Here is a 144,179-nt window from a genome sequence, read left to right as displayed (position 1 = left end):
TGAAGAATGTTCCATGAGTACTTGAGAAAAATGCATATTCTGTTATTTTTGGATGGAATGTCCTATAATTATCAATTAAGTCCATCTTGTTTAATGTATCATTTAAAGCTTGTGTTTCCTTATTTATTTTCATTTTGGATGATCTGTCCATTGGTGAGAGTGGGGTGTTAAAGTCCCCTACTATGAATGTGTTACTGTCGATTTCCCCTTTTATGGCTGTTAGTATTTGCCTTATGTATTGATGTGCTCCTATATTGGGTGAATAAATATTTACAATTGTTATATCTTCTTCTTGGATCGATCCCTTGATCATTATGTAGTGTCCTTCTTTGTCTCTTGTAATAATCTTTATTTTAGAGTCTATTTTGTCTGATATGAGAATTGCTACTCCAGCTTTCTTTTGGTTTCCATTTGCATGGAATATCTTTTTCCATCCCCTCACTTTCATTCTGTACATCTCCCTAGGTCTGAAGTGGGTCTCTTGTAGAGAGCATATATATGGGTGTTGTTTTTATATCCATTCAGCCAGTCTGTGTCTTTTGGTGGGAGCATTTAATCCATTTACATTTAAGGTAATTATCAATATGTATGTTCCTATTCCCATTTTCTTAATTGTTTTGGGTTTGTTATTGTAGGTCTTTTCCTTCTCTTGTATTTCTTGCCTAGAGAAGTTCCTTTAGCATTTGTTGTAAAGCTGGTTTGGTGGTGCTGAACCTTCTCAGCTTTTGCTTGTCTGTAAGGGTTTTAATTTCTCCATCAAATCTGAATGAGATCCTTGCTGGGTAGAGTATTCTTGGTTGTAGGTTTTTCTCCTTCATCACTTTAAATATGTCCTGCCACTCCCTTCTGGCTTGCAGAGTTTCTGCTGAAAGATCAGCTGTTAACCTTATGGGGATTCCCTTGTGTGTTATTTGTTGTTTTTCCCTTGCTGCTTTTAATATGTTTTCTTTGTATTTAATTTTGGACAGTTTGATTAATATTTGTCTTTGTGTTTTTCCCCTTGGATTTATCCTGTATGGGACTCTCTGTGCTTCCTGGACTTGACTGACTATTTCCTTTCCCATATTAAGGAACTTTTCGACTATAATCTCTTCAAATATTTTCTCAGTCCCTTTCTTTTTCTCTTCTTATTCTGGGACCCCTATAATTCGAATGTTGGTGCATTTAACGTCGTCCCAGAGGTCTCTGAGACTGTCCTCAGTTGTTTTCATTCTTTTTTCTTTATTCTGCTCTGCAGTAGTTATTTCCACTATTTTATCTTCCAGGTCACTTGTCCGTTCTTCCGCCTCAGTTATTCTGCTATTGATCCCTTCTAGAGTATTTTTAATTTCATTTATTGTGTTGTTCATCATTGCTTGTTTCCTCTTTAATTCTTCTAGGTCCATGTTAAATGTTTCTTGCATTTTCTCTATTCTATTTCCAAGATTTTGGATCATCTTTACTATCATTATTCTGCACTATTTTTCAGGTAGACTGCCTATTTCCTCTTCATTTGTTAGGTCTGGTGGGTTTTTATCTTGCTCCTTCATCTGCTGTGTGTTTTTCTCTTCTCATTGCTTATCTTACTGTGTTTGGGGTCTCCTTTTTGCAGGCTGCAGGTTCGTAGTTCCCGTTGTTTTTGGTGTCTTCCCCCAGTGGCTACGGTTGGTTCAGTGGGTTGTGTAGGCTTCCTGGTGGAGGGGACTAGTGCCTGTGTTCTGGTGGATGAGCCTGGATCTTGTCTTTTTGGTGGGCAGGTCCACATCTGGTGGTGTGTTTTGGGGTGTCTGTGGCCTTATTATGATTTTAGGCAGCCTCTCTGCTAATGGGTGGGGTTGTGTTCCTGTATTGCTACTTGTTTGGCATAGGATGTCCAGCACTGTAGCTTGCTGGTCGTTGAGTGAAGCTGGGTGCTGGTGTTGAGATGGAGATCTCTGGGAGATTTTTGCCGTTTGATATTACGTGGAGCTGGGAGGTCTCTTGTGAACCGGTGTCCTGAAGTTGGCTCTCCCACCTCAGAGGCAGAGCACTGACTCCTGGTTGCAGCACCAAGAGCCTTTCAACCACACGGCTCAGAATAAAAGGGAGAAAAAGTAGAAAGAAAGAAAGAGGATAAAATAAAATAAAGTTATTAAAATAAAAAATAATTATTAGGAAAAAAAACTTTTTAAGTAAAAAAACAAACAAACAAACAAAAAAGGGATGGACAGAACCCTAGGACAAATGGTGAAAGCAAAGCTATACAGACAAAATCTCACACAGAAGCATACACATACACACTCACAAAAAGAGGAAAAGGGGAAAAAATAATATATCTTGCTCTCAAAGTCCACCTCCGCAATTTGGGATGATTCGTTGTCTATTCAGGTATTCCACAGTTGCAGGGTATATCAAGTTGATTGTGGAGATTTAATCCGCTGCTCCTGAGTCTGCTGGGAGAAATTTCCCTTTCTCTTCTTTGTTCGCACAGCTCCCGGGGTTCAGCTTTGGATTTGGCCCCACCTCTGCATGTACGTCGCCGGAGGGCGTCTGTTCTTTGCTCAGACAGGACGGGGTTAAAGGAGCAGCTTATTCGGGGGCTGTGGCTCACTCAGGCCGGGGGGTGGGGTGGGGAGGGAGGGGCCATTATTTTTATTATTGTAGCAGATATTTAATAAATGCTAATTTCCCTTCTGCCTTTTCTTTCAGAAAAAGAGGAACCAGTACAAATGAAGGTCCATTTTTAACCCCCGTAGAAGAATCAAGCAGAGCTATTAGTGTTTATAGTTTGCTGCATTACTACTGTATTTCTTCACTTCTAATATTCACATTTTATGGAGTTTTAATGTTTCTAAAATTGGGATTGCATGATTTAATCAGTGTGTGCTTTAATACATGTTCTTCCTCCTAGAAACCTCTTATTAAAATGAAGATGTGTCTTACAATTGATTGTGTCTCAGAATCGAGGAAATAAAGTAATTATGCTGTTGCCATAGCACGCATGACAGATTTAAGACAAGAATAGCTAAGTAACTACAGAGTAGAGTCCAAGCCGTAGGTTTTATGTGTTACAACAAATTCACCACAATGGTCACAATCTTTAAAAGATTGTGAGTTTTCTATTAGCAGCTTGATTGCCCTCAGGTCTCTGCAGCCACCAGCTACAAGTGAGTCAAACTGCTTTGGCCCCCACATTTTGCTAGTTCTAAACCCTCAGAGCCAAGCTTCAGGGCTTAAGCACACCACCACCCCAAGCCACCAAGTCTCCCCAGTCACTTCTTGGAGTCCTCTATGCTCAGGACCAGCCCTTAAATGTGCTTCTAATCTGTTCTCTCTGTCGATGTCCAGTGTGTGCCCAGTCCCTTGAGGGAAAGTGTATCTCCTAGTACTCAAAATCTGAACATCCTCCAGATAAATTTTCCTGCTTAATTAAGGGTCAAGTAATCTGGGTCCCTTACAGACATTTTAAGAGCAGTCTACGCCTTTGTTGAAACTGCATGTAATTCAGGAAGTGTGTTGGCTGGGGAGGAGGGTGATAGTGAGAGGCAAGTGTCAAAATGTCTTTTTACAACCCCCTGTTCCCTTTTAAGGAATCCTCCTAATTTCTAGATCCTGACTAGAGAAACACACCGAACCCTGAGTTCCTTAGCAGAGCACAGACAACCTACTTCTACCAGCCCATAACTGACCCAGTCTTTACTGACTCATGTGCCAGGTTCACCTACATTCTTCTCTTATATGACTCCCTACTGTTGTCCCCAGGACTTACCATCCAACCTGCTATCCTCCAACACGTAAGGAGAAAAAACAAAATCAAAACTTCTGGGAAGGGATAATCTGTTTCCCCCACTTTCCTCAGCCAAATGAGAAAAGGGAACGAGAACACCTTCTGTTGTGAAATTCCCCCTAAAGTCTCCTCAAACTGCCCTTTATTTAGTTTTGTTCTTGGGCTTCTTTGCCATTCATCTTCAGCATTATGAGGGCAGTTTCTGGTTCAGAGTCTGAGAAAATTCTTGGAACCACTAGTGTTTCTGCAAGCATCAAAAGAAAAGTCCATTCTCTGGAACAAAGTAGTGTTTAAAGAGCCCTTACTACCCTTTGTAGGTCTTTATATATACAGCCTTCATGTTTCCAACAGGAAGAATCTTCATTTTTTTTTTTTTTTTTTTTGTGGTACGCGGGCCTCTCACTGCTGTGGCCTCTCCCGTTGCAGAGCACAGGCTCCGGACGCGCAGGCTCAGCGGCCATGGCTCACGGGCACAGCCGCTCCGCGGCACGTGGGATCTTCCCAGACCGGGGCACGAACCCATGTCCCCTGCATCGGCAGGCGGACGCTCAACCACTGCGCCACCAGGGAAGCCCTTCATTTTTAATCTAGGGAAGTTCCTATATCTTTTGATCATTTTCTTTTCCCTTCTCTTCGCCCCTCCACTCCCCTGTCATTCCTCTTCTTCTACCTCTGAGGATCCATACGTAAAACTCCTCCTAACAAGCCCCTTCATCCCATACATATCATCTCATGCAAATGCGGAGAGGAGAACATTAGTTCTTCAGATTCAACCAGATTTTGAATTTTAATTTGATTGCCCCAAGGATTCCCGCTACAATTAAATACACCACCAAAGAGAGTGAATAACTCTCCAACTTAAAATAAGCTCCAATTTAATATCCTGATAGTATGTTTGGGCTTCATAGAAGAAAATCCTACACTATAATATACCTCACTATTTTTTTAAGTTAATTAGTTAATGTAGAAGGGCTGCTAAAAGGAAATGTCACCCTGGTTCTAAATGAAGACCAACTCAACTACTGAAATGTGAGGACTGTTACCCATAACCTGTGCATCTGTAAACCGCAGCAAATATTCCAGTTCATGCTGCAGAATATCTATGGGGAAGGTGACTCACTGCATATATTACAGATGGAGCTGGGCTATGATGTGAGACAGTTATGAAAATAACTTGCAAACTGAAATCAAATATAATATTATGGCTTTCCACAAGAAAAGCCTAACTACCAATTTTCTCCTCCTACTCTTGAAACATTCTTACTGGATTAGGTTTTCAACTATATGCCTTATTTTCAGGCCCAATTAAACATTTAAACATTTTTCCTGTTTTTCAGCTAAAATGAACAAAATGTTCATGGTAGTAGGTCTGTCATCATAGAAATAAAGTCCTACAGATCTCACTATGGTTAAATCTAGCAGTGCAAATGACCGGACTACAGGGTGAGTTGTCAGTTCTTTAGAAGCAATCTGAACCACGAATGTGGATTATTTTACAAGAGCTGATGTAATCAGGAAGCTCTGCATTGACGTTCCATAACAAAAGAAGTCAAGTGGTTAAAACTGCTGACACTGGTACAAGTCCCTAATCATTTCTAGACTCAAGTATCAATTACTACAATCTCGCTCCTTCCATCCCCAAACAACCCAGACCTGGTGAGTGGTATGACTTTGCTTTTACATTCAAGTTTCAATAATTTATTTCTAAAACATAACATACAGGCTTCTAAACATTAAGAGAAAAAAACCATTTTGTTGTATCATTTACCTTTACATTTACAAAGGATTGGTATAAATCCATCATCCTTACTAGAAAAATAATTCAAAGTTTATTCTTTGCTAAAAACGGGTCAATATGGGAATAAAGACACAGACCTACTAAAGAATGGACTTGAGGATATGGGGAGGGGGAAGGGTAAGCTGTGACAAAGCGAGAGAGTGGCATGGACATATATATACTACCAAACGTAAAATAGATAGCTAGTGGGAAGCAGCCGCATAACACAGGGAGATCAGCTCAGTGGTTTGTGATCACCTAGAGGGGTAGGATAGGGAGGGTGGGAGGGAGGGAGACGCAAGAGGGAAGAGATATGGGAACATATGTATATGTATAACTGATTCACTTTGTTATAAAGCAGAAACTAACACACCATTGTGGAGCAATTATACTCCAATAAAGATGTTAAAAAAAATGGGACAATAACGTCTTCCTTGGGAAAAAAATATAGCAATCCATTGTGGGATTAAAAATAATTTTCAATCTCTTTCTTCAGAGGTTACTGAATCAAATATTTTGGCTGTTTTTAGTACACAAATAGCATCAAAAAGCTTTCAGTTTCAGATGAACAGGTTTGTGAGCCTTTCTGTGGAATACTGATTATTTCATTGTCTAATCTAGAGAGCTGAGGTTCTAAAATCATGGGGCAATAGTTTGGTATTTTACATCTTAAAAAGATAGTTTATTCAAACAGTTGATTAGATTCACTATAAATTAAGTAAAATTTCATTTGATAGATCTACGTTTTCAAAACCTATGTGTTGTTTTGTATGTGGTTATGCATAAGCCTAATAAAATGGACTGTTCCACTGTGTAACTTATTTTTCCAGGCCTACTCAGGAGGTCAGAATATTACTAGCTAGGAGGTCCCTTTCCAGAGGCTATGTTTTTCTTTGTTTGTTTTGTTTTTTGGGTTTTTTAAAACATCTTTATTGGAGTACAATTGCTTTACAATGGTGTGTTAGTTTCTGCTTTATAACAAAGTGAATCAACTATACATATACATATATCCCCATATCTCCTCCCTCTTGCATCTCCCTCCCATCCTTCCTATCCCACCCCTCTAGATGGTCACAAAGCACCGAGCTGATCTCCCTATGCTATGCAGCTGCTTCCCACTAGCTAGTTATTTTACATTTGGTAGTGTATATATGTCCATGCCACACTCTCACTTCATCTCAGCTTACCCTTCCCCCTCCCCATGTCCTCAAGTCCATTCTCTATATCTGCGTCTTTATTCCTGTCCTGACCCTAGGTTCTTCAGAACCATTTTTTTTTTTAATCCCATATATACGTGTTAGCATATGGTATTTGTTTTTCTCTTTCTGACTTACTTTACTCTGTATGACAGACTCTAGGTCCATCCACCTCACTACAAATAACTCAATTTCATTTCTTTTTATGGACAATATTCAGAGGCCATGTTTTGATTTGGGATATGGAAACGAAGTTGCTCAGATAGGTCAGGTAAATTTTGCTATGAGGGAAATCATTACCCTACCAAAAAGAACCACAGCTTAACAAAAGATTTCATACTTTGAACTGAAGGGTGAGGAAACATAGAAATAAGAAAATAGGTAGTGAGGTTGGTGGCTGAAACAATTCAGAGAAGGAAAATCAAGTGCAAGCTCAAATCTGGTTATCTGGAATCTCAACTTGGAATAGACAAATGTATGCTCCGTGTAATTCAGGAGTTTCTTTACCCTTCATCCTCAGTTTTAAAAGAAGAGCACTGGTTCAGGGTCAGAACATTCCTGAAACCACTAGCGATTCTGCAGGCGACTGAGGAAGAGTTCAGCCTCTGGAACAAAACAGTTTCTAGGCAGTCCTTACTGCCCTTTTCAGGCCTTTATACACACAGCCAAATCCCTCATTAGCCTTCATGTTTCCAACAAGGACAATCCTCATTTTTTAATCCAAGGAGGCACATACTTCAAAGTAAGACAATAATAAACACTACTGAGCTATGTGAAAGGATTATTAAGTATAAATCCAAAGGTTTGAAGTTGGTTTGGATGCCCAGCTAGATGTTTCATTATAGCTACATAGACATGAGTATGGCAAACAGCTGAAATTTGCTGAGGATCATATCAGGTTCCACAAGATCATGCTTGCAAGAACTACCAGAATATCCAACAAAACCACTAGAAACTAAGACTTGCTCAAGGCCATTCCCTGGTAACGGGCAGCCAGGCAATGAGCTAAATGATACCTGACCACCTGCCGTTACTAGGTTGAAGTCCTGATTTTTCCACTGTATAAATTACCAGCTCTGAATAGAAGTAGGGGACATGGTACGTCGGCATCCTGACAGAGCCTGTTCAACTACTACTACTTTTCTGTGCAGACCACCTCCCACAACTGATAACCATGTATATGGACACACATGCCTTCAGAAATGTAAGGGGATGCTTGGAAAAGAAAGAAAATGCAACTGCAACATTGAAAACCCATGCACTGTCTATTTGCATATATCTTATTTCTTCTCTCTTAAATTCTCATAGTACAGTAGCGTTTGCTTTTCTTAAGCTTAAACTTGACACAACTATTATAGATTTACTCATTCTCCCTCCCTTTCCCTCCCCAAAATAACAGACAATTGTGACTGGTCAAACTCACTTTCTAAGTTCCACTATCCCAAGCCTTTGGCACTGTTGATACTTCATGCCATGGGAGCACTGTTGGACTTAAGAGTTTCGAGGGGCCTTCATATACACCTTATGAGTGGTGCCAGGAGTTTCTCAGGCCCCTTTGGGAACCTGGGAAGGGAAAATTGGGAGGGTACAAGACCAGGAGTCCTAGACTCCCTTCCCCACTTTGAGGCAGCTTTTATTTATTGTATGTATGAGGCTTTGTCATAAATTTCTATTAGCACAAAAAGTTCAACTGATTTTCAAGGTTTTAAAAATGGCTGCTGTGGTGGAAAGAGGTCCGTAAGGGGAGTCAGACTTGGTTTGAAGGGCAGGACCAGTCACCTCTGAGGCAGGAGGGAAAATATTTCTCCTCCCTGACAACTGTGGAAGCACCTACCTCACAGGGACGTTGTGATTTCTAAACCACTATGAGCATTGGACGTACACAGACTGAGTCCAAGTTCTGTCCTCCGAGCCCTTCGGGCCAGAAGTCCCACCTCCGCCTCCACGACCCCAACCCAACCTACCCTAACCCCCAGCCACACCCCCAACCCCACCCGGAAGTGGACCTGGTAAACCAAGGCATCTATTCCGCAGCCAGGACACTGACCCACTGGCCACAGCGTCCATTCCACTGGCCAAGTTATGGATCCGTCCCACCCCACCCTACAGTCTGACCCCGAAGGCCTAGACTTCGACTCTGCTGGCCAAGACTACCTTTCCTCTGGCCATAAGTTCGACTATCTCTACCAAGAATTGGACCTGGACTCCCTTCATGAAGAACTTCTTTCTCAGTCTATGCCAGACGCCATGATAGAGACCTCTGCGGCCACGTATGAATCCCACCAGACTGCCAAACCAGAGGATCTCACAGAGGCAGAGAAAAAGGGGCTCAAATCTGAGCTTGGTAAATTGGAGGCAGAAATCGTAACCCTACGCTGTGCGCTGGCAGCCAAAGAGAGACGCTGCATGGAGCTCAAGAGGAAGTTGTACCTGACGGCCTTGGTGGGGCTGAGGCAGAATCTGTCCAAGAGCTGGCACGATGCTCAGGTCTCCAAAGCCTACATGAAACAAAAGACGTCAGCTGCCCTGTCCACCATGGGCTCTGCCATCTGCAGGAAGCTTGGAGACATGAAGAAATCGGCCACATTCAGATCCTTTGAAGGTCTTAAGGGAACAATCAAGTCCAGAGTCGCAGGTGGCAGAGAGCTAGGCAGTGACTGCCTTCCTTCTTCAGCGGGGAGTGGGGATGATCTGCTCCCAGTTTCAGGGAGTGGGAGTGATCCAGTTCCGGGAAGTAGGGATGACCTACTCCCCTTTCTGGAGCCAGAGTGAGCTCCTTGGTAAATTTGCCTGGCCACTTGACCAGTGCAAGAACTCCCTTCCCTCATCCCAATTGCACCTCTGCCCATCAAAAACAACAACTAAACAACAATGGTAAAGTTAATTCAGGAAATGGACAGAGTCTGGTTTTGAGAAAAGTAGCTCCCATTTGTACATACATATTTGCTGCTGTTGAGATAAAGAATCCAACGTTTTGTACACTAAGTTATTTTACACTAAAGTTTATATGTGAAATGTATCACTATACTAGCCTTCCTGGGGTTGCATTTAAATAGACAGGACAATGGTTCCAGAGGGATTTTAGGCCAAAGCCAAAACTCCTTTTTTGGAAAAACCAGTGCATCAAAAGGTCAAAGTAAGTTTCTATTTAGAACTGGTAAAAGGTATGAAATAATCTGCAATTTTATCCTCTCCCCATTTCCTTCCTTTCTTTCCTAAATCCTAGAAAGAAGCTTGAAAGCTCTACCTGGCCTACGATTTTTATCTTAAAAAGATGATCAAGAAAAATGTTGTTTTTCTCTGAGACCCTCAGAAAGAGGGAAAAATATTAATAGACTAACTGGTACATAATACTATGACTTTTATGAAATGATTTTTTTGACTCCTAATTAAGCAAAATAACTTTAGCTTCAATTTAGGAGATTGTCAACTACTTTGGACTCAAGCTGTAATTGCAACTTTATTTTGCCCTGTGCTTTGTTTGTAATCTTTTTATACATCAAAATGAGAGTTTTATAATTGAATCCTTGGGGCCATGTGTCTCTGCCACAGCAGCATGCTACCTAAAAGAAAGAAAATTGCTTCTCCGTTCTGCGGCAATTCCTAGTTAGTTATCACCTTCAGCTGGGGGACTGAAGGGAAAATAGGATAGCCAAATTCAAGAAAGATAAACCCCTGTCTTAAGTGACATTTAAAACAGAATGTCTATCCCCTGCAATTCTGGCCAGTATGCCTTTGAACGGACCTAACTGACTGTACATCACTGGTCACCTTGACTCCAAGTTTATCCTTGTTTATAGCTAACCCCAACGGAGAAGGAAACAGAACCCAACCCTCAGGGGATATCAAGATAGTAGGAGCCTGTAGGAACAGTAACCTGGTTTGGGTTTGTTTGAACTTTCTCATATCTGATTTTCACAGGAGCTATGTTTTGGATTTTTTGGGTTTTTGTTTTTTTCTATTTTCAACATGCCAGGACCTGGCAGCTTCTTTCGTTCCTCCAGTAACATGCAGGTTAAAAGTTTGTGTCTTATATTGGCTTTTAGCAGGGGGACTAGAATCTTTATTTTCTTGAGTATATATATTGATAATGTCTCACTGTCTAAAGATAGTCCCTACAGCCTAATAAAGTGATCCTGTTTTGTTGATTTTTGAACGCTCCCCCTATATTCCTTTGGTTTTCCTACAAGCAAAACCAAATACCACTATAAATGCAAAAGCACTTGGTAAACTATAAAGTCATTGATGTAAAGTCCACATATTTCTGAGGACAACGTTTTGCTTGGATTAAAATAAGATGTTCAACTATTTTACATGTTGTGTTTTAATTTGTTGTAGTTTTATGTGCTGAAGAACTAGAGAGAAACTTGCATCATTCATGAAGCCAAAGTAGCCCAACAGGCAAAGGCTTTGACTCCATATTGCAGAAAGCCTTGTGTTAGAGAAAATCTCCAGCTGATATGATGAGACAAACCCAGAATATGTTCTATTTTATGTAGTAATTCAAACAAATGCTGTAACAGTTTCCCCCAATAAATCCTCAACCCCCTGAGAGCAGTGAAGAACACAACTATTTTTGTTTATCATTGTATTCCCATGCCTGGCTTACAGTAGATGTTCAATAAACACTTGTTGAATTAATGAAGGAATCAATATCACATACTTCAGACATCAAACCTTGAATCCAAGAGATTATCAACAACATGAACTTGTTGACAAGTTTCTCCTGCTTTTAAAGCATTTCACTTCCCCATTCAGAGATAATTTGAGATCCTACTATGTGTCAGGCACTGTGCCAGGCTCTGAAACCACAGAAATCAATTAGACATGGCCCATGCTCTCTAGAAACAGATTTTCAATCATTACAACTCATTGCAGTAGGTGCTAAAATAGAAGACATCTGTAAAGAATGGGTGTTCAACTATGCCTTGGTAGTCAGAAAAGAATTCAGAGAGGCATAAAGTCTTAGAGGACTAGTAGGAATTTGCCAGACATACAAGAGTAGAACATTCCAGACAATATACAGAGGAACTAAGTCATGAAGGAATGTAATAGAATGGCATGTTCCAGGAAATATCAATAAGTCATTGTGGCTAGAGAGAGAGGGGAAGTGGTGAGAGACGAGGATGGAGAAATAAGCAGGGGCAAGATCATAGTCTTCTTTATATGCTATCTGACATTAGTATTTAATCCTGTAGGAAATGAGGAGGCTTTGAAGGTACTTAAATCAAATTCATGTTTTAGATGTATCATTCTAGTCACCATAGATGTAGATTGAGAAGTATTGAAGAGATAGAATCTCCAAAACTTAGAAAGCAACTGCACAGGAGAGAGGGAAGGACAGATTTGCAAGTAGATAAAGATGTAAAATTGAAAAGACTTGATACTGACAATGCTGGAGCTGCACATTCATTTTGCTTTGGCTCTTCTATTGGATTCCAGCATACCTGCATCAACAGCCATGGATACCAAATAAAATGCCTTCATGAGCATGTGGACTTTGGGTCAAAGGTTTCCTCCAGATTTTCTTTCTTCCACTTGCTTCTACCCTTCGCATGCATTGCTGACCCTCATTCCCTAGCCTGTTCACCTTTATAATTTGATCACTTCTGCTCATCTAGCCCTATTTGGATTTTGTAGCCTAGCCTCAGTCTATTTTATTTTAACTAGGCCACTTCAGGATGCAATTTCCAATAGTTCTCAGAATATGTGAACCCTCAAAAATGCCCCATCTGGCTCAACCCCTGAGAACCACTGGTTGGGAGTAATGTTGGAACAAAATTCCCTGAGGCTCTCAGTTTTCTTGGTCTTCCATTGCTCATATGAGTGAAGGGGCTGGAGTGGAAGGTAGAGACAAGGTTGAAAGTTCCAACTCCCACAGATGACACTCTCCACGCAGCTGGCAAGAATGCGAGTAGAGTACCAAGCCCTTGTTCGTTAGCATCATACATACCCCAGCATACTGCAAGCATCACTCCCAGAGAAATTCACCTGCACTTCTGGAAACTACTTTATTCTAACCTTCAGATTTGAGAGAAAATATATCACATACCTACTCTCATGAATTGCATGGACTGCAGAGAGCTGAGCAGTGATCCAGAACTGTGTAGGTCTTCTGATAGTGCTAGGCAATGTGCTTGATGGCCTTACCCATCAAGGGCACAATGATGCCATTTGTTGCTTCTGCTAAGGAATGAGGTCAGTCGCACCTGGGCCATGGAATTTCAGTTCTTGTCCATGAATTCCAATGTAAGAAAATTGATGAGTGCCCCTCTATCAAAATTACTGGGGCCGCAGTTACCATCTGAGACCATGTCCCACTCCTTCTGACCAGATCTATTGATAGGAGGCTTGATGATGCCACGACTTCCAGTGCCTAGAGCCTCATTCACATAAGGCAAGTGAAAAGTGGAAGAATGCCTTCAAAATGATGCACCTTGGCCAGCTACTATGAGACACTACCATGGCACTTGGTCATCTCTCAGAAATTACTAAGCAAGTCCCTAAAACAGTCAGAAATGTCTGACAAATTCCTGAGAGTTCACCAGGTAATTTAAAAGTTCCTTCCCTGTTTATCTATACTATCACCCAAATAAATGACCACCTGGAAGCTGAAGGTTTGGGTCACCTCTACCCCAATCCTGGCTACCTTGCCTCAGACCCATGGCATTAAAACTTGCAGTTAATTGGAGAAAAAAATGTTACCTAAGTTAGAGGAATAATTCATAGACTTGGCTAAGCCAAACTTTCTTTCTAGAACATTATAACTAAGAGATTAAAAGTCTCAGTTGGGTTGAAACTGGTCTCTACAGTCATATAGATATAGATTTTTCATGTTTTAACTTCATGGTATGGCTTCAAATATCCTAATATTGACTTAGAAACTTGTATTGTAACTGAGGCCACCCACACTTCCAACCAACTAGCTACAAACCTTCAGGGTTCTTACTACTCCTTCAGACACCATAATTCACTGGAATGACTCACAGAACTCAGGAAAGCCCTGTACTTATGATTACAGTTTTATTATAAAGGATACAAATCAAGATTGACCAAATGAAGAAGCACAAAGAATGAGATCTCAGAGGAAACCTGAAACTTCCATGTCCTCAGGATGCATCATCCTGCCAGCACATCAATGTATGATTACCAAACTAGCAAGCTCAGGTGTCCAGATTCAGGTGTCCAGAGTTTTTATTGGGGTTTCATTACATAGGTATGATTGATTGAATTATTGGCCAAATGATTGAACTCAGTCTCCAGCTGCCTTCTCCAGAGGTTGGGAGGTCAGGTTAATATAAAGTGACTCAAATCCCCAAACCTTAATCACATGGTTGGGTCTTTCCAGCACTGCCAGCCCCCATCCTGAAACTATCCAGGGACCTACCATGAATAACAAAGACACTCTTATCACTCAGGGAATTCCAAGGATTTAGAGTCTCCTTACAAGGAATCAGGGACAAAGACCACCCAACTTTTTTATTATACAGAAAAGCAAGCAACAGGAAGCTGCCCTACAAAATGGTCCCTCGATCTCCACAAACACAAGCAAAAGGCACTATGCCTCCATGCCAGCCTGTAAACACTTCTTACAGACAATTTGGCTGGTCAATGTTCCTTATCACCACAAAAATCTCATATAATAATTCACAGCATTGCTTCATTACCCAACATATACCATTCCATAACTCTTATAGCTTCCAGACTGTTATTTACCCCAAAATTCCTGATTATTAGTAACACCCTAGTGGTTGGTACCTAGAAAAGCCAGAGACTACCAATGGAGGTATATAAAATACCTTCAAAGGCACCAATGACTATTGGATTGAGGCTGTACTGGAGATGAAACATCTGCTCCAAGACAGATGAAACATATGTCTTCCTTAGCATATTCAAAATCTTTATCCACCCTATGGAAGCTGATATCTAATTATTCCCATCTCTGCATATTCATCCTGCCTTCCCTTGGTCCTTGCTGAGCCTAGTCCATCTAGACCTTTACCCACTTTTACATATTATCTCCCAGTCCCCAAAACAGAAATATTAGACACCTGCTGGTTGGCACCTTGGCTCCCTCTCCCATGGTACTTAATACCATGGAGATTTTATGGAGCTAGAAAAATGGTAGTGGGAATCAGCCTCCCACTGCAAAATTATCCTAGACCCTGGTCAGGGCCTTTCATGAAGCTTTCCTGAGTGGGTTGGGTGGGGAGTTTAGGGGAGTGGGGTGAGGCGTTGCAGCAGCCATACTGAACACCATCTCATTTCTTTCTGGCCTGCTGTCACACTGAACTCTCCTTCTTCCTCTGTACTCTGCCCTGCCTCTGTCTGACTCCAAACCTTTGGTTCTCTACACCCCAAACTTTGAACCTACCTCGGGCCCTGTGAATTTTTTATTCAAATCAAGTGTTCCCATCAAATGGCTCTTATCTTTTCCTAATGGACTTAGTTTGCCCTTTGATTTGTGACTCTACGCTGCTGTCTGTGAAAGCCTGATAAGCCCATCTGAAGCTTACAGGAGAGGAGACAAGCAACCCACACATTTGGAGTTACCACAGATTGGCTAGTTGGTAATGTATATAATTTCCAGGAAGGCAAACATTTATAATAATAAGAGCTAACATTTATCTGCTACTTACTATGGACCAGAAACTATTCTAACACATTTCAGGCTTTAATTCATTTAATCCTTACTATAGCTCTTTGAGGTAGATTCTTTATTATTCCAGTTTTACAGATTAGGAAACCAAGACTCAAAGAAGTAAAGTAACTTTCCAAAAAACACACAGCTAGTAAGTGCAGAGCCACATGCAAACTAGGAAGAGAAGTCTCACCAGAAATCAACCCTACCAGCACCTTGCTGTTGGACTTCCAGCCTCCAGAACTATGAGAAAACAAATGTCTGCTATTAAAGCCCCCCAGTCTGTAGTATTTTTTTTATGACAGCCCTACCAGACTAATATAATCTCCTTCAAATTTTTACTCAAAAGTCACCCCTTTTGGCCACCCTATGTACACTTTTAACCACCATCTCCTCATTTCTGGGTTTAGAACCATATATCACAGATTACATTTTTGCAATTTGTTTACTGTCTGCCTCTTCAACTAGAATGTAAATTCTATAAGTGCAGAGATTTTTGTCAGTTTTGTTCACTAGTATATCCCCAGCATCTAATGCAGTGTCTGACACATAGTAAGTGTTCAATAGATAAATGAAAGGAGGGAAGAAAGTCCAGGAGCTGACTGGCTTGGTCCTCCTCATATCCCACCAAACTCTATAGGACAGAATGGAGTCAGGGTTGGGACAATAAGTGAAACCTGGTCTGTATGTAGAATTGGGTCAGCATGATTGGCAAATATCAACTTCAACAAACAATCAGAGTAACCAGAGTCAGAAAATCAAACTAGGTCCAAACCAAGGAGATGTCTGAAGTCATTAAAAACTTAAGGGTATCTAGGCAGCCAGTGACTAACTCTGCCCTATACCTGGTTGTTAAGGCTTGTGGCTTTTACTTCTGATTATTTCACCTGTTCAGATACCTGCATTCAAAGGCTTCTCACTCTTATTTTACCACTCTTGTCCTTAGCTCAGGCAGAATTGGTGGTGATCTGAGGAATGATATGCAAGTTTACTCAGTGCCTTCAAAAGTTTCCTTCCCTGGGCTTCCCTGGTGGCGCAGTGGTTGAGAGTCCATCTGCCGATGCAGGGGACGCAGGTTCGTGCTCCGGTCCAGGAAGATCCCACATGCCGCAGAGTGGCTGGGCCCGTGAGCCATGGCCGCTGAGCCTGCGCGTCAGGAGCCTGTGCTCCACAACGGGAGAGGCCACAGCAGTGAGAGGCCCGCGTACCACAAAAAAAAAAAAAAAGTTCCCTTCCCTTATAAAGCTTGAGAGTCCTAGAAAAGGAAATGCTTATAGTGTTCCCCCAGGTAGCAGCTAGGAGTCTCTCCAGGGCCCACCAGGGGTCCCTTGCTTCATCCTAGCTTCCTCCACTGTCTATCTTTCATTGCTGGCCACTTGGATTTCACCTCTCTCCTCGGTCTTTTTTGATGGCATCTTAGTTTTGTTTTCATCCCTGGATGCTGCCTCTTGAATTAATTTAAGCACTTTATTCAGAAGTCTCTTAACAGTTGAACCCAGGATCTCGGGATCCTACTCCTGCATGAGTGGATTGAGAGCAAAGCAATAAAGACAAACTCTGCGACACTCCCCTTCTCCCAGCCACCTCCCCTCTACTTACAGCTTCTTCTCAACACTAGGGGGTGCTACTCACACTGTCATTTTACCCTATTTTGTGCTACACAAACCCCACAGTCATGCTCTTCATCCCTAAACTTCCATCAGTCACATCTAGTGATGAAACATTTATCATTAAAGCCTAAATCTATGACTCCCACTGAAATATGGATAAACCTTGCACCAGTTCCTTATGTAGAAAAAGACTTACCATTAACTAGGGTTTTGACCTTAACCTATAGAACCTACTTGCAACACTGAGAAGAAGGTCGGGGGAAAATTTTTTTGTTAATGTCATAGAATATCTGACTCCATGTATTCTGTGTATTCACTTCAGGACCAGGCAAGTACAGGGGACTCCTTGTTCTGATCCAAAATGAGAAGAGAGATATCCTTCTCTGAAGGAAGAGGTTGTTTGTGGCAGTAGAGGGAGAAGGAAGAGGATCAATAATTGGGATCAGTGGATGAAAAGAAAGAAAAAAAGGAAGGTCACACATGCCGAGGACTGAGGGGGTGGAGGGAGTGCAGGCATGGTGGGATTTGAGGGCCACCTGCACCTAGGAGCCTTGGGTAGGTATCGCTGGTCAGCTGGGGTGCTGTGGGCTGGGAGTGTGGCACGTTGTTCCGAGGTGGTGGTGGTTGTGGGAACAGAGGAGGAGCAAGCGCCTTGCTGAGTTCTTTGGGCCAAGCGGCTGTGGTGGTTGTTGCCATGGAGACATCGAGCGGTCAGAACAAGTCTGTTTTGGTTTGTATTGTAAATACCTGGGGGCGGAGACAAGATGGTGGAATAGAAGGATGTGACCTCACCGCCTCTTAAGAAAACACCAAAATCACAACTAACTGCTGATCAACCATTGACAAAAAAACGCTGGAACCTACCAAAAAAGGTATCCTACAACCAAAGACAAAGAAGAAGCCAAAATGAGACAGGGGCAAACAGCAGAAGCAAGAACTACAACCCTGCAACCCATGGAATGGAAACTGCAATCACAGAAAGCTAGACAAAACAAGATGGCAGAGGAATATGTCCCAGATTAAGGAACAAGATAAAAGCCCAGAAAAACAACTAAGTGAAGTGGAGATAGGCAATCTACCTGAAAAAGAATTCAGAGTAATGATAGTAAAGATGTTCCAAGATCTCAGAAAAAGAATGGAGGCACAAATTAAGAAGTTACAAGAAATGTTTAACAAAGACCTAGAAGAACTAAAGAACAAACAGAGATGAACAGTACAATAACTGAAATGAAAAATTCGCTAAAAGTAATCAATAGCAGAATTAGTGAGGCAGAAGAACAGACAAGTGAGCCAGAAGACAGAATGGTGGAAATGACTGCCATGGAACAGAACAAAGAAAATGAATGAAAATAAATAGGGACTTCCCTGGGTGGTGCAATGGTTAAGAATATGCCTGCCAATGCAGGGGATACAGGTTCGAGCCCTGGTCCAGGAAGATCCCACACGCTGTGGAGCAACTAAGCCCGTGCACCACAACTACTGAGCCTGCAATCTAGAGCCCACAAGCCAAATTACTGAGCTCAAGTGCCACAACTACTGAAGCCCATGCACCTAGAGCACATGCTCCAGAGCAAGAGAAGCCACCGCAATGAGAAGCCTGCACACTGCAACAAAGAGTAGCCCCCACTCACCGCAACTAGAGAAAGCCCGCACACAACAACAAAGACCAAACACAGCCAAAAATAAGATATAAATTAATTAATTAATTTTTAAAAAAGAGATTCAAATTTTTTAAAAAAGAGAAGAAAGACAGTCTGAGTGACCTCTAGGACAACACTAAACACACCAACGTTCGCATTATAGAGGTCCCAGAAGGAGAATATATAGAAAGAAAGGACCTGAGAAAATATTTGAAGAGATAATAGCTGAAAACTTCCCTAACATGAGAAAGGAAATAGTCACTCAAATCCAGGAGGCACAGAGTCCCAGGCAGGATACACCTAAGGAGGAACACACTGAGACACACAGTAATCAAACTGACAAAAATTAAAGACAAAGAAAAAATAAAAAGCAACAAGAGAAAGGCAACAAATAATGTACAAGGGAACTCCCATAAGATTATCAGCTGATTTCTCAACAAAAACTCTGCAGGCCAGAAGCGAGTGGCACAATATATTTAAAATGGTGAAAGGGAAGAACCTACAACAAAGAATACTCTACCCAGCAAGGCTCTCATTCAGATTTGACAGAGAAATCAAAAGCATTACAGACAAGCAAAAGCTAGGTGAATTCAGCACCACAAGACCAGCTTTGTGACAAATACTAAAGGAACTTCTCTAGGCTGAAAAGAAAAGGCCACAACTAGCAACAAGAAGATGACAAATGGAAAGCTCACTGGTAAAGGCAAACATACAGTAGAGGTAGGAAATCATCCACACACAAATATGATATCAAAACCAGCAATCATAGCTGTATTTACAATAGCCAGGACATGGAAGAAACCTAAGTGTCCATCGACAGATGAATGGATAAAGAAGATGTGGTACATGCATACAATGGAATATTACTCAGCCATTAAAAGAAATTAAATTGAGTTATTTGTAATGAGGTGCATGGACCTAGAGTCTGTCATACAGAGTGAAGTAAGTCAGAAAGAGAAAAACAAATACCACATGCTAACACATATATATGGATACTAAAAAAAAAAAAAAAAAAGGGTTCTTCAGAACCTAGGGGCAGGACAGGAATAAAGACACAGACATAGAGAATGGACTTGAGGATACGGGTAGGGGGAAGGGTAAGCTGGGACGAAGTGAGAGAGTGGCATGGACATATATACACTACAAACTGTAAAATACAAAGCTAGTGGGAAGCAGCTGCATAGCACAGGGAGATCAGCTCAGTGCTTTGTGACCACCTAGAGGGGTGGGATGGGGAGGGTGGGAGGGAGACCCAAGAGGAAGGAGATATGGGGATGTGTGTATATGTATAGCTGATTCACTTTGTTATAAAGCAGAAGCTAACACACCATTGTGGAGCAATTATACTCCAATAAAGATGTTTAAAAAAGAAAAAAGAAAACAGCAATCATGAGGAGAGTACAAATGCAAGATATTGGAAATGCATTTGAAATTAAAAGACTAACAACTTAAAACAATCTTATCTATATATAGACTGCTATATCAAAACCTCATGGTAACCACAAATCAAAAATCTATAATATATATACACACAAAATAGAAAAAGGAATCTGAACATAACACTAAATATGGTCACCAAACCACAAGAGAAGAGAACAAAAGAGGAAGGGAAGAAATAACACCTACAAAAACAAATCCAAAACAGTTAACAAAGTGGCAATAAGAATATACATATCAATAATTACCTTAAATGTAAATGGATTAAATGCTCCAACCAAAAGATATAGACTGGCTGAATGGATACAAAAACAAGACCTGTTTATATGCCGCCTACAAGAGCGCCATTTCAGATCTAGAGATACTTACAGACTGAAAGTGAGGGGATGGAAAAAGTTATTCCATGCAAATAGAAATCAAAAGAAAGCTGGAGTAGTAATACTCATATGAGACAAAATAGATTTTAAACTAAAGATTGTTACAAGAGACAAGAAAGGACACTACCTAATGATGAAGTGATCAACCCAAGAAGAAGGTACAACAGTTGTAAATATATATGGACCTAACATAGGAGCAACTCAATATATAAGGCAAATACTAACAGCCATAAAAGGAGAAATTAACAGTAACACAGTAATAGTGGGGGACTTTAACACCCCACTTTCATCAATGAACAGATCATCCAGACAGAAAATCAATAAGGAAACACAGGCCTTAAATGACACATTAGATCAGATGTACTTAATTGATATTTATAGAGCATTCCATCCAAAAGGAGCAGAATATACATTCTTCTCAGTGCACATAGAACATTTTCCAGGATTGATCTGGGCCACAAAATGAGGCTCAGAATATTTAAGAAAACTGAAATCATATCAAGCATCTTTTCTGACTACAACATTATGAGATTAGAAATCAACTACAAGAAAAAAAACTAAAAAACACAAACATGTGGAGGCTAAACAATATGCTACTAAAAAACCAATGGATCACTGAAGTAATCAAAGAGAAAATCAAAAAATACCTAGAGACAAATGAAAATGAAAGCATGATGATCCAAAACCTATGGAATGCAGCAAATGCAGTTCTAAGAGGGAAGTAGCAGTATAGCAATACAATCTGACCTCAGGAAACAAGAAAAATTCTCATATAAAGAACCTAACCTTACACCTAAAGCAACTAGAGAAAGAAGAACAAAGAAAACCCAAAGTTAGTAGAAGGAAAGAAATCATAAGGATCAGAGCAGAAATAAATAAAATAGAGATGAAGAAAACAATAGAAAAGATCAATGAAACTAAAATCTGGTTCTTTGAAAAGATAAACAAAATTGATAAACCTTTAGCCATACTCATCAAGAAAAAAATGGAGAGGACTCAAATCAATAAAATTAGAAATAAAAAAGGAGAAGTTACAACGGACACTATAGAAATATTTATAAAGGATCATAAGAGACTACTACAAGTAACTATATGCCAATAAAAGGGACAACCTGAAGAAATGGACAAATTCTTAGAAAGGTACATTCTCCCAAGACTGAACCAGGAAGAAATAGAAATTATGAACAGACCATTCACAAGTACTGAAATTGAAACTGTGATTTTAAAACTCCCAACAAACAAAAGTTCAGGACCAGGGAATTCCCTGGTGGCACAGTGGTTGAGAGTCCACCTGCCAATGCAGAGGACACAGGTTCAATCCCTGGTCCGGCAGGATCCCATATGCCGTGGAGCAGCCAGGCCCGTGCATCACAACTACCGAGCCTGTGCTCTAGAGCCTGCAAGCCACAACTACTGAGCCCACGCACCACAACTACTGAAGAACACGTGCCCTAGAGCCTACACGCCGCAACTACTGCAGCCTGCGCACTCCAGGGCCCATGTGTCGCAACTACTGCGTCCACATGCTGCAACTACTGAAGCCCGTGCACCTAGAGCATGTGATTTGCAACAAGAGAAGCTACCACAATGAGAAGCCCACGCACTGCAACAAAGAGTAGCCCCCGCTCGCCGCAACTAGAGAAAGCCCGCACACAGCAATGAAGACCCAACACAGCCAAAAAAAAATGTCCAGGACCAGATGGCTTCAAAGGCAAATTTTATCAAATATTTAGAGAAGAGTTAACACCTATCCTTCTGAAACTATTCCAACACATGGCAGTGGAAGGAACACTCCCAAACTCATTCTGTGAGGCCACCATCACCCTGATAGCAAAACCAGATAAAGATACCACAAAAAAACAAAAAATACAGGCCAATAACACTGAGGAACATAGACACAAAAATCCTCAACAAAATGCCAGCAAACCAAATCCGACAATATATTAAAAGGATCATACACTATGATCAAGTGGGATTGATACCAGGGACTCAAGGTTTTTTCAATATCTGCAAATCAGTCAGTGTGATACACCACATCAACAAATTGAAGAATAAAATATGATCATCTCAATAGATGCAGAAAAAGCTTTTAACAAAATTCAACACCCATTTATGATTAAAAACTCTCCAGGGGACTTCCCTGGTGGCGCAGTGGTTGAGAGTCCACCTGCCGATGCAGGGGACACGGGTTCGTGCCCCAGTCCGGGAAGATCCCACATGCCGCAGAGCGGCTGGGCCCGTGAGCCATGGCCGCTGAGTCTGCACGTCCGGAGTCTGTGCTCCACAACGGGAGAAGCCACAACAGTGAGAGGCCCGCGTAATGCAAAAAACAAACAAACAAACAAAACTCTCCAGGAAGTGCGCATAGAGGGAACATACCTCAACATAATAAAACCCATTTATGAAAAACCTACAGCTAACATCATACTCAATGGTGAAAAGCTGAAAGCATTTCCTCTAAGATCAGGAACAAGACAAGGGTGTCCATTCTCACCACTTTTATTCAACATAGTTTTGGAATTCCTAGCTACAGCAATCAGAGAAGCAAGAGAAAAAAAAGGAATCCAAATTGGAAAAGAAGTCAAACTATCACTGTTTGCAGATGACATGATACTATACATAGAAAATCCTAAAGATGCTACCAGAAATCTACTAGATCTCATCAATGAATTCGGTAAAGTTGCAAGTTACAAAATTAATACACAGAAATCTGTTGAATTTCTATACACTAACAAGGAAAGATCAGAAAGAAAAATTCAAGAAACAATCCCATTCACCATTGCATCAAAAAGAAAAAAATACCTAGGAATAAACCTACCTAAGAAGGCAAATACCTGTACTCCAAAAACTAAGAGACACTGATGAAAGAAATTGAAGATGACACAAACAGATGGAAAGATATACCATGTTCTTGGATTGGAAGAATGAATATTGTCAAAATGACTATACCACCCAAGGCAATCTACAGATTCAATGCAATCCCTATCAAGTGGCATTTTTCACAAAACTAGAAAAAAAAACCCTTAAAATTTGTATGGAGACACAAAAGACCTCAAATAGCCACAGCAATTTTGAGAAAGAAAAATGGAGCTGGAGGAATCAGGCTCCCCTGACTTCAGACTATATTACAAAGCTACAGTCATCAAAACAGTATCATACCGGCACAAAAACAGAAATATAGATCAATGGAACAGGATAGAAAGCCCAGAAATAAACCCACACACCTATGGTCAATTAATCTATGACAAAGGGGGCAAGAACATACAATGGAGAAAAGACAGTCTCTTCAATAAATGGTGTTGGGAAAACTGGATAGCTACATGTAAAAAAATGAAATTAGAACATTCTTTAACATCATACACAAAAAAACCCACAAAATGTTTAATCCATTTTGACCTAAATGTAAGACCTGATACTATAAAACTCTTAGAGGAAAACATAGGAAGAACACTCTTTGACATAAATCACAGCAATATCTTTTTCAATCCATCTCCCAGAGTAATGGAAATAAAAACAAAAATAAACAAATGGGACCTAATTAAGCTCAAAAGCTTTTTCACAGCAAAGGAAACCACAAACAAAACGAAAAGACAAATCTCAAAATGGGAGAAAATATTTGCAAATGATGCAACCTACGAGGGATTAATCTCCAAAATATACAAATAACTCATGCAGCTCAATATCAAAAAAACAAATAACCCAACCAAAAAAATGGCCAGAAGACCTTTCCAAGGAAGACCAACAGATGGCCAAGAGGCACATGAAAGGATGCTCGCATTGACATCACATTATTAGAGAAATACTAATCAAACTACAATGACCTCACACTAGTCAGAATGGCTATCATCAAAAAGTCTACAAACAATAAATGCTGGAAAGGGTGTGGAGAAAGGGGAACTCTCCTACACTGTTGTTGGGAAGGTAAATTGGTACACCCACTATGGAGAACAGTATGGAGGTTCCTCAAAAAACTAAAAATAGAGTGCCATATGATCCAGCAATCCCACTCCTGGACATATATCCGGAGAAAATGATGGTTTGAAAAGACACATGCACCCCAATGTTCACTGCAGTGCTGTCTACAATAGCCAAGACTTGGAAGCAACCTAAACATCCATCAACAGAGGAATGGATAAAGAAGATGTGATATATATATACAACGGAATTTACTCAGCCATTAAAAAGAATGAAATAATGCCATTTGCAGCAACATGGATGGACCTAGAAATTGTCATACTGAGTGAAGTGAGACAGAGGAAGAGAAATATCGTATGATATAGCTTATATGCGGAATCTAAAAGGAAATGATACAAATGAATGTATTTACAAAACAGAAATAGACTCACAGACTTAGAGAATGAACTTATGGTTACCAGGAGGGGAAGGGTGGAGGGAAGGGATAGTTAGGGAGTTCGGGACTGACATGTACACACTGCTATATTTAAAAAGGATAACCAACAAGGACCTACTGTATAGCACAGGGAACTCTGCTCAATGTTATGTGGCAGCCTCAATGGGAGGGGAGTCTGGGGGAGAATGGATACATGTATATGTATGGCTGAGTCACTTTGCTGTGCACCTGAAACTATCACAGCATTGTTATTTGGCTATACTCCAATATAAAATAAAAGGTTAAAAAAAATAGATAACCAGCAAGGACCTACTGTACAGCATAGGGAGCTCTGCTAAATATTCTGTAATAAACTAAATGGGAAAAGAATTCGAAAAAGAATAGATACACGTATGTGTATAACTGAATCACTTTGCTGTACACCTGAAACTAACACAACATTGTTAATCAACTATACTCCAATATAAAATAAAATTTTTTTAAAAAAAGAAAGTAAAAGAAAATTGTGTCAGGAGCTACTCTGAAGCTAAGCAAGGGAAAATTCTCAGCTTCTCACATCATTCTCTGGTCCCCAGACTCTGAAAGCCTCCAGCTCCACACCTCATTACCCTCCTCCCAATCATCTCTTAGGGAGATTCACTGCCTTAGGCAACAGAGGCTCAGAAATGGGGGATGGGAAGGAGGGAAGATGCTCCATTCCTGGCATGCTTAGTTGGACCCCTGAACATATTTCGCTGTAAAAATACTGCTTGTTGAATGGCCACGTCTTATAGTTCTGTTGGAACTCCACTTCAAAGCATTATAGGTTAAATATAGCTAACCACCATGTACAACATGGTTTCTATGGAGAATGCATTCTGAGTTCCACATAACTCACTTCTACAAACAAACCACTGGAATTCTGGCATTCCAACAGGGGGACTGCCTGTGCAACTCTCAAATGAGAGAGGAAGATATATTAATGTGTTTTGGGACTGTTGGCTTCATCAGACAAGGAAAGACTGTGTGTCTTTTTTGCTTGAGAGCCTTCTTATATTGCCTCCTGATCATTCTAGAGATAAAGAAATACAAGAGAACAAGTAAAATATAAGAGAACGAGTAAAAGTCGGAAGGAGGTATAATTTTAGCTTCTTTGGGCATTTTGATCATGAAAACTACTAAAGCAAATTGGATAAAAGTAAGCTCAGAAAATTAAGTTTACCTAAATTCAGATTATTAAACTGTACTTTAGCCACTTTAGTATAATTATGGGGGGGTGGAATTGGGGGAAAGTGGAGAAAATGACTCATGCAGTCTTCTTACTGAAGCTGAAAGTCTAGTAAACTCTGAAAAGATGCCATTGCTAAGTGAGCTATAGCTCACTGTTTATGTGCAAGCTTAGACACCAAATCATATTTATCCTTTTTGGGGGCCCTTAGCAAAACAAGACATTTAACTTCTAGTACCTGGAAATATTTCTACATTGCAAGTTTTTTTCTGGGAAAAAAAAAAAACATGATTTGAAAATAGCAAGAGACAAAACAGGCTTTTTAAAATGATTCTTAAGTAATTAACATTTTTACATATAAGATATGTCTGGCAAATATTTAAAGAGCATTCGTAAGTGTCTGGACAGTGATTTTTTTAAAAAGTCCAATAAACCTTGATATCATTCATCTGAGCACTTCCTATGTGCTAAGGACTTTACTTCTATTATGTTCTTTAATCCTCACTAAAGTCCTTTAAGGAAGAAAGTAACTCTCCCATTTCATAAATGAGAAACTTAAGGCGGAGAGACTAAAGAACTTGCCCAAGTCTTCGAAGTCTGCAAATGGCAGAGTGGACACTTGAATCCAGGTGCATCTAACTCAAAGCCAGGCTCTCAGCTACTCTGCTGCCTCCCAAATGGCAGAAGTCCAGCTGCCACTATTAAACATTAGCCATTATTACCAAGGATTGCCCAGGGGCATCTTTATAGGGCAAGTATCATGTGCAAAACACTCCCAAAGGGTTTCTCTGCAGGAAAGAGTGTACTTGCCAGAGGAAGATGTTTTTGAATATTATTGCCAGTAACAAATCCTTAAAATTAATCTATACTTTTTGTGCAATTAACGATCTTTAAGCAAGTACCTATTTAGAAATAGACCATGAATAATGCAATCTGCATAAAAATAAGCACAATGTCTTATAGGGATATAGGTGTCCTGCTTGGGGAAGCTGGCAAACAGAGGGGGGGACAGGCAAACACAGGTGCACGCATGTGTGCACACACATGCATCCACCTTGAGGAGTGGTTCTGTTATCACCCAAGAGAAAGAGGGAGTCATGGTATGTTCTAGTTCCATCTCTAGCCTTATACAGAGGCTTGTTAATATTGGAAGGCTCAAGCCTGGTGACCTGAACTAGTTCGTTGCATAATCCACTCTTGAGGCTGTCGCTAAACTGTGGTGGAAGTTTGGATCATTTCCCCCGGGATAGCCCATAAAGCTCTAGAGCTGTCAATTCTTTCTCCTGGCAGATGAACAATGCCTATCAGTTCTTGTGGGTGGAACTTCATTGCTCCCTCCTCCCCCCGGACATGACTGCTGGGCTTCTAAAGTTATCACCCTCCACATCTCCTAAAATGCAGTATGTCGGAAATGCAACCAGTTTGCACCCAACAGCATTCCCCACCCCAACCCCCCACCAATTCCCAACCAAAGCTCTGGATATTCATGAATCATTATGACTGCTTAATCTCAGAGAGTTTTACTCAATTCCCTCTAAATCCCTCTGGATGGGTGAACAGGGACGGGCTTAGCTGCCCACAGCAGCTGCTAGACCCAGTATCTGTGAAAGCAAGGTCTGTATCTACATCCCAACCTCCAATGACTGAAAGGACCCAGCAGAAATCTGTCCTCAGGACTCTAAATTTTCCTTCTGTAGTGTCATATTCCCCAGGCCTAGGGAGTAAAGGAAAGCAGAGCCGTTGCCTTTTTTCCAGGGCAAACAAGCAGGTGCTCTGAATCCAGCGGTTCATAGCAAAATGTTCAATTTCTCCTTGTTTGGGAGGAAAGGTTGTTCTAGCTAGGGCAGAAGCTAGATTCCAAGTGGTCAGAACTGGAACAGTGTTTTCCATGTGGCATCAGGAGGTCAGATGGGCCAGCTAGATCACAATCCAGTAGGGAAAGCTTACATTGGAAAGTTGGCAAGACAAGGAGCTAATACATAACCCAAAGGCCGCAGGTTAGGATTTCAGAACAAGGACTTGAGAATCAGACAAAATGTGGTTCAGTTTACAGGGAGGTAGAGAGCAAAGAAAGGTGTCCAAGGGGACTGCTGTAAAGAACCTTAGAGTGTTTGTAAGTGAAACCAAAAGGATACATGGGCAGCTTCACAGCAAAGTGTGCACCCTTCTACCTCCTGCCCAGTCTTCAGGTGAGTTGGAACAGGTCCTCTTTCCAGTTCCAGGCCCAGGGGTATGCATCATACTATACAAAAGCTCCTTCCTCAGAGCTGCTATATCACCTTGGCTCCATCTGAATATTTTGGTCTTCTTTGACCTCTGCTTGACCACAGACTAGCTGATATCTCATGTCCCTTCTTTCAGAAGATCTTCTGTCCAAAAGCTTTGCAGTTATGCCTCAGACAAGGTCCCAATCAACTCTCACTTAAGGCTCCACAGACCTGACTGCAGTCTGACTGGCAAACAAGATACCAATAAAACAAAAATCCCATGCCGCAGAGCAGCTAAGCCCGTGCGCCGCAACTACTGAGCTTGCACTCAAGCTTGTTGTGGCCCGTGAGCCACAACAACTGAGCCCACGTGCCACAACGACTGAAGCCCTCGTGTCTAGAGCTCATGCTCCGCAACAAAGAGAAGCCACCAAAATGAGAAGCCCATGTACAGCAACGAAGAGTAGCCCCCACTCACCGCAACTAGAGAAAGCCTGCACGCAGCAATGAAGACCCAACGCAGCCAAAAAATAATGAAATTAATAAATTGATATTTAAAAAAAATCCAAAAGCCTTTTCATGGTCTTCAGAGCTTAGATCATCAATCTCAGCTTATTACCACAGCTTCCCATGCTTACCTCCTTCTAGCTTCACTAGTCTTTTTGTTCCTTGATCATTCCAAGCTCCCTTTCCACCCCTAGACCCAGGCCCTGCCCTGAATCCTGTACTTTATAGGGTCCCATCTAGCCTTCCTTCATTTATGTCCTTCCCTATAGGGCAAGGTCCACAAGACAAGGGACATGCCCACCAAGACCCAGTACCTCCCTATTAGATCACCCTATTAGATCATACTTGGGATTCCTAGGACAACAGAAGGTTCTAACCAAACAGCCTCAAGCCTGCCCCTAGAGCTTACAAGGACCTTTTCCCTATGTTCATCCTCCTGAAGGAACCACTCCCACTGGTATGTACATCTCTAGACTCTGTGTTACACAGAATGTTATGGAATACAGTGACACAGAAAGTAATTATTGAACAAAGAAATAAAATTACTCAACATATTTGGTTAGGTCTTCCCTAACCAAAGAAAAGAAGAGTTAAATTAAATGCAGTGCCTTCAGCTGTGCCCTGCCTGAATGTCAACTCATTAAACTTAGTTAAACCAGAAAGCCAGGGAAACTCAAAGCTCAAGTTACCCCCAAGAAAACTTTCGTTCTTGCCTCTTTTGATGAAAAGCCAGGAACTTGCTCCTAGTCTTCCAATATACACAGTGCTTCAAGGTTTGAGGATTAAACCCAGCATTTCACAAGGCTGTTGCCGAACTAATGCTGCAACACAAACTTTATCATTCACACTAAAGACCGTCTTTTAAAAATATTTTCCAAATCAGAATGTCAATCATATTTGGATTCTGGTGCAAAGATTAGAATAATTAGTACCTGCAATCTTGAAATAATTGCTCATGGACACTGGCTTGCTGACACAAACTAAATGACAAATGTAAATTAAAATGACCAGATGCTACGTGGCTATTCAGAAGGCCTATATAGAGAAGAGCAGCTGTCTTTCAAAACTTATCTCTGCTTACCTACATATTTATGTTTCCCTTTCGGTTAAACCACTTGGAGTGTGTGGAGGGCCATTTTTTTAACTCAGATTTATTAGAAAACAACATGAAGCAAAACTTTCTGCTAATTCTTCATTGGAGGCAAGGCAGTCCCAGGTAGGCAAAAGTGAATGGAAAAAGGCAAGTGAGGCAAGGAAGGAGAAAAAGGTAAATATTGGTTTGGTCAACCCAATACAATCTTTTTCGTATTTACTGAGCTGGCCATACCTTTAAAAGAGACTTAACAAGTTGTTTGGTAATGTAGGATATCTCCAGAAAGGCATTTTTGGAATTACTTCATCTTGGAATCTTTGAAGGGCAAGAAATGTATTTTTCAGCTTTTTTCCCATCTCCTCTTTCCCATAGGGCATTACTTCAATGCTGTTCCTGCCATGTAAAGACAAAGAGATTTTGATACTTCCTACTGGTGGGAATTGGAAGAAAAGCATTTATTAACTGATACTTGCATGGCAAATGCCAGAGGATAAATCGATGTGCTTCTGTAAAGATAACCATATCCTGCCCACCAGCCATGACTGGGACTGTCACCAGACTGGATGCATGGTGACCCACCATCATCCACCATCATCCATCTGGTTTTGAGAGAACATAGAGGTGAACTGAAAGGGAATATGATGGGGACCGACATCCCCACATCCTTCAAGTCCAATAGTAGCACTAATTGCTGCAATCCTTTCTCAGGTGAGGCACTGTTTCTAATTTACATTCTTGAATGGGGGTGGGAACGGTCAGTTTCTGGCACTTCCACTTGGCCTTTCTAAAAATAATGGCCCTTAATCTACATAGTGCAGGGAACCCATGTAAGAGTTCTGATATCTATTCCAGCTAATACCTATTCCATTTATACACTCAAGGACTAGGGAACTAACTACAGACTACCGGGCAGGTCTGCTGACTCACTGGTCCTACTGTGAATTGGACTTGGGCTAATACCCCACTTATCATCTGGCTATCATAACTTCCATTCTAACTAGAAGACCAGGATGGTATTTTGGGTCTCCTAATATCAGTGCCAGAGCCACCTCAGACCTCATATCTAACAGATTTGAAAAGCCTGAGTATTGCCCTTTCCTCTGGCGCAGTTACTCTGGTAAATGACCAAAGGTCCCCTTAGGGAAGGATCAGAAAAATATATTTCATATATACTATGGTGGCATTGCCAGACTCTTCCTCAAGGGGACCTGGTCTCCCCTTCAGTAAATGGATTCTGGGTCTATAAACCAATTTAGTTCTAGAAACTGGGTGATTTTTTCATTGTAGCATTGATGTCAGCTTTCCAGCTCTCAATTTTCTATTATACAAATCAAGCAATGCCCTGGTCAGTTCTCCATCTATCTTATCTCTAAAATCACCATAGATCCATGTAGGCCAAGGCACTCTAATTGCTACTCTGATTTTGATTCCCATTGCAGTAATTATGTCCATTGTGCCTCTGAGAATTGTCCTGCCACTGGTCTCTGTCATTCTGAAATCCCATCAACCTCATTGATATTAGGCAGCCTAACTTCCATGCCACGTATGCAGGCATGGCCTGCAGAGAACAGGCACCACCAAGCTTCCTAAAGAAACTGGCATACCTAGCACTAGTATATTTCTTACTGCCTTAGAGGTGGGAATGAGCTCTGGGTCCTTCAGGAAACATAATCAGTGATAGATTCTCAGGCTGTACATGGTAAATCCATTCTAACATTCCTGCTTCCCTAATGCATACGTCCTTTTTGCTTAATGTAATGCCAAGTTGACTAGCAACATCACCTCACATACTCTAGGCCACTGTCATGACCAAGTTTCAAGGCGCCAACTTGACAGTGTGCTTAAACTAGCTCTAAGTCCTAGAGCATTGAATCCTTAATCATGGGAGAATACCCCCACATCAGTGAATTCTCCCCTAACCAGCCCTATATTATTCCCCCCATCTAATATCCCCCAAACCCACTCTTACACATATTCCCTTGTTTCCTGCTGATATATAGTGGCCAGATCCTGTCATTTGTTTGATAGGTAGTCTATTTCTCCCCTAAGCAGAGACTATACCTTTCCTCTCAGGCTGTGTTGAAATATAATCCTGGTTACTTGTCTGGAGCCAATAAGGTATAGTAGAGGCAGTTTTGAAGAGAACAGGGGAGGCTGCTTTCCTCTGTCAAAGAAAGCAGGTAGATTCCACTGGCCTGGGAACATTCCAGGGAATTTTTTAGTTCAGGGTTCTTAGGTTTATCCACTCAAATATCCTCATTACACAGGTCTTTCTGCCCTCTAGCATATTCATGGAAGCTACAAATTTAATTTCCTTTACATCTCTACTGTCTTTATAATTATAATCTGGATCTGATTTTCAACCCATTCTACCCTGAGACCAGACTGCCAGTGACATCTCTGGTTTTCAGAGAATCCTTTAAGTTAGCAATTAGCTGCCCCGAGTCTATCATTTTCTTTTAATAAGATTTCCACTGCCACCAAAAGCAGCCACCCCACATAACAAGTCTTATAATTACCAATTTCCACATAATGATCTCACAATGCCTTGCCTTCTGCCTCCCAATTAATCACGGGTGAAGTTTCATTAATTGTGATCCCACTGCCAGGGGTCATTATTACCGCAGTTACCACTGGGCAATAGGGTCTCAATTGCTTTTAGTCGAGTAGGCAATCCAACTCCAAAATTCCATCCTGCGAGTTTGCTTTTTAAGGCTAATCCTGGAATCTATTTTCTTAGCTTCAATTCCCTAAAACACCGAGCCTGAGGCAAAGCTTTTGTGCTACTGTTTTATTGGGAGTGCAATTCCAGGGAAGCAAGAGGAAAAATGAGAAGTCAGCCAGAGAAGGAGAGAAGGCAAATACAAAGTAGAGCATTACTAAGTTGACCACAGCTTCATAAGGCATACAGTGGATTGTCCAGTGGTCATGGGACCTCTCTAGAAAAGCCATAAGAACCACTGTGTCTTGAAATCACCTGTTAGGGAGAAGAAAGGTAGGCAATTTATCCACTGATTCCTTCCTGTTTCCTACTGTATTTAGACAGGTTTGCCTCATATAGCATTAATGCCCCTGCATTTCTACATTCCCTCTGGACATCCACTGGTTCCAGATGGATCAGACAGGCCATAGAGTTACTGTGATAAGCAGCCAAGAACAATGGAACATAATGGATCTGAGAAGACATATAACCTAGGTCTTATGTACCCATAGCATAAATAGGGGAAAATGTCATCTCACAGCTAGAGCCATTCAGAGTCATTGTTAAAACTCTCAAAGAGAAACAAAGCTGGATGCTAGTTAAAGGCAGTAAAGACAGATTTACTCAGTAACTATGCTGTAGTTAAGGGAGTCCAGTGTAAACCAAGCTCAATTTTGATCCATGTAGAGGTGACTGGGCATTTTAAAGGGAGAATAAGGAAGTAGACAAAGAGAATACATAGGAGCTCAACAGAGTCAGGGAAGAGGGAAATTACAAAAAGTGGGTAGGGAGGTTGGTCAGTATGATTAGGCCATCTGAGTTTTCTAACTGGTTCTTATTGAAGTTAGTTACCCTCCCACAGAGACTGGGAGACAGGGGCCCTATCTTCAGATGTTGACTGAAACAGTAAATTCTTTTGGCATTTTGAGCTTTCCCAGGTAGGTACTTAAGGGGGAGGGGCTTGAACATCCCAGGTATATGGCCTTGAGCTGTTAGAAACCATGCTTTGTTTGTTCAGGTCTCTTAGTGTGGAAGGCAGTGAATGAAATTGTTTGTGCTGAGGGTCTGCAGTCCCTATAGGCCAAGTTTAAGGCCTAATTGAAAAGAGGGCTCAAAGGAACCTAAATTTGGTAAAGGAAACAGTCTTTGTCAGTACATCCAACTAAGGACTATGATACATATCCTTATCTGACATCAGCCAGTTCTGTAGGCTAGAACATCCCATACTATAGATGCAAAAGCAAGTCTTATAAAGGTGGTACATTTTACTGCAACACTTTTGTCTTTTATTTCAACCATTTTTTAACTTCCTGAGGGATGATGACAATGTTAAATGAGAAGATGCATATAAGAAAGCGTTCAATAAATGTTAGTTCCCTTACCTGTTAAACTTTACCAAGAGAACTTCTTTGCTCCCAAGGGTGATTTCCTCACCAGATGACCTCTTCAGTGGAGCCCTGGCCTTTCAGACAGATGCTCATGTACATTTATTTCCACACTTCTCTAAGAAGGTTGGGGCCTTTAACAGTTCAGGCCTGACTCACAGATGGAAGCCTCAGCCACCTTAAAATAAGACCCCTACTAGAGCTGCACATAGTCTCTTCAGATTTCAACTCTGTCCTGACCTCTGGGCATTCTCTTCTGACATCCACTGACTCCAGCAGGCCAGCCCTGGCTCTCCAAGCTAACTCAGTGTCCTAGAGCCCTAGTTAGGAAAAAAAGTTCAGAAACCCCAGTAAGAAAATTATCTTCCTTTGCAGTTGAGTACCAAGCGTGACAAAACAGCAAGAAAACCTGATAAACATCCCCTCACCCCCGACTCTGCTCTATAAGACACTGGCTAGATACACTGCAATTAGTCAAGATTAATTAAGCTCCTAAACCTCCAGAGGTGTTAATGACATAACTCTGGTTTCCTATGGTACAGAAAGAAATGGGTATTTTGTTGTTGTTGTTGTTGCTGCCGCTGTTTTAGGGGAAAACAGGCATTACCTCCTATTTATTATAAATTCATGTTTTAGTATCATTGACTTATTAGAGATATAATTTTTAAAGAACAGTTTCCTTCATTTAACTGGCTGTTAGTTTATTTAAATTCAGTTTAATGGCAAAGCCACCTGCGTAAAAAATGAGGGGTTGCCCCTCTGAAATTGTTTAATACAGATACACAGTCAAAAATCAGAGTAACCTCTGAATCCTAACCCAACTCTGAAAAACCTACCTGGTGTGCTTCAGAGGATCTACCCCCTACTGTTAAGATGCATTTGGACTTTTCAAACATCTAGCTTCAATTTTTTAAAAGAAATCTGAATATTAGATTGTGAAAATCTCTATCACAGAAAACCTAGACCAAGAGAATTATTTTCCGAAGAGTCATTTCTCTAGTAATAATACATTGGATCAAGGAGGGAAAATAACCTAGATGGGTTATTTTGTTATCTTAACCAGATTTTGTTAGAAGACTGTGGGCAAATGAGAATCATAGAATCTCATCCTTAAGTTAAATATTTTGACTAATCACCTGCCTAACAAATGCTTGGTTGGTATTTTGCAGGTTCTTGGGACTTGTCCCAAATCAGAATCTATTAGAATAGTGTGTAAAGAATCTGCATTTTTTTTTTTTTTTTTTTTTGCGGTACGCGGGCCTCTCACTGTTGCGGCCTCTCCCGTCGCGGAGCACAGGCTCCGGACGTGCAGGCTCAGCGGCCATGGCTCACGGGCCCAGCCGCTCCGTGGCATGTGGGATCCTCCCAGGCCGGGGCACGAACCCGTGTCCCCTGCATCGGCAGGCGGACTCTCAACTACTGCGCCACCAGGGAAGCGCCATGCATTTTTAACAGGCTATCCAAGTCATTCTTATGGCCATTGAAGTTTGAGAACTAGGGTAGAAGGAGGTAAGCACTCTCATACACTGCTGATAAGAGGGCAAATCAATAGAACTTTGTTGGAAGGCAGTTTAGTAGAAACTCTCTCAACCAACCCTGGATTAACTATGTTATTAGATAAACTGCACTCTATTCTTTCTATAAAACACACTGCTGGCCAGGACCCATCAAGTCCTTGATACCAGTATACTAGTCTTTGATCTGCCCTTACCATTCTGAACTATCTGCTTACCAAAAGTCAGTGTTTTTTATAAAAAAAAAACAACTTTTATGCCAATTATACTTTTTTTAAAAGATTTATTTATTTTTGACCCCATTGGGTCTTTAGCTGCTATGCGGGCTAAAGACCCAACAACTCTCTAGTTGTAGCAAGCGGGCTTCTCTCTAGTTGTGACGTGTGGGTTTTCTCTCTCTAGTTGTGGCGCAGGCTCCAGGGTGCATGGGCTCTATAGTTTGTGGCACGCAGGCTCTCTAGTTGAGGTGCGCGAGCTCAGTAGTTGTGGCGGATGGGCTTAGTTGCCTGGTGGCACGTGGGATCTTAGTTCCCTGACCAGGGATCGAACTGCGTCCCCTGTATTGTAAGGTGTTTTCTTTACCGCTGGACCACCAGGGAAGTCCCTGTACTTGTTTTATAATTATGTTACTTGATCAATATTATGTAAAAGAAAAGAAGAGTTCTTTCAGGGAAAACTAATTTGAATGATTTGGACAGATTCTAAAGGCACACATACAAACGTTGTCAAATTAGGAGTAACGGAACGGAATACTACTCAGCCATAAAAAAGAATGAAATTTTGCCATTTGCAACAACATGGACGGACTGGAGGGTATTATGCTAAGTGAAATAAGTCAGACAAATAAAGACAAATACTATATGATATCACTCATATGTGAAATCTAAAAACTAAAACAAACTAGTGAATATAACAAAAAAGAAGCTGACTCATCGATATAGAGAACTAGTGGTTACCAGTGGGAAAAGGGAAGGGGGGAGGGGCAATATAGGGGTAGGGGATTAAGAGGTACAAACTATTTATTATGTATAAAATAAGCTACAAGAATATATTGTACAATACAGGGAAAATGTCAATATTATATAATAACTATAAATGGGGTATAACTTTAAAAAATTGTTAATCACTATATTGTAGACCTATAACTTATATAATACTGTACATCAACTATGTTTCAATTAAAAAATTAAATTAAATTAAAAAGAAAATGGGGTTATGGATAATAAACAATTAAAATGAGATAAAGTTTTTTTAATACAAAATTCACTTTTCTTTACTACCAGAACTTGTTTAAAAAACAACAGTCTAATGTCTTTAATTGACATTTGAGAAGTTTAAGCTATTTGTTAGAGAACATCTATGTCTAATTACAAAGGTTATTAAAATCAATTGAGAAAAAAAGGAAAACTACAAATCCTAAATAATTCATTTGGAGGTCATTTATCCAAGAAACATTACATGAAACTTTAATCAAGGGTCCCATTGTCAAAACAATAACAACAACAAATTCCTTATATCTGTCTGTTTCTGTTTCGCATATAGATTCATTTGTATGATTTTTACATTCCACATATAAATGATATCATATAGTATTTGTCTTTATCTGGCTTACTTCACTAAGTATAATATTCTCCATGTTGCTGTAAATGTATTTCATTCTTTTTTATGGCTAATATTCTATTACATATATATAATAATATACACACACATTCTTTTTTTTTGAATTTTATTTTATGTTTTTGTACAGCAGGTTCTTATTAGTTATCTATTTTATACATATTACTGTATATATGTCAATCCCAATCTCCCAATTCGTACCACCACCACCACCATTTCCCCCCACCACACGTATTCCCCCCTTGGTGTCCATACGTTTGTCCTCTACATCTGTGTCTCTATTGCTGCAAACAGGTTCATCTGTACCATTTTTCTAGATTCCACATATACGCATTAATATACAATACTTGTTTTACTCTTTCCGACTTACTTCACTCTGTATGACAGTCTCTAGGTCCATCTACATCTCTAAAAATGACCCAATTTCATTCCTTTTTATGGCTAAGTAATATTTCATTGTATACATGTACCACATCTTCTTTATCCATTTGTCTGTCAATGGGCATTTAGGTTGCTTCCATGACCTGGCTATTGTAAATAGTGCTGCAGTGAATATTGGGGTGCATGTGTCTTTTCGAATTATGGTTTTCTTTGGGTATATGCCCAGTAGTGGGATTGCTGGGTCATATGGTAATTCTATTTTTAGTCTTTTAAGGAACCTCCATGCTGTTTTCCATAGTGGATGTATCAATTTACATTCCCAACAACATTTCAAGACAGTTCCGTTTTCTCCACATCCTCTCCAGCATTTGTTGTTTGTAGATTTTCTGATGATGGCCATTCTGACCGGTGTGAGGTGATACCTCATTGTAGTTTTTTTGGGTTTTTTGGTTTTTTTTGGTACGCGGGCCTCTCACTGCTGTGGCCTCTCCCGTTGCGGAGCACAGGCTCTGGACGCGCAGGCTCAGCAGCCATGGCTCACAGGCTCAGCCGCTCCCCGGCATGTGGGATCTTCCTGGGCCGGGACATGAACCCGTGTCCCCTGCATTGGCAGGTGGACTCTCAACCACTGCGCCACCAAGGAAGCCCTCTCATTGTAGTTTTGATTTGCGTTTCTCTAATAATTAGTGATGTTGAGCAGCTTTTCATGTGCCTCTTGGCCATCTGTGTGTCTTGTTTGGAGAAATGTCTATTTAGGTCTTCTGCCAATTTTTGGATTGGTTTGTTTGGTTTTTTAATATTGAGCTGCATGAGCTGTTTATATTTTTTGGAGATTAATCTTTTGTCCATTAATTCATTTGCAAATATTTTCTCCCATTCTGAGGGTTGTCTTTTTGTCTTGTTTATGGTTTCCTTTGCTGTGCAAAAGCTTTGAAGTTACATTACATCCCATTTGTTTATTTTTGTTTTTATTTCCACTACTCTAGGAGATGGGTCAAAAAATATCTTGCTGTGTTTTATATCAAAGAGTGTTCTTCCTATGTTTACCTCTAAGAGTTTTATAGTGCCGATCTTACATTTAGTCCTTTAATCCATTCTGGGTTTATTTTTGTGTATGGTGTTAGGGAATGTTCTAATTTCATTCTTTTACATGTACCTGTCCAGTTTTCCCAGCACCACTTATTGAAGAGGCTGTCTTTTCTCCATTGTATATCCTTGCCTCCTTTGTCATAGATTACTTGACCATAGGTGTGTGGGTTTATCTCTGGGCTTTCTATCCCGTTCCATTGATCTATATTTCTATCTTTGTGCCAGTACAATATTGTCTTGATTACTGTAGCTTTGTAGTATAGTCTGAAGTCAGGGAGTCTGATTCCTCCAGATCTGTTTTTTTTTTTTTTTTTTCCTCAAGATTGCTTTGGCTATTCGGGGTCTTTTGTGTCTCCATACAAATTTTAAGATTTTTTTGTTCTAGTTCTGTAAAAAATGCCATTGGTAATTTGATAGGGATTGCACTGAATCTGTATATTGCTTTGGGTAGTATAGTCATTTTCACAATATTGATTCTTCCAATCCGAGAACATGGTATATCTCTCCATCTGTTTGTGTCATCTTTGATTTCTTTCATCAGTGTCTTATAGTTTTCTGAGTACAGGTCTTTTACCACCTTAGGTAGGTTTATTCCTAGGTATTTTATTCTTTTTGTTGTAATGGTGAATGGGATTGTTTCCTTAATTTCTCTTTCTGATCTTTCGTTGTTAGTGTATAGGAATGCAAGAGATTTCTGTGCATGAATTTTGTATCCTGCTCTATACCAAATTCATTGATTAGCTCTAGTAGTTTTCTGGTGGCATCTTTAGGATTATCTGTGTATAGTATCATGTAATCATCAAACAGTGACAGCTTTACTTCTTCTTTTCCAATTTGTATTCATTTTATTTCTTTTTCTTCTCTGATTGCTGTGACTAGGACCTCCAAAACTACGTTGAATAATACTGCGGAGAGTGCACATCCTTGTCTTGTTCCTGATCTTAGAGGAAATGCTTTCAGTTTTTCACCATTGAGAATGATGTTGGCTGTGGGGTTGTCGTATATGGCCTTTATTATGTTGAGGTATGTTCCCTCTATGCCATCTTTCTGGAGAGTTATTTCCTAAACGGGTGTTGAATTTTGTCAAAAGATTATCTGCATCTATTGAGATGATCATATAGTTTTTATTCTTCAATTTGTTAATATGGTGTATCATATTGATAGATTTGCATATATTGAAGAATCCTTGCATCCCTGGGATAAATCCCACTTGATCATGGTGTATGATCCTTTTAATGTGTTGTTGGATTCTGTTTGTTAGTATTTTGTTGAGGATTTCTGCATCTATATTCATCAGTGATATTGGTCAGTAATTTTCTTTTTTTGTAGTATCTCTGTCTGGTTTTGGTATCAGGGTGATGGTGGCCTTGTAGAATGATTTTGGGAGTGTTCCTTCCTCTGCATTTTTTTGGAAGATTTTCAGAAGGATGGGTGTCAGCTCTTCTCTAATTGTTTGATGGGTGTCAGCTCTTCTCTAATTGTTTGATTCACCTGTGAAGCCATCTGGTCCCGGACTTTTGTTTGTTGGAAGACTTTTAATCACAGTTTCAATTTCATTACTTGTCATTGGTCTATTCATAGTTTCTATTTCTTCCTGTTTAAGTCTTAGAAGGTTGTACTTTTCTAAGAATTCATCCATTTCTTCTAGGTTGTCCATTTTATTGGCATAGAGTTGCTTGTAGTAGTCTCTTATGATGCTCTGTATTTCTGTGGTGTCCGTGATAACTTCTTTTTCAATTCTGACTTTCCTGGTTTGAGTCCTCTTCCTCTTTTTCTTGATAAGTCTGGCTAAAGGTTTATCAACTTTGTCTATCTTCTCAACGAACCAGCTTGTAGTTTTATTGATCCCTGCTACTGTTTTCTTTGTTTCTATTTCACTTATTTTTGCTCTGATCTTTATGATTTCTTTCCTTCTGCTAACTTTGGGTTTTGTTTGTTCTTCTTTCTCTAGTTACTTTAGGTGTAAGGTTAGATTGTTTATTTGAGATTTTTCTTGTTTCTTGAGGTAGGCTTGTATTGCTATAAACTTCCCTCTTAGAACTGCTTTTGCTTCATCCCATAGGTTTTGGATAGTGGTGTTTTCGTTGTAATTTGTCTCTAGGTATTTTTTGATTTCCTCTTTGATCAGTGATCTCTTGGTTATTTAGTAACGTATTGTTTAGCCTCCATGTGTTTTTTTTTCCATTTTTTTCCCGTAATTGATTTCTAATCTCATAACACTGTGGTCGGAAAAGATGCTTGATATGATTTCAAATTTCTTAAGTTTACCGAGGCTTGATTTGTTACCCAAGTTGTGACCTATCCTAGAGAATGTTCCATGTGCACTTGCGAAGAAAGTGTAATCTGCTGTTTTTGGATGGAATGTCCTATAAATATCTATTTAATCTATCTGTTCTATTGTGTCATTTAAAGCTTGTGTTTCCTTATTAATTTTGTTTGGGTGATCTGTCCATTGGTGTAAGTGAGATGTTAAAGTCCCCCACTATTATTGTGTTACTGTCAATTTCCTGTTTTATAGCTGTTAGCAGTTGCTTTATGTATTGAGGTGCTCCTATGTTGGGTGCATAGATATTTATAATTGTTATATCTTCTTCTTGGATTGATCCCTTGATCATTACATAGTGTCCTTCCTTGTCTCTTGTAACATTCTTTATTTTAAAGTCTATTTTATCTGATATGAGTATTGCTACTCCAGCTTTCTTTTGATTTCCTCTGCATGGAATATCTTTTTCCATCCCCTCACTTTTAGTCTGTATATGTTCCGAGGTCTGCAGTGGGTCTTTTGTAGACAGCATATATATGGGTCTTGTTTTTGTATCCACTCAGCGAGCCTGTGTCTTTTGGTTGGACCATTTAATCCATTCACATTTAAGGTGATTATCGATTTGTATGTTCCTATTACCATTTTCTTAATTGTTTTGTGTTTGTTTTTGTAGGTCCTTTTCTTCTCTTGTGTTTCCCACTGAGAGAAGTTCCTTAGCATTTGTGGTAGAGCTGGTTTGGTGGTGCTGAATTCTCTTAGCTTTTGCTTGTCTGTAAAGCTTTTGATTTCTCTGTTCAATCTGAATGAGATCGTTGCCAGGTAGAATAATCTTGCTTGTAGGTTCTTTCCTCTCAGCACTTTAAATATATCATGCCACTCCCTTCTGGCTTGTAGGGTTTCTGCTGAGAAATCAGCTGTTAACGTTATGGGAGTTCCCTTGTTTATTATTTCTTGTTTTTCCCTTGTTGGTTTTAATAATTTATCTTTAATTTTTGTCAATTTGATTACTATGTGACTCAGCGTGTTTCTCCTTGGGTTTATCCTGCCTGGGACTCTTTGTGCTTCCTGGACTTGGGTGGCTATTTCTTTTCCCATGTTAGGGAAGGTTTTTAATATAATCTCTTCAAATATTTTCTCAGGTCCTTTCTCTCTCTCTTCTCCTTCTGGGACCCCTATAATGCGAATGTTGGTGTGTTTAATGCTCTCCCAGAGGTCTCTTAGGCTGTCTTCACTTCTTTTCATTCTTTTTTCTTTATTCTGTTCCATGGCAGTGAATTCCACCATTCTGTCTTCCAGGTCACTTATCCATTCTTCTGCCTCAGTTATTCTGCTATTGATTCCTTCTAGTGTATTTTTCATTTCAGTTATTGTATTGTTCATCTCTGTTTGTTTGTTCTTTAATTCTTCTAGGTCTTTGTTAAACATTTCTTGCATCCTCTCGATCTTTGCCTCCATTCTTTTTCTGAGGTCCTGGATGATCTTCACTATCATTATTCTGAATTCTTTTTCTGGAAAGTTGCCTATTTCCACTTTGTTTAGTTGTTTTTCTGGGGTTTTATCTTGTTCCTTCATCTGGTACATAGTCCTCTGCCCTTTCATTTTGTCTATCTTTCTGTGAATATGGTTTTTGTTCCACAGGCTGAAGAATTGTAGTTTCTCTTGCTTCTGCTCTCTGCCCTCTGGTGGATGAGGCTATCTAAGAGGCTTGTGCAAGCTTCATGATATATACGACATCTTCTTCAGCCAATCATCTGTTGATGGGCCCTTGTGTTGTTTCCATGTATTGGCTATTGTAAATAGTGCTGCTATATCTTTTCAAATTAGAGTTTTCATCTGTTTGTATATATACCTGGGAGTGGGATTGCTGGATCATATGGCAACTGTATTTTTAGTGTTTTAAGGAACCTACTATACTATTTTCCATTGTGGCTGTACCAATTTACATTCCCACCAACAGTGTGGGTAGGTTCCCTTTTCTCCACACCCTCTATGGCATTTATTATTTGTAGTTTTTTTTGTTTTTGTTTTTGTTTTGCAGTACGCAGGCCTCTCACTGCTGTGGCCTCTCCCGCTGTGGAGCACAGGCACCGGACACACAGGCTCAGCGGCCATGGCTCACGGGCCCAGCTGCTCCACGGCATGTGGGATCTTCCCGGACCGGGGCACAAACCCGTGTCCCCTGCATCGGCAGGCGGACTCTCAACCACTGCGCCACCAGGGAAGTCCCTGTAGACTTTTTGATGACAGCCATTCTGACAGGTATGAGGTGATATCTCATTGTGGTTTCGATTTGCATTTCTCTAATAATTAGAGGTGTTGAGCCTCTCTTCATGTGCCTGTTGGCCACCTGTATGTCTTCCTTGGAGAAATACCTATTTAGGTCTTCTGCCCATTTTTTGATTGGGTCATTTGTTTTTTTCAATGTTGAGTTATATTTAGTGTTTGTATATTTTGGATATTATCCCTTTGTCAGTCACATCGTTTGCAAACATTGTTTCTCAGTCCATAGGTTGTCTTTTCATTTTGTTTGTGGTTTCCTTTCCTATGCAAAAGGTTTTAAGTTTGATTATGTCCCATTTGTTTATTTTTGTTTTTATTGCTTTTGCCTTGGGAGACTGACTGAAGAATATATTGCTATGATTTATGTCAAAGAATGTTATGTCTATGTTCTCCTCTAGGAGTATTATGGTTTCAGGTCTTACATTTAGGTCTTTAAACCATTTTGAGTTTATTTTAGTATATGGTGCAAGGGAGTGTTCTAATTTCATTGATTTGCAGGTAGCTGTCCAACTTTTCCTACAACACTTGTTGAAGAGACGGTCTTTTCTCCATTGTATCGTCTTGCCTACTTTATCATAGATTAATTGACCATAGGTGCATGGGTTTATTTCTGGACTCTCTATTCTATTCCATTCATCTACATGTCTAGGGAAGGATTATGCCTCCAGCTTTGTTCTTTTTCCTCAGGATTGCTTTGGCAATTCTGAGCCTTTTGTGGTTCCATATAAATTTTAGGATTATTTCTTCTAGTTCTGTGAAAGATGTCATGAGTATTTTGATAGGGATTGCATTAAATCTGTAGACTGCTTTGGGTAGTATGGCCATTTCAACAATATTAATTCTTCCAATCCAAGAGTATGGGATATCTTTCCATTTCTCTGAATCATCTTCAATTTTCTTTATCAATGTTTCATAGTTGTCAGTATATAGGTCTTTCATCTCCTAGGTTAAGAATATTCCTTGGTATTTTTTTGATGTGACTTTAAATGGGATTTTTTTAAACTTTCTCTTTCTGATATTTCATTATTAGCGTAAAGAAATGTAAAAAATTTCTGCATTTTAATCTTGTATCCTGCTACCTTGTTGAATTCATTTATTAGTTCTAATACTTTTTGCATGGAGACTTTAGGGTTCTCTATATAGAGTGTCATGTCATCTACAAATAGTGACAATTACCTCTTCCCTTCCAATTTGGATACCTCTTATTTCTTTTTCTTGTCTGATTGCTGTGGCTAGGGCTTCTAATACTGTGTTGGAAAGAACTGGTGAGTATGGGCATCCTTGCTTGTTCCTGAATTTAGCAGTAAGGCTTTCAGCTTTTCACCACTGAGTATTATGTTGGCTATGAGTTTGTCATAAATGGCTTTTATTATATTGAGATATGTTCCCTCTATGCCCACTTAGGTGAGAGTTTTTATCATGAGTGTATGTTGAATTTTGTCAAAGGCTTTTTCTGCATCTATTGAGATGATCATGTGATTTTGTCTTTCCTTCTGTTAATGTGCTGTATCACATTGATTCATTTGCATATATTGAACCACCCTTGTGACCCTGGAATGACTCTGACTTGATCATGGTGTGTGATCCTTTTTTGTATTGTTGGATTTTGTTTGCTAATATTTTGTTAAGAATTTTTGCATCTATATTCATCAAAGATATTGGCCTGTAATTTTCTTTTTTATAGTATCGTTGTCTGGTTTTGGTATCAGGGTGATGGTGGCTTCATAGAAGGAATTTGGGACTGTTTCCTCCTCTTCAGTCTTTTGGAATACTTTGAGAAGGATAGGTATAAGTTCTTCTTTGTATGTTTCATAGAATTCTCCAGTGAAGCCATTTGGTCCTGAAGTTTTGTTTGCAGGGAGTTTTTTGTCTTTTTGTTGTTGTTGTTAATTACAGATTCTATTTCACCTCTAGTGATCAGTCTGTTCAAATTATCTGTTTCTTCTTGACTCAGTTTTAGCAGGCTGTATGTTTCTAGAAACTTGTCCATTTGTTCTAGGTTGCCCAATTTGTTGGCATATAACTGCTCATAGTATTATCCTTTGATTTTTTTTGTATTTCTGTGGTATCAGTTGTTATTCCTCCTCTTTCATTTCTTATTTTGTTTATTTGGGTCCTCTCTCTTGGTGAGCCTGGCTAGAGGTTTGTCGATTTTATTTATCTTTTCAAAAACCAGCTCTTAGTTTTACTGATCTTTTCTATTGTTTTTTAATCTCTATTTAATTTATTTTCTCACTGATGTTTTTATTTCCTTCCTTCTGCTGACTTTGGGTTTTGTTTGTTCTTCTATTTCTAATTCTTTTAGGTGGTAGTTTAGGTTGTTTGAGATTTTTCTTGTTTCTTGAGGAAGACCTGTATCACTATGAACTTCCCTCTCAGAACTGCTTTTGCTTCATCCCATAGATCTGGTAAGATTGGGTTTTCATTTTTCATTTGTCATGAGGTATTTTCTCATTTCTTCTTTGATTTCATTATTGACCCATTTTTTTTTTAGTAGCATGTTGTTTAGTCTCCATGTGTTCATTCTTTTCCTGTTTTTCTTTCTGTGGTTGATTTCTAGTTTCATACAACTGCAATCAGAAAAAAATGCTTGAAACAATTTCTATCCTTTAAATTTGTTGAGGCTTGTTTTGTGATCTAGTATGTGATCTATCCTAGAGAATGTTCCATGCACACTTGAAAAGAACGTGTATTCTGCTTTGTTTTTTTTGGGGGGGGGAGGAGGATGTAATGTCCTGTAGATATCAATATCATGTAATTTGTCTATTGTGTCATTTAGGACCTCTGTTTTCTTTTTTCCTTTATTTATTTATGGCTGCGTTGGGTCTTCATTGCGGTGCACTGGCTTTCTCTAGTTGCGGCAAGCAGGGGCTACTCTTCATTGCGGTGCGTGGGCTTCTCATTGCGATGGCTTCTCTTGTTGTGGAGCATGGGCTCTAGGCGCATGGGCTGCAGTAGTTGCAGCATGTGGACTCAGTAGTTGTGGTTTGCGGGCTCTAGAGTGCAGGTTCAGTATTTGTGGTGCACGGGCTTAGTTGCTCTGTGGCATTTGGGATCTTCCCAGACCATGGCTCGAACCCATATCCCCTGCATTGGCAGGCAGATTCTTAACACTGTGCCACCAGGGAAGTCCAGGACCTCTGTTGCCTATTGAATTTCTGTCTGCATGATTTGTTCATTGATGTCAGTGGGGTATTAAAGTCTCCTACTATTGTTATGTTATTGTCAATTTCTCCCTTTATGTTTGTTGGTATTTTATAGATTTAGGTGCACCTATATTGAGTGCATATATGTTAACAACTGTAATATTCTCTTCTTATATTGATCCCTTTATCATTATATAATGCCCTTCTTTGTCTTCCTTTATGGCCTTTGTTTTAAAGTCTATTTTGTCTGGTATGAGTATTGCTACTCCTGCTTTCTTATCATTTCTATTTGCATGAAAAAATCTTCTTCCATTCCCTCACTTTCAGTTTGTGTGTGTCTTTCACACTGAAGTGAGTCTCTTGTAGGCAGTATATTATAGGTTCTTGGTTTTTTTTTAATCCAATCTGCCATTCTATGTCTTTTGATTGGAGCATTTAGTTCATTGACATTTAAATTAATTATTGATAGGTATGTTCTTATTGCCATTTTAATCCTTGTTTTATAGTTCTTCTTTGCTCATTTCTCCTTTTTGTTTTTCCTTTTGTGATTTTATGGGTTTCTTTTGTAGTATGCTTGAGTTCCTTTATTTTTGGTTTTTGTGAATCTATTGCATATTTTTGATTTGTGGTTACCATGGAGTTCAAGTATGTTGTGACCCATAACTATATCTACTTGCTTTAAACTGATAGCCATTTGAGCTCAAACACATTCTAAAAGATCTTCACTTTTATACTCCCCTTCCCCACACTTTGTGATTTTGGTGCCATATTTTATAACTTCATGCTTATCCTTTCACTGTTAGTTGTAGTTATAATTGCTTTTATGACTTATTTTTATTGTATTTTAATCTATGCACTGGCTTATTTAAGTGATCCTCAATCCTCTTATATATGTGTCTTTCCTATTATGATTTTCTCTTTCCTATAGATTCTTGCTTGTTTTCTATTTTGCGAAGACCCTTCAATATTTCTGTTACGGTAGGTTTAGTATTGCTGAATTCTTTTAGCTTTTTTCTTGTCTGAGAAATTCTTTATCTCTCCTTCTATTCTAAACGATAATCTTTTGGGGTAGAGTATGTTAGGTTGCAGGTTTTCCGTTTTCAGGACTTTGAATATATCATGTTACTTCCTGCAATAGACTTTTATTATTGCTTCATAGACTTTTTTGTGTGTGTGTGGTACACAGGCCTCTCACTGTTGTGGCCTCTCCCATTGCGGAGCACAGGCTCCGGACGTGCAGGCTCAGCGGCCATGGCTCACGGGCCCAGCCACTCTGCGGCCTGTGGGATCTTCCCGGACCGGGGCACGAACCTGTCTCCCTTGCATCGGCAGGCGGACTCTCAACCACTGCGCCACCAGGGAAGCCCTATTATTGCTTCATAGACTTTTGAAGTGCATTTATTTACCAGTGTCAGAGTGGGAAAAAATGAAAATGGAATGACTTTCTCTTTTGATTTTCATAAACCATTCTAGAAACGATTAAAGTCAGGCATACAGGTATATAAACATTTCCTTTGTCCCAGAAAACATCGTTGAGCAGCAATAACAAAAATATCTTACCTGGATTTTCAACAAAATTAAGATATTTGCAGTAGACATTATCTGTGGTTATAGGTGCTGGAGAAAAGGAACAGATTGTAAATTTTTCTAACTTGAATTTTGAAAAGTAAATTAAAAATATCTTTTATATCTATAACTTTATGTGATCATGATATCATATTTTAAACCCTAATGAAAGGTTTGGATTTTCAGAATAGGGAGAATTTCTGAGAACAAGCACACCAAAACTTGCCAGCATACAAGAGCCACTCCAGATTTGCAGACAAACCAGCCAAGCAACCACTGGCTTCTTCTCTTGCATTCACACATCAGGAAAGCCAAATCAGAACAATTATTTTTCAAAACAGTTTGTCTCAGTACGCTCTTTTTTTTCTAAAACCAATATCTATTCTTAAGATAAAACATACGTATAGATTCTGTCTCTTTTGGTTATGTATACAAAACTCTTTCTTTTCTCACTACTTATTTTAGAAACTATTAATTTGAATTATAGAGTTCTTTGTTTTTTAAGGAAAACATTTCATCTTAACTATCTAGCTTTAGAAAGCAAAATTCTTTACTTAAGCTATTTTAGGATTTATCTGATCTACTAAAAGGAAAAAGAGCTCTGAAGATAAACTCATCTGGTTTTTTTTTCTTTTTTTTGCAAAGTAAAAAAGATCAGATCATTGTATTCTTTCTCACAGCGTTTTTTTCTATGCAGTTATTTTTTCTTATCTATTTGCCAGTGAGCTTACTAACATTTTAGATAATTGCATTTTCTAAGATTAATATTCAACATGTGGCTATAATTCATTCAACTCTTAGCAATCTGAGGTTCTACCTGGCTGAAGTAAATTTTAAATTCCTAAATTAGTTCTGGGTTTTTTTTAATAGCATTTCATCCTTTACTTAAGGTATTTTGCTATTTGTAATTAGTAGTAAATTGTAATCCTAAAAGGAAAGTGAATAGTAAGACAATTTTAAGTTCATGGATGTAGCATTATCCCATAGACTGAATTGTGTCCCCCTACCCCAGAATTTATATGTTGAAGTCCTAATCCCCAATGTGACTGTATTTGGAGATAAAGCCTTTAAAGAGGTAACTAAGGTTAAATAGGTCATAAGGGTAAGATTCTAATCCAACATGATATCATTATAAGAAGAGGAGGAAACACCAGGGGCGCATCAACACAGAAAAAAGACCATATGAACACACAGTGAGAAGACAGCTATCTGAAAGCCAAGGAGAGAGGCTTAGGAGAAACCAAACCTATGGATACCTTGATCTTGGACTTCCATCTCCTAACTGTGAGAAAATAAATTTCATCTGTTTAAGCCACCCAAGTTTGTGGTATTTTCTTATGGCAACCCTAGCAAACTAATACAACATCTGAGGCATTTAAATCACCAAGTATTTTTAAGCCACAGATAAATGCCTACAAATGATAATTAAAAAAAAAAACAAACCACAGGAATCTTCCAAACAGTGTAACAGAAAAATAATAAACTGGTTCTACACACAATAGCAAATAGAATGACCATGTTTTAAGAACTACATCATGGACTTCCCTAGTGGCACAGTAGTTAAGAATCCACCTGCCAGTGCAGGGGATATGGGTTCGAGCCATGGTCCAGGAAGATCCCACATGCCACAGAGCAACTAAGCCCCCAAGTCACAACTACTGAGCCTGCGCACCACAACTACTGAAGCCTGTGCACCCAGAGCCTGTGCTCCACAATGAGAAGCCACCACAATGAGAAGCCCGCGCGCTACAACGAAGAGTAGCCCCTGCTTGCTGCAACTAGAGAAAGCCTGTGCACAGCAACGAAGACCCAATGCAACCAAAAGTAAATAAATAAATTTATTTATTTAAAAAAAATGACTACATCATGGTTGAACTGATTGCTCCAAAACTGAGCCACATTCAGAGTTACCAACTTAATCACCATATATGTATAGGGACTCAGCCCAGAAAAGATACAGGGAAATCATACTTCCTCTGTGCACAACTAGTACCTCTCTTATTGCCCTGATTAGACTTCCTGCTTCAAAGGAGACATTCAGGGCACCTGTTCTATTCCTACTTAGATTCCCAAACTAGAGGACATATAAAAACCCTCAGCAATATTTTAAGAGTTGCTTTGCTAAAGTTACTGAATCCAAAATCTGACAAGGCCATGACCCTGTCTCAACTACATTCACTCTCCTTGAGTTTCTGACCTTTTTGACAATTATAATTCATTTAGCATATATGCTGACTTTGGATAAAGTTGCTGGAGATATGCACCAATTTCAACCACATTCATTTCTAATCCATTATTTTTTTTCCCCCACCGATCTATGAATAATTGAAATCCTCAAGTAATATATTTTGAGTATAACCCTACTTTTAAAACTTTGTACCTTGCTTCAATTTGTCACCATAATTTCATGATATCAGGAAGCTAAATGCAAATGCATTTTGGCTCTTAATTTTCACTTTTTAAAATTATATGCATGGGATATTTCAACACATGAAAAAAATAATCCAATAGCTCGCATTCTTTCCTATCTTCTCATTCACATGTCATTCCAGACACTTTATCAAAGATCCTACACCACACTGTGAACCAAGTGTCTGCTCACTCTCCCCCACCTTTCCCACTGCAGCCTCACCTCAGGTGGTCTCTCATGCCCTCCTGCATTTGTCCATGCTATAGCAGCTTCTCTGTGGTCACATAACTTCTAACCACCACCTCCACAGTGAGGTTTGGTTCACTTCACTACTGGTGGCCTTGTGAATTCTAGGATCACCATCCTCCCTCTCCAATTACATTGTCCCCATGGAGAGGTGAGGTGGTAAGGCTGCTCTCCTGTTTACTGCCTTGTCTCTTAATTCCCTCTCCACTGTCCCCAAAACACCACTAACATAAGGCTGCAGAATGGGTACTATGCTTTTCTGAAAAATTGTGGGAAAGATACAGTGTATTACAATATAGGAAAAAACATAGAACTGGATGCTATATGAACAGAAATAAAGGTCCCCTTGGACCAGCACCTTAGTTCCTAGACTTGCTTCCACTACCCTCCTTCATAGTTCACTTTTACCCTCCTTTTCCCTTCACAGTGTGGTGCTAACCCTACTTTAGAAATATTCTAGTCCCTAACACAGGAGTAACATACTACTCGTAAGCTCTGTGCCTTGTATCCCATCTCCACCTAGAGCAATTCATCTGAAGCTGAACGTTTCCCCAAATCTGCATTGTTATATCTAGGATAATAGTCCTCGGAAATCTTCAGCAGAATTTTGGGACTCAAAGCATACACCTTTTCATGAAAACTTTGCTATTTTAGAGGACAGTTATGCCTCCTCACTCCTCCTATGGGAATCTAGTAGAAAACACACATGCACACACATACACATTCATGTGCACACATAGGTGCACCACATGTGTGCACAGAGCATATGCACACACGGTCACACACATGCATATATATTCACATACATGTGTGTATGTACCATACTTTTCCCAAAAAACAGAACAACCAATTGCTTATCAATATTCTTAAGTCAGGAACCTGTAGAACACTTAAGAAGATTTTATTTGTGTGTGTGTGTGTCTGTGTGTGTGTGTTTGTTTTGGGTTTTTTTTTAATTAATTAATTTATTTATTTTTGGCTGTGTTGGGTCTTCGTTGCTGTGCGCAGGCCTTCTCTAGTTGTGGTGAGTGGGGGCTACTCTTCATTACAGTGTGCGGGCTTCTCATTGCAGTGGCTTATCTTGTTTCAGAGCATGGGCTCTAGGCGCATGGACTTCAGTAGTTGTGGCTTATGGGCTCTAGAGCACAGGCTCGGTAGTTGTGGCGCACGGGCTTAGTTGCTCCGCAGCATGTGGGATCTTCCCAGACCAGGGCTCGAACCCGTGTCCCCCGCATTGGCAGGCGGATTCTTATCCACTGCACCACCAGGGAAGCCCTGTGTGTGTGTGTTTTTAAAAAGCTTTTAAGTTTGGCTTTTCTTTACTTTTCACCAGATCAAATTCTCATACTGGGCTTTCTCCCTAATTAATCTCTGAAAGAGGAGGAAGAAGAGCAGAAAGCTTTTTAATTTCTCTATACAGATCAACCTGAGGCCAGGGGTAAGATTTACATTTTCATTTATGCCACCAACAGATAGAATTTTAAAATCCACTTTTTCTAAGAAGGAGATCTATATAATTATGTGTATATATATTACAATACACATATGGTAAAGTGAATACATCATAAGTGTATAGTTCACTAAACTTTTACATATCTAAACCCTGTTGTGGCCTCTACCCACATCAAAATATAGAATATTATCATCACCCAGAAGTTTTGCTTGTACTCTTCCCAGTCAACACCAGCAATTCCTTTACTCCCCAGAGGTTTGACTTCTAAAAGTATGGATTAAATTTGCATCTTCTTGAACTTTATATAAAGGGAATCATATAGTATGTGCTTTTTGTGCCTGGCTTAATTTAATCAATAATTTTGTGATTCATTCATATTGTGGCTATATTAGTAGTTCATTCTTTTTTTATTGCTGTACAGTATTCTATTGTATGTATACGCTACAATTTGTTCATCCATTCTCCTATTTATAGACTTTTAGGCAATTTACAATTTGGAGCTATTATAACTAAAGCTACTATGACATTCTTGTACACATTTTGTTGAACATACACACTAATTTCTATGCCCAGGTTTCAAATTTGGTTTAATCAATTTGCACTCTCACCAGCAATGTACGAAAGTCCAGCTGCTCTATATTCTTGCTAACACTCAATATTTTCAGTCTTTTTATCTTGAGTCCATTCTACCAAGACTTGTGATAAGTTTCAAGAAACTAAATATTGTTGTGATATTCTTAAAAGCAACTTTTATTTTTATGGGTAAAAACCAAAAAAACAATAATTTCTAATGTTTTTCAGATTGTATCATGATATATTCTGCAGGGTCACTCAAGAAATTATTAAATATAATTTTGCCTTATCAGGGATTAGATAAAATGATACTGGATCACAAATTTCAGGTAGATCAAAGTTTACCAGCATCAACTGGTCATGTGTCAAAAACATTCAGCCTCTACCAGAACACATATGAAGCACACTTACAGCAATAATCTGTGGTAGACTGAAATATTGGAAGATTGTGAGAAGTAGAGTAACAAAGTTACTAAAGCCATAAAAGATTACCAATGGTGATCTATTATGACTAGGACTGGTAGGAGTGATGTTTTAGATTAATTACAAAAATGGCCATAATTATTTCCCTCTCTATCCCTTTGCAATGAATCTTTGCAGCTCCTCCTTTTAAGAAGAGGAGTCAATTTTCCCTCTCCTTGAGTTTTGGCTGGTTTTATGACTTGCTTTGGTCAATAAAACCTGGTGAATTGACCCTGTGCCAATTCCAAGTCTAGGCCTCAAGAGGCCTTGTTGGCTTATACTGGCTCTTGTAGAACCCTGCACATCCACCATGTGAACAAGCCCAGGCTAGACCTATATGGTGCAGTGACAGATCATCTCAGGTAAGGCCATTCTAGATCCAGCCAGCCATCATCTGAAAGAAGAATTATTCAGTTGGGCCTAGCCCAGATTGTTACCACATAGAATAATGAGTTAAATAAATGGCTGTTGTTTTAAGCCTCTAAGTTTTGAGATGGTTTGTTAGGCAGCAAAACCTAACAAATACAAGAAATATATCTCAAGTACTTGATAGAGAAGGAATTCTTAATTATTATTAGGAGAAATTCACATTTAAATTGCTTCTGAGTCCTGCCAACAGCTGCTCCTGATAGTGGTAGTCAACATTCACTGAATGGTACGTTAACTACTTACATGTGAAATCTCATTTATTCTTACCACAAATCTACTAGGTACCTAATCAATTACAGTTGAGGAAATTGATGTTTGCCTCACATAGTTTACTCCAAAGTTGACTCCAAAGCTGACGCTCTCAACCACTGCATCACCAGCTAAGAGCGAGAAGCTTACACTGACCCAATACTACCTTTCCTGCTCATCTCCATTTACAGATAGTAAATTGATAGCCAAGAAAAGCTATGATCTGCCCAAAGCAGTTCCTTCTAACTCCCAGTCTAATATAGTCTTTTGTTAAAATTCTTTGTAGTCTATAAATTATATTAATGCTTATGATAAAAAATTGTGTTATTTTGTAAAAGAAAATATGTAGGCTAAATATTCTAGAAAAATTCTCTTTCAACAACCTAGAAGGGATAATAAAATTTCTTCACTGTATGGAAACCTTATAAAATGTAATTTTAATAGTACAGTTTTGGAAGGAGTGTATTAGATGTACCTGGTTTATTCACACTGTATAAATAACATTTTAGGTACCAGGGAGAAAATGGGACTGTATTTTTGTAAATATTTCTCGCAATTGTGTTGTAATTTTTTTTGGCTTTACAAAGTTATATTTTAGGTTTTTAATTTGGGGTCTGGGAGTGAGCAGAGAGAAGGCAGACAGATCTTTTTTCAGTTTTGGAAATCCTCTGGGATATCAAGAGGATCGAAATCTGCTTCAAGGGCCTCACAAACATGATTTGCTTTTTGAACTAATAAAACACCAAATTAATTTAGCTACATGTAAATTTGTCAAGCAGAAGTTAGCACTTCATAATTTATCTCCATCTTGAGCTGACAGAACCCCTATTGGAAAGAGTTCCCTCAGGCTCATAAATCCAAAGCCATAAAATGCTTTTTAAAATAACACCAATGCTTCCCATCCCAAATTCTTTATTATCTCAAATCACTAACAAGATCATTTGAAAACCAGAATAAATTCTATTGACTGAATGCGCTCAGATGTTGTGACAAAAACAGAGGAAAGTAACCATTATTGAGTGCCTATGCAATAAAACTTTGTCTCATTTGGTTCTTGTGGCACTATGAGAGGTATTATTATACCCTTTTCAGGTACAGAAATCAAAGCTCAGAAAATTAAATAAGTCGCCCAATGCCATAATGCTGGTAATGAGAAGAACCCAGATTCAAATTCAGGTCTATCTAATTCTAGAGCCCATGTTCTTTCCGTCATGCTACATAACTTCATTAAATCTGCATTAAACAAACTAATTACTAAATGGATATCGATGTTATACAGTATTTCTCACTCATGTAAATCTGCAAAATAATGTCAACATGTGTTTTTAACTGGAAAATGAGGAGGGGGGCGTACCTTTCTATAGAAAGTATTTTAATGTCAGTAACCTTTCTCCTTCACAGGCAGTAATCCTTACAGCAAACTAAATATTATATTAGTGAGATTGAAACTATTTTTTCCTCTAAAATAGTCTAGGAAAAATATCTATTTTTTATCTCAATTTTCTTGTCCTTCTTCATAAACAGTAATAGTTTTGAGGGGCTCAATACCTTAGAACCTGGGAATTTAGATCATAAGAAAATGTACAGCAAAGTTTTTTCTATGCAGAAATTATAACTATCTGTATAAAAGAAGACATGATTTATCTGCCTCCCTGCAAAGAGGAAGTGGGAGGGCATGAAGAAATGATCTCAGGTGAGGTGGGATAGAACGATGAAGAGAAGTATCTTTGCCTTTAGAGGCCCTGCATATTATGCAGACTTGTTTCTTCTTCCAAGTAGACACCTGAATACTAGTTCCTCCCTCCCTCCCTTCCATCCTTCAACAGCCACTTGTTAAGTATATCTAGGTACCAAGCACTGTTTGTGTTGGAAACAAAGATTAATAGAGTAAGTCTCTGTTCCCTAGGCAATCAAAATTTTAATGGTGAAGACAATCATGCAAACAAATAATTACAGCTCTGAGTTAGATGTTAGACATATGAACTAAGTATGGGAATACAGAGGAAGTCTTTCCTTCAGCTGGGAGCTATCAGGAAAGGTATCCTCGAGGAAGTGGCATTCGCAGGAAATCTTAACATATTAATTAAAATTTTCTAGGCAGAGAAGGCATGGTAGGAAAGAGCCAGTCTGAGTTCAAAAGAGGGTAGCTAGAGGGGTCCAAAGGTAGGTGTTTACTGACCTTTACCCTCAAGAATAAAAGATGAAAAGTGGAGTCCAGTGAGGCTTTTCATAAATCAAAATTTAGTAAATCTGTCAGTTTTATTCAGTGTTGCTAAAATTTCTTCTTAATGCAGAGAAGCATGATAAGGATGGGGTTTGGGATGGGTTATAACCTAAAATAACTTTCAGGGAACACAATATATCTAAAGTGTCATAAATTTTATATTAGAGCTGGGGTCAGCAAACTATGGCCCATAGGCCAAATTCTGTACTCTGCCATCTATTTTTATAAATAAAGTTTTATCAGAACACAGGTACGCCATTCATTTACATATTGAGTAGAGCTGCTTTTGTACTACAATTGCAGAATAACTAGTTGCAACAGAAATTGTCTGCCCACAAAAATCTAACATATTTACCATCTGAGGCTTTAAGAAACTTTGTACTAGAGCTATATATCAACATGAGTGTCAGAAAAATAATACTGAGTTTAAAAAGTAAGTTTCAATGTTATAAAGAATCATGTTATATAAAGCTTAAAAAGACCCCAAATTTACTATTGTTTAGAGATACATGTATTAAAAGTATAAAGACAGGCATGACAATAATAAATAAGACAATGTTTATCTCTTTGGAAAAGGGAGAGAAAGAGGAATGTAAACAGAGAGGGGTTTTAACAATTTGAAATGTTTTATTTCTAAAGCAAGGTGGTGAATACAAAAGTGTCTATTATATTATTCTCTATACCTTTTTTTGTATGACTGATGCCTTTCATAACTTGAAAACTCTTGGTTGTACAAAAAAAAAAAAAGGAAAAATTAGATGGAGGAGTTATGTTGCAGATTCTACTGCCCCCAGATGGCTGCAACATCTTCCATCCCATATACTGTTACAATGTGGCTTTGACACCACTCCCATCTAGAGGCGGGGTCTCTACCCCCTCCCCCTGAAACTGAGTGGGCTTTTGTGAATGTTTTGATCAAAAGAATATCGTAAAAGTGACATCATGTGACTTTCAAACTAGGCAATAACAAGTGATACAGCTTACACTTTGCTCACTGGAATTCTCACTGTTAAAATCTTCAACTACCATGTAAGCAGCCTGACTGCTTTGAGGCAGCCATGCTGTAAGAAAGTCCAATCCAGCCCAAAGAGACAGACCACATGGAGAAGTCCTGAAACTTCTTACGGAGAGATGCCTAGCTAGTTCCCTACTGTTCTAGTCCCCGTTCTTCCACTTCTAACTGCATCTGACTGCAACAGCATGACATATTCTGATCCAGAGCTCCAGCTTTCCAACTAAGCCATTTCAGAATTCCTGTCCCACAGAAACTTAGAGACAGTAAAATGACTGTTATTTTAAACCTCTAAAATTTGTTTTGCAGAGCAAGTTGTAAATGGAAGTTGAACACTAAATTGACCCCATCATCAGGAAGTTAAACCCTAACAGCCTTCAGTGGAGAAATCTGAGCAAAATTGATCCGAAAACCCTCAGAAAGGTTGAACAATAAGAAGGACCAATCTCAGAAGGCATGTGACTGAAAACAGGAATAAACTGCAGGTGTTTAATGAGAATCCCAGATCCCCACTCCTATTTGAACCATCAGGTATTCCAAAGAGCCAGAGCACTCACTGCAAGAAGGATGAGGATTATTCTCTGGACAAAATGAATGGGGAGGCCTCCAGAGAAATAAAAGACAGATAGCTGAAGGGTAAAGAACACTGGCTAAAGAGGAAGGATATGGGAAATTTAAGCTCTAATCCTGTCACTCATTGACTACATGTCCTTGTCCAAATCATTTTCTCCTTTGTTAAAGAGCTTAGACAGGAATAATCTATGAAGTAGATTTCCACAATAAAAATCTGTGATTCTATTAAAAAGAGAACACCCTTTAAAATATGGCTAGTTTAAGTAAAGAATCACGATATGAAGTGCTTTTTAGTCAGTGGAAATTCTAGTTCACTTCTTGTAACATGTAGTTCTTTTAGAAATAGCATTAGAAACTATAATAGAAAACCTCCAGTTAAGGGACTTTTAATGTTTTGTTTTTCCCCACAAGGGACCAATTAAAAGAGTGTGGGCCTGTGGAAAACTGTATGAAGGTTTCTCAAAAAACTAAAAATACAACTATCATATGACCCAGCAATTCCACTCCTGTGTATTAAAAAAAACCCACTAATTCAAAAAGATACATGCACCCCAACAATGTTCATAGCAACATTATTTACAATTGCCAAGATATGGAAGCAATCTAAATGTCCATCAACAGATAAATGGATAAAGAAGATGTGAGATATAAATACACACTCTCTCACACACACACACATATACACACATGGGAATATTACTCAGCCATAAAAAGAATGAAATTTTGCCATTTGCAACAACATGGAGGAACTTGGAGGGCATTATGCTAAGTGAAATAAGTCAGATAGAGAAAGACAAATACTGTATGATATCACTTATATGTGGAATCTAAAAAATAAAACAAACTAGTGAATATAACAAAAAAGTAACAGACTCACAGATATAGAGAACAAACTAGTGGTTACCACTGGGGAGAGGGTAGGGAGGAGGGACAAAATAGGGGTAGCGGATTAAGAGGTACAAACTACTATGTATAAAATAAATAAGCTACAAGATTATATTGTACAGCACAGGGAATATAGCCAACAGTTTATAATAACTATGAATGGAATAGAACCTTTAAAAATTGTGAATCACTACGTTGTATACCTGAAACTTATATAATATTTTACATCAACTGTACTTCAATTAAAAGAAAAAAGGGGGAAAAAAAGAGGCTGTGAGCCAAGGTATAGGGAACTGAAGGAATATGTACGAATCTAGCACTGTAAAAATGTTACAATCCCTAGACCCAAACAAATAAAAGAAGGGGGCTTCCCTGGTGGTGCAGTGGTTGAGAATCCGCCTGCCAATGCAGGGGACACGGGTTCGAGCCCTAGTCCGGGAAGATCTCACTTACTGCAGAGCACCTAAGCCCATGTACCACAACTACTGAGCCTGTGCTCTAGAGCCCGCGAGCCACAACTACTGAACCCACGTGATGCAACTACTGAAGCCCGTGCACCTAGAGCCCACGCTCTGCAACAAGAGAAGCCAACGCAATGAGAAGCCCACACACCGCAACGAAGAGTACCCCCGCTCTCTGCAACTAGAGAAAGCCCACATGCAGCAACGAAGACTTAACACAGCCAAAAGTAAATTAAAAAAAAAAAGAAAAGAAAAGAAAAGAAGGGAGAGGTTACCAGAACATGGAAAAGTGAGTCATGCAGAGCAGGTCAGTTTTGGAGGAGTAGTGACTTCCCAGGAAGGCGAGGTGACCTTTCAGGAAGAAAGCCAGGGGAATAAATATACTGACCTCCCTCTCTTCCCATCCTGCAGTTTCCTGTCTGTGCTTCCTCCCCACTGGCCAAACTCAGTTGGAAGCCTGAGAGCACTGACCCCATTGATGTACTCTCTGCCCTTGAACTCCAGGACAGCCAGCTGGTAGAGAGTGGCCCTGGAGGAGAGAAAAGAAGGTAATCATCAAAGATGTGCGGATGAAAAGTTGGTAATCAGAACTTTAGAGACCAGATTGAAATTCACTTTACATGTGTGTGTGTGTGCGTGTGTGTGTGTGTGTGTGTTAACTTTGAGACATTAGTTGAGAAAATGAGATATTGTGAGGGGTGATAAGATTCTAGAATAATTAGTTCTACGATCAATCTTTTATCTTTCTGTTTTGCCTCTTTTAACTTGAACGAATACTGAATCATGACAGATGGCATAAACTTTAGTATTTGCTTCTCATCCATGTAAATAATTCCTCTTTTCTTTCCTTGCTCACATCCAAGTTGTTTCAGCTACACATCTGGTAATAAGGCATGGTATGTCAGAACTCTGATATGATGGTTTTTGTCAGAGAACTTCTATCTTGTTTTTAAAACCCGGCAGCTTCCTAAGCAGACAACAGCATTGCAGGGGAAGAGAAAACCTTAGTTACAACATGCACTATGTGGAGAAACACAGAAGGATGTATTTTGTTACATATAAAATCAGTCTTTGCAGTTATTTATAGCCTAAGTAACATACTATTCACAAAAGCTCATGTTTCCAGATGTAATTAATTTGGTCTGCACAGGACAAATTTATCTTTTCTGAGTCTCACAGCTCTAAGCCCTGTCCTGTCAATCATTTGGGATCTACGCTGACTAGATTAACACAAATCCTATACTGTCCCAGTAGATACCCAATTTTGACAGTAGTTTCCCTCCATCGCCCCCCACCACCACCAAGGGTTCTCCATGGAAGACCCACCACATTAAAAAGGACAAATTGTCTTATGGGAATGAGTACAGGAGATCTTGACTAGTTCCTCTTTCAGAACTTTTCTACTTCCCGGCAAAACTTTAGACCTGCATTTCCAACTGTCACTTAGATATCTCCATCTAGGTATATTTTGGATGCATTTCAAATGCTACACAGTGCAAAGGGAACTCACTGAATTTTCCCAATTTGCTTCCTCTTCTAGTTAAGAGCATCACCATCTACCAAAACCATCGTTTAAGTCTCCCAAACTGGAAACTTGGGAATTATTCTTAGCATTCCATTTTCCTCATTACTCATATCCACACATTCTACAAGTCTGATAGGCTTTATTTTCTAGAATATTCTAGAAGCTACCCTTTCTTCTCTCACCCATTGCCACAAATTTCACCAAAACTGACACAATTGCCTCTTCAATAAGCTTTCTGACAGCATCTCCCCCTCCTCTCCTTGTCCCTTAGTTTTTCCCTAAGGCATCCTTCCACATTCCTTCTTCTGTCTTTCCAAAGGCATATTTAATCACAACAGTGGACTCCTTTAAAAACCTTAGTTTCTCCCTGGGGCCCACAAAATCTACTGCTTTGAATGCTAATATTCACACTGTGTTCTTCTTCATTTAGTCAACCTTTCTCTTATATGCAATCTCTTCTGACCTGTAAAAATGCATACCTCCTGTCTTTGCTTAAGCACTCTCTCCTCTTTGGGCATTCTGTACTTAACTAAATCCTCTCCATAATAATAGCACAAAAATAATTTATTGTGTAGCAGCAAGGGATAGGCACTATGCTAAACACTCTACACTCATTAGATGTTATAAGCACCATTTTACATTGAGGAAATTGAAGTAAATAATTCGTCCAAGATCACATTTTAAGAAAACAGCAAAACTGGGTTTACAGTTCAAGTCTATCTCAATCCGCAAACTGAAAACTTAAATGCTGCCTTCATTACAATATACCAGTTAACTCAGGTCAAGTTGTACCCCTATCTTTAAGCTCACAGATCATTCTAGTCCCCCTTCACTCATCTCTAATTGTTGTTTTAACCAACAACACACTATTTAGTATTAAATTACTCTTTAATTTTTTCTAAATCTTATCTGAATTGGATTGTAAATTCTTTGTGAGCAGAGAATTAAAAAAAAAAAATCTTAATATGCCTCCACAATGGCATAGCATATCCTATAATAGCAAATAGCTATCTCTTATTGGGGCAGTTTATAAGCATACTTAATATTTACACATGTAATGAATACTCAGTTTTTGCTTTACTTAAATCAGGAGCAGACAAGATGAATTATATTTAGAGGATACAGTGAATGTAAAATTTTCAACAAGAGTAGAGACCGAAGTGTGTATCTGTATTCCATTTTTTTCTGTCCTTCCCGTGTTGGGCCATCTTTTTTTATCATACTACTGGACTTCTCTGTACTTGCAGTTATTTTAAGTGGTTATTACAAAAATGCTGCTCTACCTTTAGGGTAATAATTTCCACCAGCCTGAATAATTACGTTATGGATTTTGGCCACTATTAAGTCCAAAGCTTATACATTTAGTTTTTTCTACCTTCATATGCTCTCTCCCTTCTTATTTGAAATAAGCCCACTGTTAGGTGTGTTAGGTAACCCTGCTTGGGCCTATTTCGGAGAATTTATTCCTGGTAGGCTCTCTGGAAGTCCTTTTCGGAGGTGTGTAATTTTGCATCCTTTAAAAGCGTTTTGCATGACCCCGCAATCCCTTAGGCCAAATGCTCACTAACCCGGAAGGTCCACAAACGGAAACCGCGAGAGGCCCTCCGGGCGGCGGCACCAACGCCTCCGTGGCCCGAGGTCCGGTTGTGAGCGCAGCGGGCCCGTAGAGGGCGATCCCAGCCGGCCCCGCAGCCTGCAGGCCTAAGGCCGCCACCTCGGCCCAGCGGCGGGAAACCCCAGGAAGCTGGTTTCCGCGCGAAGGCAGCATTCGGGCCGGCGGGAAACGAGTTCGCGAAGCAGAAGGGTCCCCAAGGCCTTTCCTGGGTGGCCGGCCCCACCAGGCCGCGTGGCTGGCGGTGTCTGGCTGAGCGCGGTGAAGCGGGTTCATTTCCTTACGTGCTTTCTCACAAATTTAGGCCGCGCCCGCGCGCACGCACACCGCTTTTCATGATCATACAAGTGCACGTCAGAGTTTCTCATCTTTGGTGTGTTTTTGAGACCACAGAACCGAATCGGCTAAGCCTGAGGAGCCGCTCGCGCCCTGGGTCGCGAAACCGAGACCAAAGGTGCAACCCATGTGGGCGGCCTTGTAACCGCCAGACACCCGAAGACTAGAGGGCGTGTCCAGGGCCCAGGTGCACGCTGAGGCGCAAGTAACGGCTCTCGGCGGCCCCGCCCCTCCGCCCCGCCCTCCCCGCACCCGCCCATTTTAGTTCCCTCATGTCTATAGCCACTTCCCTGGTCGCTTCCTCTTTAAGGCGGAGCCCGGCGTAGATCTCGCGAGATCCGGGTTGGCGCCGTGACCTCCATGTGGGAGCTAGAGCTCTATAAGTAAACACTCCGCGCGGTGCAGACAAGGCTGTTTCCCATTTGTGAGGCGGGGGCTGCGAGAGCAGCCGCGCTTCCGACTGGTTCCGGTTTCCTTCCCTCCTCAGCTCTCTTAGGTGGGCTCGCGGTCTAGTATTCGCCGCCGCCTGTCGGGCCCGGCGTCTGGTCGGTCTTCCTCGCTTGTGCGCGCGCTCGCCCGCCAGCCGCGGAGAGCCAGAGCAGCCGGGGAAGCGGCGCGGGCCGGGCGGGGCGCGGCGCCCGGAGCGCAGGGGGAGACAAAGCGAAGCCGGCCCCTTCTCCCGGCGCCGAGATGTGGATCCAGGTTCGCACCATCGACGGCTCCCAGACGCGCACCATTGAGGACGTGTCTCGGAAAGCCACAATTGAGGAGCTGCGCGAACGGGTGTGGGCGCTGTTCGACGTGCGGCCCGAGTGCCAGCGCCTCTTCTACCGGGGCAAACAGGTGAGGCGCGCCCACCGCACCCCTCTGGAAGCCGGAGCAAGGGCAGCGGGGCGCCACGGGGTTGCGTGGGCTGGGCGGGCCGGAGGGCTTGGTGCACGGTGCACGCAGAGCGCACCTAGCTCCACTTCGGGTGGGCAACCCTCGAGACTCAGAGTGCGGCCCTGCGCCCGCCTACGGGGCCTAGCGGGGTCCTGGCCGGCCCCGTTGCAGGTGCGCTCGGCGGGGGCGCCCCGAGCGCCGAGACCTCACCGCCCTTACCAAGCGGGTCAGCAGCCGCAGGCACAGCCCGCCAGAGCGCCTGGGTTCCCTCGCTTCCCGCGCTTGGTGGGGTCCGGGGCCCCTGCAGGGCGGGGAGGGCAGCGGGCTCTGGCGGCCATGCCGAAGTGCGGGTGGGGAGGGTCGGAGGCCCCCGCTCCCGGCCGCGCTGACCCGGCTCACGGCTCGTATCGCTTCCGTATCTCTGCCGGGCTCCCGGCTCCCAAATAGGAGGGGAAACATACATTGCTCCCTCTGGGGCTCAAGACCCGAAGTCTGCCTCCTTACTGTGGAAGGGATTTATATATACTGAAGATTCGAAGGGTTTACAGAACTTTTGGCACTCGTTTCCCTCACCTTTTTTCCTAGAATCGAATCTGTTGTGGGGCAGATTAGAGACCTGGGCTAAAGAAGCTGTTGATGTAACCCGGGACAGGTTTAAACTGCCCAGTGTTTGCCAGGGGGGTTGTTCGCAGAGTGAAAAGCAGTGTAAAAGATTTCGTCTTGCTCTTATTTTTCACCTTCTAATTAGACCCCTCACTCAAGCTTTTAACACAGCAATTGGAGCATAGCCAGCGGTACATACTTGAAGGCTGAAAGTGTTTTTTGGCGGTGAGGGTGTCTGTGGGCGTCGCTGGTAGTTGAACAGTTTAGCCTTGGTCTGGTCCATTGAAGAAGATTTTTCCTACTCACATGGCCTGTACCTAGAGACCCAGACCCATCCTATTTTATTGCCTTTTTTTAAAAAAAAAAAAAAAAAACGTTAATCCACTGAAGAAGTTGGCATCCTCCAGTTGGTAGATCATAGTTTGGCTCCAATCCTGTGGTTTGAAATAAGTGTAACTCTCTTTGATTTGGTAGAAGTAGCCGTTTTCCTACAGCCAAAGGGTTTGATAGGAATATTTTTCTCCCCTTCCTAGGCTTACCCTTTGAAACCTGCCCAGAAATTTCAGAGTAACAAGATTACACTCTGAGAAAGAGCCAGGGGTTTTTTTGTTTTCAAGTAAACGATAGCGTCTTTGATATGTGTTAGTAGCCAGTTTTATATTGATCTTCTAGTGTTAGACTTGTAAAAACAGCTGTTCAATTTAGTTGTAAACTTTGCTTTAGAAATAAATATCTGTGTATTAAAAACTATGTAGCTTTATATTGCTGTGCCTCCAGTGGCTGACACCTTTTTATCTTTTGGTCAAAAGCGAAAAGCATGTAATCAAGTTTATTGAATTTTATTTTCTAGCTAGGAACAATAGTACATGAATTCCTGGGATACTTTGGTGACTTCACCAGAGATAGAAATGAAGCGTGAAAATGTATTCCTGGGCGACACCCCTTACAGTCTAATTATCAAATATGATAAAAAGAAAATGTGCACCTGGCTGTCTTTAGGAGAAGGTAGGGATTGGGATAAATTCAAGGCAACAGGGTACATTTTCAGGAAACCAGGAGGCTGTTCCAGGTTCAGGGAAGAACTTGAGGATAACAACATTATGTACCTCCTAGCCCAGGACAGTTGATAACTCCCTACTTTGATTTCACTATAGGGATAAACCAGTAGGAATTAGGAATGGACCTTGGGTGCTGTACTTAGTTGGAGACAGAAGGAAGACATTGCTGAAGCTGTATTTGTTCCTTATGAGCTGACAGGTAGCCATGGCAGTGATTATTATCTCTATTCTCCTTTCCTCTTTGGTGTTCATAGTCCTTGGACAGGATAGTGTGTCCTACTATTGGATTGATGTCACAGGGCTGCCCTTATCCTGTAAAATGCCTTTGTGCTTATTAGAAAAAGGCCACCCCTTCCTCAAGATGCCTTACTTCCACATAGTGAAAAATGTCATAAATAAAAACAAATTTACAGTGTCCATGATGTAAATGGTCTCCCCCCTACCCCCACCTTTGTATGTTAGTCTGCCGCTTTTAATCCTTGGAAAACATCAGAATCACCTGTGGATATTTATTATAGATGCTCAGCTCACCCCAGAATTGCAAGTGGTTGAATTTAACAAGACCCCATGGGAGACTCTGATGAGCACCAGAGTTTGAAAATGAATGTTGAAGGATAGTCAGCCTCATACTAGTTTCTTACTGTTCAAAGTATGGTCCCTGGATCAGCAGGACCAACAGCATTAGCTTCACCTGGGAGCCTCACACCAGACCTACTGAAGTAGAATCTGTATTTTAACAAGGTCCCCAGGTGGTCTGTATGCAAATGAAGCTTGAGAAGCTCTGTAATTATGTGATTCTCTCTACTTTAGAGAGTCAGAATGGAGAGCCTCAATTCAGGGCTGTAAGTTCCAGTTAAAGTAGGGTAACCTCATTTGGATATTCTTCTCTGGGAAGTTGAGTTTGCACCCTGGGGGTTGGGGTTTTTTTTTTAAGGAAGAGTTATATTGGTGGATCTATACATCTTTTTGAGAATCCAGAGCTTTTCCTACTTCGAAAGGATTCTCTTCCCGCTTCTCTTTCCTTCCCTGTATCACTGTAGGGACTCTTAGAATAGATTGTAGATGTGGGGTATGAACCAGAACTGAAGAAAAACTGAGTAGTTAGTTGCCTTTTGCCCCTGGACTCAGTTTTCACATGGAGTACAAAGTAAAAGTGTTTGCCTACTTAAAGGAGTGAGGGAGTGAGAGTGAGAGAGAGGGGAAGAGGGGGAGAGGGAGACGGAGGAGTGTATATGCTGTGAAAGTGTAATGCCCTCCACCTGCATCCCTTATTAGCCCCTTGGGAATGACTTCTCTGCCTTCTTAGCCACTGCCAATTGGTGTTTGCTTCCTAGTTTTCCCTTGCAGCACTGTTGCCGTTCTTACTGTTACCTGGAATTTCTTTAACCCAATTCAAGGAAAAAATTCTAGGACTAGTCCTGCCTCTCTAATATTGTAAATTCTGCAGCCCCGTCTTCTAGGATGGCAGTTATCAAACATTTTCTGCTGTGAGACATTGATGGACTGTAGTTAAATGCATGAAACCCATAGGTGTTTGTAATTTCCAAATTACCCAGTCCTTTTCTCCCCCACTCAGCATACTTTAAGTGCAGGTAATTTTCAATCAATACTTCATTAAATTTGGGAGAACTTTAGTACTTATTCTTATTTTTTTTAGCTGTGCAGCTTGCAAGATCTTGGTTCCCTGACCAGGGATCAAACTTGGGCCCTCCGCAGTGAAAGCTCAGACTCCTAAGCACTGGACTGCCAGGGAATTTCCAGTACTTTTAAAATAACATTCCAACAGTCTTCGCAACTCTTCACAATAGCCTAACTCTGTGGAACTTTCAGTGTGGTGAATAATAATCACTGTTTCAGGAAAACTGGGAGGGTACCTATGAATTAGGAAGCACTATATAATCTGGGTAAAAGTCGCTATCCTAGCGAGCGTGAGTAATTGAGGAAAAGTGGTTACTTGTTATTGTGGGCCTAATTTCTATTACAGGGCTTCATGCCTTCATATGCTTAGCGCTTCACTATGACTTAAGATACTACTTTTCCTTTCAAACCAAGTCTCACTTTAAGCAGCTTATATTTACTCTGATCACTTCCTAGAAACTAGTCAGAGGGGTTGGGTATAAGAATGCCCCCAAGGTCCCTCTCACTGACTCCTCAAATTTCAGTGGAAGTGTTTATGGAAATACTTTGGATTTCCAATTATTTCATCACCTTAACAGCTGTCTTCATTTTGGGGCATGCCCTACCAGTTAATTTGCATGTTCTGTGCTGTTAGTTTTTTCCCTACTTTGAACATGACATTTTTTTGTAGTTGTCATAATGTGCAACAGCTGTATGTTTAATCAAAGTTGCGCTTTTTCAGCTGTTACAGAATTGGTGTGTTCTTACTTGGGGGTGAGGGGGGAGGGGAGGGGATGCTGTTGGAGAAAGTCAAAATGAAGGTGTGAATGTGTAGTTTTTTGCTTCTTGAGGTTTTCCCAGGAGTTCAGGATTAGGAGTTCTTGTTTTTTTAATCAGATAAGCCATGTTAACATCATGTCCCTATAAGGGCTTATCTGCTTACTGACTTGGAAGACTCCTTAGACTTATTTGAAATAAGTATGTTAACTAATCTGTGAGATAATGTCTCATTTAATTCCCCCACTGGAAAATTTGAATTTCTCAGTCCCTTGTTCTGTTTAACGGTGTGAACACCTGTAGAGTGCAGGATTGTGCCAAGTGTATTCTTGGACCACTTGAATTAAAGTTACCTTACGTAGTACATTAGTAAGTTTGTCATTCAAGGACAGATTCTCATTCTTTTCTCTTTGGTTGACTTCTCACGTACGGCTTTATTGTGTTAGAGCTGTGAATGGTGACAGGTATTACATGCAAAGAGGGAAGAATGACTAGGGATTAAATTGGTAATGTTTCCGGGGAAATGGTAGTTCTGAACTTCAAGGAGTTTAGAGAAATGGCCAACTGACTTTTATAAAGAAACAAAATGGAGACTTAGTTTCCTAGGCCTTCCGTAACAAAGTACCAAACCCTAGGTGGGTTAAGACAACAAATTTATTGTCCAGCAGTTCTGGAAGCTGGAAGCCAGAACTCAGGTTGTCAGCAGGGCCATGCCATCTCTGGCTCTAAGGAAGAATCCTTCCTTGCTTCCTTTAGCTTCTTGATGTTTGCTAGCAGTCCTTGGTGTTCTTGGCTTGTAAATGTGTCACTCCAGTCACGTGGCTATTTTCTCCCCTTGTGTCTGTCCAAATTTAAACTTTTTATAAGGACACCAATCACAATGGATTAGGGCCCACCCTTTTCATCTAGTTTTAACTTGATTACATCTGTAAAGATCCTATTTCCAAATAAATAAGGTCTCATTCTGAGTTACTTGGGATTAGGACTTCACCGTATTTGGGAGGGGTTGGGGGTGGGGCTGGTGGATGCCATTCAGTCCTTTATAGAGACCCTGCCAAAATATGGGTAAGTTGCAAGATAATTTATTCACTAGTCATCCTGGAATACTTTTCATAATACAACTTGATCGCCTTTACAGAGAACTTTGAGCAAGTTGGAGTAGCATAAGCAAGAATTGTAATTATTCCTGCTTGAATTTTTTTTGCTTGATTTTTAAAAATTACTGCTTCAGAAAGATAAAATGGTTAAATGTCCTTATGAACACAAGGTCATAAAACAGTTCACTTTCAAAATTCACCTTTCTTGTAGATTCATTAAAATACACAAAACTTGTTGAAGTTTAGAGTTTTTCTGCCTAGGTGATGAGGTCACAGCAGCAGTGATAACATTTTTGGTTTCAGTGGCTATCAGTTTTCCCTATAGTTGATATAGAATGATTCTTAAGAATTTATTGAGGTCCTGAAAAGATGTTGTCATCAGAGGCCATAGGAATGGCTTCACAATCACTAAATTTCAGTGCTCTGTATTTTATTTTAATAATTTAGCTAGGACATTTGAGTAACTAAGGATGTAGAAAGATTGAGTTTTGAGAGAAGCATTTTAATCTTTTTCTATCCTTTTTTTCTAGTTAGAAAATGGATATACTTTATTTGATTATGATGTTGGACTGAATGATATAATTCAGCTGCTAGTTCGTCCAGACCCTGACCTTCCTAGCACATCTAAACAGACTGATGTACAGGCCAAACCCTGTTCTAATAGTCCACCTAAAGTAAAGAAAACCCCAAGGGTGGGACCTTCCGGTCAGCCGTCTACATCAACTCGTGATTTTCTTATTGATCCTGGCATTGGACTATACAAGGTATGTTGTCTTCCTCAGACTTCTGGTTAATTGTGAGAATATAGATATGTTCTCTTCAGGGTGTTGTGAACAAGAAAACATTGATTGCTGTTTGAGAGTAAAGATTGGGCTGTTAATATTTTAACTTTTAAAAGTAATCTTGAAATACTAGTGAAAGATATATAGGCAAATGTATAAAATGTGTATGTACAGTACAGAGAATAATAAAGCAAACACCTGTGTAATTCCACCAAGGTTAAGCAGTTCCTTTTTAAAGCCTCCTGTGTGCCCCTACCAGAACACATCTCCCTCTCTTTCCCTAAGAGGTAAACTACTTTTTCTCACTACTCTGGTCATTTTATTTTTCTTTAGTGTTAACTACTTATGTATGTATCTCTAAACAATGTTTTGTTTTGCCTGTATTTGAACTTTTACTTTTTTGCATATAGATATTTTATTTTTCACTATTATGTTATTCCGTTTTATTAACATGCCACAATACATTTATCTAATCCATGATTAATAGGTATTTGGGCTGTTTCCAGTTTTAGCTGTTTTAAACTGTGCTGTTTTGAACCAACTATGTGTATCCTGGTATACATGTTCAAGAATTTCTTTAGGAATTTTTACCTAGAAATAAAAGTGCTGGTGGAACTTCAGTGCATATTGTATCTGTAGATCAGCTTGGAGAATTGACATCTTTACAATGTTGAGTCCTTCATTCATGAATGATAGATGTCTCCATTAATTTAGATCTTTGACATGTTTCTCAATTACTTTTCTGTTTACATACCTTTGACTTATTTCTATTAGCTTTGTTTTTGATGGTTGCCTTTTAAAATTGCAGTTTGTTTGGTATGTAGAAATGCAATTGATTTATTTATTGACCTTTGTTATCTAGCAACTTCTTCAAATTCTAGTAAATTTTGTGGGAATAATTGACAGTTTTGCTCCATCTTTTTCTATCCTTATATTTTTTCTTAATTCTTACTGGTTGGGATAAACTGGGACCCAAACTTAATTTTCAGAGCGTTTTCAAGGCAAAAAATTAAAGATTGGTAGACAAAATGAATTAAGAAAATGCAAATAGAGATCTATGGAAAAATGCAAACAGATCCATAAAAATGGAAAGAATCAAAACTGGCAAAGAGTTGTATCAAAGTACCTGGCCTGGCTACACTGAGGAATTGCTTTAAACCCATGACGATATCTAAATTGACCCACAAATGTAAAAAAAAAAAAAAAAAAGCTTTCATTTGTTCTATAAATTTAGTGTAATATTGATACTTGAAACATGATAAAAAGCACACTAGTATCACTACATATTGATGTAAAACCTAAGTTATGTTTTACAAATAAAATTATAACTATATTAGAAGACCATACCTTGACTAATTGTGGTTTGTCAGGAAGGGGGATAGTTCATTTTTAAGAAATATTTTAATATTTCATATTAATAAACCAAAGAAAACAAATGATCTAATCTGTTTTCTTCATCTAAATAAAAATTTGAATTCATTTCTGATTTTTTAAAAAAATCCTTGGTAACAGGAACAGATGGAATAGATGAATATTTTAAACCACACCCAGCATCATGCTTAATGGTGGGGAAAAGCCACAAACATTCCCATTAAAGACAGGAGCCAGACAAAGAAGCCCGTTAATGCTATTGTTTAACATCTTTCTAGAAGTGCTAGATGATACAGATAAGCAGAAAACAAAGTGTTGTAAATACTGGAGAAGGCAGTCTTTACTTAGGAATACCTGGAAAGCTGAGAAGATACCTTAGAGCATTATGAGCCATCAGCAGAGTGGCTGTTGAAATACCAGTAGCTTTCCTTACTGTGATCATTTAGTAAAAGAAAAAAGTATAGTAACAAAACAAAAGTCTGCGAATAAACTTACATGATATGCACAAAACTTACATAAATTAGTGCCTTATGTAGTGCTCACAGTTCAGATTGAATTGTTAATATTGAAAGCCCACTTGCCAAATTGTCGTCTATGTCACTCATTGATTTCATCACTCTTTCAGTTACCAAAACTTTCTACTTGATATTTTTTCACATTATTTTAAAAATAAACTTGTTAGTTTAGAACAGTTTTAGATTTACAGCATAATTGGGAAGATACTACAGTTTTTCCATATATCCCACACCTGGTTTGCCCTGTTGTTAACATCTAACATTAGTGTGTGGCACGTTTGTTATAATTAATGAACCATATCTCATTAGCTTGTACCTAATGTCTTTTATGTTCCAGAATCCCATCTAGGACACCATATTACATTTACATTAGTATTATACTAAGATAGTTGTCACGTCTCCTTAAGCTCCTCTTGGCTGTGGCAGTTTCTCAGACTTTGTATTTGATGATCTTGACAGTTTTGAGGAGTACTGGTCAGGTATTTTGTAAAATGCCATGTTAGGATTCATTTGTTTTCCTCATCATTAGACTGGATTTACATATTTTGGGAGGAAGAGCACAGAGGTGAAGTGCTATTTTCATCACATATCTAGGGCACTGTACTGTCAACATTCTATTTGGTGATTATAATTTAGGTTTTACATCAGTAGTAACTTACTACTGTTGATGTGAACCATAATCACCCGGCCAAGGTGTAGTGTGTGTCACATTTCTTCACTGTCAGTTTACTTTCCCCCACCCCCCTTTACATACTTTTTTTTTTTGAGATGAAGTCATTATATGCAGCCCAAACTGCATGTAGTCAGATTATCTACAAAAATTATTGGGAATTCTTTTATGCGGGAGACTTGTCTCTTCATTTCCTCAGTCATTTATTGACATCAGTATGGATATTTTTTCTCCTGTGTCCCTTCCATATACCCCCATTATTTTGGGTTCCTTTGATTTTCGTTGAAGCGCTTTCTTTCTGGCACTAGCACTAGCGCTTTTCTTTCGGGCTCATCTTGTAAGTTTCCTGCCCCAGTCCTGCAGTCAACCATTTCTCCAAGGAGCCTTGGTTCCTTTAATTGGAGAATGGTATTGGAAACTAAGATCTGGGCTCTAGGTGCTCCTTGCTACTGGGGTGTCCTTGTTTTTAGGGCCCTCAGCTGACAGAGCAAGGAAATACATGCAGTATGTATAATAACTCCTGTATATCCATGTATCTATAAATATTTATGTAACCATCTGTGTCCATATTAAGCTTACATTATTACATTTTAACTTTTAAGGGCAACAGTTTAGAAGCTGCTACTTTTGACTTGATTTGTTTTGGGCCATGTAGGTATGAATTTGTTTTCATAGGAGAGGACCAGCTTATGAATCTGCAGATCTGAGATTAAGCAAGGTTAAGTAGTTAAGGTCAATTTAAATTCTCTGTTTAGCACACTTCTCAATACCCAGTTGTGTCCCCTCCCCCAAACTAATTCAGACAAGCATCATGAGAAACTACTTCTCTTAGCAGATCTTTGCTTTTTATTTGCAGTGTTAGCACTTTGGCTGTCAACTATCTCTAGTACTTGGTTTTGTTTTTTAAACATCTCTTATATTTCATATTAATATATAGCATAGATGTTAAGGACTTGAGCTTTGTTGTCAACCTTGGTTTCAAATTTCAATTCAGCCACGTTCTGAGTTGGACAAATTTGGCAAGTAAGTACATTGTCTCCCTTTCCTCATTTAGAAATACACTTGGAACCTGGCATGTGAACTCTCAAAAGGCTACTGTTATTTGTAAAGTAATATGTTTAGTCAAAGCTGCACTTAACCTTCCTCTTTAGTTGAAGAGACTTAACAAACTTACTTGCTTTTTTGGGTGAAGCTCGGTAATTGTCATAGATATTTGAAATTTTGACTAGTGACTTTTTCATATAGAAGGGTTTATTTCTGGATAATCCATTCATTGAATATTTAGATATTTAGTGTATATTTGTACTGGGTACTAGAAATGAGGGGTAAACAGATGATATTGCCCTCTGCCTTCATAATTATATTAGATATTCTTTTGGGCTAGCCTGAAAATGCTCAGAGGCTTCTACTTTTGACTTATTTTGAGTTTGCTTTGAATTTTGTCTGTTTTCCTTAGAGCGAGTCTCTGAATAGTGAGTATATCAAAATTTCATTAAATTGTGTCTGAATCATTTAAAAATTGGGAGGTTTTTTTTTCCTCTTCATGAATTCTTGCCTATGTAATTTTTTGCTTTATAAAGATTTTTCTCTATGGATGAGCAAACAGATTTGGAGGCTTTCCCTTCCTTCTGCCTAAGAATATTTTTGGACCTCATGATAAGCAGGCACAAAAAGTGGATTTTCAAAGTAGTGTACTCAAAACAGACATAGGTAAACATTTAAACTTTAAGATGAAATTTTAATCTGAAGTTGTTATCCAGTATCAGTCTTGTTTTGCCCTATTTGATAACTTTGAGCGATATTTGGTCAATTTCAGATAGCTTTTCATATGTTGTAAGAAACCAGATATCACTATCACGTTTAGAAAGTCTGTGGAAGATTGCAGAGGCTGGGTCCATCCATTCCCATTGTACAACACATTGAATCACACTGGCTCTAGGAAGTAATTTATTTTGTGAAACCAGGTGGACCTCTGATGCCTAAATTGGTTTTAATTCTGGTTTTTAGATGTGGAAGCTTTGTATGACTCACATCAGATCTTACTGTTGAAATGACTCATTCTGGCTTAAATAATAACTGTTTAGCATGATGATAGTAAGCTTTTAGGATTTAGCTAAGTGTGTGGCACTGTTAAAACTTTTTACATGTCTATGCTTATTGTAGCAAATAAAGAGGAAAATTATCAGTAATTACTAAGTAAAAATCATGGATTTCCTATATTTCCTGTCTTGTCTATAGTGCAGTGCTGCTTTATTTAACCTTGTTGATCATGAAATGTAATAGACAACAAATAAGAGTAGAACTTAACAAGATATTATGAAGTCAGTGTCCATAAATACCACTCAAATTAAGAAATAGAACAGCAGTATGCCAGGAGTTTCTCATGTGCCCCTCTTGATTAAACTCCCTCCTCCCTAGTTGTAACTACTACCCAAACTTCTATGGTAGTCAATACTTTACTTTTTATTAGCTTTAACCTTTTATTATACTTAACCTCTTAATAACATTTAACCTATGTATGCATCGCTAATTTTCCTCTTTCTGAACTTTATATAAATGGAACCGTATTGTGTTTTGATTTGTAACTCTGAAGAAACACGGTATAATGAGAGAATCATGTTCAGAGTTAGAGAAACCTTTATCAACTTAGCTCCCATTTCTAGCTGTGTATCTTCTGAGGGCAAGTGTATTTCACTTCTGAACCTAATTGGAAAATAAGAATGACGTTGCATTGTAATTTTTAAAGGAGGTAACGTATATAACGTTAAATGGCTAATGTATTTACTAAATAAGCATGGTATGGTAATAAGACCGACCATACTATGAGTTTTAATAAGTTTTAACATAGGACATATGTTGATACTTAGTGGAAGGAGAGTTATTTCATTTGTTCCTACTATATGTTTGCTAGGTTGGCACATCATACAGATTTGTCACCTACTCTCAATATACTGCAAAGTATGTTACTTTATAAAAGAAGCTGAGGCTGGGACAGGTTAAGTAACTTGTTCAAGGTTACATCTAGTAGGTGATAAGCAAGGGCTTAAACTGAGGTTTATCTGCAGAGCTTGTGTGTTTTCCACAGAACATACAAAGTGCTACAGCTAGCTATGGTAATTTCTCAAGTATTTGCTCTTGGTACTGTTTTATTTTTTAATGATTTTTCCTTGCCTCTCATACTTGGGTTTTTTTTGTTTGTTTGGGTTTTTATCAAATACTTGGACTTGAAAGACTCTTCTCTAAATGTGGCTACAGGCATATCTTGGAGATAATACGGGTTTGGCTCCAGACGACCACAAAAAAGAATATCAGTAAAGAAGTCAAACAAGTTTTTTGTTTTCCAGTGCATACAAAAATTACATTTACACTATACTATAGCCTATTAAGTGTACAACAGCATAATTTCTTTTAAAAGTGTACATACCTTAATTTTAAAATGCTTTATTAAAAAATAACCATCTAAGCCTTCAGCAAGTCGTGATCTTTTTGCTGGTGGGAGGTCTTGCATCCGTGTTGATGACTGCTGGCTGATCCAGGATGGTGGTGGCTGTGGCAGTTTCTTAAATAAGACAACAGTGAAACTTTGTCACAGATTGACTCTTCCTTTTACAAACAAGTTTTCTGTAGCATACAAGGCTGTTGGATAGCATTTTACTAACAGTAGAACTTGTTTCAAAATCGGAGTTGAGTCCTCAAACCCCACCACTGCTTTATCAACTAAGTTTATATAGTATTCTAAATCCTTTGCTGTTTCAACAATCTTTACAGCATCTTCAGCAGGAGTAGCTTCCATCTCAAGAAACTACTTTCTTTGCTCATTCATAAGAAGCAACTCCTTATCCATTCAAGTTTTACCATGAGATTACAGCAATTCACCCACATCTTCAGGATCCACTTCTAATTCTAGCTCTCTTGCTATTTCCATCACATTGAAGTCCTGAACCCCTCAAAGTCATCCATGAGGGTTGGAATCAATGTATTCTAAATCCTATTAATGTTGATATTTTGACCTCTTCCCATGAATCACAAATGTCCTTAATGGCATCGAGAACGGTCAATTTTTTCCAGAAGGTTTGCAGTCAGCTTTGCTGAGATCCATCAGAGGAATCACTATGGTAGCTATAGCCTTACAAAATGTATACTAATGAATAGTAGCAAAAACATAAGCTTTAAGGTCAAGGTGTCTTCAAATCCTAGTTTTACATTTTATTAACTTTCATTTGGAGCAAGTTAACTTGTCAGAGCCTTAAATTCTTATCCTGTAAAATATGATTTATTAATTATTAAGGTTAGTTAGACAAGCCTAACTAAAGGAGCCTTGCATAATACCTGGTATATGGGTATTAACTTCAGTACATACGAACCCCCACCCCTACCCCATGTGATACCATCCGTCAGAGTTCTGTTGGATACCTTAAGTGGTCTTAGACCCTCAGGAAGAGCTAGCTTGATTAGGTAATGATCTTGTATTAGTAATGTCTGTTTTTTTTCTTTTTAAAGAGTTTTTAAAAAGTTGAAGGGATGTCTCTTGGTTGTTGCTCCTGAAAGGGCTTTGACCTTTAGATGAATTCCCTCAGCATTTTTAGGACAGGATTTTTTTTTTTTTTAACCCAATTTCTTAGGTAACTCTAAATTTCTCTGGTATACCTGTCTTCTAATACCGTTTTCCTTTTGTTAGATTGTATGGTTTAGTTCTGGATCATCCACTAGAGTTGACTACATACATTTTGCATGTTTATAGCTCTGTTCTCTTTATATTTTCTTTGTTCTTTGAGGTACTAAATAATGCATTTGCTAGTGACTTGCTGTTGGTGGAACTTATCTCCATTTTGTATAGGTAGGTTCACTAGATTCTTTCCTTTGTACATGTGCGTAAGTCCCTCGTTTTCGAGTTTTATTTTCTGTTTAATACTGTGTTTTCTGGTTGGACTGACTGTAAATTATCTGTAGGATTCTGAAGAAATTAATGGAACAAATTAATATCACAGTCATAATACTTCAGAGTTCTGGCTTTTTGTTAGTGACTTTTTTTTTTTTTTTTTTTTTTTTTTTTGCGGTACGCGGGCCTCTCACTGTTGTGGCCTCTCCCGTTGCGGAGCACAGGCTCTGGACACGCAGGCTCAGCGGCCATGGCTCACAGGCCCAGCTGCTCTGCAGCATGTGGGATCCTCCCAGACCGGGGCACGAACCCGTGTCCCCTGCGTTGGCAGGCGGACTCTCAACTACTGTGCCACCAGGGAAGCCCTGTTAGTGACATTCTTAATGAATGACATGCCAGAATAACTCTTGGGTACACAAGAATTATATTTTAAAAGTCTAATATAGGTATGGGTAAGGAATAGTTAAAGAAAATACCTATTTCATTGAAGGATATTGGGAGGAAAGTTAATTTTCGTATTAGTAAATAACAGATTTGACAGTATAATCCAAAAAGAATAGTTTCGTTCTAATCTTTCAAATTACTTTAAACATGAATATCTGCAAATATTAACTATGATAACCCTCAAAATAACTTGAGTTATATTAATGTTTTTGAAGCAGTAGATGAAATTACGCTTCATTAACTAATTTTAAACTTTTTTTTTAGGTAAATGAATTGGTGGATGCCAGAGATGTCGCCCTTGGTGCTTGGTTTGAAGCACGTATACATAGTGTTACTAGAGCTTCTGATGGACACTCACGTGGCAAAACTCCACTGAAGAATGGCAGTTCTTATAAAAGGACTAATGGAAATATAAATCATAATTCCAAAGAGAACACAAATAAATTGGACAATGTACCCTCTACGTCTAACTCAGATTCTGTTGCTGCTGATGAAGACGTAATTTATCATATCGAGTATGATGAGTAAGTGCTCATGCTATTGAGGACTTCATTCATGTTTTTGTTTGTAGAAGCAAAAAAATCTTCTATCTCAAGATTGTTTTCAAATAATAGTCTTTCAGAAGAAATCATCTAGGGGTCATGTTCGGTCTAGTACCATTTGTTTTTGTTTGTTTAGTGGTTGTAATATAATAAGAGCTCCTCAACATTTAGCATCTCGCTCCTAAGTGGTTTGTTGTTTTGGGTATCCTAATACCTGGCTTAATTTAATATGTAAGGGTTTCTCTTTGTCTGGTCCTCTATTAGGGTTTTTGCTATGTATTTTAATAATATTCTAGAAAGTATATAACAGTGTGTAATGTAATAGCATTCATTCATTTATTTATTTATCTTGGCCACGCCGTGGGGCATGTGGGATCCTAGTTCCCCAACCAGGGATCGAACCCACGCCCTCTGCAGTGGAAGTGCGGAGTCTCAACCATCAGACAGCCAGGGAAATCCCTGTAATAGCCTTTAGAATGAGGTTGAAATATTTTCTAAAAGCTATTATTGGGATAATTCACATAAAATTTATACATTTAAAGGGTACAATTCACTGTTTTTAATATATTCATAGGATTGTGCATTATCACACACTACTCTTAGAACATTTTTATTTTCCCCCAAAAAAACTATATGCCCGGCAATCACTTCCCAATCCCCCTCTCCCAACAAAAAAATTTTTTTTGAATTTTATTTTATTTATTTTTTTTATACAGCAGGTTCTTATTAGTCATCCATTTTATACAACAAAATGTTTTTAAATGTTCATGTGAAAACAGTATTAAGAACTTGCTTTGAGGGCTTAGACTTTAACACTGAATTATTTTCCTTACCTATTTTCAAAATCCTAGTACAAAAGTTACTATGGGGAAAGATTTAATGTTTATTCAACACTAAATGATCTTTGTCTTCATTCAAGTGATATTTTAATATGTATAGAAAGTATGAAACCAAATCTTTATCAGGTGTGAGTTCAAGATCCTAAAATGGTTTTGATTTTTCTTAGCAAAAATGGTATAAAAGACTGGTGTCAACTCAGATTTCCAGGATACCTGGAAAGGGGTCAAAAGTAGATCCCTTTCATCTTTTCTGATACTTCTTATGGTTTTAGTTAACTTGCCAACGTGGCTTATTTCAAATGTGCAGTCATACTGTTTTTTACCATAGTAGATGATAATAGAAGCAACAACTAGCATGGGTATTAATATCTTGGATTGGCCAGGACTGGCAATATTGGTAAATCGAGCCTGGGATAGAAAGGGATTGGAGTTGATGTGTTAATAGTAACCAGTGTCTGGGTTTATGAATACCATGGCAAAGAGGCAAGAGTGGAGGATTTAAGCTATCTGTATATCGGCTGCCAACAAGTGGAGTTCTTGATTTGCTTCAAGTTTTTATTCTATTTCTTGGAGAAAAGAAGAAATAACTCAGAAACCTGCTACCTGGGACCTGATTCTGGCCAATAAAGGAGTTATTATTTGCCCCCCCCCAAGAAAAATTGTATAGAATGGCACAGTGTAGAAATAGGGTAAGAAGCTTTAAACACTAAGTAAACTAAGGCTTATTAAATTTTTTACAGTTTTAGGGGCTCTTAGTTGGTTTTGGAATAAGACTTTCCAAGGGATAGACCTGAGTTTGGTACAATGTTAGAACATAAATCACAGTATCTTAGCGTTTATTTGGTTATTTTTTAATGAAGAAGTTTGTCTTGATTAGAATGAATGTTGGTCTAAACCCAACATGCATGAGAAGACTAAAATTATCTGTCCAAAATAATTTTACATGATGGAATTGTTTCAGTGTTGGCAACTTAAAGATATGGTAGCTGAACTTTCTTTGAGACGTAAGATATCAGAAGCTTAGTAAATGTCATTCATATCTTCAAAAAGAGAAAAGGACTATACAGAGTAAAGTATGAAATAAATAAAATAGTTGAGTTTCTGGATAAGAGTCCCAGATAACAAAAGGCTGTTATAAGCATCTAGAAAAAATCATGATCCCATATGGATGTGATAAAGAATCCTGTTAAAGTTTCTTTCGTCACGGTTATCAGAAAAGTTAAAAACTATAGTCAAGTTCATGTTAATTTCAATAACTTATTAAACAAGTTCTCACATTCTTGGACGGAGGATGCATTGAAGACAGATTGTGGAGTATATGGCTTAGCAGTAGTAATAGATTCTTATTGAGTAGTAAGCTCCAACTTAGTTAATAGAATGTAGCTATCAAATAGTTACACTGTAGGATGTTTTATTAGAAGTAAGATATCTAGAACAAGACTGGTGGTGCTACCGTTTTACTGGCCTGGTTATTCTCTACTTGGAATATTGTTTTCCATCTTCGTACTTTAAGAATAATACCAACAGGGCTTCCCTGGTGGCGCAGTGGTTGGGCGTCCGCCTGCCGATGCAGGGGACGCGGGTTCGTGCCCCGGTCCGGGAGGATCCCACATGCCGCGGAGCGGCTGGGCCCGTGAGCCATGGCCGCTGAGCCTGCGCGTCCGGAGCCTGTGCTCCGCAACGGGAGAGGCCACAACAGTGAGAGGCCCGCGTACCGCAAAAAAAAAAAAAAAAAAAAAAAAAAAAAAAGAATAATACCAACAGGACATGGTGCATCTTTAGAGTAGAGGTCAAAATGTAAAATCAACATGAAGAATAGCTAAAAGAACTAAGTATTTACATTGAAAAGACTGGGATCAAGATAGCTTTCATATTTTAAAAGCTCTGGGTGAAAGTTCTGTACAACATAGAAGGTAGGTTTCAGGATAACATAAACTTCCTACCAGTCAAATCTCTAAAGATAGAGAATGGTCTGCACTGAGAAGGAGACAAAAACAAGCTTTGGCTATCTTCAACCTTAGACAGGGGGAATTACTAGAAATGTTACATTGCAAAGGGAAATAAAGTTAGAGGTCATTAATCCAATCACTCTAATTTTTACTTCCAAAACAGTATTTGTCAGACAATTTTTTTGTACTTAATAGACTTTTAAGTACATACAGGCTGCCATCCCATTCCATTTATGATTCTAAATCTGTCATTTCTCTCAATGAATTAACTTCATTTTTCTCATAAAGTTGAAAGTAATCTGCTTAATTGTCTCCAAAATCTGAGTGCAGCAGTGCGAGTGCGTTTTGAACAGCCTGTCATTTAGCCAGTGCAGAGAGGTATTGTACATGGGACGAAGGAACCTGTTCAAGGAATTCTTCTGGGATTTGCAGTGTTTGTCAGTTTAAAATGGCACTGTTCAAAGGTTACTTTTGTAGTGACCTACAGGTCCTAATATATTAACCAGGCTAAATGAATTTTCAGTCTTTGAAATGAATTTCATTAAAAGCATTGCTGTCTCAGAACAAGATTAAGTAGGTATACTACTCTGCATCTTCAATCCCCACTCCAGTCAGAGCAGAGTTAAAACAATTTTTAATCTGTGAGAAGTGATACGTATTAAAATTTATAATGTTACTTATTAGGTAGATGTGTTCCACAAAACAACACTCCCAAAAGCCAAATCTAGTAGTTGACATTGTTCTAGACTCTTAGTGAAATCATTTGTTTGCTAACCTTATTCCATTTTTCCTCTCAAAATTATGGATATAAATATTCTGAGTGCATAAAAAGCAGGTTATGTTAAGAGATCTGTTTGAAATGTTTTAAGGTTTAAGAGTTTTACTGTTTTCAGGGGTCCCTTTTCTATAGATTCCTTGATGAATATAGACTGAATTGAGAGCTTCCTACTGCAAATAATATAAAGCAAAATTGTGGAGTTAACATCAAAGTGCCTGCTACAAAGAACATATATGTGGGTTTGTTCTGTTTTGTTTTTTCATGATGGCTATTCTGTACTATTCATCTGTCATCACCCTTGCCTCAGCAAGGGCTGTGTATTTTTAGAATTAAACCAATCCAGTAAGTACTTTGGGAGAAAGAGCTAGCAGTACAAATATTAAATCTAGACTTTAGAGATTTAGATTCCAACGGATTCTTAAATCTTCTGTAAAGTTTTAACTTCTTAAAAGCAGCTTTATTAAGGTATAATTCACATAGCATTCAATTCGCCCATTTAAAGTGTAAAATTCAGTGTTTTTTTTTAGTATATTAACAGAACTGTGCAACAGTCACCACAATCTAATTTAGAACATTTTGGTCTTCCACAAACCCCTTACCCATTAGCAGTCACTCCCTGTTTCCCTACCCCCACCAGCCCTTCCCCCAACCCCTCTCAGCCATAGGCAATCGGGAATCTTCTGACTCTGGATTTACCTATTCTGGACATTGCATATAAGTGGAATCCTATAACATGTGGTCTTTTGTGACTGGCTTTTTTCACTTAGCATAATGTTTCAAGGTTCATCCATGTTGGAGCTTATATCAGTACCATATTCCTTTATTGTCAAATAATGCTCCATATTACCACTGTTTATTTATCAGTTTATGGACACTGGTGTTTTCTACTTTTTGCTGCTAGGAACCTTCATGTACTATTTTTTTTGTGTAGGCATTTGTTTTAGTTTTTTGGCATGTATGTGGCAGCAAGATTGCTGGGTTGTATGGCAGTTATGTTTAACCTTGGGAAGAACTACCAGACTTGTTTCCAAAGTGGCTGCACCATTTTACATTCCCATGAGTTGTGTATGAGGGTTCCAATTTCTCCACACCCTCACCAAAACTTTGATTAGAACCATCCTATAGTATAAGAGGTATAATTAACCTACAACATTATGTTAGCTACAGGTGTACAGCATAGTGATTCAATATTTCTATACATCACAAAATGATCACACCACTAAAGTGTGTTTATTGGAGAATGACTATGCCTGCTTGAAACTTGTTTTTAGTGGTATTTTGGGCAGAAAACAAAAGGGAAGGGGATTCAGAAATGAGCAAATGTCAAGGTAATATAGGCAATTATAAACCCGTGGAGTGGTTAAATGGTCAATTAAAGAAAAAGAACATCAAATTTTCCCTTATTTCATAGTAAGCTTGTACTGTATATTTCCATAGCTTTCTAAAAGATGTCTTTATTCCCATTAGTTACTTTCTGTAGTTACGTAAGGTTTGAAAATTTTAAGGGTCCTGAACATCTAAATTCACAAATCTGTGACTGCAGTCTTGTGAGAGTAGAGATCCTGAAGCTAATTGTGATGAGCCATGATCTTGACTTATAGGGAAGTAGACTGGGAAAGGGGCAATCATTGCCTTAGTGTTTCTGGTAGGTTAATATGTCTATAGCATAGCTTACAGCAATTTAATTACATTAACTCTCATGTGCCAGACTCTGAGCTAACTTCTTACATGAATGCTCATGTAATCTTTACAATAACTATAATGTTAGTTACATTAACTTCCATATGAAGAGACCAAGGCTTACTTACATAACTTGCCAGAGGTAACATCTGTTAAATTGTCTGACTCCAGAGCTTAAGGGTTAACCAATATGCATTATTGCCATTCTGCCTTAAACATGGTACATGTAATTGGTAATAGCCTACATAACTTCAAAGGTCAACCATTTTGTATGACCTAAAGACTTGCTTTAGACTTGGCCTGGGTTTTAAAGCAGATAGCACTCATACAACTTTGAGTTAAACCCTGGGTATGTAAGCAACTGAGGCCACACTACTGAATTTAATCTTTACTCATCATTTGGCTGCTTTATGAACAGATAAAGGATTAATTCCTTACCCTGCTTCTGTATTAAGAAACATCTGTTCTTAGTGGATTTGGTTTAGATTCCTCTTAATTAGACTAGCGGTTCTCAACCCTAGCTACACATTAGTTGTCTAGGAAGCTTTAAAAATATCAGTGCCTAGGACCCACCTCCATAACTTCTTGTATGATTGATCTTTGGGACCTCAGGGGATTGCTGTCTCAAAAGTTCCTCTGTGATTCTAATGTGTAGCCATGGTTGAGAACCACTGCCTTAGACTAGCGGTTCTCAAAGTATAGTCCTGTCCAGGAACATCAACATTACTTGTTAGAAATCCAAGTTCTTGTACTTACTACAGATGTAATGAATCGCTGTCTGAAGGTGGCCCTGCAGTCTGTGTTTTAATAAGTCCTCTGGGTGGTTAATATGTATACTCAAGTTTAAGAACCACTCGCTGATTGCCTTTTGTACAGCCTTATCAGTTGCTACTAAGAACCAATATGGGGGAAAGGGGTTGATATGACAATTTAAACATAGTAAATACATTAAAGGCTGGAGATGATATACAATACCTGAGGAGTCTGAGTATTCATCTTTATTTTAGTACCTGTATAGGTGGCTTATGGCTTGTTGATTTTTCCATTTCGTTTCCATATACATAAAGGATTAGTTAAGTCTTTTTCTAAAAGAAATTATATTTCATTCCAGCTAAATGATCTGTATCATTTAAATGAGGGACCATTTTCCACTATGCAGTCTTTATCTGTACCTTGGCTAACATAGAAAGCAGTATCCATCATGTGTTTGTGGAGAATTTATCTTTTATGATGTATTGGTACATTCTTTTTTTTCCTTTTTAACCAATTGAAATATTCTGTTTTGAGTTTTGTGGCAATTTTAGTATATTATCATTCACATAATGTTTCTTTTGACTTGATAATTTCTCTGAATTCCCCAAACTTGCACTTCCTCTTAAGAACTCAAACCCCAACCCAGACCATATAAAAGGAAAGGTTAACATGGGAATAGTATTTGCAGAATTAGCTCCAGAACCACTGTTTAAAAAGTATTCTTTATTTCTTCTGTCTGCTCCATCAACCGTTAAGTATTGGTAAATTCTTGAGTGGGGGAAAATACTCTGTAGTAGTTGAATATTCTGAGATCTAGTTCTGGCTCTCCTTTGAATTAGACTCTTAAATGCATCAAGTCAGTCGTTCTAAGACAAGCCTTCTGAATTGGACTTAGGGTTAAACTAGATCTCAGAATCTCCCCATATACCTTCTTCTAAGGATTCAACAGGTACATTTACAGGTCAGTTAAAAAGGTGAATTTGGGAATACTAGTCTTGTTAGTGACTTGCTTTTTTAAATTGCTTTATTAAATTTAGTGTTCTAATTTAGAGACCTTGATTTATAAATTGGAGCTGATTTCTATAAAGAGAAATGTAAGCTAGAAAACACATAGTAGTTTGAACAAGGAAGTATATATATAAAGAGGGAAAATGCTTATGAAAGTTATTTTATTTCTGTATCATATCGTAGTGAATTGTCTATGGCTAGGCAAAGTTGAAATCTTTAAACATGAGAGAGAGTTTTCATAGTGACATGAAAACTACTTATATAATCTCTCATGCTCCATATTGTTCACATTTCAAATAGAAATGTCAGTTTACCTCAGAAACAAACTCTTTTTGTTTTGACTTTTTAGTAAATTATTCTGAAGTACCCTTTTTAAAGCATGGTTCAATAATTCTCTTGTTAAAACAACACTATGTGCCAGGCACTATACAAGTACTTTTCCTGGATTATCTCATGTAATCCTCATTAAACAATCAATGAAGTGGATACTTTTCTAAGTGTAAAGAGGGAATAACTGAGACTTAGAGAAGTTAATATACCTAGTATTGAATAGGTGATAAGTGGTAGACTGAGATTCAGAAGAGCACATACTTAGAACCACTCTACCATACTACCTCTCATTTTGAGAGAAGCATGCTTATAAAATACCTTAATGTATAAATAAGTATATATAAAATATTATAAAGCAGTTATGTTTGCATATTTAAAAAATTTCTATCATTCTCTCCAGTTATCTGTCACAGAACAGAAACCTTAAATCAGTAAACACCTGTGTGCCTTTTTCTGTAAGGAAAATGCATAGCTCGCTAGTATTCAAAGGATTTTTAAACCAAATAGGTTAAACTGCTGCTTTTAACAGCGTGTCGAGGTTCTACCACGAGATTGAGATCAAATGGAAATGTCATAGCATCACTTAGAACTTGGAGGGTAACTTACGCTAGGCTACAATTAAAAGCTCTTCTGGCGAACGTCTTAGGATAATGTTGTCATTGCTGCCAGCATTCTCTTAAGATTTTTTGAGCTATTCTAAGCTTGTGGTGCATGCTTTTGAGTATTCTTAATTATGGCTACTGCAAATAGAAGTCAGTGAGCCAATTCTGAAAAAAATCAAGTGGTATTTTTAGATAAAAGTTGCTGTTCTATAAAGTAACAAAACTGATTTTCTTGAATGTATTGATGTGATCTATTTCTAAAGGAATCCCAAAAATGTTTTAATGATGTCTGGGTTTTCATGGGAGAAAAGGAATAAGATTTAAAAAAATCAGATCAGAGTGTCATGTTGATCTTGAGTAGGGAGCTATAAATGAGAGGTTTAGTTTCAGAACCCTGGTGCAGTGACCAGTCTCCCCCATTGTTTTTTGGTTGTTACTGACATGTTTGCCAAAGACTTAGAATATTTCCTCTTTCTATGACTTGCAGTGTTCTAAATGGATGATAATCAAAAGGAGGGCAGAAGAAGTTAGATCTTTGACTTTATTGTTGCTCTTCTCTTGTGTTAAAAGATCACTTGGTGCTTAGAAAAATGACTACAGGTATCAGTTAAAATGACTACAGATTATCAGTTGATGTCACCTTTTCAAATTTATACATCATTCCTTTACATTAGTGTTTCTCAAAACGATGGTCAGCAACACTGCTGATTCACCCAGGTACGGTATTTATAATGCAGATTACTGGGGGATACCAGATCCCACCCCCACTCCCTGCATTGGGTGGGCCTGGGGTAGAGCCCAGGAATCCACTTTTCAGAAAGCAGCCAGGAGCCTATTAAGTATACAGAGCATTGGTTCTCTTATAGGCTGTATAGTTTTAGTCATTAGAATCAGAATTTGCTTTGAATTCTAGGTCTTTGGTTGAGTTTTTTGCTTTGTTTTCTTTGAACTCATTCAGCTTTAATTTCCTCATCTGTAAATACCTACTTGACCATGTTCTTTTTTTCCCCTAATAACCTTGAAAAGTATCCAGTAATAATAGTCAAATTTTCTGCTTTTCATTTATTAATAAAGCCAGGTTATTTTGGTAAGTACTCTTAAATAATTTATCTTTGGCATAGGTATCTTTTAACCTGATTACATTGTTTCCTCTATTAAAACAGTTATACACCATTGTTAACACGTTGTACAAGTGAGATATATTTCCATGTAATATGTAAAGTCCTACTGTAAGCAGTTTTAAGTAAGTTATTTTTGTCTGTGAGTAAGCTTTACATTTAAGGTGTGAAACTGAGTAATGTCATCTGTTAGATTAAGAAATGCTTTCTTTTTGCATGTAGTATGACATTAAAGATTTGCTAAACTAGAACATGCCTCCAGGTGAATGTTGTCCTTATTTAAGCATTTTAACACCAGGAAGCCATGTTTTGAAGGAAGGTTTCAGTGATAGTGCTTTGCTTAATACTGTTTGAGTCTTCTAAAATGCTTAGTTAGCTTACAAGTCACCTAAGGAAATGTACTTATACTATTTTATAACAAACCTGTTTTAAAAATTGTGCTTAATCAATTTCCCTGAAATTTAATTCCCCAGGTTTTACTCAATGATTTGTTAATTGAAAACACAATTGGTTTTTGCTAAAATGTCACATAGTTCAGGATAATCAAAAGCATGTACTCTGAAGGATATCTCTAAAAGACATCTAAAGAGTATTTGGAGCAATGAAAATGTTACTGGGAAAAACAAGCTTAAGGATATTTAAGGCTTATCTGAGAATGTAGACTTTATAACACCAAAGTGTTTCTAAATTCTCAAAGATGCAGAGTAGCTAACTAGAATAAACTTATACCTGTATTTGGGGTAATACCTTGACTTCAGGTTCTAAGAACAGAAGGTCATGTAGAATAAGAGAAAAAAAGGACCCTAGTCTTATCCTTCCATAGCTGTATGTTGGCTCTTGGCACAGTGTAGTCAGCTTCAGTATGTTCCTTCTTCTCTGCTTCCGGTCTTTGGGGATATCTTGAGCCCTGTTTTAGAAGTTTTTCAAGCTTCTAACACTTCCCAAAATGTTTCAGTCTCCTGCAGTTTTCACCAGTGCAAATGCTGGAAGAAGTCAGCACTTGGACCAATTTGTAGAATTTGCAGTGGTTATCTTCAGCCGTACATTAGACTTCATGGGAGGCAAGGAATGCTGTGTTGGAGGCTGCCTATACTTAAAAAGACTTTCTCTTGTGTACTTGTATAAGTAACTGGAGCTAACTACAAGTTTCTTCGTTTTAAGAAATCCAAAAACATAATCTTTAAAACGCCTTTTTCTTATTATCTCTGTATAGAATTCTTTGTTCCCACTTAACTACCGTAAAACACAGTGGTCACAGTTTATTACATTTTATTAAGAGCTTTAGTTATACAAAAGATTTTTCTATTTAATGAGTTGCATGTTTCCAAACATCTGTAAGCCTGGTATATCCCAAACACACTAAAGTTTGAACGTGGTATCTGCTTCTCAATGAAAACTTGCTATTTTGTAGTGTTAAGTTCTGTGATAGAAAAATGTACAACTAGCTTTTAGAGTAAAGTTCTGAGATTATAAGGTAGAGAAGATACTTCTGTATTCCTGAAGGAGAGCCACAGGATACCAAGGATAAGGAGGTACAAAATACAGGGTTACCTAAGGGTAGATTAGTATGGCTGGAGTGTAGGAGATACGTGGTGAGTAGTAAGAAACGAAACTAAAGGTGAATAAAGATTTCAAGTTAAACATGGCAGATTAAGTTGCATGTTTGTCTTCACTTCTTCTTACACCCTCCTAGAAGACAGTAAAAGAATAAATGCGTAAACCCCCGAGGACAAAAAATATGATAGAAGTAAGACACAGAAGAGAAAGCAACAAAATTTTGGAAGGTAAGAAGCTAATGGGTAAATGATGCGTAACTTAGGCCAGAAAAAGCTGAAACCTAAGGATAAGCCAACAACAAGCAAGTAAATTGACATCGAAGAACCTTTGGAAGGTTCAGACCTTGGATTTACCAGGCACTTTGGACGTAGGCATATGGAATAAAACTGAGGAGAAGAGGATTGGTTTATTTATATGAAAGAGCATTTTAATCACTTCTACCCCACTCAAGGCTTAAATCAAGAAAGAGGAAAACAGGGTATTCAGGAAATAGGATTCAACACAGGAAGTAATGAAAGGAGATCCCAGCATGACAGCTGTGGAACAGGTCTAAGCCTGAAGAGCAAGTTTTCCAGATTAGGACAGAGGTCTCTAGAAGATGTTTTGCAACCCAGAACACTAGTAGAGTACCTGAAATGTCTGAACGTAGAAGAGTTTTAACACCTGTGGCAGAATGGGGATAATTAATATGTACATGGAAAATTAAGCAAGTAGCAACCAAAAAGAAGGGTTAAGTACTCAACAGAAAACAAAGTTGTGAAGGAAAGGATTTATAATTAAAGCATACTTCATTAGTTAGCTATGAACACTTATTTAGTCAACATGTAAAAAAAAATTGTAAAAAATACTGATTTTTACGAACAACTTGGTTTGTATAACATGCTTAAGAGCAAGAAATTTTGTCAATCCCTGCAAGATTATAAGTCCTAGAGCCAGGTGATCAGAGTTTGAGTCATGTCTCTGCTTCTTACTCCTGTCCAAGTAAGTTAACTTCTGTGCCATATCTGTAAAATGGGGATAGAATAGTGCCTCCCTCTATCCTAAGAGGTAAATACGTTAACACTTAGAGCAGTGCCTTGTGTTAGTAATTATAAGGAAGAAGAGATAGAGGCAAATGAGCTGTACATCAGGGATAGGTAGAATAACAGTTTGAAGTAAAAAGCAATGTGTAAGCATGTTACTTTAAAATATGCTGGAAAATAAAAGAAATAGCTAAAAGTTAAACAGTTGCATCGGGGGAATAGAAATCAGTGTGGTGGACTGGGGCAGGAGGCTGCGTGTCCTCACTGTAAGCCTTGAATGTTAACTTAGAGTTTTGTACTCTTGTGGGAAAACTTCAAAAAGTGGGAAGAGCCTTTTGTTTGGATTTTAACTTGAAGCGCAGAGCATTTTATTTTTTATTGTAGAAATCTTTAAACTTATGCAGAGGTTGAGAGAAAGAACTCATCACCTAGCTTCAATCATTATGAACTCCTGGCCAATCTTGTTTAATCCGTACCAGCATCCCCAAGCACCACCACTGGATTATTTTGAAGCAAGTCCCAAATCTTAAGTTTTTTCAACCAGAAATAGCCTTAGCAGTTGTGGTGGGCACAGTGCTCAGATCTTCAAGACAGAACTTGCTGACCTGCAAGGAATGAATGCAGTTAACTGATAACTTTTAGCCACAGCACTTTTGATATCTGTGACAGTGTTTGAGCCAAAGCCACACTCTTTCTTGGCATCCTCCAGCTGGTGACTAAGTGTGGCAGCAGTTCTAGGGCCTGGCAATTATGCCCAACATTGCTCCAGAGCTCACGATTGGATTGGCGAAGATTTTGTTTGTATCACACTCTCATGTTTCTCTTTCTCAACCCTCTTTTCCTCTCCTTTCAAAGTGAAAGACAGCATCGTGGTCTAAGGGCTATTGCTTCCTAGTCCTACTCTTTCTATTTTTCGTAGGTTCATCCTGATCTTGACATCTTTTTTCTCAGTTGAATACTCTAAAAGGATTCTTTTTAAAGTGTGCAGAAGACAGCTAACATCAGGCCAGAGATTTACTACTCTTGTTTTTTGTTTGTTTGTTTTTTGCGGTATGTGGGCCTCTCACTGTTGTGGCCTCTCCCGTTGCGGAGCACAGGCTCCGGACGCGCAGGCTCAACGGCCATGGCTCACAGGCCGAGCCGGTCCGCGGCATGTGGGATCTTCCTGGACCGGGACACGAACCCGTGTCCCCTGCATAAGCAGGTGGACTCTCAACCACTGCGCCACCAGGGAAGCCTGATTTACTACTCTTTAAAAGGTCTGTGTGTGGTTGACCTTTGGCTGGTGTTGGGGAACTTAACTTTCAGGAGGATTCTCATCATTCCTTGATAAAAATGGTTCACTCTGCACAAACTCTGCAAAAAAATATATTATTTATGCCGAACACCTGCTTCTGGGAGTCTGGAATTTTGGTATGTGCTAGACATTGAGTGCTGATGTGATGAATCCCTAATAAAAATCTTGAGCATTCTTCACTGTATACCCCTGGTAGTAACATTACACACATGTTGTCGTATTCTGGACATATTAAGCACATTTTGTGTGACTACTGGGAGCGGACTCCTTGAGCTTGCACCTGGTTTCCTCTAGACTTGATTCCATGTGCCTTTTTCCTTTGCTGAATTTGCTTTGTATCCTTTCATTGTAGTAAATCATAGCCATGGGAAGAACTATGTGCTCTCCTGTGAGAATGAGTCACTGATCCTGGGATGGGGACCCTAAAGCATTAAAAAAAAAATCCACACGAAATTTACAATAATTCCTTAAAGTCAAATACCCAGTCAATGTTCAGACTGACTTATTTTTTAAAAATATACTTGGGATTTACAGATAAGGATCAAGATTAAGATCCACCCATTGCATGTAGTTGATAGGTTAAGTCTCAACCTACAGGTTTCCCCTATTCTTTCTTCCTTGCTATTTATTTGTACAAGTGACAGTTTGTTCAGTTTTCCCACAGTCTGAACTTTACTGATTACATTTCTGTAGTGGTATTTAACATGTTCCTCTGTTACTGTTAGTTTCCTGAAAGTTTATACAGTCTTCCCTTGGTATCCATGGGGGATTGGTTCCAGGACCTCCACGCATACCAAAATCCATGGACGCTCAAGTCCCTTATATAAAATGGCATATTTGCATATAACCTATGCATATCCTCTTGTATACTTTAAATCATGTCAGATTACTTATAATACCTAATACAATGTAAATGCTATATAAATAGTTGCTTGAGCTTGGCAAATTGAACTGCCTTTTGGAACTTTCTGGAATTTTTTTCTGAATATTTTCAGTCAGTGGTTGGTTGACTCTGGATGCAGAACCCATGAGTATGGAGGGACGACTGTACTTAGAGGCTTGATTGTTTTAAATTTCATTATTTGTTAAAACTAGTTTAGAGATGGTATTTATTTACCTATTACATGGCATTGGGAGGCACATAATACCTGCTTCTTTCTTTTTTTGTTGTAAGATTTGGGTGTTGTCTGCCTGATACATCCATTGTGAAATTTGCTGCCAGCTTTTGCTAGTTTTAGTAACCATTAATCTTTACCTACAGCCACTATTTTATGAAATGTAGTAAAAATAGTGATACCTCATTCTCTCCTTCATTTATTAGCTATAATTTTTTCATAAGGAGCATTCCTCAACAAGCAGTTGGTTATATACAAAAGGTAGGATAAACTATTGATTCTTGAACTTTTTCAGTGTTCAGAATGAATAAATTCCCTAGCATCCTCCAGAGGTTGGTCAGTGAGATTTTTACTAAGTCTCATTATGAACTAATGGATTTTAATACTTGTTTTACTCTAACTCAGTTCTTTTTGGTGCCCAGATTGTCTCGTCTCTGGCCTGTGGAGGCTCCTTCAGGTTGAACCTGACATAATGAGGGTTTCTTTGCATTCAGGTACAATAGGAAGTCCCAAGCTCTTCTATTTCCTGCCCAGGCCTGGATTCAGCCATTTCTTTAAGGAGCCCTAGTTCTTTTTGTAAGAGCGTATAGTCAGCTGTTCATTGATACTTGTTTTGATCATGTTTCTAGGTCATAACATTGGAAACAGCTAGGAAATGTTTGTATTGATATTTCCAATTAATTTTAGAGTTGAGGGATTATCATTTAATATCCTTAATCTCTTATTTTTTCTCTTACCTTGAAAATCACGGTTTCTATTAATGTCACCACTGACTTGTTTTATTCTACTCATATGATGGTTTCAGACTAACAGTACCAATATTGCAAACAATATGATTAGTGAAAAGTTGGTATGTTTTTTACTTTGTCCTTAGTAAATGGATATAACCCCACTAATAATGTATAGTTAGTGTATTTTCAAGTCATTTGTAATGGTATTTTTCAGTAGTTAAGCCACTTTTTTAATTTTGCTTTTGGTTTTTAGGGATTTCTCACATTTTGTAAATTCTGTTTTTATAATCAAGTGAAACATTAAACGATCCTATAGGTAAAACTTCAAAACAAGTACATTAAGAAAAAGTGTCCATCTTGGTTCCTTCTATCCTGTTTCTTACCTCTTTTTGTAGTAACTAAATGAGTTTTTGTTTATCCTTCTGTCTCAAAATTATGTATGTGTGATTATTTGTATACTCACAAATACATACTACACACATATATGTACATGTACAAGTACATATTTCCACACACACTCATTACGTAGAAAGCACACATAAATGCTGTTTGCATCTTGGTCTCTTTTTTAGTTAATGTCTCTCCATAGCAGATGTCATATTCCTTTTTACAGGAGAATAATATTCCATTATATAATTGTATCATATAGTAAGTAGTTTCCTATTATGGACATTTGATTATTTCTAGTCTTGCTGTTACAGATAGTGCAGCTATAAATAGCCTTGTGTATGTGTCTTTTCCTGGGGTTTTATGTCACTTAACGTTTGGGATACATTCCTAGAAGTGGAATTCCTGGATCAAAAGGTAAATATATAGGCAATTTTGCTGTGTATTGCCAAATTCCCCTCTACAAGGAGACAGTACCACTTTGTATTCCTATCAGCAATGTAAGAATGCCTGTTTTCCCACAGCCTATGAACAAATTGTTATCAGGTGTCACAAAATGTTTTAAGCAGACCTGTGTTTTAGAATCTTTGGCAAAAGTATAATGAAGTCTAAGGTGTAATCCTAAAGACAGGGAGTTGTGTTAGCCTTGACAGTAGTCTCAGAGAAATGCAGGCCTTCACTAAGGGTACAGTTCCATTAAATAAGTGTTAACAGTATATAGCATAAGGAGGACTTAGTAACTGGATGGAGGAATTGGGGATAACTCCAGTTTCTGGGAGTATGAAAATTTAGAGAATATTGAGCATCAGCAGATTATGGGATGGGGGAATTTCTTGAATTTGAGGTGCTCCTGAGGCATACGTGTTAGAGATGTAGTTGGATATGTGAATCTGAAGAGAGAATTTTGGGTTAGAACAGAGCTTCTGAGTCATCACTCTATGTGATGTTAAGATATGTGTAGATGAAGATGCCCAAGAAAAGAATAATAGTGATATTTGAGTCTGGGCGTGTTCTTGACTTTGGTAAAAGTAGTTTTGGGGTCCCTTCTATATCTTTTTATACAGCAACTGACATCATCTCTGGGTAGCATTAGAAAAAGTATACTTCACTTTCATGACTTTTACACACTTACTGTATACATAAAGATGATGTATTCGTATGTTCTAATTCTTTAATTCTGAAATCATACTTAGTTTCAGGGCAAACAGCTTAAATTCCTTTGCTCTGATGTAGGCAATGTTTTATTTTAACTCATCTCCAATAAACATGATTTTTAAAGTTTGTTACAAATATTTCCATTCATGGTATCTAATTTTGGCAATCACAGGTAAATGGAGAGCTTTTTACCAGTGAAATACGCTTTTTTACTGTGTTAATCATACAGGGATATATGATAATGTCATGATGTAAAAATCACAATACAGCTGAGAAAAGGATCTCATCTAAAAGAATAGTTTTCTATCCTTTATGGCCTTAAGAATATTTAGTCAGGAAACAAATTCACAACTTTAGATTTAGAAAAGCCCTAAAATACCTAGTTACAAGTCTTCTCCATTTTAGTTCTCAGAACAGCCATATGAGGTAGTTACCATTAGGTACGTTTTACACATGAGAGGTAGTCATATGTAAACTAAACACATGTAAAACAGCGAAGTTTAGTAACTTTCCCAAGGATACACGGTAGTAGGAAGCTAAAATGGAATTTAAACCCAGGCAGGTTGAAAATAGAACATATTTTGAGTGAAGAGACCAGTATGATAAAGGATTCAAAACCTTATGTAAGTTGAAGGAAATTCACTTGAAATGTTTTATACTTAGAAGATAGAGGAGGGCAGGGTGACAGACTTAGACTGTCAAGGATTAGGTCTTTCGTGGAGAGAGTATATAGATTTCTTCATGGCACTTAAGCTATGGAACTCATTCTGTGTTTATCTTTGATCCAGTATCAAGTATATTTTCTTTCCTATGTCAGAGCTATGTGAAGACAGAATGGTTTTTCTTAGGGTTAAAGCTGGCCTCTCATCACTTACCATCCGAGCAGAGGTTGCATGGTTATTTGGGAGGCTTGTGGTAAAGGGGAATTATAGTACTGAGAGGGTAAATGGACCAGACCGTTTCTGAGGCCGCTTGCTAATCCTGAGAATTTTCTTTCCCCAATTAACTAAAAGTTGAAGAAACTTGATTAAAATTCTACCCAGGGTTAATATCCATTTATTATAAATGAGTTAGATATACTGTGAGGGTCCTAGGCCTGTATAGTACTTGTTTGATTTGGAAGAGCCAAGGCTAGCTGCTAGAGCTGCTTCCAACTTCAGGCCCACTTTAATTTTGAGTAGGCCACTCAGTTGATTAAAGGTTAATGGTTTCTTCCCTTAGTTTTCTACATTGTTAATGCTGTCACAGAACCGTACGATATTTAACTATTCTTGTGTTTCTGCAGCACAGTAGCTTATCAAACTTGAGTATGCTTGAGAATTTCTGAGAAGATTTGTGAAAATAGATCACTGGGCCTCACTCCCGGCGTTTCTGAGTCAGATCAGAAGTGGAGCCTAAGAGTCTGCATTTATAGCATGTTCACAGATGGAACCACCGGTTTGAGAACCACTGCTATAGTAGTTTGGCCTTTCCCAGTAGATTGAGTTTTCCAAGAGCAGGAACCAGATATTACTCATTTCTTTTAGCAAGTAATACATAAAGGCAACAGATCTTAATTTTATAGAAACCATTGTGGACTGTTACATTGCTGTTTTGGGACTATGGATACCAGATGTTAGGCCAAAAAGTGAGGAACCTTGTAAAGCTTTAAGTTTGGGTCAGGTTTAGGTTTGTTAAGTTTACATTTAGAAATTCAAGTAAGATCAAGATTCTGCTAGATTTCTTTCACATGGTTCTACTTTCTGATACATACAAAATTCCAGGATTTTTTGCTCTTGTTTTTTCATTTTGCCATTACTAGGCAGCTAGCTACATGTAAGAACTGAAATCTTATCTTTCTCTTTCTGGAAAAATGGAGGCCATTGAAAATGTACTAGGTTTATGTTCTTATTATGCGTAAAGCAAATTGCAGAACTTGATGAACTGGTTCCAAGTTCAGGAGGAGGTCAGCATCTAGTCTTATTAAAGTAATTTTTAAACATGGGTTAAGAAAATGTGGAAAAGAAGAACTTGGGTTTTTTACTTACCCTACTCTTTATTCCCTATCACCACCACCATCCCTAAGCTAGCAAAGAATGACTTACTAAGATTTTAGCAAGACTCGTTTATTCTGGCAGTTAAAATCAGGAATAAATATCATTTACTTTAAGTGCCATTAAGAATAATATGATTAGGTTTTTATACATGTTGCATATAATTTTAGTCTTCCTTGGTGATAATCATAAGCAGTGTTCTGTGATTCTTTTTTCTCTATTCTCAGATATCCGGAAAGTGGTACTGTAGAAATAAATGTCAAGGATCTTCGACCACGAGCTAGAACCACTTTGAAATGGAATGAACTAAATGTCGGTGATGTGGTCATGGTTAATTACAATGTAGAAAGTCCTAGTAATAGAGGATTTTGGTTTGATGCAGAAATTACCACACTGAAGACGATCTCAAGGACCAAAAAGGAACTTCGTGTGACTGTTTTCTTGGGGTAAGATTCTCTTCACTGATGCTATTTAATTACTGAATTGAGTGTAATTTTTAGGTATTAAGCACACGTTCTTTAGTAAAAAGAAAAAAAAAAGATGGAATCTATGAAAGATGGAAATTTCCATAGAAGAAAACTTAATAAATTCTTGAGAATTTTTTATTAAGAATGGCCCTTAAATCTCCATTGCTACTTTAAGGCTGGAGGTATTATTTGAAAGCACCTTGGAAATAATTGAATATCTTATTAGAGAAATTCTTGCCTACCCCACAGGATTCTCCTAGGTTAAACCAATAATATACAAAAGCATTTCAATAGCTATGGTTGCTATGAGGATCTATGTTGATACAACACCAGTGAATGTCTACCTAGGCAGCTGTCTGCTGGACTTGCAAGGTAGCAAAAATTTTCTTTTATAGTAATTTAAGAACTTAAAACAAGCTTAATGAAGACAATTCAAAATGTAAAATGTCACCCAAGATTTCACATTACTCAGATATTTCCATTGTTAATTCTTTAAGAAATACTTTTAGATGTTTCCTTCAGGTGATAAAGTACTATGCCTTGTTTCAAAGCTACCTTTTTACACTTGGGGAAATAGTAAACATCGTTTTGTGTTCAGTTCTTCTGAATGAAGTGTATTGGATAAATAGTCACTAATTTACTTTTTTAAAAAGCCTGTTAAAAGTATTTCCAGTTCTTATTACAATGTTTAAGTAAGCAACTTTGTGTATATGTTTTTGTGCATTTCTTTTCTTTAGAATGAATTATTAGAAGTACATTTGTTGTGTTGCGCATTGGGGATACTAGAAAGACCCTGACAGTTTTCTTTTACTTAAGGGAAGCAGCCAAACTAACATTCTTGTCAAGTTCTGGTTAACTGATTATATATATTATGTATTATATATATAATGGACATATATTATCATATCTGTTATAACATGGAGGTGACAAATCTAAGATCAAGCATCTGCTTATGATTAATAATATAAAGCAGGGGTTGGTAAACTATGTCCCACTGGCTACCTGTTTTATGAAAATAAAGTTTTGTTGGAACACAGTGATCCCCATTTATGTATTGGCCATGGCTGGTTTTTTGTGTGTGTGCTCAACAGCATTGTTGAGTGGTTGCACATGAGGCTTACAGAATCTTGAACTACTTACTCTCTGACCCTTCATGGGAAAAGTTTGCTGACTCCTAAGATAAAGAAAAAGAATATTGTGAGCTTATCTTTTAGAAAACAGTTTCAGAAATTTGTACAAACACAAGTGTGATTCTATTGCCAGGCTAAGGACGTAACAATTAACAGAGTTCTAAGCAACTTGAAATTCTGATATGGATACATATCATGAAGGAAAGGAGAAAGCATCTACATAAATTAGTTATCTAGGGACTCTTATAATGTTCTTGAGTGTAGGAAGTGGAAAGAAGCATGTTTACACAATGGGAAGAGATAACAGTACTCATAACATTGAGCTAAAAAAGCTTGCTATTTAAAACATGTTTTCCTGAGTAATTATGAGATACAGTTAGAATGGAGCATTCTGGCTTTAGGGACTAGAACTAAGATTGAGTGGAAATAATCGATAGGCAAATATTGGCTCATGAGAAAACGATTATATGATGGCTATCCCAAAGTAAAACACACTGTCCTATAAAGGATTATGTTTGCTGTCATTTAGGTTTTTACTAGACATGTTAGGGATACAAGAGTCAAAAAGGAGTCACTGTGGCTTGTGGATGGGAATTTTTTTTCATTGTTAGAAATCTCTTCCCTTCACTGGAAAGAATGGATAAATAACCAGAGGGAAAGTATAAATATATTCTGCTGTTGATAGTTTGGGGCTGTTACAAGCAGTGCTGCCATGACATTATACCTCTCTCCTGGTGCTTATGTGCGTTAGTTTCTGTAGGATGTGTCTTGTCTAGAAGTAGAATTGCTGGCTTGTAGAAGTTGTGCATCTTTAACTTTAATAGATAGGACCAAATATTTAAGTGGTTGTACCAGATTGCACTTCCACAGTAGTATGAGAGTTCCCATTGCTCTGCATTCTTAACCACACTTACTTTTGTCAGGCTTGAGTTTTTGCTAGTCAGGTGGGTATATAATAGTATTCCATTGTGGCTTTGATTTACATTTCCCTGACTATTAATGAGATTGAGAACCGTTATGTTTATTGGCAATTTGGATATATCTTGTAAGGATCCTGTTTCAAATATTGGTGTGTGTTGTTGTAGCTAATTAGGTAGTCTGTCTCATTGATTTTTAGGAGTTCTAGAGAACTCCTAAAGTAGAGTAGAGACTTGACCATTTCAGTTACATGTGGAGAAAATGTCTACTCCAATTCTGTGGCTTATCTTTTTTCCCTATGTTTGAGTAGTAGTCGTAATTTTAAGGGGTTGAATTTCTCAAAAATTTTCCCTAATGCTTATACTTTTTGTGTCTTGCTTTAAGAAACCTACTGGGGGTTGGTCAGGGTTGGGGATAGGTGAGGGTGGTCAAAAGGTACAAACTTCCAGTTATATGATATATAAGTTCAAGGGATGTAATATACAGCATGGCAACTATAGTTAACAATACTGTACTGTATATTCGAAAGCTGCTTAGAGAGTAGATCTTTAAAGTTTTCATCACAAGGGAAAAAATACTGTAAATGTGAGGTGATGGATGTTAACTAAACTTTTTGTGGTAATCATTGTCAATATATACACATATCAAATCATTATGTTGTATACCTTGAACTTATACAATGGTATGTCAATTATATCTCAATAAAACATAGAGTGGGGTGGAGGGGAGAAACTTTACTCAGAAAACATAAAGATATTCTCCATTATTACCTTATAAAAGCTTAATATTTACCTGTTTTAGATCTTTAATCCACTTGAAGTAGGTCTTTTTGTACAGCGTGAGGTAAGGGTTAGACTTAATACATATGAATAATCATTTTTCCTGGTATCATTCATTAAAAAACCCATTTTCCCCTCATTGATCTTCAATATCACCTCATCACATATCTTTTTTTGTGTGTGTGTGTGTGTGGTATGCGGACCTCTCACTATTGTGGCCTCTCCCATTGCGGAGCACAGGCTCCGGACGCGCAGGCCCAGCAGCCATGGCTCACGGGCCCAGCCGCTCCGCGGCATGTGGGAACTTCCCAGACCGGGGCACAAACCCTTGTCCCCTGCATCGGCAGGTGGACTCTCAACCACTGTGCCTCCAGGGAAGCCCCACATATCTTTATATTTGATGCATCCATCTGGTCTCTCTTCTGTATCATTGGTCTGTTTTGAGTGTCCTTATATAAGTTCCATGCTTTCATAATATGACAGAGCAGGTCTTCTACCTTGTGCTTCAATAGTTCTTCTCTGTTCTTAGCTCTGTGTAATTTCATTCGCGTTTTCCAGTCATTTTGGTAATTTCTACATAAAAACCATTGGGAATTTGATAGGTACTCCATTAAATGTAATCCATGGGTGTGATTTCTCTCCATTTACTTAGGTCTTTATTATGATTTTGTCATGTTTTTATTAGGTGGAACCATATGAAATGTTTTTATAGATTCAAAATATTTGAATGTTGGCCATTATATGGTTCAGCCTGATATAATTCTCTCCAGAGGTCTGATCTTATGTGTCTGTTATCCTTATTTAACCTCAGATACCACTTGTTATTATAAATCCTTTTTAAATTTCATTTTTCTCTTTGTTACTGGTATATAAGTAACCTTTGATTTTGGATCCATTAGCCTTACTAGAGTTAATAATTTTAATTCACATGTAGATTGTTTCAGGATTTTTATAATTGTAATCTGTGAATTATGACATTTTTGTGTTGTAGTTTTCCTTTGATTGCTAACTTTTGTCTTCATTCACCAGTTGCCTGTTAGTACATTGCTGAAAGGAGGTGGTGAGAGCAGGCATCTTTTTTTTCTCCTGATATCTCTTTGAAAGTTTTACCAATAATTATAATGTTTGACGGGTATTTTGTAGGTATGCTTTCCTGGATTTGGTTTGACAATATTTTGTATAGGATTTTTGCATTTAGGTTAATGAGTGAAATTTGTGTATTAACTTTCCTATCTTAGCTATCCTTTCCAAATTACGTTGGTTTTATAAAATTATCGTGTGCTGTAATATTTTTCTATTTTATGGTAGAGTTTTGTGTCCTTTGCTTGAATGTTAAAACTTCTCAGTAAAGTCCTTTGGGGCTGAGTTTTCTTTGTGAGAAGGTTTTTTGATTTCTGTAATGATTATAGAACTATTCAGATTTCTATTCTTGAAATAGGATTTAATTTTCTAGGAACCTATTTTAATTTTAGTTTATTGTCATAAGTTTGGATAGCCTCATCTTTAACCTGTATAGTCTTTGTTAATGTTGTTCCCTTTTTCATTCCTGAGTTTAGTTTGTGATTTAATCTCACCAAAGGTTTATCAATTTTACTATACATTTACAAAGAACTAACCTTCATCTTTGATACTCTCTATTGTATTGAAAGTGCAATGGAAGAAGCAAATAGAGGACATGATTTTTAATCTGCCTCCGAGATTTGATAAGGGAACTGGGAGTTAAAGTTCATGCTTGTTCCTAATTTTTAGTTTGTGAGTAGCAAAAAGTGAATATGCTTAAAATGTCTAATTCTAGTTAACAAATTCTTTTTGATTAACAACCTTGTGTTAGTTTCAGGTGTACAGCAAAGTGATTCAGTTATACATATACAAGTATCTATTCTCTTTCAAATTCTTTTCCCATTTAGGTTATTGCAGATTATTGAGCAGAGTGCCCTGTGCTATATAGTAGGTCCTTGCTGGTTATCTGTTTTAAATATAGCAGCATGTACATGTCAATCCCAAACTCCCAATCTATCCCTCCCTCCACCCTTCCCCCCTAGGAAGTTCATTCTCTAAGTCTGTGAGTCTATTTCTGTTTTGTAAATAAGTTCATTTGTATCATTTTTTTTTAGATTCCACATATAAGTGATATCATTTGATATTTGTGTTATACTTCACTTAGTATGATAATCTCCAGGTCCATCCATGTTACTGCAAATGGCATTATTTCATTCTTTTTAATGGCTGAGTAATATTCCATTGTATATATGTACCACATCTTCTTTATCCACTCCTCTGTCAATGGACATTTAGATTGCTTCCATGTTTTGGCTATTGTAAACAGCACTGTAATGAACATTGGGGTGCATGTATCCTTTTGGACCATGGTTTTCTCCAGATATGTGTCCAGGAGTGGGATTGCTGGATCATATGGTAGCTCTATTTTCAGTTTTTTAAGGAACCTCCATACTGTTCTCCATAGTGGCTGTACCAATTTACATTCCCACCAGCAGTGTAGGGTGCTCCACACCCTCTCCAGCATTTATTGTTTGTAAAGTTTTTGATGTTGGCCATTCTGACTGGTATGAGGTGATACCTCATTATAGTTTTGATTTGCATTTCTCTAATAAGTAGCAATATTGAGCATCTTTTCATGTGCCTCTTGGCCATCTGTATGTCTTTGGAGAAATGTCTGTTCAGTTCCTCTGCCCATTTTTTGATTGGGTTGTTTGTTTTTTGATATTGAGCTGCATGAGCTGTTTGTAAATTTTGTAGAGTAATCCCTTGGCCGTCAAATTATTTGCAAATATTTTCTCCCATTCTGGGAGTTGTCTTTTCATTTTGTTTATGGTTTCTTGGCTATGCAAAAGCTTTTGAGTTTAGTTAGGTCCCATTTGTTTATTTTTGCTTTTATTTCCATTACTCTAGGAGACAGATTAAAAAAGATCTTGCTGCAATTTATGACAAAGAGTGTTCTGCCTATGTTTTCCTCGAGTTTTATAGTATCTGGTCTTACACTTAGGTCTTTAATCCATTTTGCGTTTATTTTTGTGTATGGTGTTAAAGAATGTTCTAATTTCATGTTTTTACATGCAGCTGACCAGTTTTCCCAGCACCATTTACTGAAGAGACTGTCTTTTCTCCATTGTATGTTCTTGCCCCCTTTGTCATAGATTAATTGACCGTAGGTGCATGGGTTTGTTTCTGGGCTTTCTATCCTGTTCCATTGTTCTATATTTCTGTTTTTGTGCCAATACCATTACTGTTTTGTTGACTATAGCTTTGCAGTATAGTCTGAAGTCAGGGAGCCTGATTCCTCCAGCTCCATTTTTCTTTCTCAAGTTTGCTTTGGCTATTTGGGGTTTTTTGTATCTCCATACAAATTTAAAATTTTTTTTGTTCTAGTTCTGTGGAAATGCCATTGGTAATTTGATAGAGATTGCATTGAATCTGTAGATTGCCTTGGGTAGTATAGTCATTTTGACAATATTGATTCTTCCAATCCAAGAACATGATATATCTCTCCATCTGTTTGTCATCTTCTATTTCTTTCATCAGCATCGTACAGTTTTCGGAGTACAGGTCTTTTGCCTCCTTAGATAGGTTTATTCCTAGGTATTTTATTCTTTTTGATGCGATGGTAAATGGGATAGTTTCTTGAATTTCTCTTTCTGATCTTTTGTTGTTAGTGTATAGAAATGCAACAGATGTCTGTATATTAATTTTGTAGCCTGCAACTTTACCAAATTCATTGATTAGCTCTAGTCGTTTTCTGGTAGCACCTTTAGGATTTTCTGTGTATGGTATCATGTCATCTGCAGACAGTGACAGTTTTACTTCTTTTCCAATTTGGATTCCTTTTATTTTCTTTTATTTTCTGATTGTCGTGGCTAGGACTTCCAGAACTATGTTGAATAAAAGTGGTGAAAGTGGACATCCTTGTCTCATTCCTGATCTTAGAGGAAATGCTTTCAGCTTTTCACCGAGTACTATGTTAGCTGTAGGTTTGTCATAAATGGGCTTTATTGTGTTGAGGTATATTCCCTCTATGCCCACTTTCTGGAGAGTTTTTATCATAAATGTGTGTTGGATTTTGTCAAAAGCTTTTTCTGCATCTGTTGAGATGATCATATGGTTTTTATTCAATTTGTTGATGTGGTGTATCACATTGATTGATTTGCAGATACTGAAAAATCCTTGCATCCTTGGGATAAATCCCACTTGATCATGGCGTATACTAGACATTTACAAAAAAACTAACGTTCGGCTTTGATCCTCTCTATTGTATTGAAGGTACAAAGGAAGAAACAGAGGACATGATTTGTAATCTGCCTTGGAGATTTGATAAGGGAACTTGGAGTTAAAGTTCATGCTTGTATCTAATTTTTAATTTGTGAGTACCAAAAAGTGAATATGCTTAAACTAATTCTAGTTAACAAAATTCTATTTTTAGCTTGCCATTTTCTGTTTCTATTTTAGCTTTGAAGAAAATTCAAAACAGAAGTCTAGGGTTTAAATCAGTTTTTCAAAACTTTGGTCACTTACTCTTGTATATTTAATACTGTATGAAATTATACTAGATTAGATATTCCTAAGTAGAATTTGAATCCTATAGCAAAAAAAAAATTTTAACCTTACTAAAACTATGGATGTACTTAGTGTATTTTGTGTCATTTTTTAGGGTTTTATTTACTAAATTGTATCCATAGTTGTTTATCATGCCATCTCTAGTGATCTGATTATTGAATGTACCATTCTTACAGACTATGAACTTGATGTCCATATCAAGTTATAAATCAAAGCTCACTGTATTCCAACCATATTGGCCTCCTTGTGTTGCTTAATCATGTAAACATGCTCCTGTTTCAGAGCTTTTGTACATGCTGTTTACTCTGACTGGTCTGCTCCACACAGATATTCATTTGGCTTACTTTGTCTTTTGTTTTATTTCTTTATTCAAATATCACTTCGAAAGACAACTTTCTTGATCACGCTATGTAAAACAATACAGACAGACAGATACCAGGCATAGGTGTGTGTGTATATGATTGAATTCTCCCGTAGTCTAACTTATTTTTCTTTATGATACTGATTATCACCTGACATTTATTATTTTCTCTTGCCCTACTTGTATTAGTTTCTTGTTATTGCTATAACAAATTACCACAGGCTTAGTGGCTTAAATAATAGAACTTACTATTTTACACTTCTGTAGGTCAGAAATCTTATGAGTTTCACTGGGCTAAAAGCATTGTCGGCAGGGATGTGTTCCTTTTTGGAGACTGAAGGAAAATTGACTTCCTTGCCTTTTTCAGATTTTAGGGGCCTCCCAATTCCTTGGCCTGTGGCCCGCGGCCCACTTCTCCATGTTTAAAGCCAACAAAATTGTATCTTTGACTGTTCATTTGTAGTCACATCTTCATCAGGCTCTTTCTTCTTCCCTTTTCTACTTTTCAAGGCCCCTGTGATTACATTGGGCCTATCTAGATAATCCTATTTAAAGGTCATTAACAAAGTCCCTTTTGCCATATAAGGTAACATATTCACAGGTTCCTGGGCTTAGGACATAGATGTCTTTGGGGCCTATTATTCTGCCAAGCATACCACTGGAATGTTAATGCTTTGATTTTTTTGTTGTTGTTGTTCGCTCCTGTGTGTCAGGCCCTGTTCTAAGCACTAGTTAAAATAAATGTTCAGTAAATACAATACTTCATAGAATCTGAAATTAACGGTTTTCCATATTTTAACATCTGAAATTATGATGTATCTTAAAATTGCTATTGGACTGACTAAAGTTGGGTTCTTTCAGATATTTGAGTTTACTTCTGCTAGTCACCTTGGAGTGCCATCTAACTTGAAGTTAAATTTCCTGCTTGAGCTTTTTTAAACCACACAGGTAGTATGAATTCATATCTGCAGACCACAAGGTATGCCTGTGGTTCAACTCTCAGGGGATACTTTTTCTCCTTATACCCAGGGGTAATATTGAAACACAGTCATCTTTATTTTCTGTATCTGCAGGGTGGTTTATTTGCCATTTTTCTTTAACATGAGAGAAGCCATTTGTTGTCCTAGCTTTGAGGGTCCTTCTTAGACTGCTCATCTCAGGCTTTTTTCTTGCTTGAGGTTTCATAAAATAATATATCTTATAGTTGTTAGCTTTCATTTGGTGTCCCAACTTTATTTGAGGGTTCTTCTTATATTGACCCATTGCAGGCCAGTTTCTTTTTTGGTAGTATATAAAATAGTGTATTTTTACAATTGTTTATTAGATTTCAGTGAAATAGGGTGTTTCCTGAAGGAATGAATTGACTACCTGTTTTGGTTGTGATCTATGCCTTCATTAGTTTAGTCAAGAGGAAATGGATGTAGTAAGTCTTCAACTTAAAATGATAAATGACTGGAAAAGTGATTTTAGTTTTAAGCTGTCTGATTTTGTGACTTTATTGAAGCCCATAGAAGGTTTCTCTTTCCAGGTGGGGTGGAATAGCTGGCTGCAGATCAGCATTCTTACCTAGAACAACTAGAATAGCCAGATCAAGTACAGTTGTCATCTGAAAGGCAGCAGAGAAGTAAGGAGAACTACCAGGGGTATGACTCTGGAAAGGGAAGAACCTTAGGAAGCAGTTAGCTTTTTTTTTTTAAATTTATTTTATTTATTTATTTATCTATCTATTTATTTATGGCTGCATTGGGTCTTCATTGCTGAGCGCGGGCCTTCTCTAGCTGCAGCGAGCAGGGGCCACTCTTCGTTGCAGTGCGCAGACTTCTCATTGCGGTAGCCTCTCTCGTTGCAGAGCTGCAGGCTTTTGGTGCTCGGCCTGCAGTAGATGTGGCGTGTGGGCTTCAGTAGTTGTGGCATGCGGACTCTAGAGCACAGGCTCAGTGGTTGTGACGCACGGGCTTAGTTGCTCCACAGCATGTGGGATCTTGCTGGACCAGGGCTCAAACCCCTGTCTCCTGCATTGGCAGGCAGATTCTTAACTGCTGCGCCACCAGGGAAGCCTGACAGTTAGCTTTTGTAGTTGCTTTTTACCCTGGGGACTATGCTAATTATGGATACAGGGCAAACCTCACTGAACAACTGGCGGCAGTGTAGGGACAAGAAATCAGAGCTGTTGGCAGATATGTGGGATGCCTCAAGCATATGACCTGTGCTCTCTTAGGACTTTTGCCAAATACTGGGTTTTCCTAGGCAGGAGACTAAAAACATAAGTAAAAAACAAAGTGGAGTTTTTAGCAGTCTTAGAAGGCAAACATGAATTTGGGGATCCCTGGTGGAGTGGACCCACAGAATATACAACAGGCTCTTAGTTGAAAACTGTAGATGGTTAAGGCAGACAGATAGACTAAACCTTACCAAAGCTGAAAAACCAGCCTTGCCTCAGCAGAGTTGCTAATTAAAATGTTAAACCACTGTAGTATCTCTCCAGCAGAAGGAAGATTGGACCTTCTTAATGGTAAGATAATGTCTGAAGCCTCTAATGTGTTTTTTTTTAACGCTTTTCTTTCTTTTTTTAAATTTATTTATTTTATTCTTTTATTTTTGGCTGCATTGGGTCTTCGTTGCTGTGCCCGGGCTTTCTCTAGTTGCGGAGAGCGGGAGCTACTCTTCGTTGTGGTGCGCGGGCTTCTCATTGTGGTGGCTTCTCTTGTTGTGGAGCATGGGCTCTAGAGCGCAGCCTCAGTAATTGTGGCACACGGGCTCAGTAGTTGTGGCTCACGGGCTCTAGAGCGCAGCCTCAGTAGTTGTGGCACACGGGCTTAGTTGCTCCGTTGCATGTGGGATCTTCCCAGACCAGGGCTCGAACCCATGTCCCCTGCATTGGCAGGTGGATTCTTAACCAGTGTGCCATCAGGGAAGCCCACCTCTAATGTTTTAAATATACTATCTACCATGGAATCAAAAATACTGTGCTACCAAAAGACAGGGCCACATAATAAAAAACCAGAAGAAGATAAACCAATAACAGAAATGGAGTCATAAGTGATCTTGATCAAATTATCAGGCAGGAACTTTAAAGTAATTATAATTAATATGCTTAAGAAAATAGTTGAAAAGATAGAGAATTTCAACTGAGAATTAGAATCTATAAAATAATCATATGGAGAATAAGAAGTGAAAAATACAGTTTCTACAACTAAGAGTTCCTTAGGTTGGTTTATCAGCAGATAAGACACAGCAGAAGATAGGATAAACTCAAAGGCAAGTCAATGAAAAATATCCAACTAAAACATTGAAAATATAATGGAAAATAATACAGAAAAGACTGTTATATATGTGGGACTTTGTGAAGAGGTGTGTTTACATCTTTTTGTAGTTCCCCAAAAGAGAGTAGGGTGAAAACTATTTGAAAATGTAATAGCTAGAATTTTCCAAAACTAATAAAAGACGTCAGTCGAAGATTGAAGTTTTGTAGTTCCTAAGCAGGATAATTAAAAAGAAAACAGTGGCATATTGCAATAAGGCTGCTGAAAACTAAAGGTAGAATCAAAGGGAAGACGGCTGAGTTTTAACCAGGAGTAGTGTAAGCTAGAAGACAGTGGAATGGCATCTGAAAACACTAACTTTAAGAGTTCTCAACTTAGAAATACATTTTTAATGAAAATATACTACAAAAATGAAACCAAAATAAAGACGTCAGACCACACCTGAGAGAATACCAACCAACAGACTTGCACTAAAAGAAATACTAAAGGGAGTTCTTTAAGCAGAAGGAAGATGATCTCAGATAGAAATAAGGAAATATAGGAAATAATTATGAACAGTGGAAGGGTAACTATTTGAGTACAAATAGACTACTGAAAAAATAAGATTAAAATATGTGTAAAATAAAATCATGATAACCATGTGAAAGATGGGATTAGTAAATGAAGCTTTGAGATTCTGACGTGATCAGGAAAGTACTGAAAGTAAAACGTAAAGCAGATTGATTTTTCAGGTTTGCATGGTGTATTCTCTAAGAACCACTAAAAATTAATAAAATATTAGCAAATTAAGAGTGGAAATAGAATAATACAAAAGAAGGCAATCAAGAAGAGTAAGACAAAAAGGTAGATAAAATAGAAGACATGGTAAAATGGTAGCAACAAATATATCATCAATTATATTAACTATATATGAACTAAATATTATAAAGGCAAAGATCAACAGACTAGATTAAAATAAAAACAAAACTCTTAGGCTGCTTATAAGAAAATCTCCTTAAATATGAAATCACAGAAGTTGAAAATATAAGGATGGATGGGATTCTAGGAAGAGGGCAACAGCATAGATTTTAATCTTCCTAGATATCCTTATAAAAACAAATAGAACGAAAAGATCTAATCCAAAAATTAAGGGCAGTATCTACAGACATTTAGGGTGATGTGGTATCTCCCACAAACACCAAGATAGCTGCTGAGATAAACAACTGAAAGCTACAAGACCTGTGCGGTATTGGTAACTATTACAAGAGGAAGAAGAGGGTAACAGGATATATGATTGACCCAAGAACTCCAAAATAGTAAGTTACCTCAGCAACCTATCTCACCTGAGAGTAGCAGCTATGGTGGCCATCTTTTAAGATGACCCCCAATAATTCCTTCTTCCTGGTACTCAACAACATAGTTCCCTCCCACATTTTATTAGGGTTGCTCTTTGTGACCAGTAGAATATGGCAGAAGTGATGGTATACCACTTCTGAGATTGGGTTATGGAAGCTTCCATTTTGGGCTCTCTCAGATCACTTCCTCTGGTGGAAGCCAGCTGTTATGTTGTGAGAATTCAGACAGCCCGTTGTTCTTCCCCGAGTTGAGCCTTTAGATGAGACTGTAGGTCTGGTCAACAGCTTGACTGAAACCTCAAGAAAGATCATGAGCCAGAACTACCCAGCTAAGCTGCTTCCAAATTGCTGATCCACAGAAACTGAGGTAATTTTTGTTTTAAACTGCTAGTTTTGTGGTGACTTGTTATGTAATAATAGTTAACTAATACAGCAGCTGAAGCCAGAAATGGGTATGCACCCCAGTTTGGATGAGTATACGCAGTTTGCAGTAAGGTCTGAAGAGATTAGAGCCCTATGAACTCTCAAAATTAGTCAGCTAAAGTTCCATTCCAGGACAAAGTCCCATATTGAGAATAAACTACTAGGAATGCAGTCCAAATTGAGTAGGACAGGAACAGTAAAGACAAAGGAAAAAAGGGTCCAGTTAAAAATAGGGCAGGGGAATAGAGCCAGGAGATACCAAAAGGAAGTTTCTATAGCGTCATTTTTTAAATTAATTTTTGAGGCAAAATTTACTTAAAGCAATATGTACCATATAAAGCCACCACTGTAATCAAGATATAGAACCTTTTCATTACCCCCCACCAAAAGTCCCTGTGGGCTCCATCAGAGTCACAATTACTACTACAACCCTCAACCTTGGCCTCAAACTACTGATCTGCTTTCTATCAGATTAGATTTTAGCTGCCGTAGTTTTGAATGCTTCTCCAAAAAGCAACAACAACAAAACTGAGTTATGTGGAGCTCTGTGGCTGTGATCTAGCAAACCTAATTGAAGTTATACCCTCTAAAGGGTCAAGAAAATTTTATAAAAACAAGCAAAAGAAAAACATTGATGTGAAATCCATACAAAATTAGAAGAAAAAGAAAAAATAAGGAACCAGGATAACACCCTTACAAGGAAAACATCCCAGAAAGACATCCATGAGTCAAGAAAAGGTAAGCCAAGAATTTTAAGTCTAGCCAAACTGGCCTTCAGTATAAAGGCTGGAGACAAGCTGTCATTAACTTGTAAGAACTAGGGGAGGAATTGTTCTCATGAACCCTTCTTGGGAAATCTTGTAGAGAACTAGTTTCAGACCATCAAGATGACTGTAGGCAATTTGACATAGAGTAGTGATAAACATTAAAAATATCTCTGCATCTAGAACTGGGACTAGAGGGAGGTACATAAAGGAGAAAGTGTAGTATGTAATGGTTTTATGGTCTGACACTGTAGATATAACTGTAAGACATGGCAGAAATACACAAAGAAATTTTAAAGTATTTTCTGTAGTCATAATGACAACTGGTGAAAATGTCATATGTAATGTGGGGTAAAGCAAAGAAGTACTTGTAGCATTCTAATTTAGGCATCCCTGGTGTCTTTGAGAACTAGGATTTTCTGATTGTGGGGGAAAGGAGAAAGAGAAATAATTGCCTTGTCAAAAGCAGACTTATCCTTTAGTCCTGAATTTGAACAGAAAGTGTTTGCATGAACTCATGAGGTATCTTGTACATGTATTAATGTGTATGTCTAAATTTTGTAGCTTGGTCTAGAAATAGTGATCAATCCAGTTTTAGAAAGCTTTTCTAGTGCCTAAATTGTGGTCTTAAAATAACCATTTCCACCTAAAAGAAACTAGGCTTCCTTGGAGATAAGACTACAGGCTGGGGGGGCGGTCGGGGGTCGGAAGCTGGGGCCAATTGAGAGTAGCATCTACATACTCTACCGAATGTAAAATAGATAGCTAGTGGAAAGCAGCAGCATAGCACAGGGAAATCAGCTCGGTGCTTTGCGATGACCTAGAGAGGTGGGATGGGGAGGGTGGGAGGGAGGGGATATGGGGATATATGTATGCATATGGCTGATTCACTTTGAAACTAATACAGTATTGTAATACTAACACAGTATTGTAAAGCAATTACACTCCAATAAAGATCTATTAAAAAAATAAAGACACCGGGTGGGGGCAGAAAATGTACAAGATGAACTGAGAACAAAAATCTTGTCTTGCACATAACAAGGAAGCCCACAAAGATTGCTAAATTCTTGTCAGAAAGATTTGAGAATCAGCTGGAATATCCCATTGGCCAAAGATGAGGCGATTTGAATATCAATAAGGAAAATATCTAGCGTGGATTGAAACACCTCAAATACGTGAACTCCTAGTTACATAGAAACTCATCAGTCAACTACATAGAATGTTTGAGAACTATGTTTTTTAAACTGCTAAAGAAAGCATTTCATCTATATTTGTTATATGAGCTATACCACTGAGTCACCAAGTAATTGATGAGCTCAGGTTTCTCTTTATGGAATTATTCCAGCAAATAAGTAAAAAAGGAATGAAAGAACTAGAATACCAACATTTTCCAATTCCCAGTGAATTAATCTAGGCATTGAGCATCTATGGCTGCTGTAGGAAAAGACAACTAAATAATTAGGTGCTTACTGATGAAAATAGACCTATAGACAGTTTTACCCAAAAAATGAACCTGGATTTGAGTAAACATTTAGAGCAAGGGTCAGCAGTTTTGTTCTATAAAGGGACAGATAGTAAATAGTTTAACCTTTGGCCGCCAGATGGTCTGTCGCAATTCAACTCTGCTGTTATAGCGTGAAACCAGCCATGGAGAATACATAAACGAATAGGCATAGTTGTGTTCCAGTAAAACTTTATTGTTAAAAACAGGCATCAAACCAAGGGTTTTCAGCCTTTACTCCAGATCCAACTACTGATTTACTGGAAATATAAATGACAGAAAAAACTAAAGTACACTTTGGGAATGCAGGTATCAAAATCGAGACCATGGGAAACTCTATAGGACAAATGGTGGGGCTTCTTCAACAAATTATAAGGAAAAATATTGGGAATTTAGTTTTTGAAACACAAAACTATATCATATACTTAGGCAGACAGGTGAGAAGATTGAAGAAAATTAAGGTAAATATAACTCATGGGAGGGAGTGAAGAGGTTGTGACTGGGAGGGAGGACATGAACTACTGAGGTAGTTGACAGTCCTATCTCTTGTCATGGCTGATTACAAGGATGTGTACCTTATAATTGGCTAAACCATACATTTATCTATAAATTTTCTGCATTTGACATTAAAAGTTTTAAAAGGTGAAATGATTGAAAAAGTCACCAAGCAAATGGTAATCAAAAAAACCAAAGGTACACTTTTGATACAAAATGCATTACTAGAGATACAAAGACATTTCATAAGATTTAAGGATCCATAATCTGTATGTACCCAATAATATATCTTCAAAAATACAAAGCAAAAGTTGATAAATTAAAAGAATTATACAAATCCACAGTCACAGCAAGAAACTTTGAAGAAGTATATGCAAACAGCTATAAACGTGGCTATGAAAAATATGGCTTAGTATTTGAAAGACTTTTCTTTGTAATAAGAGGTCATCTATTTACCCAGAAACTTGCCATATTTATTGGAAATATGTTTAAATCTTTCATTTTAATTGGGAGTATCATTTTACCTAGTCTTTAAGTTAAATTAAATTTACAAGATAGCTATCTTCTCACCAGATGATCTGAGTCTTGAATTTTTTTTCCTGATATTAAAAGTGACACTTAACTTCAAATATTAATCATTGGACTTTTCCTACTGCTGGAAGCAATAACTCAGTGATTAGAATAGCTGTAATCCCCATTTGTAAATAGGAAGTGTTCAGCGAGTTTCCAAACTGACTTTTAATTACTATTTGTGTGTGATTTAGATTTTGCTGGCAGAGGTTAACCTTTCTTCCTTTTTTAAACAGGGGTTCTGAAGGAAAATTAAATGACTGTCAGATAAGATTCATAAATGAAATCTTCAAGATCGAGAAACCTGGAGCCCATCCTCTTTCATTGGCAGATGGAAAGTTTTTAAGTATGGATTTTTCTTACGGGCTGAGACTGCATTTATTGTTCATGATTGCCATTTTAACTGGCCAGGGAATAACTTTTGAGAAAGTATAAAATTGTAGACCATACAAATTTATTTTCAAGACAACCATTTTGATGTAAGATCTATTTTGGTTTAATGGATTTTTCTCAAATGATAAGATTTGTCTTCAAAAAATATTTTCTCATCTTGGCATTTTATTGCCATTTTCTTGCTGTTTCCTTTATTATAGAGTCTGTCCAGATTAAAAACCCACTTTGGTAATGTTGTGGCCATTTAAGATTAATTTTGAATAGTGAGACTTATTTTTATACTAGTAGAGCCTAAGAATAATAATGCTGGTTGAGCCCTGAATTTCTGGGAGGTAATGAATGAGGTTTATGTCATCGTTAGGATGTTAGAGTGTAGCCTTATCTCTTCCTTGCATATATTTTACTTAATATCATGTAGCTAGTTGGTAACAGAGGCAGACTAGATTCTAAGTCTTTTCATTCATGGTTCAGTCACTATCTTTGCAAATAGGTTACAGTGTCTCATACTCTGTCAATTCTGATTTTTTTTCTGGAGAACAATTCATTGACTTTATGCTGTGTGTCAATGTCTAGTATATTCTGGGAAAAGAAATATTCAAGATTAAATAGTTCTGCCTAACCTCTTCTTACCACAGTTGTGCAAGATTAGAACAAGACAAGACCTTTAACAGATCAATAAATAAGATTTCCATGTTACTGGTCTAAGCCATACTCATTTTTTGAGGCTGTGATGCTAGTACATCTACGTGAATTAAGAACCTTAAGGCATACTGTGTATGACTGTTTCTGTGGTTTATGACTGTTTCTATGGTTTATGACTGTATGGTTATATTCTAGGAATAAAGGTAAACTTGATAAGTAAACTTACTTAATGTGACTTACTTGCTCTCAGTAAAACACAATAGAAAAAGAAGATTGACCAGGTTTTTCTTGTGTTTTCTCTCTCAGTGTATCTGCATATATATGTTGTTCTCTCCTCTGTCTAATGCTAATCATGTTATAGCTACAGCTTTGAACTTCTGTGTAAAGAAACCATTTCACAGCCAGATTGCCATTGACCAGATCATTCTCCAAACCAAAAATCTAAACATACCTTTGGTATTTTAGGTCTGTGAAATTTCCATTACTTATATGTTGTCACAGCTACCTTAGTGGAAGTGAAACAAAATTGTAACCTTCCATTCATTAGCAAGAATAGGCAGTGTGATCAGTCAGAAAGTTAGTACTGAAATCAGTGGCAATTTTCTTTCCCCGTCTCTTATTTGTCAGGTACTTCTTCCCTGTTTCTCTTAATGAACAATCAGCTCTGATACGGTAAATTCCTCGCGAATTTATTGTGTGCATTTGTAAGAAATTCAGAGTATAGAACTATATAAATTATAGAACTCCCAAGAGGTAATCACTCTAACAATATATGTCATTCTAGACATCTTTCTGTATCTATCTAATTCATCTTTGTGTATCTATACAGTTAATTTTGTGTAAAAAATTTATTCTGCAATTTCCTTTTTGAATTTAACATATTTGGCTACCTCTGTATTATAGTTCTTATAAACTTACCTCATTTTACACAAAATCTGTCCAGCTGTTACTCTTTTGACATTTAAATTTTACTTTTGGTATTAGTGAGCATTACTATAAGATTTCTGTGTATATATGTATATTTTATAATTTCAAGTGAATATTTTGGCAGAAGGTGTTTGGGTTTAGATGGGGGAGGCTGGTGGGTTGGGGGAGGTGGGGGGCAATAAGCGGAACCTGTTAGTTGCCAGAGTTCTGAACCAATTGACAAGTAAGATAAAAATAAATAAATAAACTGTTAGATACTGTTACTAATGAAGAGTATATTGGGGGCTTAGCAAAACCAAAATGGGTTTGCTAACTTCTAATAGCCGTACCCCTCCTAGTTCAGTCCACAAGGAAAGGTTTGGATCTGCAGAATAGGTGTTACATAATAGTTTCGTTTATTACGTAGTTAAATCCAAACAACTTTGTTCAAGTATTGTATTTTGCTTGAAATTTTAATATATCTTACGGTGCCGTGTGAGTTCACTGCATTGCCCCTAGGCATCTCGATGCACATTTGGGGAACTTTAAAGTACTATACTGGATTATTTCTTATGGTTCTTTTCTCTTTGTTAAAAAAGCTGCGTGTTATTCTCATGGGTTTTTCTTTATAAGATTCATAGAGATAAAAATGATTTTAAGACTAGGCTTGCTATAATTTTGTTCTTAATAGGGAAAAATGACCCTGAATGTGACTTTTGTGGTGGAGACCCAAATAAGAAATGCCGTTCTTGCTCCTGTCATATATGTGGTGGAAAACAGGAACCCAACATGCAAGTTCTATGTGATGAATGTAACATGGCCTATCATATTTACTGCCTGAATCCTCCTTTGGATAAGATCCCTGAAGAGGAATACTGGTATGATTATCAGGGGATTTTTGTTGCTACTGTGTTAAGAATTGAATGTGAAATGTGTCTTTGAAACACCAAAAGTAGATTTCTAAAGATACATAGTGTATATATTTTTTTGATAGGTAAGAGGTAGATTTATTGAGAGAGATACACATTCTGTAGGCAGAATGCGGTCCATCTCAGAAGGCGAGAGCGGCCTACATAGTGTATATTAAAGAGCTTAAAATTGTATAACTAATGGTTATTTGGCATTGATCCCTTTATTCAGTTATAACAACAGCTTCTGACCCAGTCTCTCGCTCCATTTTTTAATCCCTCCAGTCCCTTCTCCAATATGAGTCCTGTGTTCTTTCAAAAATGCAAATTTGATAGTTACTCCTTTGCTTCAGAGGCTTTATGTTACTGTACAGGGCCCTGCACAGTGTTTTTTAGTTGATTTCTCCCACTGTATCCCTTACCACTTTCCTCTTTTATTTCCCCAAATACTCTATACCCTAGCCAGATTAAATATCTTTCAGCTTCTTAAATAAGTCATGTTCCCTATCTTCTCTGGGTTTACACTTGATGCATTTTCTTCTTGGAAACATTTTCCTCTTTGCGTAACTTCAGGATGATACTCATCCTTCAGGTTTTCACTTAAGTATGACTTCAACTGGGAAGCCTTTGTAGATGGTTCCCTCTACCCCTCAGTTATTTTAGATGTGCCTATTGAATGTTTTATAATGGTACTTAACAGTTAAGTGCTTCGTACATGCAAGACACTAATAAAGTGCTTTGTATGGATTATCATACATAATCATATGAGGTTAATAGTAGAACCAGGCACCAAGGTCAAATATACTTGCCAAAATCTATACTTCTACTGAGTAGTGTTAGCTACAAAGAGAAAGGATTAGAAAAGAGACTGGGGGGAAATGTTCCCAGTTAAAGTTATAATACGCTTCTTAAGATGTCATATTAGGAAGTTTTTTCTTTTTAGACTACGGTTCATGTTGTTAGCATGGAGGATTAAGTTAAAGAGATGACAGACTGTACTCAGAAATACTAACATGACCATTACGTAGCTGATACCATTGTGAAGAATAGATTGTTCTCCATTCCTTTGGTCTCTCCCCACCTGTTGGGAAGGTTGTTGTATTACAGCAGAGGCTGTGTAGGGGTGGGGGAAGAAGAAAAAGGATACAACTTCTTCCTTTAACCCTCTGCCGCTACTTTGCATGGTCACACCCTGTATTTTACCATCACCAGTAATTATATTTCCTCTGAAGTCTCATGTGCTTCTTCCTCTTTGTTTCTGTGGACGATGTGTTGCTTCACTAAACGCGAACCTTTCTTCCTGCTCTCACAGTTTCGTATCCTTTTGCATTTTGAGGAACTTCACTCTTGCAGTTAATTCCTCTCCTGAATTGGCATTACTGGGTTATTCTCATTAGTATCCTAGAATCTCTTTGTTTTCACAACACATGCACATACACACTCTTTCCTAGGTCCCATTTCTCCCACCTTTGTATTGTGGGAGAAAGCTGCCCACTTCCTTGCTTCTCAGAGCTGTCACCACTGATTATTTCCATTTGCTCTCCTCCTGTCCATACCCCAGCACTCCAGTCTGACCTTCCCTCTCACTACTCAACTATATCTGCTTATATTAGGCTTACACATTTTATGTTGCCAAACCCAAGGGTCACTTCTGAGTCCTCTCCTTACTGTCCTGCTTACCTGCTAACTCTGTTTTTGTAGTTGGTATGATATCATCTAATCTCATTTTCTTCCAGCTTCACCGGCCTTTCCTTGGTCTCTTGTTGGTTTTCTCTCATCTACCACATTTCAGAGTTTCCCAAAGCACTACCCATGTTTTCTCTCTTCATCCTTGCTCCCTAGATGACCTCATGTAATCATGAGACTAAATACCAAGCAAACAGCTTGGAATTTATATTTTCAGATCTAGTCTTCCCTGAGCTTTATATTCCCTATATTCAACTGCTTGCTTCACTAGTATCACAAAACTAGTGAGTCCAAATAGAGATCTTGATTTCCACAAACGTGTCCCCTAAAATCCCACTCTTCACCTAATTTTCAGTAGGTAATACGATCATCTCATCCACTTGTTGAGGGCCAAAAAGCTAAACACAATTTTGATTCTCTCTTCTCCCCACTCACATCCAATAACACATGAGCAAATCTTACAGTTCTCCATAATGTTTCTCTACTCTCACCACCCAGTTCAAACCACTATCTCTACCCTGAACTGTATAGTAAATGACTAACTAGTCTTGCTTTCACATTGTCTACCAGCTATCCTTCGTGCCACAGCAGCAGAATGATCTAAGTCCTGAATCAGGTTACTCACCTGTTTAAAACCCCCTAATGTCTTCCTGTTGCGTTTAGGATAAAATCTCAACCCTTGCCATCTATGACCTGCCCCCGACTACTTTTATGTTCTTCAGAACGTACCATTCCTTACTATGCCTCAGGACGTTTACATTTAACGCCTCTTTGCCTGGAATGTCTTACCTGGCTTCTTGATAGGAATCTCAGCTGGAATGCCTCCTCAGAAGCTTTAACTATTGTATCTAAAGACACATAACATTTCTAATCACTATTACCACCCACATAACCCTGATGTATTTCCTTTATAGCATTTACCACTTTCTGAAATTGTTTCATTGTATGTACTAGTTTTCCTTAACTGTTTACAAATATTTTGATCACAAACATTTATCCCTACCCAGTGCCAAAATAGTGCCTGGGTTCTTAACAAACCTGATGAAAAGATGGATCCCAGGGATGACTATAACTAGAAGACTGTCTTAGATTACTCTGTGGAGTATTTCTACATTCATGTCGAGGTCCTTCACTTTACCTGGAATTCCTTAACCTTAAATCTTCTTTTCCACTTCTCCAAATCATGTTGTCTGATATTTAACCTCTGAACTCATTTTCTCATCAGAGATAATATCTGCTTTCACCGTAAGATCTTTGATAAAATTGTAGTTATAGGGTTAGCACATCAGGTAAAATACAATCTTTCTTACAACAAATTAATTTTTGGAAGGCTTCCTGATTTCCAAATTAGTAGGGATTTTACTTGATAGTATTTATTGCCGTATCATACATAATTTTACCTTGAATTTGTTTCTGTATCTCACTGCCCTGCTAATTTTCTCAGGGACTGAATTGTTTACATGTCTCATAATTAGGCAGTCAAAATTAACTAGTGGGTACAGGTGTCATTTTCTTTACTCTGTAGGCCACGTGGCATAGATCATTATAAAATGGGAAGCATAGAAAAAGAAATCTAAGACTAATAGGGGAGTGGCCAGTTGATCTTTGGATATACTCAAAGTTTCCATTTCTTGGTGACTCAAGAGTAGTCCCATCTCATTCTATAGACATACTTATGCTTTGCTTTTTAGAAATGATATAAGGCAGATTATAATGGTGTACAAGTTACAGTAGAATGACCAAATACAGATAGACTAAAGGACAAACAAGTATAGAGAATTGAAATTGAGCTAGAGATAAAGCTAATATAAGCAAGCATCCTTGAATCCAGTGTACTTGTTATAATAAACTATACTTTTTTGGGGGGGACATTTTATTTGCAGCAATATTCTCTAATTAGAAAAATCATAAAATATCTACAGAAAGCTTTCTGGAGGTAATATGTGATTTTAGCAAGGTGACAGGACACCCGTTCAGCACCCGTTCAGCACGCAGATATCAATCACATTTCATTATGCCTGCAATTAGACTATATACATTTTTGAATCTGAGAGTTCTAATAACGAATTTAGATGGGGAGATGTATCAGTTGCATGGATCATTGTTCAGTCTAGAATCATCTATTCTTACCACTTTTGCTTTAATGATAAAAACTTTAAATGAATAATTTCCACTCTGAGGATTAGTGATAAGATCAGAGTTTATGGTGCCATTTAAATTGGACAGCCTTGTTTGGCTTTTGCACTGCATTTGAGAATTTGATAATAAAATATTTTAAGTTCTCTAAAAGAATGACAAGTTTTTTTCGGTGAGCTTAATCATGTAAATATTTTGAAAAGCTTAATACTGAAATGCTAACTGAAACTCTGTAATATACACCAAGTATTACATCTTAAAACTTGTTCTAACCTAGAAAGGCCATCTGTTATTGGCTTTAATATAATATTATCAAAATTCCTTTTCTTCTTTTTTTTTAAGGTATTGTCCTTCCTGTAAAACTGATTCTAGTGAAGTTGTAAAGGCTGGTGAAAGACTCAAGATGAGTAAAAAGAAAGCAAAGATGCCATCAGCTAGTACTGAAAGCCGAAGAGACTGGGGCAGGGTAAAGAAGGAAGTTTCTTTTTCTTCCTAGTTATAAGGTTTATAACTGTGACGCAAGTTACAGTGTTTCAGTTCCAATAGTAGTAACGGTATAAATGATGTTACGAATCTGAAATATTAACAAATAACCATATTGATTAATCATATAAATTGTTAAATATTAATCATATAAATTGTTTTTATTTTATCCACATTTTATGGGAATTAAGGGCTTTCTTTAAGATTTAACATAACTGATTTCTCAGTTTGTTCGGTACCTTGTAGGGAATGGCCTGTGTTGGTCGCACTAGAGAATGTACTATTGTTCCTTCTAATCATTATGGACCTATTCCTGGAATTCCTGTTGGATCGACTTGGAGATTTAGAGTTCAGGTATGTTTTAAATTGGCTTAGTTGAAAGGGTAAAATTGGGTATAGTTCAAATTGTAGCAGTGTTGATTGATTCTAAATGGACCAACCTAGGTAGTATCACATGGCATTCAGTTGTTAGAATGAAAGATTTCCTGTAGGATGGGTAGACTCTTGCTCATAGCTTAGCAGACAGAGGAGCACACATCATGGAATTAGGCTTCCTCTAAGCCTTTGAATCACTTCGTTTTACTATTCTGTTATAGTTATGGTAGTTAAAGTTATTAAGTGTTCTGAAGAACTTTTCTTGCCAAGAATTTAATATTTGAAATAGATCTTTAAGTCACGCAGTAAGTTCTCATTTAATGTCATTGATCTGCAAGGAAGCTCACTTAGGGTGTTTTCTTTGGGGATTATCCTCTTGAATGAATGTTAAGATATTGGTTAGAGGAAATGTCAGATAATCCAAGGATTAAATTACTTCTCTTTTCCTCTTGAAGAAAACTCTTGTACTTTTCTAATTTCTTCTTTAGAAAGGTAATTTTTTCGTTATGGAAAATTTAATGTGGAAAAAAGAATATCTTAGGTAAAGAGCAGTTTCCAATTAGACAGGATTCTGAACTTTAAGAGTCGAATAGCCCTGGTGCTTAGACCATTGATAAAAATTTTAAGATTAAAATAATGTAATACATAGCATGGAAAGTTAAATACTAGAGTATGATTTATATTTTAAAAGTCTACCCTCTTTTTTCACCATTTTCTGTTTCTAAGAGGCAATCACTTTAAAGTTACTTTTTCTGAATTTACCTCCTTATTTATAAATAACATGTTTGTGTGGCTTTTGTCTTTATATTTTGGTTTTATTAATCTCTTTCAATGGAAGACAAGAATTTAGTTTAACACACTCTGTCCTCTCATCCTTGCAATGGTTATATCATAATTTTGAATAAATCAATTTTCAAGGCTTATATTATGACTTTGGATCTATAAATACAGTAAAAAAAAAAACTGAGTTCAGGCATACCTCATTGCATTGTGCTTTGCTTCACTGTACTTCACAAATACTGTGTTTTTTACAAATTGAAGCTTTTTGGCAACCCTGTGTCAAGCAAGTCGATAGGCGCCATTTTTCCGACAGCATTATTTTTTAATTAAGGTGTGTACGTTTTTTAGACATAATGCTGTCATACACTTAAGACTACAGTATAGTGTAAATATGACTTTTATATGTACTGGGAAACCAGAAAATTTGTGCGACTCGCTTTATTGCAATATTTACTTTATTGTAGTGGTCTTGGAACCAAACCTGAAATATCTCTGAGGTATGCCTGTACAATAATAAATAAGATCTATTTTTTATACTATGTATTATTTATAATATTTATATATGAAATAAAAATTATAATAAAATACACTTAGTGTATTTTTAATTGCCTTGTTCTTTGTTTGCTTCTTTTTTTTGTATGCCTGTCATTCATTCCCAGATTGTAAAAGCCTCATTAATAATGGTGTAAGATGACTGAGGTCATTGGCCTAAGCATTTAGGAGGACAGATTTGCAGTTTAGGAAGTAGGGAAGATTCAGCATGATTTATTATCGGGGTTGGTGAGGTTGAGAATCAAATGGTCCTATGCTCTAAAGTACCTAAGCGTTTCCAAGGCCTAAATCCAGGTTCTGTTGCTCTTATCAGCTTCTCATCAACTTCTAATGTGCCTCTTTACCTAGCCCGCTATACAGGCTTGGATTTACTCTGCTAAGAACAGTTGTGTGATAAACAAATGAATTAGAATACTTCTCTTAGGGAGTTTGAAGTACGCAAAGAAGTGACACTTAAGTTTAAGTGAGCCAGCATTGAAGATACATGGGGAAAAGTAGTAGGCCATTGAAATAGAAGAATTGCATGAATAAACTGAAAAATGGGTAGTATGTTTATCATTGAGTAGTTGGGCTCAGATGTATAGGCTCCATAATGGAGAAGCTGAAGATAAGGCTGGGAAAGTAGATAGCAGCCTGGTTGAGAGAGGGTAATATGTAATACTTAACTTGGGCTTAATATACTATTAAGACTGTTTAATACATGTTAAGCAGTTGGAAATTAAAAGCAGATATGTTCTTAAAAGGATCATTCTGTTTGTGATAGGTAGAATGAGTTTGAAGGAACAAAACTGCTGGAGGCAGTGAAAAAGGGCATGTTTTAAGTATTCATACTCAAACTAGGCTTATATCAGTGAAAGTAGAAAAAGATGGTTTTGAGAGATTTAGGCGATCAAATCAGCAATATTTGCGACCAGATGGGTTTGAAGAATACAGAAGAATGAGGCTGAAATGACTCTTGCCTTTTTGACTTGGCTAGGGAACAGTGCCATAATGAAAGATGAGAAATGAGAAAAAAAGAGATCTAGAGCACTTATAGTAAATTATTTTTTGCCCAAACTGAGCTGGAATTACCAATAGACATAGGATAATAATTATTTAATAGTTATTTTGAAACACAGTTCTAGGCCTGAGCAGTTTTAAGAGTTATCAGTTCAGTACCTGAAGGATATATAGTTGGGGAGAAGTAGTCTGTGAGCAAAACTTAGAATTCTGTGTGATATTCAGTTCTTAGTTGAGGCTTTTAGGATACAATAACATATGTGAAACCATTTTGTAAACGTAACTTAACGAACTGTTCAAAGGTATTTTGCGTCTCTCTTGATGTTATAGGTGAGCGAAGCGGGTGTCCATAGGCCCCATGTTGGTGGAATTCATGGTCGAAGTAATGATGGAGCTTACTCTCTTGTCCTGGCTGGTGGATTTGCGGATGAAGTAGTAAGTCATGATACAAACTTGTTCTTTAGAACCTGTCTTGATCATTCAGTAAAATACAGAAGCTTTGTCCAGGATAAATCCCATCTCTTTTAGCATCGTTTTTATGTTGAAGTAGTCAGTTTTTTACCAGTTAAAAAGTAAATCAATTGGCAGTCTTTAAGCTTTGTGTGTACTGATTATTGCAGTGAAAATAGTCACATTTTCTTTAGAGCTCATTTTTAATTTTGGACTCATTTACATTTTTTTTCATTTTTTTCATCTTTTTTTAATGTACATTTTTAATAATTGTCGATTGACATGTAGCATTAGAAATAATACAGAGATGTCTTTGCCCTTTATTCAGTTTCAGCCAGTGGTAACATCTTGCGAAACTATAGTTTAATATCACAACCAGGATACTGACATTGATACATTCAGGACACTGAACATTTCCCTTACCACAAGGATCCCTCATGTTGCCCTTTTTTAGCCACCATACTATATCTGCTCCCCCAACCCCCCTTAACCCCAGACAACCACCAATCTGTTCTCTGTTTCTATAATTTTGTCACTTCAAAAATTTTTACAAATGAAATCGTATAGTGTATAACCTTTGGGATTGGCTTTTTTTCACTCAGCATATAATCCTCAAATTGTGGCATGTGTCAATAGTTCATTCCCTTTTATTGCTGAGTAGTGTTCCATGGATATAGGTGTACCACAGTACAACCATTCACCCATTGAAGAACATCTTGGTTATTTCCAGCAAATAATGCTGCATTAAAAATTGTGTACAGGTTTTTTTGTAAATATGAGTGTTCATTTTTCATTTCTTTGGGATAAATGCCCAGAAGTGTAATTGCTGGGTTGTATGGTAGTTGCATGATTCGTTCTTTAAGAAACTGCCAAAAAAAAAAAAAGGAAAAAAAGGAAAAAAAGAAACTGCTGAAGTATTTTCCAGAGTGACTGTACCACTTCTTGTTCTTATCAGCAGTGTATGAGTGATTCAGTTTCTCTGCATCCTCACCAGCATTCAGTGTTGTTGCTTTCTTTTAGCCATTCTGATAGGTATGTAGATATAGCTCATTGTAGTTTTAGTTGACATTTCCCTAATGGCTAAGAGTGTTGGACATGATTTATTTATTTGCTATGTGTATATCCTCTTGGGTGGTGTAGCTCTTCAGGTCTTTTGCCCATTTTCTAATTGGGTTGTGGGTTTTGTTTGTTTTTACTGTTCATTGGATGTGTAGTTTGCAGGTATTTTCTCCCAGTCTGTTTCATCTGCGTGCTTTCATGGTATAATGATGAATTCAAGCATAGATAATGACATAGAATTTAACTATTTTTACATGATTATTTGCTGCTTGAAGAATAATCAGAAATGTTTTTGTTCTTACGTTTCAAACACTGTTGAACTTAGGTTGTCCCTATTATGCTCTCTCCTACCTAGTTCACACTACTTTTTCCTTTATAGCACTACCACAGTTACAACTTTAAAAGTCGACAAGGTTATAAATATGAGCATTGTGAAGTCAATCCAGATACCATTTGGAAGACTGTATCTGATCAATTTAAGAAGTATTCTGGACTGTTTTAGATGTACTTATTTATTAGAATCCTTCAAATGGAGTATACACTGAAGATGAAATTCCTTAACACCTTATTCTTTAAAATATAGACCTCAATTTTGGGTCAACAAAGTGAATTGAATGAAGGTTTTAGGACATATGGAAACACTTAAAACCATGAGATTTTAGTTATGACTTTTAATCAAAGGAAAAACTAGATGCAAAATAATTGACCTTTATTACAAGCAAGAATTAAGTAGAGAAAACTTCATTATCTTAAGTTCAGTCTGAACTAGTTAAAATAATCTTGCATTGAAGAAGAACCACTACTGAGATAGTGTTAGAATTAATTTACATACTGATAGTTACTTTTCTCAGTTTAAGTACTGAATTAGGCAAAAACAATAGCAATATAAATTTGTAGCTACTGGTGGAGCTAGTTTTTAATATCTTCTTTGGGTGTGTTTTTTTTCACATTTAGTAGATGCTATACAACTTTTAGTATCCAAATTCTTTTCTAACTTTCTTCTTAATGATATGTAATTGTTTTATGCCAATATAATTTGAGTAAACCCATGGACTGTAAAATGTGGAGAACTTACAATGCTGTTACGATTTTTAAGTTTGATATTTAGCAGCAAACTTGGATATGGTGATTCACTTTGTTATAAAGCAGAAACTAACACACCACTGTAAAGCAATTATACTCCAATAAAGATGTTTTTTTAAAAAAAAGCCTTGGATATGGCATAGATTGCTGTTGGGAAATCAGTTTTGGAGTATTTATTAAAATGGTGCCCTGTAAAGAACCTACAAATTAATATTGATAAGTTGATTTTAATAACATTGAATTAAACTAAACAATACTCCCAACCCATAAGACCTTATTTTGTAACATTCTATAAATTATTTGTATAAGAATAGCTATGTTTGGAGGTGTTGGAAGCTATAACTTTAAAATGAAATCTTTAGATCAAGTGATACAGCTTGAAGGTATATTACACACAAGATTGCATTTTAATTTTGCCTTATTTTGGTAGATAGATACCTTGAGAGAACATGTCAGCTTATAACATCCGAACCAAAAGTTCTGACTCTGAAACAAGAATTGGTGAATTATACCTGGGTTTAGGTGTTTTAATGCCAAAAATGTTCTCCTGCAGGACCGAGGTGATGAATTCACATACACTGGGAGTGGTGGTAAAAATCTTGCTGGTAATAAAAGAATTGGTGCACCATCGGCTGATCAAACATTAACAAACATGAACAGGTACTCTATATTGTTAGTTTGTAAAGACTGTTAAGAATTTGGGCTTTGTGTAAAAGTTGGATTATAGGACTATAATTTATAACTTACACTGTAGAGGAGAATCTTAAATTGTGAGTTAATATAGCTAAAATATAAATCCTATTACCTGATTAGTATATAATTACTTATAAGCTTCCTAACTTATTTCTTAGTATCATTTTTTTAAATGACATAATTCCCAGTCTTAATACATGTGCTTTGCATTTGGAAACATGTTGAAACCTTTAAAGGAAAGGAACCTATATAATTTAATGAAATTGAGGACAAGGTGGCTTATCTACTACCACATTGGTCAAAGTTATGTTCTACTAAACACAGATTTATCTTTTAAAGTGACAAACTTCTTTTTAGAGGAGACTAATGTGAAATAGGGTTATGTTTGGGAGCCACATTTATGTGCATAAGTGAAACATCAGATAACTTAATCAGAACTACACAAGGTGCTTTTAGGATTTATGATAAAATGTCTTTTATCTGTTAAAAAAGAGAATGTTTAGGTACAAAAGAGCCACCTTGTGCTGACTTTATTCTATAGAAATATTCATGATATTCCAGCTTCCATGGGAATAGAAAATTTAATAACTTCAAAATGTTTTATTTTGTAAATGCATGCTAATACCAATAATTAAGTAACCCAAACCATCAGATACCAATGACCACATTATAACCTGTCATACTGATAATTTTGTGATCATGAAGTTGAAATTTTTTGTATCCTATTATTAAGGGTATTTTGTGGAATACTGAGTAAAAGTGAGTATTTTTCGCTTTCCTGAGTCTAAATCACTCAGTTTTAAGTAGTGTGTCCTTAATTTCTGATTACCATGTGAAGTAAAGAATATACTTTATGATTTCAAGACTTTGTTGCATACCAAGTTACATAGAATCTGTTTTTATGTCTTCCTTCTATATTATTTCTGACAGTAGGATTATTTTATTGAACCAGCAGAGGAGACAGGTCAGATTTGCTGGTGAAACATTGCTGAGGTAGGAGTCCAGCCCCTACGCAGTCTTTTTCTAACAAGAAAGCAACTCTTTAGGAAGAATGATCTTAAAAGGAATTAGAAATATTTCGATGTGTATTGTCAATGAAAATGTATCTTGAATTTGCAAAAGGGCTTTTTCATGTTGTCAAATCTGAAAATTATATTTTCCCTTTAATAATAAGATTATTTGGCTTGAATGAAACTTCCTTTGTAACTACCTGCACTTGTAATGTACATGATAGATTCTTGTCAAGCTTTTGAAGAATCTAATAAATATACCCTGTTTATCATATGTCACAATCTCAGAAAATAATTGACAAGTAGTAAAAATGTTTATATTAATAAGGAAGGTAGTGAAAATGAAATAGAAACTCAAAACAATTTAGGATTGACTTATCACGGAGACTAACATTCCTTCAGGTAATTTATACATGAAGCTGTGAGTACACCTTGTGATTGTAAAGGCCTCTTAGGCAAAGGTACCTATATGTTTTATAAACACGAAAGCTGAGGTGAAAGCTCTGACCCATAGTATACTCTTTCCTGACGTGTATATGGTCTAATTCCTTTTTTGTTTCTCTACTAAGAGGTAGTTTGATACCTGCTTTTTGCTTTTGAGAAGTTTGTTCCTGTTTCTTCTCAGCTCTTCCACTTTATGAAACTGAAGAGGGCAGCAGGTAACCTGGCCATCCTTTATCAGGGCGGTTAGAGGCAATCGATTGAGCTGTGGATAGAATAATGGAAAAGCCTTGTTGTTTTGCCTAGTTTCATCCTCTTGGACTCTTTATACAAACTTGAACAGACTGCATACTTAGGTGAAACTAGAAGTGAGTTAATAATTCCAGTTAATGGTGCAGTCATTATGATGGAAGGTACCTGTGAGCACCAAAGCATTCCACTCATTAATGTGAAGATAGTACATATCTCTTTCTTAGCTCTTTAAGAGGATGAAGTATATGTATCTCAATAGGTATTCCATAAATAATACCAGCCCTAGAATTGATGGCTACATTTTCTTCTACCTCAGAGTTTTAATTCATCTCCCATTTGAGATAAAAAAGATAACTTGGTGACCTTTAACTCTCTGACCATGTCTATTAAAAAAATGTTTTAACAAAACACTTAAGTTCATTTACTTTAACTATGATAGAAAGATTATAGTAGATTAGTCATTTAGTCTTAAGGTCTTTTGTTTGGGGTTTTTTGGTTTGTTTTTGAGCTTGCATAAAAAGAACTATACCCTGAAAAAGCATGTTGTATCATATCTGATTTTACCAGATTTGAGGGGAGGGTATCTTTTTTTTAACCTTAAATGTTCTTAGTGGATTCTTCTCACTTAGGATATAGGTGTCTTAGAGGAAAAATACTAACTTTAAATACATTCTAGTTTGTCTTTTGGGGAGCAGGACTAAGTTTCCCCAAGGAAGGTCTTCTAACGTCTATTAACCTTACTGATTAATTACTACTAGGTGAGTACACATACTAAGGAAGCTTCAGCTAAATCCAGTGCTGCTTCCAGTCAGTGTTCCTCCTTGTTCATGTGTCATCAGTAAAATGTAGTGATCTTGAGCAGCCAAAAATCTTTATTGTCATGATTTAGCACAGGTATTTGAATGCTTCAGTTTTATTTACACTTACCTTTTTACTGGAAGTCTTTAAAGGATATTCTCATATTAAACTTGTTCTTATTATCTTCTAAACTTTAAGGAATCTCTATTGTCTGGAATGTGGAAAGTAGACCTAGAAAGGTCATTCATACCTTGCTGACAAATTTATTTTTCTGGATTTCTTTCTACATTTTTCCAGCAATTTACCTCATTCCCTTATCAAAAATAACTATTACAACAATCACTTGCTTTAGTTTTCCAACTTTCTCCCTTCCCTCAACAAACGTTATTTAAAGAAAATTCCATGTATTTCTAGTTGTTTTCTATTATACGTGGCACAGATGTTATTACTTTCAGAAGAACCCTACAGGCTATCTGAGAACCAATCCCCTGGCTTGGGGGTGACATCAGAAAACTGATTTGTCTTCTCTGCTGGTGGGGGAAAGCATAATCCTATTATCTGGAATAATATGGAAAGAATCATAGAATCTTAACCATCAGGTAAGGCATAATTCACCTTTTAATTGAGCTAATGATGCGATTATATACTTGAAGAAAGATTACTTGGTATAAAGACTTTGTTTTATTTTTTAGGGCATTGGCCCTAAACTGTGATGCTCCATTGGATGATAAAATTGGAGCAGAGTCTCGGAATTGGAGAGCTGGTAAGCCAGTCAGAGTGATACGCAGTTTTAAAGGGAGGAAGATCAGCAAATATGCTCCTGAAGAAGGCAACAGATATGATGGCATTTATAAGGTGCTCTATCTGGCATGACATCTTGTTAGTCATTCTTCCTGGGCTTTCAAGACAGGGTTGCCACAGGGAACTGCTCTACTGTGGGTGGGCTAAAGGAAACAATAGATCATCTTGGTTGGTCTTTCTACTTTTTCTGGAAATACAACACGTACAAAACGATCTCTTAATTTTGACACTTGTCTTTTAAGGCTTATCTGAAGTCCCTAAAGGCAGAGTTTTATTTTGGGTTAAGTTTTTTTTACAAGTATATATTCTCTTATGATAAAACTGTTCAAATAACTTGGCCGTTGTAGATATTGATTCTTATATCTTCCAGAATGATTCTAATTTTAATAGATTTTTCAAAGCGGAGCACATCATAATTTTGAAAATAGGTTGCATTCTTTGTTTTAAAAATGAAGACATCTACTGCCACCATTTTTATCTACTATTATGCAAAATTCTATTAATTAATGAGCATAATCTTGCTGCTACTTCAAATTTATAGCAATCTATACTTAACGGGAATTATCATAATTAGGAAATAAGGTCAAAACAATATTTAAGTGCATATTTTTTACTTACTATTACAGCAGAGCAAGTATCTTTCAAAGTTGCATTTAGTTCTGCCAAGTTTACTTAAAACACTAATATGACATTATAAATAAGTCTGAACTTTACATTTCAAACTAGTACTGAAATATTACGATTTAGGTGGTGAAATACTGGCCAGAGATTTCATCAAGCCATGGATTCTTGGTTTGGCGCTATCTTTTAAGGAGAGATGATGTTGAACCTGCTCCTTGGACCTCAGAAGGAATAGAACGGTCAAGGAGACTATGTCTACGTTTACAGGTTAGATTACATTTGTCTAGGCTACTTGTATTTTCATAAAAACGTACGCCTCTGTACTATCTATGTGCCTTAACACTGGATATAACCCACAGCAGTTGGTCAGTGGACTGTAAGGGGTGAGGAATGAGATCATGCAAGTATACGGAAGGAAAAGAAGTAAAAAAGTAGCATCCTAGGTGTCAAACTGCCCTAAGACCAAGAATTGTGCTTGAGGAAAGCTGGGCTTGACAATGAAATGTAAAATGCAGTTGACCCTTGAACACCATGGGTTTGAACTACATGGGTCCAGTTATACATGGATTTTTTTCAATAGCAAATATTTCAGTACATATCTGTGGTTGGTTGAATCTGCAGATGCGGAGAGCCAACTATAAGTTACACTGGGATTTTCAACTTGAGAGGATTGGCCCTGCCCTAACCCCCTATGTTGTTCAAGGGTCAGCTGTATTTCCAGTTCAATCTGGACTTGAAGTATGAGGGAAAGGGATACCTAAAATTTAGATATAAGAGGCCTTGAGAAGGGAAGTTTATCCTAGAGGGCACAGGGGGTGTGTCTCTGGTAGGGGAAGGGGGGAGGTGGCTTATAAGAGTGGTCTGCTTTCTACCCTTCTCACTTTTCCTCACCCCTTTTCTCTCTTCCCCCTCAAAGCTGCTTCCTTGTCCTGTCACCACCTTTAGTGCTTTGCCTTTTTTTTTTTCCCTTTGCCCATGCTCAGCTGTTAACCCATATAAGACTTTGTTGGTTTTTTGTGCATAATGGATGGTATGGCTACATTTCCCCTCCACTGCCTATACACCCTAGACTTTGTCCCTGACACTGACTTCAGAGCATGGTTTGAGTTCATCCTCCATCATTCCCCATCGCTGTGCTTCTCGTAAAGACTACCAGCTTTGTCATTTCCCCTGGCTCTGCCCACACTGCATGTGTAGGGGCTGAACTATGGGCAAGTGTCTGACCACCCAGGCAGGTGAGTGTGTCTCTTCTAGTGCAAGTCTGTTTCTGTTTTTGTTTTCTTTTTAAACTCATAGAATTGTTTAAATGAGACCCATCAGCTGCTAAAATAACTGTCAAAATAATTCCTTTTTTAACTAAATATTTTTTAAACCTATTGTTAAATCCATTTTCAAAGGATTTTTTTTTTCAGGTCTGCTGTTCAGCAGAGCAGTGTTCTAGATAGGTTAAATTTGAAACAGTTGAGCAGAACAAAGCATATAAGCCAGTCAGCTATGATGAGTTAATATCATTGATGAGGCCTGTATAACATATTGAGCTTTAAATATGAGTGATATCACAAAGCATGTCCAAAAGAAAGCATAGCCAATAAAACACAAGGGTAATAGGGTAGAATTTATCCCTTAAAGCCTAACCTTTTAGTTGATAAAGAATTCAGTAATTTAGTGGCTTTAGGTCTTCTAAAAGCTCTCCCACCCCACCCCACCCCTGCCTCTTAATTTGGGGTGATAGAAATTTGGCCCTTCATGGGGTTTTTTGTTTTTAAGATTGGCTCCATAACTTAGTGTAACGCCAACTATATGAGTATCATCTATTGTGCTCTTTGGTTGATCTTCACTTACCTTCATATCTAATTCTACTTTCCTTTCTTTCTCAAACTTTTTAAGCCCCCTAGTCACAACTCCTAAAAAGTTCTTTCCTCTTTTTGATCTGAAACTAAGATCATCACTGATCTGAAACTAAGATAAAATGGAATATCTTTAACAGTCAAAGCTACATGGTTTTACACTGAATTGGGGATTTTTAATAGTCTTCTGTCCTTTTAATTGTTTCTTTAAACGTCTGTGTCCTTTATATAAATCTTTTCAATTTAGGGAAAGTATAGATTCCTCCCCATTCCCCTTTTTAAATTTCTGACAAGGATCTAGAACCCCTCTTCTCTGTGAAGCTTAAATCTACATTGTACTTTTTTCCCTCGTCAGTATCCAGTAGGTTACCCTTCAGATAAGGAAGGGAAGAAGACTAAAGGACAGTCAAAGAAGGCCAGTGGAGCCCCAAAAAGGCCATCTACAGATGGTAGGTAATGATTGCAGGACATAAATCTGAATAACATAGTTTCTAATAAAGAGAAATATTAAGGGAGTAAATTGAAAACTCATAAGAAATTAAAAGAAAAATGAAGGGTTTTTTTTTTTTTTTGGTGGGGGTGGGGTGGGGTGAGCTTTTTGTGTATCTTAATAGTGTCAGAGCCTAAACAAAGTATCCTAAACTATATGGGAAAGTTAAATGCTGCTCTACCCTGGTTATCTTCATGCTAAACATAATTGGTGCCAGTTTACTCTTTCGTTTCATAGTTCTGCTTAGAACCACTTGTAGTGTGCTGATGTATTTTTAAATAAATCTAGATGATTGTCCAAGTGCCTCCAAAGTACCGAAAGCATCAGATTCAGCAGAAGCAGTTGAGGCTTTCCAACTAACCCCTCAACAACAACATCTAATCAGAGAAGATCATCAAAACCAGAAGCTATGGGATGAAGTTCTTGCATCTCTTGTGGAAGGACCAGTATGTAAATATTTTTTAATAAGTTTCTAATATTAACAAATGATGAAAAATATTTTCCCTATGAATTATCATTTTCACAAGTCAGTTAAAACTTGGTCCTTTTATCTAATCTTCTCACCCAGTACGGCCACCTTTCAGAAATGAGGCAGCACTTGATGCTTTTAAATTGATTTTTGTCCTCTTAGATGTTGGTTTTTTGACCTCTCTGTGCTTGAACTTGATCATTTATGGTGAGGTGCTATTCATAGGAAGAATTTTCAGTTGTGGAACACATTCAGTTTAATCTAAAATTCATCAGGAAAGTTTTGTTATAGCTCAAAGTTACCTGATAGAACAAGTCTTAAGCAATTCAGCATAATTTTCAATGCCCACATGTTCAACCTAGGAGTAAAATAAACCAGCATTTATTTAAGTATTTCATATGTTTTGGATTTTTTTTCCTTTTTTTTTTGGTAATGATAAAATTTTTAAGTGAAAAGGAATTTCAAGGTTAACTGACATCTGGGTTTTGTGTTAAGCTGTGTTTTGCAATGAAGCTTTCTTATCAAATCCCAAAAGGTAGGGGTTTCAAATGTAAATTGTTCATTCTTTGCTCACTGTTCTTATTGTCTCTAATTTTGCTTATAAATTTGATTCTTTTGTTTTCTTAGATATTAGCCCCTTGTCATGTGTAATATTGGTACTCTTCTTTCTTCAAAAAGAAAAGCTGCTGTTGTGGGTGAGGTCTAGTATCCTCTCTTGAAATTCCACTTTGTCATTTTTTAGTAATTTCTTCCTTCCAATGTTTTCTTCATTTTTCTGAGTACGTTGGCCAGAACTTCTTGTGTGTCTGAAATGGCGTTAATGCGTATCTATATGCCCCTTTTATGTGCATTTAGAGGGAACTCTCATAGTTTTTATGTTGCTTTTTGTTTGACAAATAGTCATCATTATGGAAACATCTTCCTGATACAGTTTGTAGACTTAGAAATGAATGAGGTTTATCAGATGCCCTTTGGATTGATACTGGAGGGTTTTTTTTCTTTGTTTCATCTATAAATGTGATATTTTGGGTTGTCCTTGGGTAGAATGAGACTTACATGTTTAGAGGACAGAGAAAAGTGAGTTAGCTCTGTGAGAAGTGTTACTTGCTTTTTAGCCAAGAGAACCAGGTATATGGAGAGTCTGACTCTGGTACGTCAGATTCTTTTTCACTTAGAGCAAGTAAGAAACAGCAAGCAGTTGTTGGTCATGGTCTGATTATTTTCTGGTTGGAGAGGATACAGCTAGTTAGTAATAACTCAGGTGAGTTCCAGCTGTGAGTGGGCAGAAGACAAAGTAGCAGATACAGTTGAAGGATAATGCCACCTGAGTGCACATGGAAGTTCTCTTTTGCGCGTCTGTTGTCTGGGTTGGACGTGTATTAGGCTTCAATCTGTGGCTTTTCATATACCCTGTTTATCAATTTTAACAAATTATTGAAGTGGTCAAATCCTGCGAGACTTGGTAGGTATGTGCAAATCAAGTATACTTTTCAACCTCTTCTTTCAATGTAACTTTTATGTGAAAGTCACCAACTGACAGTTCTCAAACAAACAGAAACAATAAAAATCCTGCCCCTGGTGGCAGGATCTTACATACCTATACCTAGGTCAGGTGACTGTGACATTGCTGCTAGTGGTTACTCTGAACATTTATGTACTATTGCCCTGTGTAGGTTTCATGCCCTTTCTTTTCAGATAAATCAGGAACACATTTAGTAAGCCAGAAAAATCAGGTTTTGGCCAGCAGTGACTTTTAAATAAATGCATATATTACATATGTATGCTTATATCCAAACACCTTCCCAAGGCCCTATATGATCTGGCATCCATCCCTACCTACCTCTGCATTCTCCTCTTGCTGCTCTCTCAGGCCCAAACTGCTTTAGCCACAGTGACATCTGTGCTATTTAAACACACTCAACCTGTTCCTGTTCCTAGGCCTTTACACATATACCGTCTCTCTGACTAGAATTCTCCTCTCTGTATCTTCGTGTGGCTCATTCCTTCATATCTTGTAAGTTTCTGCAAAATACTACACTCCTCAGAGAGGCTTTCCCTGGCTATCCTTTCTACAATAGACCCTCCTTACTCTTGGTTTAATTTGCGTTGTTTCCTCAGATACTACTATCTGAAGCTGAGTTTTTAAAAATCTGCTCTCCTAAAGGAATATAAAGTTCATGAGAGCAGAGACTTGGCCTTTTTATTACTGCTATGTAGATGAGTGCCTGGTACATTGTAGGAAATCAAAATGTTGATACTAAATATGCTCATATTACAGGCACTGTGGAGGTACTGGGGAAATATCAGTCATTAACAAAGTAGTTTGTCAGAGAGAAGGTACCTGGTATTAAAGTTAAGTTTTTTCCGCATCTCCCCCTAACTGGTATATTCTTCTAGTGTGTTGAATAACACTTCATTGATAATTCATTTGAGCTTTATAATCCATGCTTAAAAATAAGTTACTATCAAGACATAACTCTGAAATGGAATCTTTGGGTTTTTTTTTTTTACTTGAAATTCCTGTAGATTCTACTTTTTTTATTAACATAAAGAACAAACATAAAATATACTCTCCTACTACCAAAAAATAACTGAGTGGAGGATTATCCTGGTGACTATTCAAAAAACTACTTTTCCTTCTAGGTTAAACAAACAGCTTGGATAAGATGGAACCCAGTAATGGCTTTTGAAGATTATAGACTACCCATCTGATCATGTTTGCTTTATAAAGCTCGACCTTCTGTAATTTAGTCCCAATTTGAGTAAACAGTAGCACCAGGAAAATATGGGATTTGGGGATTGGGGCAAAATATCACAGAAAATTATTCTAGGTAAATAAATACGTTGATTCTTTGGGGTCTTAGATACTAGAGTATTATTGCCAAGTGCTTTTATCTTTTTAAGCATAAAAAATAAGTATTGAAGTTTTGTAAGAGAAAAAGATTGAATATATATAGACATATTAGAATACCATGGAGCTTTTTGAAAATAGATCTGTATGTAATGACCTGAGACAGGCTGTTCATGATTTTTTTAAGTGAAAAATAGTAATCTCTGGAATATGAAGTTTACTTTTTAAAGCCATATGTCCTGACTTTGCAACCTTTGCAACTCAGTCCTAAGATTTAAAAACTAATGTGTCTATCTTATGGATGGGATTTCTGCAGTTTGCTATTACACATTTGCTTGTAGTTACAATCACTACTTGATTTTTTTCTTAATAGAAAACATACTGAATGGGATTGACACTTTTTTCTCCAATTATTTGGAATTCTTTTAATATATTATGAAATGCTAACCTTTTTTTCTTCTCCTTGGGTACCATTCTAGAATTTTCTGAAAAAATTGGAACAATCTTTTATGTGTGTCTGCTGCCAGGAGCTAGTTTACCAGCCTGTGACAACAGATTGCCTCCACAATGTCTGTAAAGTAAGTAGAACTCCTTTCTCATTTTCCCTTGTTAGGCCAGAAGGCACACTAACCTCCAAACCTCTTTTCAGCACGCGAACAAGCATTTTTTTCATGAAGCAGAATAGATAAGGAACCTTGCTGGTTAGGAAGCATTTAATTACATCTTGGTGGTGAATCCATGTTTTAATTCTATAGTAATTCAAATCTGTATAGTCTCAACATTCTATCATGTTTGAAATTATTGAGGAGGGGTTGAAATAGAGAAGAAAGTAACGTGTTGTTGCTATTTTCTGTTACAGCTTATGTATGTTTCATATATTATAGTGCAAACTGAAATAATTTCGTGTACTTGAGGGGACCTAGAACAGATTCTGTCTGGCAGCATGCCCAGAGGAGTTGAATATTGTCTTATCAATGTGGTGTAAAAGGAATTTGAATTTCAGTCAAACCAAGGTTGGAATCTTGTTCTACTGACTGGTGGTTACGTGCCCTGACCTAACTTCTGAACTTAGTTTCTTTTGTAAAATGGAAACCGACCTTCCACATAAGTGTTAGTATGTGACCTTGAGTCAGTTAAGTAGAGCTAAATATATTTTTGGAAAGCACATTATACATTGACTTCATAAAATAGATATAGTTTTAAGCAGGGGATTCCTGAGTTGTTTTTCTTTTGTGCTCTATCAGGAAAGATCAGGATTAAAATCCAGCCTAGAAGGTGAGGCTAGTGGAAACATGCAGAATTCTAACATTCATTTTTACTGGATGAGGAAATTAATGTATACAAAAGTGGTCATTTACCTGAAGTCTCACAGTATGTGTTAGAGGTGGAACTAAAGCCACGTCTGTAGGTTAATTTTCATAGTGCAGATTCAGGCCTTGACAGTTGTTCTTGTTTTATGTTTCTCTTGTTGCCAAACAGTAAGTTTCTAGTTCTGTTTAAAAGCCTAGGTTGTTGAGTACTTTCTATATGCTTTACCCTCAGATGAAATGAGGTGTTTTTTTATTTTGTTTCATTTTGGTTCTGGTTTTGCCTTAGGATTGCTTACAGCGCTCCTTTAAGGCTCAAGTGTTCTCCTGCCCTGCTTGCCGGCACGATCTTGGCCAGAATTACATCATGATTCCCAATGAGGTTCTGCAGACTCTACTTGACCTTTTCTTCCCTGGCTACAGCAAAGGACGATGATTTGTCTACTTCTACTGTGTTGCTCCCCGTGGCTTTTTGGACAATAAAGAATCTAAAATGGTTGGGGTGGGGGGGGGTGGAAGCAATGGTGGACCATATCTCTCACGTTCTGAAGCAGCTAATCCTCTTTCCTACGTAGCCATCATCTTGTGTGTGTAGTAAGAGGCCCATTTCTCAACTGTCTTTTAAATATCAAAAGGTAGTTCTTGTCAGTTTAACAACTAGTTTTAATGAGTAAAAAGTCAAAGCCTCAGCTCTAGTTGATATCCAAGTTATGATTTATTTTGCAACTACCTCAGGACAGAAAAGATTTATGGGGATTTTTTAAATCATTGAATAATTAGTTAAATGAAGTTTTAGCTACACACTGCCTCCCAAATATTAGTTGTGCCTGGTTCATGTAATTTGATTTTCAGAAAAGGAAGTGACACTTGAGATTGTTGGAATGAACGCAGCTTCTGTAGTGTGCATAATACATTTTTAATGTCTTCTTCCATTACAGTGTGTGTTTTGCAGGACAGGTTCATTTTTTTTAGCCAATTTTGTGAGCTCCATTGTGCTTTCTTCTGGTGTTTTATGCAAGCTGACTACTAATGAAAACAATACGAATGCATTGTTGCTGCATTAGTGTAATGTGGTGTGGTTTTGCACTTAAAAGAGGTATTCAGATGATCTAGTTGTAAATGTTCATGTGAAAAGCCTCTTCTGTACTAGTCAAACTGCTTTTAGTGAGTCTCACCAGTGGTTTTACATCTGCAGAGCATTGAGGACTGGGCTGACTTTTTGAGAGGATTGAAATTGCTTCATATTGTGATCCTAAATTTTATATTCACTAAATTCCCTAAAATATACCTTAATAAATATTTTATGACCAGAAAAATAGTTCATCTTGTTTCACTTTTTTACGTTTGTCTGGCTTATATTTGTAGGTGTTTTTAAGAATCAGTCATTTCCAGAGTATTTCATTGTGTGTTTTTACTGAAACATTTTGCACAATTTTTTACTCTTAATTTTTGGTATTGAGAACTAGTATGAAATCTTAAGCACTAAGGGACAGATTTCACCCTGGGTTTGATCTTTTGGGTTGTTTTTAACTGAATGGGGAAAAAGTTTCAAATTAAGAACCAAGTGACTATTCTTTTATTTATAACAACCAAGTCTTATGTTCAATTTAAGCATAATCAGTGCTACTTATTTCACAAACCTGAGAATATTCTAAAACAGTTCTAGTTTCTGAAACTAAATTTTCATAAAACTTTTAATATTATCGAATCAGTTTTCCTACCCCTGAATTCAGAGCCATAAATATAGCCAATATTTATTGAATATTTGCTTTGCATTTGTTCATGTGTGTTTATTTAATTCTGACAGTCCTAATAGGCAGGATTTCTTATCCTCTTCTTATGGATGAATATCAAAGGCACAGAAAGGTTAAGAAACTGGCCAAAGTTCATAGGGCAAGGAAGTGCCAGAACAGTGCTGTAAACAGGCTATCTGAGTCCAGACCTGGCAATCTACTTCTGGGCTATGTAGACTCTCACATTTGAATATAAGCCAGACTGGTTTCAGTGCTTTTCCTGCATTCAGTTAAGCTCAAAAGCAGCTCTGGGAAACACAGCACCGTGATTGGAGCTACTGTCACTTAGGGCTAGTTTTAAACATTAGAATCATTTTTATTTTGAAGAATCAAATTTAAATTAGATTGAAAATGAATCATTAAATTGCATCATCTAGTATTTTATTTCCTCTGGCATTGGCCATATCGCTGCATGAAGGGTGGAGAATACCTTCCAGTTTCAGCTACTTGAATTTGTTCTACCACTTTTTACGGAAATAAGGAATTCCCACATTTATGCTATATGTTGTTTTAACTTTGCTATAAAATGATAGATTATGAAAAAAAAAGGTGATAACAGCTTAACATGTTCGGAAGTGTCAAGAATGTCCCAAAGCTAAACAATTTTATATTACTCTTAAACTTTTTTCTAAAGACTTCAAGTTTTTTTTACATAAATATTTCAGTTTGTATCTAGAAGATACAGACTTTCAGAAAGCATAATGTTGTCACAATATGTTGTCACACGTGTAAAACAATTTTTTAACTAATTACATCATCAAATCTAGTAAATATTTGTTCGAATTTCCATTGTTTCAAATGTCATACATGGATATTTAAGTTTGTTTGAATCAGGATCCAAATAAGGACTTTACATTGTTACTAATTGCTATCTCGTAAGTATCTTTAATCTGTGTATATCCCCTTAATCTTTTTTTTTCCCTTTGCCTTTTACAGTTTGCATTTTGAAATGTTCTGGAGCCTTTCAAACAGAATAGATTTTGCCAATTATAACCATGTGGTATAGTTTAACCTGTTTCTCTTTATTTTCTATAAATTGGTAGTTAGAATTCAAGACTGACCAAATTCAGGCTTGAATTGGGTGGGGGGGGCGGCGGCAAGACTTCCTCATAAGTGGTGTGGTCATCCTTCAGGAGGGTGGTACATAATGTCTTGTTGTCTCTTGGGCATAAGTTTGAAAGCTGAGGGTTTTACTGGATTCTATTACATTTAGTAAGTTATACTGATTGCTGAGCACTCAGCCACTTTCATAAGGGTAGGAGTTTTCTTTTTTCTAGTTAGAGTAGGCAGATCCTCTAGTTTTAGAACTCACTTCTAAATAATATGGTTCATTCAACAAATATGTGCATGCTAGTATGTTTAAGGGTATTAGGTAATCTTTTGGCAGCTGGCAATCAAAAACACCCTTAGCTGTCTTACAACCCTGCTGTGACAGTTTGGCTAACATAAAGGGGCCCTGCCTATATAAAGCTTAAAGCTTTGGATCTCAGTATAGATCCTACTTATAAGAGCTGGGGATCTGCTCTGACTTGCCCACTGTCTATTTCTCTTTGCGCACCAGGGACGAAACCTTTCCCCGTTCTTCTTCAGGACACCCTGAAGATAGAGCTCATTACTGCCTACCTGTCTGATTTGTCTGTCTTAATTTGAGGAAATAACTTGGTGGCCCACTCAGCAACAGCTCACAGTAAGAAGAGTTATCCTTACTTGTCCGCTGACTAGTCCCCACACCAGACCTTTAAATCTCTGAAAGAACTGATATTTAGTAACCTGGGTTAATCAGACGCTACACAGGAAAAAAAAAAAAAGATTAAACACCAGTCACTGGACACAAGGAATCAAGAGCCAGCTAGAGGGACCAAGCAGGCCGACCAAATGATGTATTGAAAAAAATGAATGAAAGAATAAGAGTTTTACGACTATATCCTCAAGTATGAAATTGCATAGTATTGATAGAGTAAGAACAAGCTGCTGTGCAAAGAGTAATTTGAGATTAAAATTCTTTGAAATAAACATGACTGTGAAAACAAAATGCAACAGACAAAACAGAATGGACACTGCCAGAATTTGAATGTATTGCTGAGTAATCCATTATATGAGTATCCTGCAATCTGTCTCTGCACCTCCTGATGTATAGGTTGTTTCCAGGATTTCGCTATTATAAGGCAAGCTGCTGCAAACCTTTGTCTTTCGAAAATAGTTTGACATTTCTTATAAAATTAATTACGTGCTTAACATACAACCCATCAATTTCATTAATATTTATTCAGGAAGAATGAAGACCTATTTCTAAAGCAGTTTGTACCGTTTTACATTGCCAGCAGTGTATGAGAGTTCAGGTTGCCACAATCTCACTAACACTCATTTTGTTCTTTCATTATAACCATTCTGGACAGTGGGGGTGTGTAGTCTCTGTAGGAGACAAGAGTGGGTTGAAAATTTAGTGACCAGAAAGACTGTAGTAGTCATTTTTACTTTTCACCAGGTATTTCTGGCTCAAGTGCACGTGTTAGGATTATACATCCCAACCTCCTTGTGCTTGGCCAGGGCCACGTGACCAGCTGGTCAGTTAGTTGTATCAAATGCTATGTGTCACTTCCGAGCAGAGCATTTCATTGCCCTCCAGAGTTTTCTTTCCCCTTCCATGGAGACCAGTAGCATCTAAATAGAGCTTTTCTATCAGAGTGGGGTCCCCAGCCAACTTGTGATGTACATGCAACGTGAGTGTGAAGTAAATTTTAAGAGCATAAGGTTTTTGAGTCGCTAATACATGACCCAGCCTTTCCTGACCGATAGCATTCCTAAATTCCTCAGCCTACCAGTAGACATGAAATTGAATTTAATTGATCTTTTTAATACTTTGGCACTAGAACGTCTGCTGTTTTAAAACTGAATTCTTTACTATCCAAATTGATTGACAAAGCTATTGATAAATTGGTTGGTGGCATGGTAGGCAACCTCCAAGATGGTCCCCAGTGATCGCTACCTCCTGGGCTTCATGCCCTGTTGTAATCTACTCTCTGTGAGTGTGGGCTGGAATGCTTTTATTCAACTCATGTAATGTAGTGAATAGAAGTGATGGGATGTCACTTCCAAAGTTAGATACTGTGGCTTCCACTTGGGCACCCTCTCTTGCTCAAGAGAGGCTCATGTGGCAAGAAACTGATGTCTCCACCCAACAGCCAGTAAGATCCTGAAGCCAGAGGAGGTGAGTATGGAACTGGATTCTCCCCTGGTTAAGGCTTGAGCCTCCATGCTTTCTGTTAAGAAGTATCCTGTTGGGCTTCCCTGGTGGCGCAGTGGTTAAGAATCCGCCTGCCAATGCAGGAGAGAGCGGTTCAAGCCTTGGTCCGGGAAGATCCCACATGCCGCAGAGCAGCTAAGCCCGTGCGCCACAACTACTGAGCCTGCATTCCACAACTACGGAAGCCCATGTGCCTAGAGCCCATGCTCTGCAACAAGAGAAGCCACCTCAATGAGAAGCCCGCACACCACAACGAAGAGTAGCCCCCGCTCACCGCAACTAGAGAAAGCCTGCACTCAGCAATGAAGATCCAGTGCAGCCAAAAATAACTAAAAATTAAAAAAAACAACAACTGTTATTCACATTGTTCTTCCCCTATGGGTAATGTGGTGTTTTTCTCTAGCCTCTTTCAAGATTTTTTTTTGTCTTTAATTTTCAATTATGATGTGACTAAGCATGTGTTTCTTTAGATCTGTCTTGTTTTGGGTTCATTCAGCTTCTTGAGTCTAGATTATATCTTTTGTCAAATTTGGAAACTTTGCAGCCATTTTTTCTTCAAATGTGATTTCAGCCCTGTACTTTTTCTTCTCTCCTTCAGAACTTTAATGCCATGAATGTTCGTTTTGTTGTTGTCCCACAAGTCTCTGAGATTCTGTTCATTTTTACTCACTTTATAGTCTCTACTGTTCAGATTAGATTAATTCTTAGTGATCTGCAGGTCCACTGATAATTTCCTCTGCCATCTATATTCTGCTACTGAGCCCATCGGGTAAGTTTTTTCTATTTTGGTTATTGTATGTTTCAGTTCTAAAATTTGTTTGGGTCTTCCACATATCTCTTACTCAAGTTTATATGATGAGTAATTTTGTACTGGATCCTGGACATTTTGAGTAATATGAGAATCTTATTCCTATTTAAATCTTCTATTTTATAAGGCCAACTGTTTAGGTTCAGCGGGGTTCAGGCCCACTTTTGTGGTTCAGTGTCAATTTTCAAAGCCTCTGCGTTGCTATTCTGGTTCACCTCCACTTGGATGCTACCCAGAAATCAATCTGAAACCTCAGCAGTAGTCCACCCATAGTTCACTTTGCCATGTTGATTATGGTCAGTTTCATGCATGGTCTGCTTGAGGGTCTGCCCAAGACTTCATTAATAGATTTAAAGGAACCCTTTCTCCAGCTTCTTTCTCTCTGTAATCCTCCCTCAACCTCTAGTTGGGATGGTTAAGATGCTGCCTCTTTGCAGCTGGTCACTCAGTACAGGGCAGGGATGGTCCACAGGGCTCCTCCCCACAGTCTTGGCCACATCTAGTGAGTATGGGGATGGGTGTTCACTTGGAATGGGGCAGGTATAATCAAATGGATTTTTTCATACAGGTCACCCTTTTCCCATCCTTTGGCTTATGAGAGCAGGCTTTTTGTTTTCTTCATCTGTACCCATTGATGTTTTCAGGTTTTAGGTTTTTCTTGCACCCAAACCAGGAAAGTAAAAAGGTGGCAAAAGAAAAACCCCAGGAAACTTCCAGGTCATTCCTCAAGTTCCAAAGTGCCTACCCAGGCTACCACCTTTTTTCCACCTTTCAGAGCCTTTTGATAGTGCTTTATATATTTTGTCCAGGGTTTTTGGTTATATTTAGTAGCAGGAATGAGATGAAATGTATTTACTCCATCTTGTGTGGTACTCAGAGTCCTCCAAGTAGCCTTTCAAAAATGGATAAAATACTATAAACAAAGCAGACATACTTTCATCAGTCACCCTGCCCATTCCCCTCCCCCTCCCAAGAAATTATGAGTTCAGTGTTGCCTTTTCTGTTTATACTTAGGTATTCATAAACAAAATATAGTATTTCAAATGTTAAAATCTGCGAATTTTATTTCATTGGACTTTATGCTTTAAGATAGTCTTCTCTTTTAATAGGTAAACTTAGTCTCTTTATGTGTGTTTTACTGGAATGTTTATTCCTATCATTGCAGTTTGTTTATTGTTACGGAGGAGGCAGGAGTAATTCTTACTTTTCCTCCATATTCTCATAATTGAAGAGGATTTGATCCTCGCCGCCCCACCCCTGCCACACACACACACTGGACTGAAAGGTAATGTTTCTATCATTTTGTGATCATCCTTAATCTTTCAACTTACTACACTTTAGAGCATATTGATATGATTGGTATTTATAAAATGGTCAGTAGCTCAGTTGTTTTCTGAATAAAACAAATATATTTTTGTTTCCCTTCAGATTACCTTTTCTGACCTATTAATGTTTACTATTCGTTATAACTTATTTTTTAAAACTCAAGTTATTTTAAATATGACTTGCTGTTTTACTTGACAGGTTTTGTCTGTTTACTCACTGTTTCTTGTTGAATACTTCAAGATGTTTTTTTACAGTAGACTTTTCAGTGAAAGTCTACAAACAGTAAATTTTCTCAGTCTTTGTGGGTCTGAAAATGTTTTTTCCCCCACTGATTTTAGAAAGATAAATTGGCTGGGTTTAGAATTCTAGGTTGCTAGTTATTCTTTCTGTAGCATTCTGTAGGTATTCCATTGTGTTCTGGCATCTTTTATTGCTGAAAAAAGTTGGATGTCATTTTGATTATTTCTTTGAAGGATATATGTTTTTCCCCCCCAATGACTTTGGAGTTTCACTAAAATCTATCTAGGTGTGGATTAATTGCTGTTTGCTTTGCTTTGGGATTCATTGTACTCCTTTAAATTGAAAATGCAGTTCTGGAATTAAAAATTTTTCTTTTAAAAATAATTGTTCC

At 37.9% G+C, this 144,179-nt stretch overlaps 2 protein-coding genes across 4 annotated transcripts; both read left to right on the top strand.

The window, feature by feature from the left end:
* The first annotated feature begins 8,800 nt into the window (after window positions 1-8,800).
* On the top strand, window positions 8,801-9,490 carry TPD52L3 (TPD52 like 3). The gene has a single exon (XM_004279146.1). The coding sequence runs from the start codon at window positions 8,801-8,803 to the stop codon at window positions 9,488-9,490; it is 690 nt and encodes a 229-aa protein (XP_004279194.1).
* A 53,032-nt stretch (window positions 9,491-62,522) lies between these two features.
* On the top strand, window positions 62,523-137,693 carry UHRF2 (ubiquitin like with PHD and ring finger domains 2). 3 transcript variants are annotated; one of them, XR_004476492.2, is made up of 17 exons: window positions 62,527-63,023; window positions 68,745-68,978; window positions 77,140-77,399; window positions 95,999-96,217; window positions 112,582-112,691; window positions 114,978-115,164; window positions 119,359-119,482; window positions 119,746-119,853; window positions 122,536-122,640; window positions 125,351-125,457; window positions 128,684-128,846; window positions 129,540-129,680; window positions 131,616-131,709; window positions 132,039-132,196; window positions 134,863-135,050; window positions 135,550-135,648; window positions 136,667-136,686. XR_004476492.2 is itself a non-coding variant. In XM_004279120.3 (16 exons), the coding sequence occupies exons 1-16, from the start codon at window positions 62,871-62,873 to the stop codon at window positions 136,811-136,813; spliced, it is 2,409 nt and encodes an 802-aa protein (XP_004279168.1). In that variant the 5' UTR covers window positions 62,531-62,870; the 3' UTR covers window positions 136,814-137,693. The 3 variants fall into 3 exon arrangements, 2 of the variants coding, with proteins under 2 accessions (XP_033260307.1, XP_004279168.1); XM_004279120.3 differs by lacking the exon at window positions 134,863-135,050 and having other exon boundaries at window positions 62,531-63,023; window positions 136,667-137,693; XM_033404416.2 differs by lacking the exons at window positions 132,039-132,196; window positions 134,863-135,050; window positions 135,550-135,648; window positions 136,667-136,686 and adding an exon at window positions 130,483-130,648 and having other exon boundaries at window positions 62,523-63,023.
* The last annotated feature ends 6,486 nt before the right edge of the window (window positions 137,694-144,179 follow it).

The sequence above is a fragment of the Orcinus orca genome, chromosome 6 (assembly GCF_937001465.1).
Source record: "Orcinus orca chromosome 6, mOrcOrc1.1, whole genome shotgun sequence".
Classification (NCBI taxonomy): domain Eukaryota; kingdom Metazoa; phylum Chordata; class Mammalia; order Artiodactyla; family Delphinidae; genus Orcinus; species Orcinus orca.
Note: the sequence above shows the minus strand (reverse complement) of the source record. Positions and strands in the feature narration are given on the sequence as shown.

Excerpts from the sequence above, each read along its gene's own strand:
- TPD52L3 (XM_004279146.1), top strand. The coding sequence starts at position 8,801 with ATGGATCCGTCCCACCCCACCCTACAGTCTGACCCCGAAGGCCTAGAC.
- UHRF2 (XM_004279120.3), top strand. The coding sequence starts at position 62,871 with ATGTGGATCCAGGTTCGCACCATCGACGGCTCCCAGACGCGCACCATT. Across the intron at positions 112,692-114,977 it reads GGCAGATGGAAAGTTTTTAA|GGAAAAATGACCCTGAATGT; the intron begins GTATGGATTTTT and ends TGTTCTTAATAG. Across the intron at positions 119,854-122,535 it reads CTTGGAGATTTAGAGTTCAG|GTGAGCGAAGCGGGTGTCCA; the intron begins GTATGTTTTAAA and ends TTGATGTTATAG.